A 144,179-nucleotide genomic window follows, 5' to 3' on the forward strand; every position below is an offset into this window, starting at 1 on the left:
TGGCCATCTGTTTCTTAATTTTAAGGTAGAGGGCAAAGAAAGTTTTTCAACTTTAGTGTTGGGATTTACCAAATAATCATTATTATTTTTAAACACAGACATCATTAACAACTCCCATCCTGGGCTGTTTGTCGTCTAAGATCTTGCATCTTGAGTGAGAGTTTGTGCCCAAAATGAATACACAGGGTGACAACATGCATATATCGATAACGTTTGAGAAGAAAAGGGAGCATGCTTGCAAATTAGCACACGCGAGCACCCATTCCTGTTGAGAGCTGAGTTTGCACTCTGAGTGATTTAGTCACACAGGAACGGGGCTGTTTCTGCAATTAGGGGACAGGAAAAGCTGACGGGATTGACTGTCTTTATCCTGAGACTCCCGAATAAGACCAAAGTGATCAAGAATAGAAAGTTAAGGCTGGACACCAACAAGAGATGCACACCTTGTGCTAATTGAGAACTTCTGTGTGGAGGCCCTGCAGAAATTAAGAGGCCCGGATGTTCGCACCTGGCTCCGGAGAAGCAGACCGGGCTGCCGTGGGGATCATGCCTGGAATGTGTTCTAGTAGGAGGAACAGCACAGGAAAGGTGCAGAGCTTGGGGGATGCTGAAGGGCCAAAGCGCCAACCAAAGGGTTAACAGGTGATGTAACTCAGAGCAGAAGAATGCCAGGCAGCCTAACCCCAGGGGTGAGAAAAGCCCCCTTCTGTAGGTCCTGCTCCTGATTTCTTGTGCCAGTTTATCACGGCACACAGAGAAGCTCAGAGATCCTTCAGCCAATCGTGTCCTCCATGGGACACATCAAAGTAGAAAAATCTGGGGGTCACCTGGGTGGCTCAGTCAGTTACACGTCCAACTTCAGCTCAGGTCATGGTCTCCCGGTTCATGGGTTCGAGCCCCGCATCGGGCTCTGTGTTGACAGCTCAGAGCCTGGAGCCTGCTTCAGATTCTGTGTCTCCCTCTCTCTCCGCCCCTCCCTGACTCGTGCTCTGTCTCTCCTTCTCTCTCTCTCAAAAATAAATAAACATTTAAAAAATGTTTTTCTTAAGTAGAAAACGTGGTACCACAAAGCAGAACAAACATAAGTGCTGTGAAAATATCTGTGCCATGACCCTTAGAGACATCAAGCAAAATGCAAAATGATTCCATTTAGCTAGTTTTACATGCTGTCTGGAGTTTTCTAAATGCTAATTATGGAAGTCAGGTGATGAAGTGTTCCCAGAAAATCCACACGAAGACCGAGAGCAGGGATTCCCACAATAGATGCCCAGGCTTCTTTTCTGCAACAGAGAATGGCAAGGCAGACATAGTCCCCCCACCCACCCCCCACTCTTGGGAATCATCAATCTCTTGTTACTGTTTTCACTGGAAGGGAATGGGCTTAGGACACCGGCAATGCTGATACATTAAAATAGATCTGTCTTCTTTCTCTGATGTAGGTCTGTAGATCAGTAACCTAACATTAAGAAACTAAAGTATCCAGATTAGCAGGCTCTTGCCTCCTGAACCAAATTAACAGATGCAAAAAGACAAAACCTCCCGAGTTTCAGAGGTAGGATTCATCCCCAGTTGCTGTAAGATGGACACATCTTAAAATATTGTCCTCTCTTTAGATAACAATATCAGGGCAAAGCGTTTAAGCAAACTGTGTCCTGGAAGATAAAGATTTGAACTTACCACTGACTGACAGGGAAGGCATTATAGGCTTTTGCAGCTAAAAAGTGGTACCAGCAGACCTGCCTGGGAACTACTAGGAGCCTCACTGCTTCTGCCTGCTAACCCATGGCACCGTGGGCCAGCTCTGCTCACCGCAGGTTTCTTCTTACATCGGGCCAGAACACCTGTCCCCCTGCACCTTCAGAAAAGCAAGCCTGACTTGCTAGAAGTATAAGGAAAATTGGAGCTCCATAAACCAATAATTCTCACAGGCCAATCCTTTGTGTCAACGTTTATAACATGATTGTGTCTACACTGAACTTCTTCCGTAAAATAACTACTTACACTGGCCTTTAACCCCACTTTATGCAAAGCAACAATGGGCCTTCAATTCCTAAAAACAAAGAGATCGGTCTTGGGAGTGGAATGTTGTTGATTCTTAGCATCTTGGGTATTCTGGGAAGCAATACTTTGAGTTAGGTGTAGCTATTTTAATTTACATTAATTAAAATGGAATAAAATTAAATATTCAGTCCTTTAGTCACGAATGCCGTATTTCAGATTCCCAGAGCCATGGCTAGTGGTTACCATATTAAACACCGTAACATAGAACATTCCCATTATTTTAAAATTTCTCTTAGGGGCACCTGGGCAGCTCAGCTGGTTAAGTGTCTGATGCTTGGTTTCGGCTCAGGTCATGATCTCACGGTTTTGTGGGTTGTGTAAAGATAAAATTTGAGGAAGGGGAAGCTAAGATCTTCAAGGTCTTCCAAGGGCAGATTACCAAAGTGGTCAAGATCCCAGGCTTCAGTGTTTGACCTTCTACCAGCCAGCTGTGTAACATTAGCATGTCAGCTCCTCTCTAGGACTTCGTTTCCTCACAGCCCATGGCCCACCCACATCCTCCCCCATTTCCTTCTTCTCTAGAGTAACAGAAGCCAATATATTTCAGCAGTTAACCGAGATCCCTCGGTTTCAGAAGGGTGGATCCCACCACACATCTAGAATCTGGAAGACACAGTTCTGTAATAATGGAATGTTAGGGAACTCTGCTGGGGAGCAATTTCTTTTCCAAATAAAAAGGTAACACCTCGTAAGGAGCAGAACTTTGGCTCGCCCATCTCTTTCTTGCCTGCTGTGTGGACATGAAGCCTGGAGCTACAGCGGCCAGCTTGCAGCCATGAGGTGTCAGGCATGAGGATAAAAGCCAGCAGGCTAAGGGTGGAGAACAGAAGCTAGAGAAAATTTGAACTCTGAATGGCATCATTGAACAGCCACATAATTCTTCACTGTTTTAAGTGAGAAAAATAAAACCCTAGGTTTAAGCTTCCAGAAGTTTTATTTACTGGTACCTCCATCCAAAAGCACTCCAAACTGATATTTCATCTTCTCTCAGTTAGTATTAAGTTTGGCTGTTTTGGCCAAAACCCCCAAATAATGAAAGCTTTAAAGATGGAGTTTATCTCTCAGGTAAAAGAGATCTGAAGTAGACACTCAGGAGAAGGTACAGCTCCATGGTCACCAGGTCGTCTTGTGGCTTCTCTCTTTCCACTCCACCATCCCACTATCCTAGCATTTTGCTTCCATCCTCAAACCTAACTCGTGTTCCAAGATAGCTACTGGATTGCCAGCCATCACAAAGGCATTCCAGGCAACAGGAAAGAGGAAAAGGGAAGGACAAATGGGCACTTCTTCCACCTGAGTTAGCTCCCTTTGTGCAGCCAGTCTTAGAGGTTCCACACAGCACTCTCTCTTACAGCTCATCTGTTAAAACAGTCACATGATTCTGGTTGCAAAGCAACCTGGGAATGCAGTCTTTCCACTGGGAGTCATTACCACCCCAGTAAGATCAGAGTTCTGCTGTAATGCTGTGAGGAATAAGAATAAAGTGATTCTCAGATGACAAATGCTATAAGAGAAAATGATCTAATATAGGTAAAATATTTGGTACAGTCCTGATAAATAGCAAACCCCGAATAAAAGGTGAGGGTAGGGAAGGAAGGGAATAAAATCTCTTATCTTCACTTTTGAGTTATTATATAACTGGCTGGTCTTTGTTGCATTAATACAGTGTTCCCCAAACCTTAGTCATTTCTATACCATCTTTGTGATTTTCCCATGTTTTGGTATGTTGTGTTATTATTTAATATTTTCTGTAAATCAACTTGACTTTTACTTAACTTTCAGTATGCTGTTCCCATAAATAGGAAATCAATATTTCTCTAATAAAATAAAAATTATAACTACTGCAATTAAAATATTCATTTCAGATATGACCTAAAACCATCTCAGAGGCCACATTTTAGAAAACATTTCTCTGTTGAATGCTCTGGAATAAATGACTTTTGTGATTGATTACCTCAAGTTGGCTTTGGCCATTAATCAATCTCTGCCGCCACTTACTTGCTTCATCTAACACCGTACAATGAAGATTATTCTTTAAATATCTTTAGTAATTAGCAAAACTGGCATTTTCTTTAGGTTCAACCAACCTGTAATGAGAATTGATGGCAAGAAGGACATGGTTATGGGACTTTAAGAAAGCTGACACATTCCACAGCTTTTTATTTTCTTCTTCAAAATCCAGACAAAATTATACTGAAAACTAACTATTAAACACATTGTCAACTTCAACTATGTCTTCCATTTCTTTTCTTTTCTTTTTGAGCTCTGATTTATCTTTATTTAACTTTTCCCACCAAACTCCTTGACGTGGTATGTAGTGTCCTCCAAGATGCCTCCCTGCAGGCCTCTGCACACCCTAAAGCTCTATTCCCCATGATCAGAGCCGTTCTGGCACTTTCAAGTTGCTGTTGGCATCGTGTACCCCGGCTGGAAACTGGCAACTCTGCCTCCTGTCCGAGTGAGAAGCGCTAGACAACAAAAGATGGTACCGGGTAAGTTGGCTGCCTTTATGCCGGCTCCTGAGAGTGGACTCCACACCCAAAGGACTTGGCTCGCCACCGTTTATAGGCTGTGTGACCTTGGGGAAGTACGGTACCTCTCTGTGTCTCAGTTTCTTCCTCTGTAAAACAAGAATAGCACATAATACTACATAGGGTAACGTGAAGATTCCGTGGGTTAACACAGATAAAGCAGCTAGAACGGTGCCTGGCACATACAAAGCTCTCGAAACATGTTAGTTATTGTTATTACTAATCTCCAAACAGTGAGCTCTGGATTCAGGCAAATGTGGTTTCATATCCCAGCCCCACAACTCACTAGTGATAAGTCAATAGGTCACATTGCTCTCCCACGTGCCACGGAAATGGTGTTTCTTTATCCATTTCCCTAACAGACCTGCTTTTTCACATGCTAAAGAGCACAGGACCAGGGTAGTAGGAAGTAAGCAGACAAACAAAGAACAAACTCTCGATGTCCTCTACTCCAGCAAGCCTACACAGATGCAGTACTTTACAATTCCTTAGGTAAGTTTCATTCACTTTTTTTTTTCAACGTTTATTTATTTTTGAGAGGGAGAGGGAGGGAGGGAGGGGCAGAGAGAGGGAGGGACAAAGGATCCAAAGCAGAGTCTGTGCTGAACGTGCAGAGCCTGATGCGGGGCTCAAACTCATGAACTGTGAGATCATGACCTGAGCTGAAGTCAGATGCTTAACCAACTGAGCCACCCAGGCGCCCCGCATTCACTTTAAATATAGACGTTCTGCCATAGATTTCCACTGCCTCCCAAGACGTTGGCCAGGAATATGGAAGGTGGATTTATGTAAACTTGGAGAAGTGCCTCCTAAATTTGCGTGACCGAGGCACCTTGCCACCATCACTCTAGCCCCGGCCCTGGGGCAAGAGTACCCCTGGTCTCATGCTGACTTTGGACATTAGCCAGCCACTCGGGAACCTCACAGTTGTTACCAGTTCTGTCCTTTGCGTGTTCTGCTACTGCTGACATCAATGCCTGACCCATCCGTGTCTGGTCTCCATTGATGATGACCTAGAGGGATTCTCACCCCATCTCTTGCTAAAGCTGCTGAGTCCCAAGCACGTCTTCCATCCAAATCCCAGAAGTAGGCAATCCACCTCCATCCTCTGTCATGCAGGCTGATGGCCCCCAGACCACGGACCACTGGGCACACTCTTGGGTGCATGCAGAAATGCTGGGGGTCCCGCCGCACTGCAAGGACACTGAAGGTAACTTAGAAAGCTAAACATTGGCCTTCTCTCTGCTTAACCATGCTGGGCTGCCAAGCTTCCCTTGGTATGGTTGTCCCCCAGCGTAGAGCAGGGCAACCTGGAAGCAGTCTCTTCCCTGAGCCCCAAATGTGCCTCACGTCCAAAGCCTCTGACCTAGTCGCCTCCTCAACTAACCCCACCACCCCTACTCTGTCCAGCCCAAAGTCCAAGAGGGGAGACTCGGGCCCACGTTCCCAGCCCTGACTCTCTTGCCACTTCTCCCCACAAAAGCCCTGGCCAGAGGAGCAGATCCTTCTGTTCTCCCGATCACACTTTGCCCTAACCTCATCCTAACCTGGGACCGGATCTCAAACAACCTAGAACAGGTGGAAGAGTTTTCTTCTCCACTCCATGAAAGCAACCGTGATCTAAATCTTCCAAGTTGTCCTCTTGATACGCCTATAATTAATTAATTACTTAATTATCTGCAAAGCTCAGGCTAAATGTCAGCAGCTGATGAACTCATTCTTTTGTCTTTGCATTTCTGCTATAGCGCTCCTAACGCCCCCATCTCCCACCTGACGTGGGTGAGTGACTCAGGACTTGTTGGGCATCAGCAAACCATAGGGCACTGCCAAGGAAAAAAGCGCAGTAAATATTTTGTTTCAAAATATTCCCCCTGTTGCATTTACTGCCTTGGGCAGGTTTCATAATTTCTTGACCTTCAGTTTCGTTATCTGGAGAAAAAACTTCTAACGGTTCTAAAGCATAGGGTAACCGGGATGATTAAAGTTTTATGTATGTACAGAGACATGTGAGCCAAGGGTCACAGTGGCATTATTCATAATAATCCAAAGCTGGAGAAATTTCAAATGCCCAGCAATTCACGATGACACAAACAAAAAGTTGTGTAACTACGTCATAAAACACTGTTTGGCAATAACAATGAATGGACTGCTCGTACACGGTACTCCGTGAGTGGCTCTCAAAAACTTAGGCTAAGTGAAAGAAGCCAGACTCAAAAGACTACATACTGTACAATTCTATGTATGTGCCACATCCAGAAAAGGCACATCCATAGAGACAGAAAATAAGGCAGTCCGGGGCTGGGGGTGGAGGTGAGATGGACCGTAACCGGGCACAAGAGAAGACCTTGGGGCAACAAAAATGTTCTAAAATTGGATTGTGATGATGGCTCTACAGGTCTGTATTTTACTAAAATCACTGATTTGTACATTTGCAAGCAGCAAAGGTTATGATACAATGCTATCTCAATGAAGTTACTCTTGTTTTTGTAAGTTTGAACTTATTTTATTTTTTATGTTAAATATAATTTATTGTCCAGTTGGTTTCCATACAACACCCACTGCTCATCTCAACAGGTGCCCTCCTCGATGCCCATCACGCACTTTCCCCTTTCCCCCACCTCCCATCAACCCTCAGTTTATTCTCAATATTTAAGAGTCTCTTCTGGTTTGCCTCCTTCCCTCTCTGTAACTTTTTTCTCCCTTCCCCTCCCCCATGGTCTTCTGTTAAGTTTCTCAGGATCCACATATGAGTGAAAACATGTGGTATCTGTCTTTCTCTGCCTGACTTATTTCATTTAGCATAATACCCTCCAGTTCCATTCACGTAGTTGCAAATGGCAAGATTTCATTCTTTTTGATTTCCGAGTGATACTCCATTGTAGATATATACCACATCTTCTTTATCCATTCATCAGTTGATGGACATTTAGGCTCTTTCCATAATTTGGCTATTGTTGAAAGTGCTGCTATAAACACTGGGGTACAAGTGCCCCTATGCATCAGCACTCCTGTACCCTTTGGTGAATTCCTAGTAGTGCTATTACTGGGTCAGAGGGTAGCTCTATCTTTAATTTTTTGAGGAACCTCTACACTGTTGTCCAGAGTGGTTTGCATTCCCACCAACAGTGCAAGAGGGTTCCCATTTCTCCACATCCTCGCCAGCATCTATAGTCTCCTGATTTGTTCATTTTAGCCACTCAATGAAGTTATTCTTAAAAGTGTGTTTATATGTGCATGTCCCCACACACGGTGCCTGGCACCGGGTAATCACTTGCAAGATATTGATCACATATGTTACCATATTATTGAAATGTTTATTATTGCTATTAAACTCTCATCTCCCATCACTTCCATGGCTATTGTCCTGAAATAACTTGAGAGCTATTTATGTTTAGGGGATCATCTGCTTGCTTAAAATGCCTATTATCAAATTTTTAGTATGTTCAAAAATTCCAGGAGCTGCAACAGAAGGTTAACAAATGCCCTCATTATTTTACTATACTTGAAAAGAAAAGGCGAGCATATATTTTTAGAGTGTTATTAGAATTTTCAACCGTTCTTTTGCCTGTTGTGAAAGTCAATTTTCCAAATCACAATACTTGAGACTATAAATTAACAGATAAATAAAAACCAAAGTATTCGGCACACCTGCTTCAATCAGGTGCTGCAGGCTTTTTATAGAATGTTAATATTTGTACCCTTCCCTTTAGTTTTGATAATAGATGCTTTTCCCGTGATGTTTAAAAGCATAACTACATCACCTACTTAGAGCTTGTAGCCATTTTCTTGCTATTCATAAGGTAATGTCTCTTTTAGCAGAAAAAAGAAAACTGAGGCACATGTGCAGCTCTCATTCACCAAGTACTCAGACACATCTTTATGCTCTTTCCCCTCAAGGAAACTTTTTGGTTTTACATTAGGTATGACTCACTGATCTACATTCTCCAGGGTCCAAGCCCTCTTTGGCTTCCTCCTCATTTGGCCTGTTTCCAAAGTCCATTCCCTTGGTCTCCCCAAACTGGTCCCTTCCCTTTAGTCAGCCAGGTTCCCAACTTCTCAGCCCTTCCATCCACACACATCCCTCTTACCACCTGCCAGTGAGATTTTACTCCTGCTGTTGACCCAGCCACACATGCCTTCACTCCTCCAAGTCCAACCAAGTGCATGGTGACCTGGCTTCAGACTCCCCTCTCTGTCTTTCCAGCTCTATCCTGTAACTCAACACTCAGGATAACTTACCTTCTATTATCTGACATGCATTTATTTCAGAAGTGGCAGTATTTTTCTCTGGCATTAATTGGGTTACAAATTCCTCAAAGATAAAGACCAGTGCTTCTACTCTGAGAGTTCTCTGTTCCTCTCTCTCTCTTTTTCCATCTCTCTCATCTTCCTGTCTCTCTATCTCTGTCTCTCTCTGAGAGGTGAATGCCTCTAGCTCAGTGGTTCTCAAAGCCTGGTCCCTAGCATTAGGGTCACCTGGGAACTTGTTAATAATGCAAAATCTCAGGCTCCATCCCAGAGCGACTGAATCTGAAATTCTGAGGATAGAGGCCAGAAATTCATGGTTTCACCAGCCCTCCAGGTGACCCTGATGCACACTTACATTGGAGAACCACTGCCCTAAACCAAGTGCCTGTGTGATGCAACACCACGGTAACTGGGATCAATGTGCTACACACTTTGAAATCCTCACCATGTTATCCATATTTCTAAACAGTCAGTGTCCCCATTAAAAGACCTCTTTTGGGGTGCCTGGATGGCTCAGTCAGTTAAGCACCCGGCTTCGGCTCAGGTCATGATCTCACGGTTCATGGGTTCGAGCCCCACACTGAGCTCTGCATTGACAGTGCAGATCCTCTGTCTCCCTCTCTTTCTGCACCTCCCCCACTCTCTGTATCTCAAAAATAAATAAATATTTTTAAAAATATTTGTATATACAAAAAAATACCTCTGTCACCTGCCAGACATTTGGCCTTTACTATAGCCAAACACAAAATGAGGATTAAAGCAAATCAACTGGTTAACTTCCCAGTTTCCAGAGCTGAGCTGCCATCATTACTGTCATCATCAGAGATGCTGATGGAAATAAAAAGTACCTTTGGTGAGAACCATCTTGGCATGTGCTTCATTGAAAACAAAGACTGGAGAGGGTCCCCTCTGACAGGTGGAGAAAGATCAGTATAATAGGGAAGATCATTTGCAGCAAAGCTTTCACCAGGACTTAGAAAGTATAGAGCAATGGTTTAAAATTTGTCTTTATTTAGGGGTGCCTGGGCGGCTCAGTCAGTTGAGCGTCCGACTTTGGTTCGGGTCATGATCTCGCGGTCTATGAGTTCGAGCCCTGCGTCAGGCTCTGTGAGAGCCTGGAGCCTGCTTCGGATTCTGTGTCTCCCTCTCTCTCTGCCCCTCCCCCACTCATGCTCTTAGGTATGAGCATGAGCTCATACCTCTCTCTCTCTCTCTCTCTCTCTCTCTGTCAAAAATAAATAAACATTAAAAAATTTTTAATTTTTCTTTATTAAAAAAAACTGGAGAAGAGAGAATAGAGGGTCTCTTTCAAACAGTAGACATGATGAGTATATTAGCAAACTATAAAGGTATATTCATCTCAATTTTTAAAAAAAACTCCTTTTAAGGTAGTGCTCTTATATTACCATTTGGAATCTCTAAGAAGACATCTCCTTTTCTGTGGTCTGAAAACAATACACTTAAAAATTCTCTGAAAAAGAAAATAAGAGTGGAAGTAAAAGCATTTGCTTTGACAGGGTAAGCTTTTACAGATATTAGGAAGGAAGAAGATGGGGATCTAGGGGAGTGAAAGCTATAAACATTTGTTGGTTGAGCACTGCTGGTACATAAGGCTCTCTGCTGAGAGGTGACCACCACCTCCACCAAGAAGCCAGCATGAATCCTCAACAGAACTACAACAAGAACCTCCTAACAGCCTTCCCTGCTTGCGCGATCGCCGGGCGTAGAGTAGCGGATGGACTTCTAAAACAAGGACCAGCTCACCTCACTCCCTGTCCAGCACCCAACGCCCAAGGTTGCTGTCACACTCAGAATAAGTCCACAGTCCCAACCTTGACCTCCTCCACCCTAGGTGACCCGTGCTCTTCCCACACTACCTCTAAACTCTTGTCCTACCTCCTCTTCTACCCTTCCTCCCTCCACTCCACCCTTCCAACCTCGCCGCTGTCATTTAAACACACCAAACACATTCCTACTTCAGGAATCTGCTCTTTGCATCTTCTGTTCCTTCTGCCTGGAACTCTGTTCCCTCCACAACCACAGAGCCACTTTCCACCCTTCCTTCAGTGTCTATTCAAATGTCACCATAGCAGAGAAGACACATATGCAGAACAGCACATGCACCCCTCCCTTCACTCTGTGTCCTTCATTGTTCTCATACCTGATGTATTACATTCTTATTTTTTTATCCTCATCTTTCTTGAGAATACGAGCCCCATACAAGCAGAGATTCTGTTTTGTTCACTTCTATGTCCTTAGCACCTAGAACAGTGCTGGGCACATAGTAGGTGCTCAGTAAATATTTGTCTCATGAAACAGTTGTTAAATGGATGAGGGAGTATTAGGTGCTAAGGATACAAAAAGGTAAGCAAGAGATACCTGCCCTCGATGAGCTCACATTCGGGTTCATATTTATGTCCTTTTTCCACTTAAGAAATTAAAATTGGTGGCATTTGTCAATTCTGCAACATATCTGCTTTCATATTTGGAAAATGTGCAAACATGTAAGTACCTGAATTGTTTCTATAAACCAGCTGGTAAATCAAATTCATAAGGACAATCAGTTTAAAATTCTGTCTCCCTAAAAACCAATTTGTCACCGCTCACAGGAAGTAGCCACATTACTTCACTCTGTCTGTTGGGGGAGCAGGTATCTAGAAGTTACTTAATAACTGGTAGGTGATTTCCTCAAATGTTAGTCCCAAGAAGACAGGAGTGATGCACCTTTAAATGCTTCTAATTGCCAGAAGGTCAACAAGATTGACGGTTTACCTAATGTGTAAAGTACTTCATTTTATAAGTGATTCCCTGGAGAGCTGGAGAATACTCAATAACCTTTCTTCCACGAAGGCAAGCCAAAGAATTGTTACCATTAGAAATTCAGTTTGCTCATTAAGTCAGAGGAGCATGTTACCAGACTGACGTCAGCAATATTTTTTCCTCTCTCTTGGTTTCTTTTAATGAAGGTAACATTGTGAAGACATTCTCTCCCACTTTAACCAGTTGTGGGATAAAATGATTTTTTTTCCTCCAAGTTTTTATTTAACTTCTAAGTGATGAATCACTAGATCCCACACCTGAAACTAGTATTACCCTGTACTTTAACTAACTGGGATGAAATGATTTTAAAAACACTCACCCTTCAGATAAACCTCACCTCTGTTCCCTTGGTTACTGTGTTTTTATAGATTGGAATCATGAGATAACAGCTTTTAGCACAAACCAGGACCTGTTGGTGAAATATTAACCAACCATTGCACAGCAAGGCCCCTGCAGAACCTAACTCAGGACATTCTTTTCAAAGGTCTCCTGTGAAAATAGGTCCAAAGATTTCAAATTAGGTAAGTGAATGTCTAATAGAAGAAATTCTTAGACAAACTTAAAGATATAAAATACCACAAAGGCTGAGGGGCGCCTGAGTGGCTCAGTCAGTTAAGTGTCCTACTCTTGATTTCAGCACAGGTCGTGAGCCCATGGTCATGAGTTTGAGCCCCGCATCCGGCTCCCTGCCGGGCAAGGAGCCTGCTTGAGATTCTCTTTTCCCTTTTCCTTTGCCCACCCCCATTTGCACTCTGTAAAAAATAATAAAATAAAATAAAATAAAATAAAATAAAATAAAATAAAATAAAATAAAACAAAATAATAAAATAAAATATCACAAAGGTTGAAATCTGAGCCTTTGTGAATTGACTCCTGGTGAGTGGGCAACCCCTCTCTGCACATTCCCAGAGCGAGGGGCTGACCTCACTGCATGGATTCCCATCTCCCTGGGAGGATGCCACCCACAGGAAAATCTCTCCCATGCCAAGCCAGGCAAGGGGGGTTTTCTGATGGGAATTGGTGCTCCAGTCCTCCAAAAAATGTGTGCTGTAGTGAATGATTTGCTTTCAAAGTTTCCTCTGGACCAATAACAGCAAGTCTCCTGCCACTAGTCTGGCATTAAAGATTGGTCCAATGAGAGTTTTGTTCGGTCACACCCAGTGTTCATCCCTCAGAGTCAGAAGCCAGAAGGCTGCTTGGTGACACAACTCCTTTCCACAGAGGGCTCCACTGTACTTCCAGTCCTGATGGCTTCAACTGGAGAGAAGTTCCAGTGTTCAAAGCCTGGGCATTAAAGCTCCACCCCAGCAAGATGGGAAATCAGAAGCTCTAGCAACTATTGAGGGTCCAGGCATCGGATGACTCAGGGGCATGACTTTCTGCTCTGAGTAGTTCTGTTATGCGGTCCCCTGAGCTCAATGGTACAGAGCAGAACCAAGGACACATGCACATCCTCAGCAAGCACTTCAAAAAAGGGGGGTGTGGAGTTTTATTGCCAGAACTTACCACGATATGGACTACTGACATTGAAATAGAAGAATGGACAGGGAAGAGGGGAGATGTGTGTGGATAAGAGAGAATGAAAATCTTTTGCTGGCATGCCAGTGAAGGATTCAAGCAGCGTAAGAACCTAAGATCTCTCAAATTCCCTGGGGTATAAAGAAAAAATAAACATGATGCAAAGGTACCCTAAATGTGAAGAAAGATAGACGTTCCAGGTTCCCAGGGAGACCAGGTTAGGCACCTGGGGAACCTCTCCTCTCAGTAATAGTCTGATGCTCAAGTTGCTTTTTGTTCTGCATGATTTGTTGGCAATATTTCTAAATATGTAAAATATATGTATTTATAAGATCAAAGACCAACAGACTTTATAAATAACAGCAAATAACATTAAGGAAAAGACTTTTAAAATATTGGAGGCTACCTTGGGGGAAGATTGTAGAGTACCCAAAGTTTCTATGGACATAAACAACCCAGAGGGAGTTGGTGGCCCCAACATATAATGATTACAGGAATACCAGCCTACCCCCAACAGTTCCCCAGTGAAATATCGCAGCAGCATGAAATCAATTCACATGAGACTGGTCTTTGTCTTAATGATTCAACCTATTATGAAATGTTTTATATATTCATTCAGAGGCCTCTGCCTTATCAGCTTAGGTCCCTCAGCGAAGTGAAGGAGGTGCTCAACCAGTTAGCATGTGGGTTCTGGATTCAGCCAAACCTCAGGGTGGACTTCAGCTCTACTACTCATGAGCTAAGGGCTCAGATAAGCTCCTAACCCTCCAAGTACTGGTTTCCTCACATACTCCAATTATGCCCACCTTACAGATATCTTTTAGAGTCATTATAAGAGTTAAAGGAAACAATATGGGTAAAGCATGTGGCACAGCGCCTGAAGGAGTGTCAACCCAAGATATTACTGACAGAGAAGGAGCTATAGGAAGGGCTTGATGGCTCTGAACAATAGACGAGTGAGAAATACCGTCCCCCAGTGGAAAGAGGAATTTGGAATCATTTACGGACAAGATTGACTGAAATTGTTTTTAAGGCTAACCCTGGCAGGTAGACTCTGAATCTATGTCTTACCTTTTGCCTATACATTTCCAAAAGTCAGCTAGGGGAAGAGCTCAGCATATCTTCAATTCAAGCTGAATTGAATTTGAGAACTAGGCAAGACTTTGGACTTAAATCTATCAGTATTTTATCCGACTCGAATACCTACATCTGTTGTTTTTCATTTTCAACACTAAGTGGCATATTTAAGGGCTGATTTATTCCCTTATTTATTTCACATGACTAAGAATGGCGTGTGAAACTGGCTAAATTTTTTAAATGACTGTTAAATAGTTCCCATGTGTCTACAAAACATCTGTATCCCATGCTGAAGGGGAAAAGAAAAGGAGACCCCCAATTTAGAGAGGGGGGAAATCAAAATGGGTACACAAGGCATCCAAAAAATCTAGGAGGCGTGACATGGCCTTTTACAAAGAAAAGCAACAATAATGTACTCTTTTAAAACAGACAAAATATCTCTTTAAAAAGCTAGCTTTTAAAAAAAGGTCAGAGAAGTTTAAGGTTTACTCAAGTGTAAATGTCAATTGGAGTAAGTGATACCTGTGAGAAAATGGGGAGACCACTGACCTTTTATCCAAAAGAAGGCTAGAAATGATGTCTAAGAAGGGTGAAGGGAGGGAAAAAATTGTAAAGATTTTGAGCAAGGGAAAGAAGCAAGAATGAAGGAAAATCTCATTAAAATCAAAATCGCACACACACGATGCTTTTAGTTGCCAAGCCATATAGAATCTGGTGAAACTTTTTAAAAGATGATATTTTAAGTTATTAACTGATCCACTGATCAGGAGAGATTTTACTCAGGTCTCAACGTGGTCCCAGATCACCTCTTTTAACCTCAGAACTGGGCTTCCTTCTCAAATATTCTTGTCCCTGGTAGTCCCAGAAACGTCTATGTTCACACTTAAAAATCCAATCACTGTGACCTGGGGGATAGAGCGTGCTGATTGACTTATGCCCTTCAGAGCCTGTCCCTGGAGCTGAGAGTTAGGTCCCTCCCACCCAAACTACATGGCTTGGCATACTGTGATCCATAGCAAGAAGATGGAATTAGAGGAAAGGACATAGGTAAGCAACAAAAAGATATCCCCTACCCATAATGAATAGGTTTCTGTTTGAAAACAAGCATCATGCCTGTGACTACGCTACCCTTTCTCCAAAAGTTTGAAATGAAATGACTTGCCTTCTTAAGAGAATAGCATTCAAGCATTCTTGCAAACTTCACAACCTTATCACAAGCATTATTTATAAGTTAAATAAAACTGTATAGAGAATTAAGATAGCAGAGAAGTAGGGGAAACCTAACCTTGTCCCTCAAACACAGCTAGATAAATCTCAAATCATTCTGAACACCCAAGGAATTGATCTGTGGACTAAAAGAACACACTGCACATCTAGAGGGAGAGAAACAGCCACATTATGGAAGGTAGAAGCTGCAGAGAGTGAATTTGGGGGAGAAAAGAACTGCAGGTGCTGTGGAGGGGAGGGAGCCCTGATGACAGAGAAATAAGTGAGAGAGAGAGAGAGCACGCAGAAGTAGATTATTGCACAAGAAAAACTCTTCCCCAAAACCACTGACTTGTAAAAGGATAGGGGCTGACTACCACAAGTTTGTGCAAGCCGTGGAGCTCAAAGTTGGAAGTTTTAGAAGTCCATACCATCACTGGGATCATGCCTGGTAGGCTTAGTGGTGCTCTGGTGCAGAAGGAGGACAGAGGCCCAGAAGCAGGCACTGTGCTCTGAGGATCACTGGGTCACGCAGGGAGAGATAGTTTCCCTTCTTGGCAAGCATTTGGGAATGGTGGCATGGCCTCTCCAGGGACAAAAGAACTGGTGGGAGCCAATGTGCTACAAAGGAACAGACACCTGCCAAGGGCAACAAACCTTTCACTGTACTTTACCATAAGCAGTGAATCACTGCACAGTGGTACAACTGCTTTTCTGAGACAAACTGGCACCAGCTACAGCACAGTGAGACCCTCCCCAGAGGATCAGTGTGGGTCCGTGCTATGCAGGTCCCTAAAATTTGGAGTTTTAAAACCCAGCCACATGCCTGAGATAAAACACAGGAGTACTGTGCTGCCTTGCAGGCAGACAGCTCAGACACAGACAGGATGAAGGCAGGGATCTGAGGGAAACTGGGGACACAAGAGGGGAAATTTTTTGCTCTTCTATGAGGGCTTCCTGAAGAATGGTGAGCACGAACTCCCCACTCCAGGGATGAGAGAGTGAAGTGGTGCCATTTTCTCCCACATCTATCAGTACTGACCTACTTCAGTGACCAACACAGCGCCCCCCAGTGGAGGCCGAAGCCGCTTACACCAACCCCCACTCCCTGCACCCTGGCAGGTGCATCTCCACTAGGGCAAGTCCGCCTGAGAATCAGCGCAGCAGGACCCTCCCCAAGAAGACTAGTACAAACCCCTCGCATGCACCAAGTTTACTAATCATAAAATGCTGTAAAGCTTCAGCTCTAGGGGAAATAGGATCTAGCTTCTTTTAGCAAGCAGACCACAACACACCTAGTTAAAACTTGCCACACAGTGGACAAAGTCCAAACACTCCTTGCCCCCACTACAAGCAAGGAGAAACTCTGCAGAGGACTGACCTGAAGGAAGGAGCAGCCAAAATACAACAGCAGAGTGCACACTCTGAAACACATCCTGAAGTACCAGACCCCAGACAGTATAGGACTTCTTCTTAATATAGCCATTACTCTCAGGAGCACGCATAAAAAAGGCTTTCCTAAAAATCACACAAAAATACGGTGGCCTAAACAAAATGACAAGATGGAGGAATTCACTCCAAAAGAAAGAACAGGAAGAAGTAATGGCCAGGGATGTAATCAAAGCAGATATAAGATGCCTGGACCAGAATTTAAAACAACAATCATAAGAATACTAGCTGCGCTTGAGAAAGGCATAGAAGACACTAGAGAATCCCTTATTTAGAGATAAAATAACTAAACATTAGGCGGAAATAAAAAATTTATAACTGAGATGCAAAACTGCATGCAATGACAATGAGGGTGGAAGAAGCAGAGGAACAAATCAGTGCTATAGGGGATAAAATTATGGAAAATAATGAAGCTAGAAAGAAGAGAGAAAGAAAATTATCGGATCATGAATATAGACTTAGAGAATGTAGACTTAAAGACTCAGCACCTCTTAAAGCGTAATAACATTCATATCATAGGAGTCCCAGAAAAAGAGAGGGAACAGGGGGCAGAAGGTTTATTTGAGAAAATTATAGCTGAAAAATTCCCTAATCTGGGGAAGGAAACAGACATCAAAATTCAAGAGGCACAGAGAACTCCCAACAAATTCAAGAAAAGCAGGCCCACACCAAGACATATTGTAGTCAAATTCACAAAATACACAGGCAAGGAAAGAATTCTGAAAGGAGCAAGGAAAAAAAAGTGCCTAACCTATAAGGAGAGACAGATCAGGTTCAAAGGAGGTCTTTCCACAGAAACTTTACAGGCCAGAAGGGAATGGCAAGATATATTCAATGTTCTGAATGGGAAAAATATGCAGCCAAAAATATTTTATCCATCAAGGCTGTAATTCAGAATAGAAGGAGAGATAAGAGTTTCCCAGACAAAAAAAATTAAAGAAGTTCATGACCACTAAACCAGCCCTGCAAGAAATATTAAAGGGGAATCTTTGCATGGGAAAGAAGGACCAAAAAAAAAAAGAAAAAAGACTAGAAAGGAATAGAGAACATCACCAGAAATACCAATTTTACAGGTAATGCAATGGCACTAAATTCATATATATCAATAATCACTCTGAATATAAAAGGACTAAATGCTCCAATCAAAAAACATAGGGTATTAGAATGGACAAAAAAAAAAAAATACTCATCTATATTCTGACTACAAGAGACTCATTTTAGACCTATAAAGACACCTGCAGATTGAAAGTGAGGGGATGGTACTTGTTGGGATGAGCACTGAGTGTTATATTTAAGTGATGAATCACTGAGTTCTACTGCCAAAACCAATACTAAACTGTATGTGAACTAACTTGATTTAAATAAATGAATTTAAAAAAAAAAGAAGGTGAGGGGATGGATAATCATCTATCATGCTAATGGATGTCAAAAGAAAGCCAGAGTGGGGGCGCCTGCATGGCTCAGTTGGTTAAATGCCCAACTTTGGCTCAGGTCATGATCTCACAGTTTGTGAGTTCAAGCCCTGCATCAGGCTCTGTGATGACAGCTCCGAGCCTGGAGCCCGCTTCAGATTCTGTGTCTCCCTCTCTCTCTTCCCCTCCCCATCTCGCACTCTGTCTCTATCTCTCTCTCTCTCTCAAAAATAAATAAAAGCATAAAAAAAAATTTAAAAAGAAAGAGTGGCCAAATTTATATCAAACTAGATGTTAAACCAAAGACTGTAACAAGAGATGAAAAAGGGCACTATATCATAATTAAGGGGTGTATCCACCAAGATGTAACAATTACAAATATTTATGCCCCCACCTTGAAAACACCCAAATATATAAATCACTTAATAACAAACATAAAGAAACTCATTGATAATAATAATAATAATAATAATAATAATAATAGGGGACTTTAACACTCCACTTACAACAATGGACAGATCATCTAAGAAGAAACTCAATAAGGAAACAATGGCTTTTAATGACACACTGGACCAGATGGTCTTGACAGATATATTCAAAACATTTCATCCTAAAGCAACCAAAAACACATTCTTTTCAGGTACACATGAAACATTCTCCAGAAAAGATCACATACTGGGTCATAAATCATTCCTCAACAAGTACAAAAAGATTGGGATCATACCATACATATTTTCAGACCACAATGCTTGAGGTCAACCACGAGAAAAAATTTGAAAAGAAAACAAATACATGGAGGTTAAAGAACATCCTACTGAAGAATGGATGGGTTAAACAGGAAATTAAAGAAGATATTAAAAATACATGGAAGCAAATAAAAATAAAAACACAACAGCTGAAACCTTTGGGACGGAGCAAAGCTGGTCCTAAGAGGGAAGTATATTGCAATACAGATCTACCTCAAAAATCAAGAAAAGTTTCAAATACACAACCTTACCTTACACCTAAAGCTAGAAAGGAACATCAGATAAAGCTTAAGGTAGGCAGAAGAAGGGAAATAATAAAGATTAAAGCAGAAATAAATTATATAGAAACAAACAAACAAAAAAGTAGAACAAATCAGTGAAACTAAGAGCTGATTCTTTGAAAGAATTAATACAATTTATAAACCCCTAACCATACTTATCAAAAAGAAATCAGAAAGAATCAACATAAATAAAATCACAAATGAAAGAGGATATATCAGAACCAACACCACAGAAATACAAATAATCATAAAAGAATATTATGGAAAATAATATGCCAACAATCTGGGCAATCTGGAAGAAATGGACAAATTCCTAGAAACATACAAACCACCAAAACTAAAACAGGAATAAACTAAAAATTTGAAAAGCCCCATAACCAGCAGAGAAATTGAATCAGTTATCCAAAATCTCCCCAACAAAAAAAAAAAAAAAAAAAGCCCAGGGCCAAATAGCTTCCCAGGGGAATTCTACCAGACATTTAAAGCAGAATTAATATCACTTCTTCTCAAACTCTTCTCAAAAATAGAAATGGAAGGAAAACTTCCAAACTCATTCTATAAGCCCAACATTACCTTGATTCCAAAACCAGGCAAAGCTTCCACTAAAAAGGAAAATTACAGGCCAATATCTCTGATGAGCATGAGTGCAAAAATTCCCAGCAAGATACTAGCAAATTGAATCCAACAGTATATTAAAAGAATTATTCACCATGATCAAGTGAGATTTATTCCTGGCTGCAGGGGTGGTTCAATATTTGCAAATCAATCAACATGATACACCACATTTATTAAACAAAGGATAAGAACTATATGATCCTTTCAATAGATCCAGAAAAAGCATTTGACAAAATACAGCATCTATTCTTTATTAAAAGCCTCAACAAAGTAGTTGTAGATGGAACATACCTCAACATCATAAAAACCATATACAAAAGACATACAGCTAATATCCTCAATGGGGAAAACCTGAGAGCTTTTCCTCTCTGGTCAGGAACAAGACAGGGATGTCCACACTCACCATTACTATTTAACATAGTACTGGAAGTCTTAGCCTCAGCAATCAGAAAACAAAAGGAAATAAAAGGCATCCAAATTGGCAGGGAAAAAGTCAAACTTTCACTATTTGCAGATGACATGATACTCTCTGTAGAAAACCTGAAAGACTCTACCAAAAAATTGCTAGAACTAATACATGAATTCAGGAAAGTCACAGGATATAAAATCAATGTACAGAAATCTGTTGCACTTCAATACACCAATAATGAAGCAGCAGAAAAAGAAATCAAGGAATCAATCCCATTTACAACTGCACCAAAAACAATAAGATACCGAGGGATAAACTTAACCAAAGAGGTTAAATATCTGTACTCTGAAAACCATAGAGCACTTATGAAAGAAATTGAAGAAGACATGAAGAAATGGAAAAATATTCCATGCTCATGGATTGAAAGAACAAATGGTGTTAAAATGTGTACCCAAAGCAAAATATATATTTATGGAGCCTGTTTCCGATTCTGTGTCTCCCTCTCTCTCTGCCCCTCCCCCGTTCATGCTCTGTCTCTCTCTGTCCCCAAAAAAAAAAAAAAAAAAAAAAAAAAAAAAAAATATATATATATATATATATATATATATATATATTTAATGCAATCCCTATCAAAATGCCACCAGCATTTTTTTTACAGAACTAGGACAAACAATCCTAAAATTTGTACAGATCCACAAAAGACCCTAAACAGCCAAAGCAATCCTGGAAAAGAAAAAAAAAGCTGGAGGCATCACAATATGGACTTCAAGCTATATTACAAAGCTGTATTAATCAAGACAGTATGATACTGGCACAAAAACAGACACATTAGATCAATGGAACAGAACAGAAATCCAAGAAATGGGTCCATAACTATATGGTCAACTATTCTTCGACAAAGAAGAAAAGAACATCCAATGGAAAAAAGACAGTCTCTTCAACAAATAATGTCAGGAAAACTTGACAGCAACATGCAGAAGAATAAAACCGGACCACTTTCTTACACCATACACAAAAATAAATTCAAATGGATGAAAAACCTAAATGTCAGACAGGAAACCGTCAAAATCCTAGAGGAGAACACAGGCAGCAATCGTTTTTACCTCAGTCATAACAACTTCTTACTAGATACATCACCAGAGGCAAGGGAAACAAGAGCAAAAATGAACTATTGGGACTTCATCAAGATAAAAAGCTTCAGCACAGCAAAGGAAAAAAATCAACAAAGCTAAAAGCCTACAGAATGGGAGAAGATATTTGCAAATGACATGTCTAATAAAGTGTTAGTATATAAAATCTATAAAGAGCTTATCAAACTCAACACCCAAACACAAATAATCCAGTTAAGAAATAGACAGAAGACATGAATAGACACCTTTCCAAAGAAGACATCCATATGGCCAACAGACACATCAAAAGATGCTCATCATGCATCATCAGGGAAATGCAAATCAAAACCATAGTGACATACCATCTCACATCTGTCAGAATGGATAAAATTAACAATACAGGAAACAACAGATGTCTGTGAGGATGTAGAGAAAGGAGAACCCAGTTACACTGTTGGTGGAAATACAAACCGGTGCAGCCACTCTGGATAACAGTATGTAGGTTCCTCAAAAAGTTAAAAACAGAGCTACCCTATGACCCAGCAATTTTACTACTAGGTATTTACTCAAAGGATACAAAAATACAGATTCGAAGATGTACATGTACCCCAATGTTTATAAGAGCATTATCAACAATAGCCAAACTATGGAGAAAGCCCAAATGTCCATTGACTGATGAAAGAATAAAGAAGATATGTTGTATATATACAATGGAATATTACTCAGCAATCAAAAAGAATGAAATCTTGCCATTTGCAATGATGTGAATGGAGCTGGAGAGTATCATGCTAACCAAAATAAGACAGTCAGAGAAAGACAAATGATTTCACTCATATGTGGAATTTAAGAAACAAAATGAATGAAAATATGGGAAGGGGGAAAAAGAGACAGGGAAGCAAACCACAAGAGACTCTTAAATACAGAGAACTGAGGATTGATGGAGGGAGGCGAGTGGGGAATGGGCTAAGTGGGTGATAGGTATTGAGGATGGCACTTTTTATGATGAGCACTGGATGTTGTATGTAAGTGAAGAATCACTAAATTCTACTCCTAAAATTAATATTACACTATATATTAACTAACTAGAATTTAAATAAAAATTTGACGAAAAAAAACAATGAAGTAAAAAAAAGAAAGAAAGAAATTGTATCTACAAAGGAGAACAATGAAATCAACTTAGACGAAAAATCTTATTTTATTAAAGTTAATAAGAAAATGTGATTTTTTAAAAATATTCAATATCACTAATCTAGACCAGTTTATAAAGTATTTCATGATCAACCTCTTATATCCTTTGTCAACTTTATCTTTTTTTTTATTTTTTTAAGTTTATTTATTTATTTTGAGAGAGAGAGCATGCACACAGGCAGAGGAGGGGCAGAGAGGGAGAGAGGGAGAATCTCAAGCAGGCTCTGCACTGCCAGTGCAGAACCCGATGTGGGGCTTGAACTCAGAAACCACTGTGAGATTATGACCTGAGCCAAAACCAAGAGTCAAATGCTTAACTGACTGAGCCACCCCAGTGCCCCTCCAAATTTATCTTAACACTCTGTGCTCACCCCACATTTTCTATACTGTCAATATTTTACCTGGCTTCTTACAATTTCCCCCACTATATCATAACATTTACATCTCTACAAGGCACCTGAGTGGCTCAGTTGGTTAGGCATCTGACTTCAGCTCAGGTCATGATCTCACAGTTTGTGAGTTTGAGCTCTGTGCTGACAGCTCAGAGCCTGGAGCCTGCTTCAGATTCTGTGTCTCCCTCTCTCTCTCTGCCCCTTCCCTCCTCGTGCTCTGTCTCTCTCTGTCTCTCAAAAATAAATACATGTTTAAAAAATAATTAAAGAAATAATATTTATATATCTATGCTTTTAAGTTATTTTCTTACATTCAATGTTACCTCTACTATTGGCTTATTAAATATACTGCCTTCTAATATTTTTAGTTGCTTCCCTAGGATTTATAAGTCTACTTTCAAATATTATGTTACTTCATGTAAAGTAAATGAACTTTACAACAGTATACTTCCATTTCCCTCCTCCCCGTAATGTTGTTGTTGTACATTTTATCATTATAGACATTACACCCCAAAATGCATTATTACCATTTTTGCTTTAAGCAGTCAGTTATCTTTCAGAATGATTTCAAAAAATGAATAAAATTCATTTATAATTATCTTTATTTTTACCATCTTTGGAGCTCTTCATTTCTTTGCATACATCCTGGTTTCTCTCTGGTGTCATGTTACTTGTACCTGAAGAATTTTCTTTACCATTTCTTCTAGCCAAGTCCATTGGCAATAAATTCTCTCAGCTTTTGTTCATCCGAAAAATCTCTCTACTTTACCTTCAATCTTGAATGATCTTTCACTGGGTATAAAATTCTAGGTGGCCAGGGTTTCTTTTTTCCTTTCAGTAATTTAAAGATATCACTTTATTGCCTACTTGTATATCTTCTGAAAGAAGTCAGCTGTAATTCTTATCTTTATTCCCATCAGTGTCTTTTTTATGGACATTTTCAATATTTTCTTGTTATTATTAGTTTTCAGCAGTTTGTATGTGCTTAGTTGTGGGTTTTCTTATTGTTATTTTCATTTTTTTTAATCCTTCTGAGTGTTCTGAGTTATCTAGATCTGTACTTCGGTAGTTTTACTTATTTTTGGAACATTCTCAAATATTTCTTCTGCCCCATTCTGTCTCCATTATTTTCTTCTAGTGTTTCAACTATACAAATGCCAAGCCATTTGATATTGTGTCACAACTCTTGGATATTCTGTTACGTATTTTTCTCATTGCGTTGCAGTTTGGGTAATTCTTACTGACCTATCTTGAGTTCACGGATCCTCTCCTCCTGTGTCAAGGAAGCTCCTGATGAGCCTAACAAAAGAATTCTTTATCTCTCATTTGTGTGTTGCATGTGTGTGTGTGTGTGTGTGTGTGTGTGTGTGTGTTTCTGGCATTTCTAGGTAACTTACAGATTTTGTCTCCACTGAAATTCCCCCATCTGCTCATATATGTTATTTTGTTCACCTTTTCCACTAGATCCTTTAACATATTAATCATTATTACTTAAAGTCCTGACAGTCCCTGATAGTTCTAACATCTTGGTCATCTCTGAATCTGGCTCTGTTGATCGCCTTGTCTCTTGATGATGGGTTTTCCTTATTGCTATTTTGTGTCTCATGATTACTTATTAAATGACAGATATTGTGTGTAGAGCAGTGAGATCAATAGCATTTCTACCTGGAAATAGACATGCCTCTACTTTAGTCAGGCCATCAGTGTCAGGGACTGAGTCAGTCTAGCAAATGTAATGCAGTTGAGGCTAGAAATGTGCTCATGCAGTACACCTGATCTTTTGAGACTCTGCTTTTTCCTCTAGCAATAATGAATCCTTAGGTATTTCAGAGGGTTACAAAGTGCTGCCCTTTCCCAGCAGTTTAAGTCTTTCGCTCTGTCAAGAGAGTTCTGGGCAAGAGGGTAGGATTTTATACCTTTCTCACAATCCCCTCCCCCATACCTGCATTAACAAGGATGACTGTCTCTGGTCTCTTGTCCTGCCTTCAAACTTTCTCGTGAATACCTGGTGAGGATGTAGAGAGGACCCAATTTCTCTTACTTTATGCCACCCCATACTCACCCTAAAACAATTTCATTTACATGTTAATTTCTTCTTACTTATGTTTACAGCAGCCTCCCCTCTTCTGGTTTTCTGTCACAGACGAGACAGTCTACATGTCATGTCTCATGTTGGAGAGGCTGCTTCCAATCTCTGAATTTAGGCTGTTTGCTCTGTGACCTCAGTTCTTTAATAAGTTGGAAAACAAGTTATGATTTTGTGATCAGCTGAATTTTTCTCATTGTTCTAGTAGGAGTGATGCTCTTTCCAACTTTCTATATGCTAGGTGGAAACGTAGTCCTCTATGCTTTTGTACACAAGTAATAATAGAAGTTACTATTTATTGCGTATTTATTATGTGCCCAGCATGGTGCTATGGGATTTACATGAATTAGCTCATTTAATCCTCACTATTATTACATTCACTTCCTAGGTTAGGAAACCAAGACACAGAGCAGTTAACTTGCTCAAGGTCTCACAGTCACTGAGTGGTAGACACTGAATATAAACCCATATGGTCTGACTCAGGAGCAGTGCTATGATTCTATACTATTGTCTCTGCCTTAAGAGCCCCTTGGGGACAGAGATAAGTCCTATTCTTGTGTTTATTTTTCCAGAGTCTTTCACATTGTCTCATTCAAAAGAAGCATTCAGTCAATGTTTGTTGAAGAAAGTAATTAAAGCCCTTTCTCCTGGCCCTGAAAGTCAAAGTGGGGTTTGGAGGCAATAACCTGTGAGAGGCTCACCTCATCTCGTTGCTTCTTCTCACCTTCCAGTCCCCCACACAGGAACTGCATGTCATAATACATGATGATAAAAAGTCCCCAGTACCTTGAACAATCTCCTCCCCATGCTGAACAAGTCAATCCATGACAAGAAAGAAATGATTAATGGCTGCTCTGCCAGGTGATGCTTGCTTGATTAACAGGAAATATGGTCCATATTTCATATAAGTTTCCCTAAACTTCAAACACAAAGACTGAAAGTTCATACTCTGCTCTATCGAGCTATAACTTCACATTGTGTGTCTTTGCCCTCCTTTCATCCCAATTAAGCAATAAAAACTTAAAGGGCAAAATCTACCAATTGCACTTCTCTGTATCCCACATAGGACCTAGTGCAAAGCTCTACAAATACCTGTTGAATTAAGGAATGAAAAAGATTAATATCAACTGCTCCAATGTTGCAGTCCAAACAAACCATGTCAGAGTAACATTCTTCTACTGAATGCTGGAAATTTTTAGGATATATATTATTCAAAGGCTTGGCACCGAACTGTTTCAGAGATAAGTCAGGTTTATCCAACATGGGTGAATGTCAGCTCTAAATTTTTGTATTTGTTATTCTCCTTCTGAGTCTTCAATCTGAAATGATGCTGGACTTCGAAAATATAAAGTCTATGTTCTTGCCCAAGTTTTGCCATTTATTAACATTAAAAATAGGGGTCATTTTATCTCAGATGCTGACTTTTTGTGGAAATGGAATAAGCTGACAAATGCAAAAGCACCTCAGAAATTATAAAGTATTATATAAATGTATTCTTATTATAATCATTGCCTCTTGGGTCAATGCATTTAAATCTCATGCTTAATAATTGGAATAATAATAACCAATTTTTATTTAAGGCTTACAGGCTTCTAGCCTATAATATAATTTAACCCTCCAACAAAATTACTATGTATTAAATACTATCATTAGCCCCATTATATAAGGAAACACTGAGACTCAGTAAGGTTAAAGGGCTGGGTTAAGGTCACACAGTAAGTTAGAGAGTCTGGATTCAAACCCAAGCAGTCTGGTTCCAGAAACCCCATTCTCTTCTTTTAAGTTTATTTATTTATTATTTGAGAGAGGGAGAGACAGAGAGAGGAAGAGAAAGAGAGAGAGAAAGAGCAGAGGAAGGGCAGAGAGAGAGGGAGGGGTGAAAGAGAATCCTCAGCAGTCTCCACACTGTCAGTACAAGGAGCCTGATGTGGGGGACTCCATCCCATGAACCGTGAAATCATGACTTGAGCAGAAACCAAGAGTCAGACACTCAACCGACTGAGCCACCCAGGCGTCCGCAGAAACCCTACTCTTAAGCACAGTACTCTGCTATCTCCTAAATGGAAAGCATAGATTTTATTAAATCTAGTTATGAAAAATCTGGTTAAAGAGTGAGATCATGGGGCATTTCATGGGTTCTGTTCTTAACCATCATCTCTATAATATCCCCAGATGATCTCTTCTACCTTATTGTTTTAACCATCACCTATGTGCTAATAGTATCCAAATTTCTGTCATCCTGGCCTCTATATTCATCTATCTACCCAACCATCCAGTCATTCATTTATTCAACAAATATCCATCAAGCATTTACATGTCAGACCTGAGCTAGATGTTGAATGGAGAATAAAATACATAAATAAGAGACCTGATCTCATGGAGTTTACTTTATACAGGATGGGGAAAGGCAATGAATAAATATGTTTATTAATTTAAAATTAATACAAGAATTTCATATAGTGTTACACTGCCTGAATGTTTCAAAAGTGAGCATCCCAAAAGAGAGAGTCTGATGGAAGCTGTATTGCTTTTTCTAACATAGACTCAGACGTCAACAAAATCACTTCACTCTACTCATTAAAAGTGAGTCACTACGACTAACCCATACTCATGGGGAAGGGAAATAGAGCTCATCTTTTGATGGAAAGCATGCCAAAGGATTTGCTAATATGCTTTAAAACTATTATCTCTGCCATTTTGTCTAACCTTCAGAGGAATATGAGCATCTCAGCTCCCACAGTCAAATCTGGAAGCCTTAAGTAAAGCTGCTTGGACACCCCCAGTATAAGCTCAACTATATTCTTCAAGGAACAACTCTGGAACTCCAGGAAGATGGCTCTGTCCATTCTGTCTAATTTAACCCTTCATCTTCCCTCTTCTGAGCTCGCAGCACCCACTCTCTCATTATGACAATGCTTTGATGGTTATTCCATATTTCAACCCATACCAATATAGAACTTTTTCTGGTCTCCTCATCTGGGTCATTGGCTCCCAGAAAGTATTAACTATTTATCATACACATGATTTCTGAGTATCTTTCACAGTATTTTAAATGGAGCCATAGTCATGGATCATGAAATGGAGACAAGAAGGAAGGAATTTTTTTCTATTTTCTGAGAACACCTGTTGCTCTAAGACCTACTCTAACTTTTACATTATATGAACCATAAGATATATATATACACACACATTGTGTGGATCACTCTGCAAATTATGTAAAATATTGGAATCTCTGATACTTAGGAAGTCTTTAAAGATCACCTAAAGTTCAACCGCCCTATTTTTTTCCTCAAGTTTTACAAACATTGTTTTATTTAATTCACATAATAAACCCATGAGGAAGTTACTATTATTATCTACATTTCTCCCATGAGAAAAATGAAGCTAAGAAAAAGATACCCTCAAATTTACACCAGCCAGCAAATGGAAGCTCAGATATGGGTCTTCCTGAATCCAAATTAGTGGGGCCCATCAATGAGGAATTTCAAGTCCAAGAAAGGCAAAGACTTGCCCAAATTTAGGATTAACTTCCCGATTCCCAATGCAATGTTCCACTCAGATAAATAAGAGAAAACTCTATCCTTACTAAATTCAAAATTAGAATCAGTTCATCACCAACCTAAAATTGCAGATCATAAATTTTATCTTCATTTTTTTCCCTCTTGGGCCTGAATTCAAATAAGCAGGAAAAGGTGAAAGGGCGAAAAAAATCATAGAAAGAGGGAGCTCTGATAATACAACATCTTGCCACATGAAAAGGTCAAATGATGCTCTGTGTCAGTCCATAATAGGCTGCAATTTGAACAGCCCCAGCCATGAAATACCTGGCAATTTCCTGACCTTTTTAGCTGTGGCTGTAAGTGCTTTGATTCTTGGGACATTCTATATATATATTTGAAACTAACTAAAAAAGCTGTTTCTAGAAACTCTGCTCTCATGATATAAAATATAACCTACAGGCATGTGTGATGGACAATGTTTGCTCGTGGTTTCTTAGTTTGCTATGCTTCATTTTGGCTGCCAATTATCGAATGTCCTTCCTGTCACTGCAAATATCTCATCTTAAGAATCTTGTTTGGAGGCAGTATCCACGTCCCATCACAGAGGCTGAAAAGGCAAGACACTCCTCTCCCAGCCTCCCTTGCAACTAGGGGATAAAACCTGGGCTTGATCAATCAGATGCCTCTATCCCAGACTTTGAGTAAGGACATAGTGACACAAATAAGCAAGAACAGAAGAGAATCTGTGCTGGTAATGGGAGCCACAATAGCAGCAGAAGCTTCTGATTTCCAAAGACATCCGACTCAGGAATCCTCTGCCTATTGCTGTGGCAGAGCGAGCCATGGCATCCAACATTCCACAGAGGGGACAGCGTTGTCTTCACAAACTGATTGTAAGCATGACTTTGGTGGTGGTTATAGCTTCTGCACATTATCCCTTGCCTCTGTCCATGTTCTGAGCCTGAATCTCCAAACTTCCCAGGGATTCTTTGACCAAACCAATATCACTTTAATAAACTTCTTTCCTGTGTAAGCCATCCAGGGGCACTTTCTTTTGCTTGCAACTAAGAACCCTGAAACATCAATGAATAAAATTAAAATGTAAGAAAAATAAGAGGGATGAGATGAGTTAGAATTTCTTTAAAAATTATATTGAAATGTACTTGATGGAAAATCTCACTCAAACTGACTCATGTAGAAAGGAGTCAATACCTCTGGCTATTATCACATTTTCACAATTTATAAAACAGGATCAAGATCTAGACTGATTTCCCACTCCTATCCAGGTCTCCCTCTAGATAATCTCCACTTCTGTCAAGGATACTGTCAATTTTCTCATCACAAAGCTTGAAAATCCTACAATTATGTTCACTTTTCCTCTACCTTCTAGCCATTAATGAAATACTTTCTATTTTCCCTAATAATGACTTCTCTGATCTCTTCCTGACTTCATAATCCCACTGGCCAAACTCAATACAAAAGAGTATCACCTCCTACATGAGTCACTGCTTTAATTTTTTAAACTAGCCTACTTGTCTCCAATGTGTCCTATGCCAAATTAATTTTCCCAAGACATTGTGCCTCATCACTCTCCAGATCAAAATCCTCAATAGCTGACCACTGTCTGCAAGATAAAATCTAAACTGTTCAGCATGATATATGAGGCACGTCACGATCTGATGCTTTCTTACCTTTCCCGTTTGACCACCACATGCATTACAATAGTATTTGATCGAGGGAAATATTTTTATACTGATTTTTAAATAAAATCAATAGATATAATGCATGCTTGAATTGAGAATATGTTTAGCAATTAAAAATTACCAAAAATGTTGCAAGAAGATTTTTATGGCCATAATGTTAAAACAACCAATGCTAAAAATAACTGTCATGTACAAAATGCTTATTATATGCCAGACAATGTTCTAAATGTTCTGCTAGTATTGTCTATATAAATATTACAGTAATGTCATAAGGTAGGTGTTATTTACATGTGGGAAAACTGCAGTGTTGAGGGGCTGAGGAGTCTATTCAAAATCATTCAGCCAATAAATACAGTGCAAAAATTCAAATGCCATGAAGTCTATTTTTAAATAAGGACCATATTTTCTTTTTTTTTTCAGTGTATGAGACTTATTGCCTAATTGGTTTCCACACAACACCCAGAGCTCATCCCAACAGGTGCCCTCCTCAATACCCATCACCCACCCTCCCTCCCACCCCCCATCAACCCTCAGTTTGTTCTCAGATTTTAAGAGTCTCTTATGGTTTGGCTCTCTCCCACTCTAACCTCTTTTTTTTTTCCTTCCCCTCCCCCATTGGTTTCTGTTAAGTTTCTCAGGATCCACCTAAGAGTGAAAACATATGGTATCTGTCTTTCTCTGTATGACTTATTCCACTTAGCATAACACTCCCCAGTTCCATCCACGTTGTTACAAAGGGCCATATTTCATTCTTTCTCATTGCCACGTAGTACTCCATTGTGTATATAAACCACAATTTCTTTATCCATTCATCAGTTGATGGACATTTAGGCTCTTTCCATAATTTGGCTATTGTTGAGACTGCTGCTATAAACATTGGGCTACAAGGGCCCCTATGCATCAGTACTCCTGTATCCCTTGGGTAAATTCCTAGCAGTTCTATTGCTGGGTCAGAGGGTAGGTCTATTTTTAATTTTTTGAGGAATCTCCACACTGTTTTCCCAAGTGGCTGCACCAATTTGCATTCCCACCAACAGTGCAAGAGGGTTCCCATTTCTCCACATCCTCGCCAGCATCTATAGTCTCCTGATTTGTTCATTTTGGCCACTCGGACTGGTGTGAGGTGATATCTGAGTGTGGTTTTGATTTGTATTTCCCTGATGAGGAGCGACGTTGAGCATCTTTTCATGTGCCTGTTGGCCATTCGGATGTCTTCTTTAGAGAAGTGTCTATTCATGTTTTCTGCCCATTTCTTCAGTGGATTATTTGTTTTTCGGGTGTGGAGTTTGGTGAGTTCTTCATAGATTTTGGATACTAGCCCTTTGTCTGATATGTCATTTGCAAATATCTTTTCCCATTCCGTTGGTTGCCTTTTTGTTTTGTTGATTGTTTCCTTTGCAGTGCAGAAGCTTTTTATCTTGATGAGGTCCCAATAGTTCATTTTTGCTTTTAATTCCCTTGCCTTTGGAGATGTGTCAAGTAAGAAACTGCCGCGGCTGAGGTCAGAGAGGTTTTTCCTGCTTTCTCCTCTAGGGTTTTGACGGTTTCCTGTCTCACATTCAGGGCCTTTATCCATTTTGAGTTTATTTTTGTGAATGGTGTAAGAAAGTGGTCTAGCTTCATTCTTCTTGCATGTTGCTGTCCAGTTCTCCCAGCACCATTTGTTAAAGAGACTGTCTTTTTTCCACTGGATATTCTTTCCTGCTTTGTCAAAGACTAGTTGACCATACTTTTGTGGGTCCAATTCTGGAGTCTCTGTTCTATCCTATTGGTCTATGCATCTGTTTTTGTGCCAATACCATGCTGTCTTGATGATTACAGCTATATCTACCCTATGACCCAACAATAGCCATGCTAGGAATTTATCCAAGGGATACAGGAGTGCTGATGCATAGGGGCACTTGTACCCAATGATTATAGCAACACTTTCAACAATAGCCAAATTATGGAAAGAGCCTAAATGTCCATTAACTGATGAATTTATAAAGAAATTGTGGTTTATATACACAATGGAATACTACGTGGCAATGAGAAAGAATGAAATGTGGCCTTTTGTAGCAACATGGATGGAACTGGAGAGTGTTATGCTAAGTGAAATAAGTCATACAGAGAAAGACAGATACCATATGTTTTCACTCTTATGTGGATCCTGAGAAACTTACCAGAAGACCATGGAGGAGGGGAAGGGAAAAAAAAGTTAGAGATGGAGGGAGCCAAACCATAAGAGACTCTTAAAAACTGAGAATAAACTGAGGGTTGATGGGGGGTGGGAGGGAGGGGAAAGTGGGTGATGGACATTGAGGAGGGCACCTGTTGGGATGAGCACTGGGTGTTATATGGAAACCAATTTGACAATAAATTTCATATTTAAAAAAATAATAATAAAATAAATTATTTTTTTATATATCCTTTAAGTCAATGGTAAAAGGAAGAATATTGCTAGCATCAAATTCCCAGTGGAATCTTATTAACATCTAATAGACTATCAGTGTTCTATGATAATAAGTTATATAGCTTGTAAAAAATCCAGATTCTCTAGCTCTGCCCTTCAGGAATTCTATTCCATTGGGTCTTGCATGGTGTTCAGTACCATAAATGTTTATTAAGCACCTGGGTGTTGCTGATGCAGCTCATGTAACTGGTCCATGACTCTAGTTTTGAGAAAACCTGAGATAGGTAACCACTATGTGGTAATGGTCATGATATTTGGGTTCTGTTTCTTCTGGCTCTGCCATTCACTTGTTGGATGACCTTGAATAACTATTTTCCTGACTCTCAATTGTATCACCGTCCAGTGAAGGAGGAAGGTGTAGATGATCTAACTTTTTACTGCATATTCCACTCACAAATGTGCCACTCCAGAAGGATGAAAAAAGCCTACCTCACATGTTCAAACTAGTCAATTGGTAGTGCCTGCCTGAAGCTCTGTGTTGGGAAGGATTCTGAGATCTTTCAGATCAGTAAGTGTAAAAATAAGATAACTGTTCAAAGATGTGTATTGTGCATGTAGGAAGGAGATTGGAAATGTATGTTCTATCTTTGATTGTCTCAACATAGCCATACAGATTTACTTTTCCTTAATCCATCCGACCATTCCTTCACTCATACTACTCCCTTAACCTTACTGAAATCAGCCCTATATTTACAATGCAAAGACTCCATAAATACTTCCTCGTTACCCCTTTCTATATCCCAATTTTCATACTTCCAACAAGTAATTGCTTCATTTGCCTTGTAACATGGGTAGCAGCTTATCTGCTTCTGTCTTCCTCAAAAGAAAGCAAGGTTACTGAATCTATGTAGGGCTATAGTAAAATAACAAATCTAAGCTGCCTAGAATCCAGTAGAATCAATGACTATTTATTGCAATCTATCAAGCTCTAAAATTCTAGACCTCTAGGGTAAAAGTCATTAAATATTGGTGATGGGTGCAACAGACAAAAGATACTTGAGATGAAATTGGAACTCAGAACCTTGGACAGCTCAGGTTTTAGCAACATTCCTGCTGCAGCTCTGACACAGCCCAAGATATTTTCCACCCTCACTTCTCTGTAAGGATAAGGCTCTCTGCCTTACAGGTATGGAATCTAGGGACATCTGGCTGGCTCAGCTGGTTAAACGTTCAACCCTTAGGAGCCAATTTAGGCTCAGGTCATGATCTCAGGGTTCGTGAGACCCAGCCCTGCATCAGGCTTTGCACTGACAGCCCAGAGCCTGCTTGGGATTCTCTCTCTCCCTCTCTCTATGTCTCTGTCTCTGTTTCTGTCTCTCTCTCAATATAAATAAATAAACAAACAAATTACAGAATTTTCCAGTCTCTAGAAAGAGGAACATTCTTGTCTATTAGGGATCTTGAATGTGTGTGATTTTCTAATCAGTTCTCTCACTGAAGAGTAACAATGAACTTAAGAGTCCAGTCTCTGGGTCAGATTATTCTGGGTCCAGAGTCCTGGCTCCTCCACTTACCAGCTGTGTGACATTAGACAAGTTGTGTGGTATCTTATTGTCCCAGTTACCTCCTCTGTTACATGAGAATAATCAGTACCTACTTTATAAAACTTTGGTGAAGACAAAAAACTATAATCTGCATGTAGTGCTCAGAAGAGCCTAGCACATAAATGTCCTTAGTAATGTCAGCTGTTAGCTGCCACCATGAAGCAAGAGAACTGGTTCTATCCTAGTCCTGCCATAAACTCATGTGACCTCAAGAAAGGCCTTTTACTTCCTCACCTGGAAACAAGAGAGCTGGACTGGAATAGATATTTCTAAAGTGGGATCCACAAAACCTGAAATCTTCCTTCCTGTGTCCCAATCAATTTTTTCCTATTTAACTTCTGTTCCTTTGTTGAGTCATCCTTGGATGTGGTCAAGAGTCAGAGGTGGAAGAGTCTGGGGATCCTGGACACCCAGAAATCAGTTCAGGACCCCTGACTCTAGTGTCATGAATTTTGGATGACCCCCTCTCTGTACACACACACACCAAAAAACAAACCTGAAATTCTCAGCATCCTAATGGTCCAAGTTTTCTGAGCCTTTCTCAGGTCCAACTACAACCTCAACAATAAATGGTGAAGGAGAGACCCTCAAAAGAGGGAAGGAGGCATGAGGCATCAGTATTTCCATGTCATTGCCCTGCTCTCTGCAATCCATCAAGATCTTCCTTGGTCCCTATATTCATCCATTTCAATAATACTAGGTTGTCGTTTCAAGTGTTTGGATGGCCTGCATATTTCAGTTTTCTACTGAGTCTTTCTTACTAAGAGTTCCTGAAACAAAGCCATGAAGCTCCAAGTCCCTGTGTACAGACCTGCTTATGAGTTTTCTCTCTAATCCCCAGAATTTTTGCCCAAGTGCTTTTAGAAGTGGTATGAACCCAAACAACTTCCTGGCCCACTGCAGCTTCTAACATGAGATCATGACTTTAAATCTCAAAATCACAGTATACCTAGTTATTAATAGCAGGGGATTTCAGCTCAACACAATGCTCTGGTAGACTGCCAGCAATCCAAGTTTAACATCCTCCAGGGTGTGAAATTAAAAGGAAAAAAAGAATTCTAAAAGCCTGAGAGTTTCTGTTCATTTGAACTAGAGTTTAACTCCTTCTTTGCCCTTCCTTTAGCTGTAAGATCACTATACTTATGGTTCAGGATCAATTTTTTTTTTAGTGTTCCTAAGATGTCTTACTCATCTTTGCAGCCTTAGTGACTAGCGTATAATAAGAGCTTATGGGAGATTGGATTATTGTTCAGTAATATTTACTTCCTCTTTTTTGCTCTCTTAGGAGTAACATGTTTCTGATTTGGGCTGGGCCATGTGACTTGGTTTAGGCAATAAGCTGCTACCACATGTAATACAGCCAAGGCTGAAAATGTGCTCCTGCTCTCCTGGACCTCTGGCATAACCATGAGAAGAGAATTTCTAGGCTAGCATTCCAGTCTCAGAACGAGTATAGGAAATATGAGGAGTAGAATTCAATGGCCCCTACTGAGCTTCTATCAGCCAACCCCTGATAAATAAATAAGCACCAGGACTTCAGTACTGTCATTCACCAATTAGTTATCTCCTAGAGAGTAAAGAGAAAGAAACCAGGTCATTCAACACTAGAGAATTATTTCAATACCTGTTTCTCCTTCAACTGGGTATGAAAGCATATGAGTACCATGGCCACATGTGAAAAGTTAGTAGACATGACCTATAATTTGTTACTATTTAACATCAGGTTAAACAAAGGGACAGAATTTTCCAATTTTGTTATATACTCTCTTTTTCTCACTGACCTCGTCTCCATCCTATAAATACAAAAAGTCCTCTTTTGAGAAGGGCAGGATTGTCCTGAAGGCATACTGTGTTAGGGGAAAAATATAATCTCTGCTATTATAAAACTCTATAGAATTTATAAGAATCAGGAATTCCCAATAAGCATGTAATTTAACCTGTTTTTACTACCACGATAAAACTGGACCGAAAATTAAAAATTCATTACTTTGTGTAGTTTACAGAAGCTATGTTTCAGCTCCTTGGAAAAGGTTCCCAATCCACTCAATATAGCAAACATAAGAACACAAAAATTATCAAACCAGGTCAGATCCCTAGTACCTTTCAGCAGAGTTCTTTGGCAGTTGAAAAAACAAAGTTACCCTGATGAAAAGTTAGGTTGCAGGCAAAAGACCCTGGTGGCCCTTAATAAATCATGCTGGATCTGTCATTCAAGTAAGCTTGTGATAAAAAATATCTGGTACCAGGCTTTCCCTATGCTGAAAACAACCATAAAAACTGATACATCAAGAAGCCACTGTGTTCAGGCACTGGACAATAGACAGTGCAAGAACTGCACCTCTGAGACACAGGGAACTCATGAGCTGAGCTGCAAAATCCCCCAGCGATATGCCTGGGGACAATGAGCTGAAGTCCAAACAGGGCAGGGTGGTCTTGCTGAGCCAAAGTGGCAAAGATCAAAGTGTGGGGCAGCTGACACAGGGCAATGGAGAGGAGATAACTGTAACAGAGAAGTACCCTAGAAGTTCATGTTAGGGTTCCCAAACCCATGAGGTTCCCCCATGTTAGGGATCCCCTGACTATATCCACAAAGGAAAATGCTTAGAACTTGAGTCCCACCAAATTAGAGGGGCTTGTGAATTACCTTGGGCCTTTCAAAGATATGGCATAACAAAAAATAAAAACAAGTCTACACAATTATTAGGTGATCATTCAGTAACTAAACTGTCTACTAAACAAAAATAAATCATCTTCAGAGGAAGATTACAGAATCCAGAATCTACAAAATATCGCCAAATGAGCAGTACACAATAAAATATTGCAAGAGATACACACACACACACACACACACACACACACACACAACCGTAGTGAAGAAAAAAATTAGTCAGGAGAAACTGACCAAGGTATTTACCCAACAGAAATTAAAACTTACATTCACACAAAAACCCTCTATATAAATGCTTAAGACAGCTCTATTTATAATCACAAGAAACTGAAAACAATTCAAATGTCCTTCAACAGATGAATGGATAAACGAATTTTTGCACATCCATCCAAAGGAATGCCACTTAGCAAGAGAAAGAAACGAACTATTAGATACTTACAGCAATAAGGATGACTTTCAAAGGCATTATGCTGAGAGAAAGAAACCAGTCTCCCAAAGTCTCATACTACATGATTCCATTTATATTACACTTGGGAAAAGGCACAACTACAGCAATAGAGAACAGAGCAATAGTTACCAAAGTTTGGGGATGGGGGATTGGACTACAAACGGGCAGTACGAGGGAATTTTCTGGATGATGGAACCTCTCCATGTCCTGATTGTGGGGGGTGGTTACAAGAATCTATATATGTATTAAAGTCATAGAACTGTACACCAAAGAAAATACATTTGACTAAATGTTAATTTTTAAATAAAGCTTAAAGTCTGCATGGAACAGTATTATAAAGCAATGTTACAAACATATTTAATACATTCGATAACTGAAAACTATTACATATCTTAACCAATCACAAATGGGTAAAGGATATAAAGACAATTCACAGAATAGAAAACATAAATTACTCTTAAATATATGAAGATATGCTCAACCCCACTTTTATACTCATTGGATTGGCAAAGGCAAAAGAGTCTGAGAATGTATCATGTTGGTGAGGATTTGAAGTCAACAGACACTAATACATTGCTGACAAAATGTAAATTGATATAACCTTAATGGAGGGAAAACTATCAAGAGCTATCAAAATGTTTTTAAAATGCATGCACCATTTCACCCAACAATTCCACTTCCAGAAATTTATCCTACAGATATGTTTGCACATGTGTCAAATGATCTATGAACCAAATTATTTATGGAAGCCTTATATTTTTTTTAGCAAAAGCTGGGGAAAACCTAAATATTCCTCAATACCAAATTGGTTAAGTGGAGTTTGATATACATACAATGGAATAAAATGTAGCCATTCAAATGAAATTAACCTGTGGAGTGTGGATCATTCTTTCTGTTGGAGGTAATAAGATAGCCACTTTCAGGGTCTGTCTGAGCTCTTAGACTCTGCCCCCAAATCTACCTTTGGCATGTGCTAATAATACCTAAAATTCTTGAAATCATAATAGGAGTGATAATAATAATAAGCATAGCTAAAATGTATTGACCACTTATCATGTGTTTAGGACATGTACTAGGTGCTTTGCTATGCCCTTTACATCAATCATTTCAATTTCAGTCTCAGTTACAATTCTTTGAGGTTCTGCAGCATGTGTGGGTTACAAATTAGAAGGAAGGAAGATACACACACACACACACACACACACACACAAACTGAAATTTAAAGATGTCATCCTGCATAAGATAATCTCATTAGTGACCTCCAGATTCAAACATGGGCAGCCTGACTCCAAAGCTCATGCTCTCCCCATTACCCAACACCACCTGTAACTGCAGAATCTTTGAACAGGAGAAAATCTTCAGGCCTTCTAGTTTAATCTTTCAATCACTACAGGACCCACTCGACAACATACTTGACAAGAAGCTACCCAGCTTCTGCTGAGTGACAAGGAGCTCACAATCTCCTGAGACATACTATTCCATCACAAGAAAACTCTGATTCTTTTTTTAAAAAGCTCTTCTTTCCAGGGAGCTCAAACCATCTGCTTCCCTGACATTCCCTTTTTCTCTCCTCTGGAGTGACATACAATGGGCATTCCCTCCATCACAAGACAGTCCTTCCAGTCGCTGGAGTCAACTCTCCTGCCCTTTGCCCCCTCTTTCCTCTTCTGGCTCGGTCCTTAAGTCTTCCTGTGCAAATATTCCAAGATTCCTCAACATCCAAAAGGGCTTCATTTCAACACCTCCTTGGTTTTTTATGTTATAAATCAACTCTATTATGTATAACTTACATACAATGAAGAACACAGACTTTAAATGTTACAATTTAATGGGTTTTGAAAAAGCGCCTATGACATCCATGCCTTTATTAAAATATAGACTATCTCCATCACCTCAGAAAGTTCTCTGGTGTCTTTTGCCAGGGACTCACCTGCCCATTCCCACCCAAGAGAACTTCTGATCTGATTCCTATCACCATAGAGTGATATTGCCTACAATCACACAATAAGTATTTTTTTTTGCATTTGGCTTCTTTAATTCAGCATAATATTTTTGGAATTCATTGTGTGGTAAATTACAGTAATACATTCCATTTTTATTGCTGAGTAGTATTTCATAGCAGGAATATACCATAATAATTTTTTTTATCCATTCCCCCCTTGATGGACATTTGATTATTTCCAGTTTGGGGCTCTTTCAATAAAGTTCCTATGAATATTTTTAAACAAGTTTTTGTTTGGATATATGTTTCTATTTCTCTTGGGTAAATACCCAGGAGTGAAATAACTGGGTTCACGGGGTAGGTGTATATTTAATTTTTCAGGGAAATGCAATTACAACCACAGAGAGATACCACTTCACATGCAGTGAAATAGGTATAATTAAAAAGACTGATGAATCTGAGTGTTGGCAAGAATGCCAAACAACACTCCTTTCAAAGGGAGACTCTTCAGTTGCATATACAACCCATTGTGTTGGTTGATTGGCTCCAGGTACAGTTATCTCCTTTGTTCTGGGCCTTCAGCATCCATTCATTAATCCATCTGGACTTTATCCTGACTCCTACCAACTTGGTCATCAGGTCATCAGCTGACATTCTGGAGACATTTTTGCATTTACTACGGTGAAGCTTATTCCCTCGAACCTCTTCTGTGCAAATAGTTTTTGTAGCCCAGATGCTGAACATAATTTTCCAACTTTAATGAACTTTATAAAAAATTACACTTGCCCTCATTATAGAGGAAATCACTATTAGCAGTCAAAGAAGCACATAAGAAAAAGTGACATTAAAATGTTTATAATGTATCTATAAAACAATGTCTATAAAACAAAACAAACAAACTGCAAAATAAGGAAAAGAGGAATGTAAGTGACTGAAAATGAAGATATATTAACTGTGTTTTAGTCTAGAGAACTCTCCTAAACCTGGTTCCATGTAGTATCACAACCATGCTGTCAGGTGTTTGGATTGCTTCTATTTTGTTAAATGAGGAGGCAAGTTCAAGAAGGATAAGTGCTCAAGATCACATGAGTAATAAGATCAAATCATGACCTAAAACCAAGTTCATGTTCTTTGTCTAATCACAAATTGTGTGATTTTTCTGCTACATTGGCACATCTCACCCTGATTACTCTAAATATCCCCTGAGTAACCCTAATCCATTTGACCAATTTGCAACAGACTTACCAAGGATGGCCTTTGGCCCCCATTTTATGACCCCTGGTTAGAGTTAAAATATGCCTTTTGAAACACTTTGATTAGCATTTTCTTTATCCTTTTGTCTGAGTTCTGGGAGCAGCTTGCCACAGAGCCAAGAACGCTGACAGAAGAGTCAAGAGACTTGTATTCTGATCCCGCCTCCGGCAATGACAAGCTTTCGGACTTTGTGGAGAGATAAAACCAAGGCAGAAGAGAATGTGGGCTTTGAAGCCAAAAAGACCTGAGTTCAAGCCAGCTACTAACTGTGGCCCTGATGACATTATTTCACCTCTCTGAACCCCAGTTTCCCCACCTGGAAAATAGGATAACAATATATGCCTCTTGAAAAGTTATTTTGAAGATTAAACAAGGTATGAAGGGTCTAAAATAGTTGACGCTCAAAGAATGCCATCTACTTCATAATTATCGTCATCATCATCATGACTTATTATGGTCTCAAAGTGCAATTAAATGAGCTTTAAGCTCATGACCAGCTTTTTCTGATACTCTGAGCCCATATATGACCACATATAACAGAAAACTGGTTGTTAGAATTTCCTTTGAAATAATTGGTTGGTTCCAAATAATTAGATGGTTACTATCTCACCCTCTGGAATGTTCATGTAGAAGTGTTTTCTTAAACTTTTTTTTAATGTTTATTCATTTTTGAGAGACACAGAGAGAGTGTGAATGGGAGAGGGGCAGAGAGAGAGGGAGACACAGAATCCAAAGCAGGCTCCAGGCTCTGAGCTGTCAGCACAGAGCCCGACATGGGGCTCGAACTCATGGACCACAAGCCTCTGAGCTGAAGTCAGAAGCTTAACCAACTGAGCCACTCAGGCGTCCCTTTGTAGAAGTGTCTTCTTGACTCAGCCATGCATTCATCCATTATTGCCAACCTTGCATGAGCCAGACACCTTGTTAGGCAGGACATGAGCATCCAAGGAACCTGACAATTATCCTGTATATAGAAGTGTGCATATTTTTCCCTGAAAGAGGCACTAAGGAACAAGGGCAGATCCTTTCGAAAAGTAGTGTTGCTCTTTTAATGTCTGTGAATGTTTATCTACTTCTGACAATCACCATTCGGCTAGAAGGACTTATCAGAGAAGCTCCATATTGTCCCCCAGATTGCATGTTTTGTAAGGGAAAAAAATTTAAGTCAGGCATTAATTTGACAACGCTGCATATTTGTTCAGATTAGAAGCTTCTCATAATAAGACCCATAAATGCAGAATTAATGAAATGGAGTTAGAAGCCAAGGACAATACCAGTTCTAAACAGAAAACAACACAGAATTCAGAAGCACCTTACTTCTTTTCCAGGGGACAGCAGGTGGGCCTCCCTCTCCACAGAGACGGCATCCTGAACAATTGTGTGCAAATTGATTACTCCTTAAATGGAAGTCCACTTCAAATATACCTATTCTGGAGTCTGTATTCTATTCTATTGGTCTATGTGTCTATTTTTGTGCCAATACCATGCTGTCTTGATGATTACAGCTTTGTAGTAGAGGCTAAAGTCTGGGATTGTGATGCCTCCTACTTTGGTCTTCTTCTTCAATATTACTTTGGCTATTTTGGGTCTTTTGTCATTCCATACAAATTTTAGGATTGCTTGTTCTAGCTTCGAGAAGAATGCTGGTGCAATTTTGATTGGGATTGCATTGACTGTGTAGATTGCTTTGGGTAGTATTGACATTTCAACAATATTTATTCTTCCACTCCATGAGCACAGAATGTTTTTCCATTTCTTGGTATCTTCTTCAATTTCCTTCAAATTGCACCCACAAAAGTATGGCCAACTAATCTTTGACAAAGCAGGAAAGAATATCCAATGGAAAAAAGACAGTCTCTTTAACAAATGGTGCTGGGAGAACTGGACAGCAACATGCAAGAAGAATGAAGCTAGACCACTTTCTTACACCATTCACAAAAATAAACTCAAAATGGATAAAGGCCCTGAATGTGAGACAGGAAACCGTCAAAACCCTAGAGGAGAAAGCAGGAAAAAACCTCTCTGACCTCAGCCGCATCAGTTTCTTACTTGACACATCTCCAAAGGCAAGGGAATTAAAAGCAAAAATGAACTATTGGGACCTCATCAAGATAAAAAGCTTCTGCACGGCAAAGGAAACAACCAACAAAACAAAAAGGCAACCAACGGAATGGGAAAAGATGTTTGCAATGACATATCAGACAAAGGGCTAGTATCCAAAATCTATGAAGAACTCACCAAACTCCACACCCGAAAAACAAATAATCCACTGAAGAAATGGGCAGAAAACATGAATAGACACTTCTCTAAAGAAGACATCCGAATGGCCAACAGGCACATGAAAAGATGCTCAATGTCGCTCCTCATCAAGGGAAATACAAATCAAAACCACACTCAGATATCACCTCATGCCAGTCCGAGTGGCCAAAATGAACAAATCAGGAGACTATAGATGCTGGCGAGGATGTGGAGAAATGGGAACCCTCTTGCACTGTTGGTGGGAATGCAAATTGGTGCAGCCACTTGGGAAAACAGTGTGGAGGTTCCTCAAAAAATTAAAAATAGATCTACCCTATGACCCAGCAATAGCACTGCTAGGAATTTACCCAAGGGATACAGGAGTACTGATGCATAGGGGCCCTCGTAGCCCAATGTTTATAGCAGCAGTCTCAACAATAGCCAAATTATGGAAAGAGCCTAAATGTCCATCAACTGACGAATGGATAAAGAAGTTGTGGTTTATATACACAATAGAATACTACATGACAATGAGAAAGAATGAAATATGGCCTTTTGTAGCAACGTGGATGGAACTGGGGAGTGTTATGGTAAGTGAAATAAGTTCACTCTTATGTGGATCCTGAGAAACTTAACAGAAAACCATGGGGGAGGGGAAGGGGGGGAAAAAAGTTAGAGAGGGAAGGAGCCAAAGCATAAGAGACTGTTAAAAACTGAGAATAAACTGAGGGTTGATGGGGGGATGGGTGGGAGAGGAAAGTGGGTTACGGGCATTGAGGAGGGCACCTGTTGGGTTGAGCACTGGGTGTTGTATGGAAACCAATTTGACAGTAAATTTCATATTAAAAAAAAACAAAAACAAAAACAAATATACCTAAAGTAGTTATTCTTTAAGTGAAAACTACAGCAAATGCTTTTGCAATGCTAGAAATCATCTTGAAAAGTAAATAATGAGTACTGAAATATATTTTATAAATTTAGACTGTCATGTATCAAGGTTGCCTAATAAAACAAGTTAAATGCACGTTTTCAAGAAAATTCCGTTTAAACCTTCCACGCGCATGATTATTTGTCATTGTGGTCTGTAGCCACCAACGAAGTCCGAAAATAATTCATTTCTACTTCATTTCATTAAAACAGGCACATTATGAATATGAGGCAATAAACGGCAATTTTAGTAACATTTAGCTCTTTCACACAATGAATTAGCAGGCACTGAGACTACAGGAAGGTTTAAGTCAATGAACAACTCTTGTCCTAATTATGAAGGATTTACAAGAAGGGAGCAGCATGAGTAGGGCATGGTAACAGGGCTGGGAAGAAAGGCCAGCTTCCAGAACAGGAAATCTATTTGACTATCAACCTGCAGACTGTAATTTATTAAAAATGTAATTACCCACAAGACTCTTATTTGCAGAACCCATTGAAGGAATATTGACATTTGGAGGTGTGTTAAGGTCTCTGAAGTCATCACAGGGCAATGGAAACTTCCTTATCTGGTTTAGTGTTTGGGGAGGTTTCTCTTCTCCCCAGAAGGCATGAAAACCAGGAATAAATTGCTTTATAACAACAGCTCCTCTGGCCACATGTTAGAAAAAGAAAAAGGAGGTGCAGGGTCTTGGGATCCCTCTTTTGGCCCTTCTCAGCCCCTCTCCATAGACCTCATGTCCAAGGGCCAGCTTCATCGGTCGGCTTGTGCACAGAGCACTGGGCTGGGAAGGGCCCCATGAGGGATTTAATGTTCTGCTGTCGCTGTCTTTAAATTCTGAGTAATTTTTTAACAAAGGGCCCCATGTTTTCATTTTTCACTGGGGCACACAAATTATGAAGCCAATCCTGCCAAGACTCCCCACTACACACACACACACACACACACACACTCCTCAGACATCTTCCCCAGGACCTCATCATACCCACTTGTCCTAACCTCCACTAGATCAAAATGGAGGAACACTTTTCAGAGCTGAAGTTCAGAGTGGGCTGCTGGGTTCAAACACTCCTTCTCCTTATGAGTTTTTGTGACCTGGATCTCCTCATCTGCCTAACATTCACCGACCTCACAGGGCTGTTACAAGGATTAAATGAGATCAGGCACATAAAGGAGAGTGAGTACACTCTCCTTACAGGTGAAGACTCTTTCTGCGGTAATTATTATATTAGGAACAGGAAGAGAAGAGGAAGAAAGACTACTGCCTCATCCGTGAAACACTGCCTGCCTTCTCCTGAGTTCACTGGCCTCTCCTCTAATGAATCACACTATGGCATTTACTGTCCCACCAAAATACTGCATTTCCCAAACTTCAGACACCCATGTACCACTTTCAAATTTCACACTGTCGCTTCTATTTACTGAATAGGTTTGTTTGGATCAACTTACATAAGTAAAATAGTTTTCTCTTGCAAATAAAGGTGGTAACACTACAATAAGGGAAAGCCAGTATCCCACATCAAAGCAGGAAGGTAATATGTAACAGTTAACATTTTTACATGGTTAGTCACATGGGACCTAAAATCCTCTTGGACACCACCAGGAGCACCCATATTGACTTTTTTTCCTCTTCCACTGGGCTGTGAGCTCTCTAAGTGTAACAACGGTGGTCTCGTTTCTACTTCACCCGCTAGAGAACAATGCACTGTGAACAGCAGGTTCTCCAGAACCGTTTGCTGAATGAATACTTGTTAAACTGATAAGAGTGATAGCCCCTTACAAAGATGCTTACACTTTGGCTGGGGGCTTCCTAAGTCCCTAAAACCTTCACATCCTAAAAGCAATGTATTCCTCCAATACAGCATTTCTCAAAACATAATCTGAGAATGACCTGTATGAGCATCACTCTGCAAGCTCACTAAAAAAGGCAGATTCCAGCCCTAGTCATAACCTACTGGATCAGAACCTCTGTACATAAAATTTTGCCTAGTGGTAAAATTTCAGGCATTGAAACATAGTAGCAGTAATAACAGCTCTAAAAACAACTATGTACTGGGGCGCCCGGGTGGCTCGGTCGGTTGAGCATCTGACTTCGGCTCAGGTCATGATCTCACAGTTCGTGGGTTCGAGCCCCACATCGGGCTCTGTGCTGACAGCTTAGAGCCTGGAGCCTGCTTCAAATTCTATGTCTCCCTCTCTCTCTGCTCCTCCCCCGCTCATGCTCTGTCTCTCTCTCCTTCAAAAGTAAATAAAAACATAGAAAAAATTTTTTAAAAAAAACCAACTATGTACTGTGTTCTTCCTATGTGCCAGGAATTATGCTAAGCATCTTACCTACATTATCTCACCTAATCCTCTTAACAATTCTACAAGGTAGGTACTTGCCAAAGCCACAGAAGTATTCAGGGGCAGGGACAGTGTTTAAGCCAGGAATTCTGACTCCAGAACCAAACTCTTCATCACTATACTCTACTCATAAGTAGAGGAGCAGAATCAGAGAGAGGTCTTACCTATGGGTCCATCCATGGGTCCTTTGGATCTCACCATGTATTTTTCCATTTATAGGCTAAGATCTGCCTGCAGTGTGGTCATTATCTAAGTGCAGCGTAGCAAAAAAATTCTATTTCAGTGCATCATGTGCATTCTAAGTGCAACCTATCCAAGTTGCCCGCATACAGTTGGAATAAAAAAGTGTTCCTCATCATCAAGGACATGGGGACCTCCATTACTTGGACAGACAAAGCTGCTCCTTTCAGAGTCAGAAGACCACACTGAGAAAGCCAGTATCACTCACCTTCAAGAACTGGTAGAGTGTTCTCCTGAGTGAGCTGTCCCAAGCTGAAATAGTGAGTTCCCTGGCACTGCAGATGAACATGAAGGAGCTAAATCATCACTGTCCAGACATTCTAGAGATTTCTGCCCCAGGTGGAGAATTAAAGTCGATCAACTCCTTAGAAAGCTTCCAAATCTAACTTCAGGATACTATCATCTTGCAACTGGCAGCAAGAAAATCAATTTAAGATACTGTTTGAAATAGATACATTTGTGTTCTGCTTTTAAAGAAAAAAGAAAAAAAGAGAAGAAAATAAAGAGAAAAAAAAGGAAAACCACTGGCTGCTGTTAGGAATCATTAAAGTCTCATAAACACTAGGGAAGTAAAGACCAGATGCAAGCAGCCTGCTGAACAGGCACATTATTAATTGTGAATCAAAAGGAAAACAAAAAAAATGCACTGAGTCGGGTGACATCCATTGTGGAAATATTTAGCGCAGACTGGTACCTGCTCAAGTCCTGATGTGGCAATTTACGGTTCAATACCCAATGGAAACATTTACCTTAGCAAAAGCTGAGCACAATGCCCATATCTTGTTTCATACAATTATCAATCTTTATGGTGCTGGGAAAGATTTTTAAATAAATACGCACCCCGCCTGTTCTTGAGTCATCTGATTTAATTTAACCAAAGGGATGGGAGCCATCTTCGTCTAAACTAGATTAGTAGGTCAGCGATGAGCAGTTATTACCGAAGAGTCATTTCTGAAATAGTCACCAAGAGGAGAAAGCCCTAGCATGAGTCCTTTCAGTGTTTTTTGTGGCTGTGAACTTGGTTGGGATACTTTGTTTGGAATCTTATATGAAATACCACAGAGAGGCCATGTTCCAGGGGCTGCTGCTAGGCTGGACATTTCAATAGTATTAAAAGTTGCTTTATAAGCAAACTGTTGTGAATACACAAACCTGCCCTCAGAGGTATGAGGCTTTTAGGTGGCTCAAATAGCTTCCTGTCTGCAGGTGGCAATCATGGGCTTGATCACTTTTTTCTCCTTGTTAGTATTTTTGTTCACTCAGTACTTTAGCTAGCTGTTCTGCCGCTGCCCTGTTTTCGTCCTGCAATTTTCTCATTTGTTAGTTGCTTCTGATTTTACTATTTTCGGTAAGAAACGTTTACAGTTACTTTACATAAATGGGCTTATTTGAGAGGTATATTTTCTGAGATTTTTGCATTTTCTTTGGATCCCTTGGTCAGAGAATACCGTCTTCTCTGGATCTAAAATCTTGGGATGACAGCCAAGATCTCTTGCATACTCGGTGGGACTTATCTGTGTCCTTCTAATGTTAGTTATTTAAAGTAAAAATCTGAAACTAATTTGATGTATCTCCTTTTAAAATGGCCTCTCTTCTTTTGTTTTCTCTAATTTTTTTGTGTGGAAGCTTGTCCCTGAAGCTTGAAATCCTTACCGGGATTTGTCTTGGTATAGATTCTATTTAAGATTTGCTCGGTAAACTAGGAAAACGTTCACTTTCTATCCAAGTGGTTTTTTGTTTTTTTGTTTTTTGTTTGTTGTTTTTTTACCTTGGAAAGCTTTCTTCAGTTATTCCCTCGATCATTGCAGATAATCTGCTCTATATTTTTCTTTCAATATTCCTATCATTTGCAAGTTACACTTGTCCCCTCTGGCTGCTGTATCTTTCCCTGCCTTTCATCTTTATCACCTTTCTCTGCATTCGGAAGAACTTTCTAAAATGTGTCCCCTGTTCCTGATGAATTTTTTTACAGTGTAGACTCCATTTTCCCTGTTTCCAATCAATAATCCTGGTTGTGACTTTCATTTTGTTGTACTTTCTTTCATCCTAAATATTTTTAAGAAATTCCATCCTCTATCTTATCCAGGATCAGTTGCCTCCTAAATTTTGCTTCAGTTCATTGGAAAGTTTTTTTCCTTTTTTTTTTTAAGTGATAACTGAGTTTCCTTTGTTTAACCTTTTTAAAATTTTTTTCTTTTTAATGTGTATTTTTGAAAGACAGAGCTCAACCAAGGGAGGGACAGAGAGGGAGGGAAGCACAGAATCTGAAGCAGGCTTCAGGCTCTGAACTGTCAGCACAGAGCCCCACATGGGGCTTGAACCCACGAACCGTGAGATCATGACCTGAGCTGAAGTCAGACACTCAACCGACTGAGCCACCCAGGTGCCCCAGGAAGTTTATTTCAAGAGAACTTTCTTCTGCATCTCTGACACTTGACTCTTCTACCCTCATGCTGTGTATTTGGGGAAAGTTCCATGGGTATTTGCACGGTCTTCATCTTTCTCAGGTTCTGCTTGGAACAAGTAGAGTTTTTTTCATTCGGGTTTTTCTTTTTAATATATACATATTCTTACTTTTCTTAAACCCTGTGCTCACAGACAACATGGAAATCTTAGTGAGATAAAGTAGTTCAGCTTGAGAAGTGGCAGGAAATGCCTCCCCAAAATATGCCACTTTGGCATAAGGATTATTTGGGGCTAAAGTCTCTTTAAAAAGCAAGAAGGAAATTCTAATCTCTCCTTTTCTTCCTGAAAACAGGAGATAAAAACTCCCAGGTGAAAGACGCCCTCACTGTACTAGGAAAAAAGAAACATTTTTTCAATGGGGAATCATAGCAGAGAAAATCCTATACCAACGGACCTTGTTAAAATGGTTCTTACCCTCTTTTAGCCTCTCTACACAGTTTCCTTGTCCCCAATTGCCTCTCTTTATTCAACCTACTATAAAAACATTTAGGTTTTGCCACTTTATCGGGTCATTTCCTTGTGAGGATTCCCTTGTCACATAAAACTTGTATTAAGTACATTTGCATGCTTTTCTCCTGTTAATCTGTCTTATGTCAATATAATTCTCAGGTCCAGCCAAAAAACCCTAAAGAAAGTGGAGGTAAAATTTTCCTTCCCCTACAAAGCTAAATAAAAGTTTCCAAACTTGAAATGTCCACAAGGTCAGGCAGGGAGTTGAAAAGAAGGAAGCAGACAGACATATGTCCTGACCAAAGGGGCTACTACTCAGCTCTAGTCAGAAATCTGGATGTTTCACAGCATATCAGATAAAGGGTTAGTAACCAAAATCTATAAAGAACTTATCAAACTCAACACCCAAAAAACAAATAATCCAGTGAAGAAATGGGCAAAAGACATGAATAGACACTTCTCCAAAGAAGACATCCAGATGGCCAACCGACCCATGAAAAAATGCTCAACATCTCTCATCATCAGGGAAATACAAAATCAAAACCACAATGAGATACCACCTTACACCTGTCAGAATGGCTCACATTAACAATTCAGGCAACAACAGATGTTGGCGAGGATGTGGAGAAAGAGGATCTCTGTTGCGTTGTTGGTGGGAATGCAAGCTGGTGCAGCCACTCTGGAAAACTGTATGGAGGCTCCTCAAAAAACTAAAAGTAGAACTACCCTACGGCCCAGCCATTGCACTACTAGGTATTTATCCAAGGGATACAGGGGTGCTGTTTCGAAGGGACACATGCACCCCCATGTTTATAGCAGCACGATCAACAATAGCCAAAGTATGGAAAGAGCCCAAATGTCCATCGATGGATGAAGGGATAAAGAAGATGTGATATATATATACATATGTATATGTATATATATATATATACACATGTATATGTAGATATATATATATACATATGTATATGTATATATATATATATACACATATATATGTGTATATATATATATATACACACAATGGAATATCACTTGGCAATCAAAAAGAATGAAATCTTACCATTCGCAACTACGTGGATAGAACTGGAGGGTATTATGCTACGTGAAATTAGTCAGAGAAAGAAAATTTCATATGACTTCACTCATATGAGGACTTTAAGAGACAAAACAGATGAACATAAGGGAAGGGAAACAAAAATAATATAAAAACAGGGAGGGAGACAAAACATAAGAGACTCACAAATATGGAGAACAAACTGAGGGGTACTGGAGGGGCTGTGGGAGGGGGGATGGGTTAAATGGGTTAAGGGGCACTAAGGTCCACTCCTGAAATCATTGTTGTACTACATGCTAACTAATTTGGATGTAAATTAAAAAAAAAAAAAAAAACAAAATAAAATAATAAAATAAAATTTAAAAATTTTTAAAGAAATAAATAGAACTCTGGATATTTCGGCAATAATCCAGATGCTTATACATTAGCAACTAATTTGGAAATTTTTGAAACCATGGAGCAAGTCATGCAGCACACACACGTGGACTAGATTCAGCCCAGGAGTTGCTAGCTAATATCTTCTGCGCCAACAAACCCTGCAAAACTAGATTTTTCTTAAGCAGACCCGTACAGGCTCTCCCCTCACACCTCAGGGACACACTCACTCTGTAGGAATTCTGAGGAGTGGCTTTGAGCATCAAATGTAGGAGGTGAGGGTCAGACCATAACACCTTTGCAGCCCCTCCCGGGTGAGATCTCAGCTTCCTTGACCCTGTCACTCCACTTGAGAATCTCCCACCTGCATTCCTGACCACTGACTAAAGTCCTCCTCAACCCCAGCCCCCAGGTTGTCTCAGGGCCAATGTTACTAGGCCTATTTTGTATCTTTCCTTCTACAAACCGCTTCACTGCCATCTTTCTTTCAACTCTCTTATTATCTTCCACTCTGGGTATTGTATTAAGATATGCTCAATATACAATTTACTAACACAATGTTTTATATTTTTCACATCAAGCCTTCAAAATTCCTCCTTGAGGATTTTCTGTTTTTTTTTTCCTGGTCAGGTCCAGAATTGGCTTTTGATCAATATTTATTAAAGCAAGAAGTATTCTGCTATTTTAAATTTTTTTTCATGTTTATTTACTTTTTGAGAGAGAGAGAGAGAGAGCTTGAGCAGGGGAGGGGCAGAGAGAGAAAGAAAGGGAGACACAGAATCCGAAGCAGGCTCCAGACTCTGAGTGGTCAGCACAGAGCCCGACATGCGGCTCAAACCCACGAACTGTGAGATCATGAACTGAGCCGAAGTCGGACACTTCACTGACTGAGTCACCCAGGCACCCCGTATTGTTCTGCTATTTTAAAGAATAAGTAACTTTCCAATTACCCTCGTTTCATATTTCAAGGATGGAGCAGATTTCCACACCTAGTCTCCCATCAGATCAGCATCTGAGCCCCAGCTGGCTGATCTGCAGCCACCGGAGGCCCACTGTGGAAACCTGGGACAAGAACACTTCCTGCGGTTACCAACTGTCTCTGGCACCACCTGCTGGCCACTCAGTGCATCCATGGGACACAACTAATAACAAAGATCAGGTCCCAAAAGGTGAACCAGAATCCGTCTTCCTTGAGGAGCAGAAACATCCTTTTGAGGCTAACAGTCAAAGGTTCCGACGGACACAACGGGCAGTTCTTCCCAAGAATGTCTCTGCTTACACTTCCTCTGCTTTCCAGGGTCAAAACTTGTGTTTTGTTGTTCTTTTAATAAATACCGCTGCTGTTGTGTGTGTGTGAACAACCACAACCATGTCACTCCCTTCCCCATCCAGTGAGAGTGTGGTCCACACTGCATGACCTCACAACAGCCCCAAAATGGAAGGTGTTCTACTGGAAGGGCAGAGATGGGGCATCTGGGTGGCCAGTCCCTTAAGCATCCGACTTCAGGCTCAGGTCATTATCTCGAAGTTCGTGAGTTCAAGCGCCGGGTGGGGCTCTGTGCTCACAGCACAGACAGCCTGCTTCGGATTCTGTGTCTCCTTTTCTCTCTGCACCTCCCCCACTCACGCTCTCTCTCTCTCTCTCTCTCTCTCTCAAAAATAAGTAAACATTAAAAATTTTTTTTTTTTTTAAGGCAGACACCTGAGTCCACGTCCTCACAGACTGCCCCTCAGCCACGTGCCCTTGATAAAGGCGCTTCTTCCTTCAGTGCCTTTAGCGAGGGCTGGCTTGCCAACGCCAAATTCCTCTCCAGCCCTACAATAATCCTATGAAACTGTGACTACACGCACACTTCATTTTATTGCACTTCACAGACACCCCCTTGTTTACAAATTGAAAGTTTGTATCAACCCTGCAAGGAGCAAGCCTATCGGTGCCATTTTTTTCCCAAAGCATTGGCACCCTTCATGTTTCTGGGTCATATTTTGGTAATTCTCACAACATTTTCAACTTTGTTGTTATGACTATATTTGTGATGGTGCTCTAAGATCAGTGACTACAATTCGCTGAAAGCTCAGATGATGGTTAGCACTTTCTAGCAAAAAAAAATTCTTTAGTTAAGATATATACATGTTTTTAAACCTATGCTATTACACACCGAATAGACTACAGGAGAGGGTAAACACATGCACTAGGAAACCAAAAAATTCATTTGCGTTGCTTTGTAACGACATTCACTGTTTTGTAGCATTCTAGAACTGTCCCTGTGGTCTCTCCAAGGGGTGCCTGTATTAGGGTCAGGCTTCCCAGTCACCATCCAAACTCATACTGTCTGCTATAGGAAGCCACAGCCACGTGTGGCCATTGAGACCTTGAAATGTAGCAAAACAATCTGAGATGTGCTGTAAATATAGAATGTATACTGAATTTCAAAGACCTAGTATGAAAATTTTTTTTATTTTCATATTTTTATATTGACTACACGTTGTTATGATAATATGTTGATTATATTGGGTTACAATAAAAATGTTATTAAAATTCATTCCTCCAGTTTCTCCTTAATTTATAATTGTGACCCTAGATCATTTTAAACTGTACATATGGTTCATGTCATATTTTCACCAAATAGCTCCACTCTACACAGTTGAACGTTTAAAGCACACAGTTATCTTATGTATCAGCAGCATCACAGGATGGTCACTTTTGTCTGTCGGCACTTGGGAGTCTTGAGGACGGCCTCCCCAGAGCTAGAGCCAGTCTGCCTGGGAAACTTCATGAAACCTTCTCTAGAAGGCATCTGAGAGAGGTGCTCTGGTTCAGAGATATAATTAGAGGGGGTCAGCAGCAACTCGAGAAGAACTACAAATAACCAATGCGCTTGTGAAAATGTTATCTGATGCTGGTAATCAAAGAAATCGAAATTACAACCTGAGATCTCATTTGCAGTCTATCAGGACACGGGCTTTTTTTTTTTTTTTTTTAAATTATAGTCAGAGTTAGCGAGGGTATATGGAAATCAGTGTATTTATTCCCTGCCTGGGAGAGTTGACGTTTACACAGCCTCTCTAGAGGGTAACTTTCAAAAATTGTGCAACAGAATACTTAATGATAAGATCTCCCTCCCCCTCCTCCATCCATACTCTACAATTCAGCATGTGTGATCTTTTTATCTTGAAGCCGACTATGTCACTCTTCTGTTTAAAACCCTCACTGCCTTCACTTGGTATTAGCATGAAGCCCCTAATCCACATATGGCCCCTGGGGTCTGGACCTGCCTTTCTCTCCAGCTTCACCTCCCGCCAGGCTCCTTTCCCTTGCTACTCTCCCACCAGCCACAGGCACCCTCTTTCAGGCCCACAGCCCTGGAAAGATCTTCCTGGCTCTTCATTCATATCACTCTTTTAGGATGATGCCGGTACCCGGCTCTTTTTCTGGCAAAGGCCTCCTCATTCCAGAAGGCTCATGTTAAGTGCACCTTCCCTGGAAAGCCATTTCCTAACCCCTCAGTCTAAATCAGGTTTCCTTGTGTCCCGGTATCTCCTCTTTTCCTCCCCGTGACTTCTCAGTCTCTGACTCTGCATTTATTACTGGGATCATTTTGAAGTGCCAGTCTCCCCACCTCCCTGCAGGACTTATCTCACACCAGGCATGAGGGAGATGCCCCATAAATGCAGGCTGAATAAATGAACGACATTGTAATTCATAAAAGCCAGGTTCTACTGAAAGAAGTCAGAGAAAGACAAATACCATATGATCTCACTTATAGGTAGAATCTAAAAAAAGAAAGAAAAAAGACGAACTCACAGTTACAGAAAACAGATTGACAGAGGTTGGGGTGGGGGTGGGGGCAAAATGAATGAAGTTGGTCAAAAAACAATAAGTCCTGAGGATGTAAGATACAGCATGGTGACTATAGCTAATACCCTTGCATTGTATATTTGAAAGTTGCTAAGAGAAGCAGATTTTAAAAGATCTCATCATAAGGAAAAAAAAATTGTAACTATGTGAGGTGACAGGTGTTTACTAGATGTGTTGTGGTGATCATTTCACAATAAGTACAAATATCAAGTCATTATGTGGCACACCTGAAACTAACATAATATTGTATGTCAATTATACTCAATCTTTAAAAGGCAGGTTATAAAATGGTATGTGTAATAGGATTTCAATATCAATGTGTATGCACATATAATTCTAACATCTGGGCAAAGAAATTAAAAAGGCCAGAGGAAAATCCAAGCTGTTAATAGCAACTGCCTCTGTGTCATAATCTTACTTTCCTTCTTTTTTTCCGATTTTCTACAGGGAAGATATCCACCTTTCAAAATCAGGAGGAAATTTATTTCAAAAATAATAATAATAACAAAAGCCCTGGGTTTGAGTCTCTACTCTTTTTTAAAATTTTTGTTTAATTTATTTTTTTAATTTACATCTAAGTCAGCATATAGTGCAACAATGATTTCAGGAGCGGATTCCTTAGTGCCCCTTACCCATTTAGCCCATCCCCCCTCCCACAGCCCCTCCAGCAACCCTCAGTTTGTTCTCCATATTTATGAGTCTCTTATGCTTTGTCCCCCTCCCTGTTTTTATATTATTTTTGTTTCCCTTCCCTTATGTTCATCTGTTTTGTCTCTTACAGTCCTCATATGAGTGAAGTCATATGATTTTTGTCTTTCTCTGACTAATTTCACGTAGCATCATACCCTCCAGTTCCATCCATGTAGTTGCAAATGGCAAGATTTCATTCTTTTTGATTGCCAAGTAATACTCCATTGTATAGATATACCACATCTTCTTTATCCCTTCATCCATCGATGGGCATTTGGGCTCTGTCCATACTTTGGCTATTGTTGATAGTGCTGCTATAAACATGGGAGTGCATGTGCCCCTTCGAAACAGCACCCCTGTATCCCTTGAATAAATACCTAGTAGTGCAATTGCTGGGCCGTAGGGTAGTTCTACTTTTAGTTTTTTGAGGAACAGCCATACTGTTTTCCAGAGTGGCTGCACCAATTGGCATTCCCATTAGCGATGCAAAAGAGATCCTCTTTCTCCACATCCTCACCAACATCTGTTGTTGCCTGAGTTGTTAATGAGAGCCATTCTGACAGGTGTGAGGTGGTATGTCATTGTGGCTTTGATTTGTATTTCCCTGATGATGAGTGATGGTGAGCATTTTTCTTGTGTCTGTTCACCATCTATATGTCTTCTTTGGAGAAGCGTCTATTCATGTCTTTTGCCCATTTCTTCCCTGGATTATTTGCTTTTCGGGTTTTGAGTTTGATAAGTTCTTTATAGATTTTGGTTACTAACCCTTTATCTGATATGCCATTTGCAAATATCTTCTCCCATTCCGTCGGTTGCCTTTTAGTTTTGCTGATTGTTTCTTTCGCTGTGCAGAAGATTTTATTTTGATGAGGTCCCATTAGTTCATTTTTGTTTTTGTTTCCCTTGCCTCCAGAGACATGTTGAGTAAGCGGTTGCTGTAGCCAAGGTTTAAGTCTCTACTCTTAAAAACGTTTGATGTTGGGAAACTTCAGTCAGCTCTTCAGAGCCTCTTCACTATAAATGGCAGTGAGGACACCTGTCCAGACTATCTGTAGAAGAATTAATGGAATAATAAGAGTTGTGCATATTTCAAAAATTATGCTTTGGGTGTTTTGGCATGTGAGATGGACCAGTGTAGGGTAATGGGCATTTGCCCAGTGGTTGTGTAATTTGCAAATACCACAGGAGCTGACAGCTTGAGCAACTGGAACCTGTGCATTTTGACAGGAACATTGACAGTGGTCACCACCCAGTGATGTGAGGCTTGGGCCTCTGGAGTGGAGGAGGAGAGTCACCATGGCGGGAGAAGTGGGGGGAATGCCATAAGAATGGGACATTGCTTCTTCTTTCCCCAAGACCAAATGTGGGGAAACAGGTGGCCTCCCAACACCAGCTCCCAGCAGGAGTGAGAAAGATGCAAACGGAAACATGAAGTTATTGGCAGACATGACATTTTTTGTAGTGAATAACACAACGTGGTGGACTCTTTCTGCCATCTCTTGGTAAAAATCCAGTGGTCATGGGTCACCTTTCAGGGTTTTTTTTCTCTTCAGTCTTCTGCTTATTGAATGCAATTTCAAAGAAGAGCTGCTCTGGCTCTGATGGAGGATGGCAGCTTAGTCAACTAATCCCATAAATATTCATGGAGCATTTGTAATTGTCCAGGCACCATGCCAGGAACAGATGCTAAAGTGGATGAACAAGGCACCATCCCTGCTTTCAGATAGCACACAATCTAATCATTATGATCTGGTGGTGAGTTCCCTTAACCTCCCCCAGCACTGCCCACTTCCTGACTCCTTGTTCTGTGCCCTGTCACCCCCATTTTAGCATTTATCCCTCTGAACTGTATTCACCCACCTTGGGAGACTGTCTCAGTTAGCCTGTAATCTCCTTGAGGACACAGATGCTACTCTGAATGTGCATCTGCAGCACAAATCTGTTATATACGGTGCTCAACAAGCAAGCAGGTGAGCAAATGATTTAATGGCCTGAGTAGTTTCATCAGCAAATGCCAATAAAACAAGGAAGATCGTCTAGAAAGTAAATGTTCAGCGAGGCTTCATGCTTTGCAAAACTGAACAGAGATGTGCGCTACCTTTGCCCATGTGGCCTTTCTACAGCAAATGCACTAGAGGTGAAAGGGGACAGGTACAGGAAGTAGGGAGCTGTTTCTTCAAAGCTCTCTCTGATGAAGCTATATCTCTAACACAGATGCCTCAGATCTCCCCCCCCCCAAGAATCTCACAGCTCATAGGTTTCCAACAGACTAAGAGTTCTTCCTAAGACAAGTAATTGCATTTACTGAAGGCTACCAAAGACACAAGTCTTCCCTTCCCCCCATTTATCTTATCACAAGGTACCAAAGGGCAAAACTGGTGAAGTAGCTTGTGTTAACAAGGAATACCCAAATGGTGAGGGCCATATTCTGAGAAACACGGGAAGGAACCGGAGATGACTAACTAGCTCAAAAGAGACAATGTTCAGGAAGGATGGAATAGCTGACTTCAGATATGACAATGGCCAACGTATGGAAGATAAAAGACTTAAAGCCTTTCGAGGTCAAAGCTAGACCCCACAGGTGGGCCTTAGAGAAAAGTAGGTTCCTGGATCAATGGAAGAGACACAAGTCAGGAAATTATTATAAATGATGCAAGTTTGTAACTCAAGGTCAAAAGTAGTAACACCAAACAGAAGTGCCTTTGCAATGCTGCTTTACAAGTTCACAGAGACAATGCTGGATATTCATGCTAAGGATACTTAACTGAATCACTTAGTTCAGTGAAGGCTAAAGCTAACATCCTCTGAGTGCTCTTCTCAAATTGACAGACTTGTGGACCTTTGAATGGGCCTTGGCTTGTCGGCAACTTGCCCCGCTCCTAACAGCTCTTCTTACTTTGAGTGCACTTTTGAACTATTCAAGTCCACAAGGCCCAGCTAACCTCTCTATAATCAAATGTCCATAGGCCCCTGTGGGCCATAATTATCTCTGCATTCTTCAAAACTCATCGCCAGGGTCCCTCTGCTTTGACCTCTTTGGACTTGTCATTTCAGCTGTTCAAGTATTTATGTTCTGCCCTCCAGTTAGATTCTAGTCTCCTTAAAGGAAGACGCTATATGCTTTTAATCCACAGGGACTAGCACAGTCTCTCGCATTTAACAGGCCCTCAGTAAATGTCCACAGATCTGGTGCTGCTGGATGCAAGCCAGAGAATGGAGGGAACCCATTCTGTCAAGGTCTTGGAAAACATCTGTGTTTTTTCAGCTCAGCATTTGCCATCCATCATAGAGGAGATTGAAACAGAAAGAAGTCAAGCAAAGTACAAGGTCATTTGCAGGAGCCCCAGCAACTCCATTCTCCAAGGTTGGAATGTTCTCTCCCTCTCTCCAAACAGCAGACCAGATGGTCTCCTAAATCTTGGCTTTCGTGGTTTAACTCTAATTACAATGTTAGTTAGCAACGAGCTCAGTGATTCAAAATCACTAGTAGATTCTTTCCAGGCAGTCGAGTTTTTTTTCTGCTCTCACTACCAACAGGGAGGCTTTGTCATCAGCCTTGCTTTTGCTTCCTGTATTATAATTGCCTAGCTGTTTAGAAAATGAAATGAGCTCAAGACTACCAAACCTAGCTGAAAACAGCAAGCGCTCCAGGAGACAGGAGGTAGCAACAGCCAGATGGCTAAGTAGCCTCTGATGATACTGCAGTCAAATTGGGAGACACAAATCAGGGAATGCTCCCCAGTTGTACAAATGCCACGTACAAGGTGTGGAACTCAGAGGTGCACATGTGTTTGTCTAGTCATTTTTGTGAATGTGGGTGAGAAGAAACCCTTACAAGTAAGTCCTTGGAATTGTAAATGTTGGAAAGAACTTTTCAAGGTCATCTAATCTAGACCTTTCTAAATACACAGATGCCTCTGGGCCCCTGGGTAGCTCAGTCAGTTAAGCATCTATCTCTTGATTTCAGCTCAGGTCATGATCTTATGGTTTGTGAGTTCGAGCCCCACATCGGGCTCCATGCTGGCAGTGCAGAACCTGCTTGGGATTCTCTTTCTCTCTCTCTGTCTCTGTCTCTGTCTCTGTCTCTCTCTCTCAAAATAAATAAATTTTTTAAAAACCCTCATCAAAAGGGTTCACCCAAATTCTGTTTCAAACTTTCCATAAAGGAAATTCATGACCTCAAGAGGAGTCCATTTTGGGACAGTTATTATTAGAGTTTGTTTTTCCTAATATGCTCAGCTCCTTACTCCAACTCCCACTTACTGATTCCCACTTACTGGTTATATTCTCTGGTTTTATACACACACACACACACACACACACACACATTTATAAACATATGTATACATAGTATATTTTATTTTTTTAATTTTTTAATTTTTTTTCAATTTATTTTTAATACAGAGGGAGATAGAGCATGAGCAAGGGAGGGGCAGAGAGAGAGAGACACAGAATCCGAAGCAGGCTCCAGACTCGGAGCTGTCAGCACAGAGCCCGACGCAGGGCTCGAACTGACAGACTGTGAGATGGTGACCTGAGCTGAAGTCGGACGCTCAACTGACTGAGCCACCCAGGTGCCCCTACATAGTATATTTTATAAAACATTTTTATATATCTATATATGTATGTTTATATTTATGTACATATTTATATATATGTATACATATATCACTTGTAAGTGGTTATATGTAACTTAATTGGTTACACCCTTTAGAGTTAAGCAGAAACAAAGGGGCCTCTTTGTCTGTAGGATAATCCTTTTGAAATAACTAAAGATACTCTCAAGTCCCCCCAAATCTTTATTTCTTTAAATATCTCTCAAGTACTTAACTACTCACTACTTGATTTAATCTCAAGTTTCTGCCCTTAGCATGTGCACATCTTTTCCTCAGGGAACCTGTTCCCCCACCAGAGCCCTGCTGAGGCAGCTTGATCAGGTTCCATACCATGTGACCCCACCTCCTGGTCCTGTGTGATGGGTCCAGGGGTGGGCATCTGGTATATGCACAGCCATCCTTCACTATCCTGCATCATCAGTCTGGCAAGAAACGATGAGCTGGGCCAATCAGGTTAAGTACCTGAAAACTGGGACCTTGGTAGCTGAGAAACTGTTGTCATTCAAATGTGGGCCATCAAGCTGCAGGGTTAGGCAGAGTCAGGGCAGGAGTGGCCATTTGAGGCCAGGAGCAGGATGACTAAGCAAAAGAAGGAAGCATTTTAGGAAAGACAGAATATTAAAACAGATACAGAGAGAAGCAGAGGCCCCAGGAGCAGGTAATATGGAGATGAGAAAAGGGCCATTCATTCCTATCCCAAGACTTGAGTTGTAGTTTTTCTGGGACCCCAGGGATCTTCAGCCTTTCAATAAAGGATGAGGAAAATTGAGAAAACCTCTATCCCTTTTAATCCTAAGACGTTGGTCTAGAAACGCTCTTTTTAGTGGCTTTCCTCTTGGAGAGCAGTCATATATTTCCACGCTACTCCAAATGTAGACTTTTTCAACTGGGTTTGCCATCTGTGAGTGTGTGTGTGTGTGTGTGTGCGTGCACAGATGTATATGATAGATACTATATACATTATAAAGTCTAAATAAAAAACTTAGAAAGGGTAGCATGTGGCAACAACAATGCAAACATTTATTGTGTGCTCCCTGTGTACAACGTACAGTTGTATGCATAGCTGTGGTGGCAACTATGTGGATGGATCCACAACTATGGATCCACAGCTATGTGGATGCATAGCTGTGGTGGCAACACTGAAGGGATGTAGAAAGTCCAGTAGTAGAGCAAGTAAACACAGTCACATAAAACACAGCAGATTGTCATATGCTACAGTTAAAGATACTTGGGGGTGGGAGCTTTTACTTTTTTCTTTCCTTCCTTTCTGTACTATTCAGACTTTTCCAGCAAAATACATGCATAATATGTAATATCAATAAGTATTATCTGGGTGTCGCCCGGGTGGCTCAGTCGGTTAAGCACCTGACTCTTGATTTCAGCTCAGGTCAAGATCTCACAGTTTGTGACTTCAAGCCCCGTGTTAGGCTCTGCACTGATGGTGTGGAGCCTGCTTGGGATCTTCAATCTCTCTCTCTCTCTCTCTCTCTCTCTCTCTCTCTCTCAAAAAATAAATAAACTCCTTAAAAAAAGAAATATTACCTGGTAAATAAATGATGAGCCTTTTTAAAATTTCTTCCACATACTTTTGAATATGAATAAAAGAGCTTTTAATTTTTTAATAAATAAAGAAGAGCTTACTGAGAAATTTAAGATAAAATATGGAAATCAACACATCTGGAAATACAGGGAAGAAAAAATCCCTGACTGCAGATGTCTAGGAAAATGTGGCAATGAAGCCATTTCAGTAGGGCTGTGAAAGATTGAAAAACAAAATAGGAGGCTATATGAAGAGAAGATCCCCCTGGGAGATGCAAAAGAAATAGCTGAAGCAGAACGGCATGAAACAAGGTGGCATCTTCAGGGTGAGCAATCCAACATGGCTGAACGGTGACTACAGGGCAGAGAACACCAGAAAGGTTGTTTGGCCCAATTTGTAGAAGGTCTTGATGCTGAGCAAAGGAAAGCCAGCCAGAGTTTTGCTTAAGATGGCAGCAAGAGAATGAAAATGAAGAGAAAGAGCTGAGAGGCAGGGTCAGTGGTTGAGAAGTCATTGAAATATCGGGTGTTTCAAAAGTCTCTTCCCAAAAAGTAAACATTTGGTTCATGCTAAGTTGTCAACATGAAAGTTATATTGTATGATGAGCATGCTTGGTATCACCTTGAAATGTGTGTCAAGGCACCCATGACAGCATATCTCTTTATCCATTTCATTGGTTTTAAGCTAACTGGCATCCAGAATGCTTGATGGCAAAATTAATTTCAAGTACTTATGCTTTCTTCTTGGGGGGTATGACATGTAGGGGGCACTTGTGTGAGAAGCCAGTAACCCAAAAAGTCTGTGAAGTTGAAGGTGGAAGTAGGGTCAAAATGCAGGACAGCATGAAAAACTTCACCTGTAGTTTCACCAGGAAGAAGGTGATGGAGGCCATGCGTTGGAACTTCAAAGAGGTACTCCAGCTTACATTTGTTCCATGTGGTTGGGTTGTGAATATTACATGTTTCTCTGAATGAGGAGTTTTGAAAGATTGCTATTTGGCTTTGATAAACTGGAAAGATGTATTCCTCCAGTGTGACAGTGCCCACATGAACTTACAGAAAATTCAGGAGTCAAAGTTCAGCCTCATCCAGCCTAGAACACAGACATAGCACCAACAGACCACAGTTTATTCTAATTCACAGTCAACTTTCCATTTTCCTGAATGGCTATTTGAGGCATTCAGTGAGATTGTAACACCCCATCAGAGAATCTTTGCTTCCAGATTCAAAGATTGCTTACAGAAAGATGAACCATAGTCACTGAAAGTGATCAACCTTATTTCACAGAACAATCTTGCTGTTTCAGCACTCAATAAACTGTTTCTTTGCAGGAACAAACACTTGAGAACTTTACTACCCACACAAGAGATCATCAAACAGAGTTAAGTAAGATAAAGGCAAGGAAATGGGGGGTGTGCACTGAGATGGGAAGAGAGGGCACTTGGGAGGCAGGCATTATAATATATGATGACTCAGCACAGAGATTAAGAAAGAGAAGAAAAAAAGAAGATGGTGCCTTCTCCTCAGTCAACAATTAGACACATGTGCCCACTAAATTTTCCACATTGTGCCGGGCATGGAGGTTACAACTGTGAGGGAGACTTCATGTTGCTTGCACTCTGGTAATCATGACAGACAAGTAAATAGGAAATCACAACAAAGTGGGAGAAGCAAGATGATGCTGTGGATACAGCTACAGGACAATTCTACCACAGTCAAGAGGATTTCCGAGTGGAGTCAATAAGGTTGAAACCTAAGAGGTCCGGTATAAAAATAAGCCATGTGAATGGGAGATTACAAGAGGAAGTGATTCAAGGCATATACCCTGAGTCAAATTTCTGAGTTGCAGATTCACATCCTGGCTCTGATGTTTGCCAGTTCCTGTGACAAGTTACTAATTCACTTTCTGTCTTGTTGTCCATATACATTAAGTGGGCATAATAATTCCTTCCTTGTAGAGAGCTATGGTAAGAACCAAATTAAATAAACTAACAAAGCTCTTGGCACCATGACTGGCAATGGTACATGCTAAGTGGATGGTAACGCTTTATTTCTGAGAAGAAACAGCATATGCCAAGGCTACATGGTATGAAAGAACATGGCAAGTTCAAGAGAAGTAGTTCAGTGTTGCCGAATGAACGATGTGTCTCAGAGGAACAGTAAATGCTGAGCCTGGAGGGGGAAGCAGAGGTAAGTTGGGGAGGCTCTTCTAATATTACCTCTGGTCAACAGGTTGCAGAGTAGTGTTACTCGACAAGACACAAAGTCCAGAGCAGGGCACTATGGTCACAGGAATGACTTGCCAACCACCTCATACCTACCTTCTTGAGAAGCATGTGCTTTCCACAAGGGAAAACAATGAAGATGAAATTGAACTCAGAGCTACAAGGAAGTAGCCAGGGGGGGTCAGGAGTGCTAGGAAATAAGAAGATAGCCACTCCCTGGACCAAAGCTCTTAGAGAAGTGATTGGACCCATTTGAATAATGTAGCAGAAGGAAAAAGTACCTTATCAAGACTGTTTCTGACCCTACCACTTACTCATGTGTCACAGACCACTCCCTTTCTCCATGTCTTGGTAAATAGGGGAGTGCCTAGCTTGGGTTGTTTTCAACCTAGGAACCACAGACATCTAAGAATCCTTGAAGATACTAAGAGAGGTTCAAACTCGATTGTCAACATACTATTTTTAAGACCCCAAGGCAATGCTAATTCTTTAAGCTGATCCTAATCTCCAGCTGGCATTGTACATCTTTAATTGATTCATAATCACTGGGAGACGACGTTAATTTGTTTGTTTGTTCTTCCAAAAAATTGAAAAATATGTAGTAAAAGGGGGCCTGGTAGTGAAGAAGTCTGACAACACTGGACCAACTGGTTTCAAAAGGCCATTCCAGCTAACATTCCAGAATCCTATTTTCACGTAAGAAGGGCTATGTCCTTGAGGTTAAAAACATGGGATTCAAGACTCAGATGGACCTGGGTTCAAATCCCAGCTCTGGTACTTGCCAGATGAATGCCCATGGTCAAATTACTTAACCTCTATAAATCGTAATTTTGTAACCAATTGGGATTAAAATAACATTTTCCTGACAGAGCTGTTGGAAGGAGTGAAATAATACAAACTTTAGTCATTGGCATATTCCTTCTTGATCTTTGCCATATCTGCATAAAACCTGCAATATTAGTTAAATAATATTTTTCTTTAAATCAGTCTATGTTTTTACTTAAATTAATATACTGTAACAGGAAACCTTAAATTGCTACCATAAATAGAAAATTGCTATCACCATAAATTGATAAGAACCATAAGAATAATGCCAATAAAAATCATATTGAAAATTATGTCTCAGTAATAACAATTACATTTTTTGTTACATTCAAGCGAAGTACTATTTCCTGCTGAAGGCTGTGGGCCTGAGGCTGTGTTAAAATGGAGATGACTATGCATAAGAATAGTTAAAAACACAGCAACTTCAGAAATCTCAAAAGAGAATTAAAAAGGAAACTTTGTATGGGATTCAGTGTTATTCAGGGCTTCAACTGGGTATCACCTAAAACACTCATAACATGTATGCCACATTCAGGGTACACTGAGATAATGAATTCAAAGCACTTGTCACTAGGTCTGTCATGAAGTGACTGGATAAGTGTTCATTTGATTGATCTTGTTAACAGAATCAAGCCACTTTTGTTCTGACTCAGAACCCTGCCCACCTCACCCCACAGTGGATACAGACAGCTTGGGTCTATCACTGCAGAAGCCTCCAGAAAAGGCATTGTCATTCACTCCTCCCGTCTTTCAAGATCACTTAGTTTCTTCTCCAGGGTACCCCTTTAATTTATCCCTTTCCATCCATTTCTTGTCCACCATCATATAAACCTGGTTCTTACAACAGCCTACCCTTCTTCCTTGCCCTTCAAGATTCAGCTGGAAACACTGCTCTGAGACTTTCCTGGCCCTCAACCCATGCCAGACTGAGGCAACAACAGCCCTCTTCACTATGGTGTAAAACTTCTGTTGTAGTAAGAGCTTTGCTATATTGCAGTGTCCTGCTTGCCTGTCTTCCCCATTCAATCATAAATTTCTGGAAGCCAGGGACTGTGTTTAGTTTACCTTTGTATTACTTAGCTTATAATAGATGCCGAATTCAGTTTTCATATATGGATAGAAGAAACAATGGATGGATGGATGGATGGATGGAAAAAAGGCAGATGGAGAAGAAAAAATGGATGGGGGAGTAGGGAGGGAGGGAAGGGGGAAGAGTCAGTCTGACAATGACAGATCACATTGCTTCTGACTTTCTGATTTCCTGAAACAGAAGAAAAACAAGGTAATTCAGGCAGAGTTGGCTTAATTCCCTCTTGTCCAATTTCTGTACATCCTCTTCACACACCATCCGTGGCATTTTCCTCATCTTACAAATACCTAAGGACTGTAGCCTTCACAGACACTACCTTGGCTTCCTGCCAGAAAACAAACAAGCTTAAGAATAAAGAAAAATAAATAAATAACAACAGTGACATCTCGTACTTTGAGGTCTGGGAAATGAATTCCAAATGGGAGCTGAACTCAAAACCAAATGTTTGGCTTTCAGTGACAACCAGCTACTTGGCCGAAAGCCTCAGCCCCCTCCTGAGACCACTTAGAAAATGTTGGCCCAGAGCTCTTCCTGAGAACTGCTGTCTCCCCTACACCCTTCTTAGGCAAGGAAGAAATTACTGCCAAGAGAAAACAATCAAACTTTTCTACCAACTTCCTCAAGGCTGTTGTTTGTGGTTGATCTTTTTCTACCTTGGGAACTTTCCAAATAGTTCCTCAGCAATTAGATTGTGTTTGGAAATAGTTTACTCAAACCAGCAGATAAACACCTCTCTCTCTCTCTCTCTCTTTCTCTCTCTCTCACACACACACACACACACACACACACACACACACGAAATCAAACTGTTAATCTGGTGCCATTCAGTTTGCCCAGGAATTTATGTCTGACAGCATGTAGCTACTTACACACCCTAAGCCTGGGGACAAGATGAGCTTCCAGAGAGTGAATGAAATTGAGAAGAGAAACTGAGGAGGCTCTGAGGCATGTCAGGAAGGGACACAGGAGAAATCACACAAAGTAAAAGAAAACATTTCCCATGCGCCTGACTCAGCTAGACTAAACCACTGGAAAACTGTTAATAATGCTATTCCTGAGCAAAAACATAATTTATTTGTTCCCATCTTCTCTTTAAGAACTTCCCCTCAGATCACACATGAAAAGCCAAGTTCAGGGCCTTAGTTCCCATTTCCAAGGCTACAACGTTTGGCCTTAGCTCTTTTCTTTCCACTGATGTCTCCAGTGGCAAGGTATTCATGACAACACAGGCAAACCCACCTTCCTGACTACCATATTCCAGTCTTACCTCAATCTGAGGAATGCACTGAACTTTCACTATGCACAACTAGGCCAGTGCAGACCTAGAGTGTCACAGAGCCTAGATGGGGGCCAGCATCACTGACCAGATATACACACATTTGGGAACAATACAGATCCAAGCTCAACTGTGCAAAGTACTCCACATCTCTGAGCTTGAATTCCTCATCTGCAGGCATGTCACCTGTCTTTAAGGACTAGATACAATGATTAAAGTAAACAATGCTACATATATCACATACAGGGTCTATTATCAGGTAGGTGCTCAACAAATATTGTGGAACGTTAGATAACGAATTCCCTCATTCAGACTCCTAGTTAAAAAAATCCAGGCAAATCGTGGATTCTCCAAGGGCAGCTTGCTCAGTCCCTGGATCCCATAACCATCACCTCCTTGCCCCCAATCCCCAGGCCCCAGACTCCAGATCCTAGACCTGTGTTTAGAGGCATATTAGGGCAGGCAGTAGGAGCCATCAGCCCTGTGCAGGAATTAAAGGGGAACATTTTCTTTAGAGAATTTAAAACCAATGAAAGTCAGTCTGATCTTATTATCATCACGCATCAGTGCTTCTAAACAGTGTCAGTGATAAAATAATCCTCCCCACCCCCATCACCCACTGTGTCACTCAAGGATTATGTACCACGTCTTGGCTGAGTCCTTGCCTGGCCTCACCCTCCATCTGGATGGGTCAGAAGCCAAACTCCTGGATTCATCCAGGGACCAGAGATACTCCTAGATCTTTGTCTGAATGTATCTACCCTTAAGCCTTTTCGTTTCAAACCATCTTGAGGAAAGCGCAGTGTGAGAATAAGAGATAAAGTGATTCTAGGCCAGTAAGTGTGTAAACAGGCCCAGTCCAGAATAATAGGCCCAATTATCAGACAGAACTCTGTTCTCCTCTTTCACTGCCCCTTTTTTAATGTTACTCAGTGGGCCTATTTCCTTAACCTTGAAGCTTGACCTCTAAGGCCTCTATTTGGTTTTTATATGTAGTTAAAAAAGGAAGGATGGGTGGGTGGGGAAAATCACACGACCAAGCTGGAGGAGCTACCTAATTTGACTTTTAAGTGAGGAAACTGATGCTCAGAGAGGTAAAGAAAGGACCAGTCCAAAGTCACACAGCAACAGAGTGGCAAAGGGAGCAAAGAACACCTAGCTGTGCCTCTTTGAAGAGTAAGGAAGCACACATAAAATGGCGCCCTCCCTGTTGGCACAAAGTAAGCAACTGGTAAGAATTAACTCCTACTTTTGTGTTGCTGCTGTTTTCACGGAAACAAGACTAGAACCCACATCTGCTCCTCCAAGCATCTAGCTCGGTGATCATCCAACCTCTGCGTGAACATTTCCAGTGTAAAACACACCCCCTCACCTCCAGGCCCCTCTGTGAAGTAGCTCTACTTTATAATGAGTCTGTTTAAATAATCTCTCTCCTCATCCCTTGGGTGCATTGGTTAGTTCTAGATTTAATCTCAGTACCATTGAGCCTTTTGCAAAAAGATTTTGATATTAAATCAGAACATGTTGGTCTCTGGATAGAAACCATACAATGAATCCGAATGGGTAGCAAAAAATAATAATTAAATTAAATTAAATTAAATTAAATTAAATTAATATATATATCTTTCATCAGTCATTCACCTCGAAAAAGAAAAGGTCGGTCTTTATCTTAATAACAAAGAGGACACCTTAATCATGGCAAGCCTGCTGAATAAATCAAAACAATAAGTGTGCAGGAGGCAAATGCCCTCTATTAGATAAATTAAGATGAGCGCCTCAGTAGGCGCCCATTACCCTGACAGGAGCAGAGAGGAGAGTTTGTCTCTGTCAATCTTCCCTCTGAAAAGACAGCATTTAGACACTGACCCGTATTTATGTCTGAAGAGCAGGAATGAACAGCAAACAAAAGGGGTGCCTCACACGTCATCTTCCCACTCAGAATAACATTTAACACAACCTTACAGCTTTACATAGGCTTTTGTACTCTTAAAAAAAAAAAAAGTGTTCCTCACTTTATTTGGCTCTCAAGGAAACTCTGTGACCCAAGGAAAGAAGGTGCTTGATTTCACAGATGAGGAAATGAAACAGAAGATGGCTCGTCATGGAACGGGCTGGCCATCGATTCATCCACTGGGCAAATGAATGAATGGCAAGTACTATGCCAAGTCCTGCAGAGGCAATGGTGAGCAAGACAGAACTTCTCTGTTTCTGCAACCCTGAGGGAGGAGAAAACAAAAATTAAACAGACACGTGTGGCAAGTGCTAAGATTGGGAAAACAATGGGAGAAGCACCAAACCTGGTTGAGGATCCCAAGGGGTGAATGGGAGGCAGCCAAGCAAAGATTTTGACCCTAGGAGGGTATGCTTCACAGGATGATCCAAGGACACAAGGCAGACAACGTGGAGAGAACGACCAGCAAAGGGCATGCAAAGCCAACACAGCAGGATACAGGAGACCTCTAAACAAGATGGGAAATGGTTTGGTAAATCCAAACACTTTCATATTCCACAGGCTCCTGGGGTTTCAGAATGTTCTGGAGTTTCACAGTGTTGGGGGGAGATATGATGAGATTTGACCACATTTGAAAGGTAAGGAGAAGCCAGAACAGCTGCTCCATTTTTTCCTCCTGTCATATGCCTCCCTCTGACCTTCTGGTTTGCCTCGCCTGGCAACCCAGACAAGGCTGAACACACAAGTCCCAAGACCTCCCCACCAGCCTCCCTGCCTGTATGACAGCCAGGACAGGCCAGGGTGGAGGGGGCCATGCAGCTCGCCCAGCTGACACAAAGAGGAAAAAGGTGTTTATTTCTTGTCTTCCCTCTCAACTGAAGGCCTGGACCTACAGAGATATGCCCAGGCCTGGAAGAAAGGGATGGTGGGCACTGGGCACAGGACAGATGCTTCACAACTCTGTAACACTGTTTCTGTGGATGTCACGAGTCAATTTTTCAAGGAGCACAAATGAGAAATGCCTCATTTCGAAGGCCTCTCTTTTTGGGGTCAGATTGATGGTTCTTTTTGTGCACTCTGCATTTTTGAAACACATTTCACATGGGGTATTTTATTCCCCTTTTCATTCCCATATAGGGGTGGGTAATCACGGTCCAGATGAAACCAGCTTTGCATCCTGTTTGGCTGCTCCGGCTCCTTTGTTTGTTTGGCTGCTTCTCCCCCTTCTCTTCTCAACTTTGTGTTCTCTCCTATAACCACCTTCTCCCAGCTCTGAGTCCTACCCATTCTGATTTGTTTTCTAGATCTGGAAAATGCTTTGCTTTTCCTCAGTCAACAAAATTTATTAAAGTTATTTTGTTATAAGTTGGCTATACCAGTGCCCCTTCTCCAGTGGCTATAAATTCCTGAGGCAACTCCTCTGTGCTCCGTTATCGTGAAGACAGAGTAGCTTTTACGACATTGCTATAGGTGTGGAAACATTGCCAAAGAGCTCAGAAACATAAGGAAATAAAAAGCTCTAGCCACAATCCTCTGAGCCAAACTCCCATTCAATCAGGCAAATGAAGTTTCTCTTGTGCCCTCTGGGAACTCTAAGATTACAATTGATATGGTTCTACTCCTCACATTCTTAAGAGCACCTACTGTCATCCTGTGGTCTGGGGCCACTAGTGACCAATAAAAAGCCTTTATTGATTCATTTAACAAGTATGGAGCACTTGCTATCTATAAGCTGTACGCTCAGTTTCTTTGTATGAAAGCGCTATTCTTATTACACATATCACCATCTGAAATTGTTTTAATCTGTGTTTATTCGGCCTCTCCCAACAAAATACATGTTCCGTGAAAACAAGGAACTCATTGGTTTTGCCCAGAGTTATATCCTCAGTAAAGAATGCCTGATACACATTAGATGCCCAATAAATATTTGTCGGATGGATGAAGGGCAAAAGACAAAGGTGCACTACAAACAACTCAATCCACTCAAGGCTTTTCAAATGGAATAGCTGATTTTTATGCCCTCGTGTTTATCAAACAATTATGAGTGGGTTTCCTCTCACACGTAAGTCTTTTTTTTTTTTTTTTTTTTGCCCCCATACCAGGCACTCTGTCATTCATATCTCACACAAATACATCCTCTTCTCCTCCTCAAGGAGGGGAATTTGGTCACACATATACTGGAGGTCAAGGTCCAAGACACCATTGGTAAGGCTAGGAACATTTTAATTACCACTTTCTAAAGATATGTGGGGCACCTAATTGAATTCAAACATATTTAATAGTGCTTACTCTACACTAAGAATCTGGGAAGCCTAGCAAGGAAAAAGGAGCTTCCAACAGGATAGCACCACTTACTGGTTTATTGTATTGGGTGCCATAGGGGTTTTTAGAAAAGGGAGTTCCACATATTTTTCAAAAATGTGAAATTGTTTTTCTAGATAATACCTAAGGCCCTTCCATTTCTAACCTTCTATAGCTTTCCCATTGCCTCTAAAGGATTCCAAACTCTCCTTATTCCTTCCACACTAGTAAGAGAAATAGATAAATATGTTTACAGTAGATCCAAATCTTATTTATCTAGATCTATATGTCCTTCAGAATGGGAAGGTAACAATGCATTATAGAGATTTCTATACTTTTATATCTGTTTTGATCTTTATGACAGACTTGTGAATTTTGTATGATAGACTATTTATCTCCCTTCCCCAAAGTGGCATTTAAGAAAACTGTAATGCTGAGATTTGTCCAAAGTCTTATAGTACATTATGGCTAAGGCAAGTCCAGACCCAATTGCTCATCTTGCAATCCTCACCTTGGTTGAGGTTGGCAAAGTGATGACTCTCTGCCCTCTCTAATCCACAGCAGGCATTACTAATCAACCACTGCCCTCCATCTCACCTTATTTAGAAGCCACTATCAATGGATGTCAGGTTAAACCTAAGAGTTGAAACCTATTTGCCTTCAGTATACTAACCAAGCTCCCTCTGTAAATTAGGGGGCCCCTGGTGAAAAGCAATGCAGAGTGAAAACTGCTGCTTGAGACAGGAGGATGAGCATTAGAGGAACACAGGAATGTGAGCTAGTGGGACAGTAGATGGGATACATTTTGAATTGCATATTCTATAGTTGCCTGAGAGTCATAAGATCTGGGTTTAATTTTCCTCTAGTTGCTGTAGGAAGCAGGGATGAATCATTGTCACCACCATGAAATATTCAACTGTTACATGCAAATGGTTGTTAATTATATCCCCTGCTTCCATTAAAAAGGTAAATGACTATATCAACCTCTCCCTGGGTGACCAGTATGTACATATTCCGCCTTTAATCCCTCCATGGAAACATCTAAATGGTGCTTTTTACAATCAACCCAGCTTTAAGTGCAGCACCTTTAGAGGTGATGTGCTAACAATGAAATAACATCTTACATAAATTCAAATGATCCTCAGTTATGGGGAAACAAATGTAGGTGCATCTCTTAGAATCTTACTTTTTTGGATGATTCATTCTCATTCCTAATTTAGCAAAAAATGCTAAATAATAATAAAACTGATAACATACCTGAAGAGGTGAGTCATCCAACATCAACAGATCATTTCCCATTAGAAAATGTGCATCCATTAGATGCACTGACTGTATCTTTCATATTTTTACCCCAAAAAAATAGCTTTTAAAAGAGATGCTTCTTAAATTAGCACTTAGCAGAAATAAAACTCTTTATTATTTGCTGGGTAACTGGAACAAAAATAGAAGTATGCATAGATCCAAAGATTGATGACTTCCCCAGAATTCCAACCTAAATAAAGGTTGTTGAGATCATCTGTATCTGAGAACATTCGCCTTTTTAATTCTGCAAAGAAGTTTCCCCACAAAAAGTCTATAAACTGGGATTAAACCCTTTCCCCTACACTGCCTCATCTCTAATCTGTTTCTAAACTGAGCAGAGGGGCCTCAAGATGGGTCTACAACTTGAGATCACTGGGTCTTTTCCCATTTAATTTACTCTGAAAGCAGATTGTATTCTCAGGCACCTGTGGCCAGGTACATATGATAATTTGCCCCTCTTGTTGGATGGAGGTCACTCACTTCAACTTTCACTATGACCTCCTTTCCCCAGATTAGCCTTGAAGGCATACATCTAGTACATTCTGGACATCAGCAGGCCTTGCACTTTTACTCTTCTGGCCAGTCCTCAAACTCGACTTCTCTAAGTTGGTCATAAGGACTAGAATATACTTAGCATAGTCCCAAGAGATGTACAGATGTCATCTCTTAAGAACCCGAAGTATGAGGTATATGATAAGGTAATCCCCAGTTTACAAATGAGGAAACTGAGGCGTGAGAGAAATTAAATAATGTCTTTGAAGTCTAGTAAATGGCAAAGCCTGGATTAAAGCCTTCTGTCCTAAATTCTATGTAACCTTGCCTCGTAGCCATAGACATTTCATTCAGATACTCAAGGAAATGACAGAGATGGTGGAATCCATCATGGTCTTCCATCCACCCATGTCATTGTGCTGAACCAACCAAACATTTTTTTTTAATCTTACTTGATTTGAGAGAGAGAGAGAGAGAGAGAGAGAGAGAGCACAAGTGGGAGAGAGGGGCATATGGATTGAGAGAGAGAGAGAGAGAGAGAGAGAGAGAGAGAATCTTAAATAGGCTCCACACTCAGCACAGAGCCAGACATGGGGCTCAATCCCATGACCCTAATCACTGAAATCAAGAAATGGATGCTCAACTGACTGAGCCACCCAGGCCCCCCCATTGTGTATAACAGAGGGAAGGTAATTTGAGGCGCCCGCCTCCTTATACAAAAGCTAAAGTCACCAGAATCTAAATATCAGAATCTAATATCCGAACCTAAAACATCAAGGAAGTGATATTTTTATTACCAAAAATGGCTTAAAATGAAAACATCTTGAGCATTTTTATTTTGGTGGCCCAGCAATGAAATTCTTTCCTGTGTTTGGGCAATTTCCTCCACTATAAGCATCCTGTTACAAGGCACAGCCTGAAAATGTGAAGCTTGCCTTCCCAACCTTCTTTGAAGGCAGGATATGGGACATGGTCTAGTCCCATCTGCTCCAACAGTCCCACCTAGGACTTTGAAACAGCAGCTACGGGTGTAGAAAAGCCGCGATTGTGAAAAATCCCTCCTGCAGGCAAGTGGTAGCAAAAACTACCACGTTCTCAGGGGAAGCAGGGTCAGTGGTGTTGGTGCATTAGCCACAACCATACGGGTCTGTGGTGTCCAGGGGCAGGGACAGCAGCCTTGGGGACTCACCAGGTTAGTTCTGTGGCTGCAATTCTAACCTTAGCTCTGGCTCCCCAGTTCTGCAGGCTTTCAGGCCACTGCGGGGATTTCCCTATGCTCTTTCAACACATTTCTTCTACACTTGTAACAGTCAGTTTTCATTGCCTGCTCTGACTAGACCAAGAAGGCAGAAGTCTAGGATCACAGATGTCTCAATTCTGCACAACCCTTCGCCAATCATCTCACTAGAGGGGAGGGGAAGGGATAGGAGGATCTAATGTTATGATAAAATCCAGAATCTGAAATTCCTCTACCTATAAATGAGATTATCTACGAGTGAAAGTCGACTCTGAAATAATTTATTTGTACTTGGCCACTGCAGCTAAATTTACCACGCCTGCAAATGCCCCCAAACAATTCAAGTCTTTTCTTAGAAGTATGGAGCTGGACCCCAGCAAAGACCACAGGATTTGCAAAAATACAAAATATCCTGGAAAGCAGGATAATATTAAATAGATTAAAGAGAAAATATTCAACTGATACTAAACAAGACAAGGAAACTAATCTAAACAAGGCAAAGAACTTTCCTATGTGAAGACGGTTTTTGTGAAAGAGAACATTCTTCAATCATCAAGTGAATAAAAGCTGAAATATGCAGGATATATAAGTCCCAGTGCTTTACTCTCTATGACTCCGCACTTTCAAAGCAGCATACTTATGTGGAGTGAGTTTTAAATTTTTTTCTAATGTTTATTTATTTTTTTGAGAAAGTGAGAGAGACAGAGACAGTGTGAGTGGGGGAGGGACAGAGAGAGAGGGAGACGCAGAGTTAGAAGCAGGCTCCAGGGTCTAAGCTGTCAGGACAGAGCCTGATGCGGGAGCTCGAACTTAAGAACCATAAGACCATGACCTGAGCCGAAGTCAGACACTTAACCAACTAAGCCACCCAGGCACCCCAAGTGGAGTCAGTTTTAAACAGGTACATGCTACAAAATGATGGTTAAAAGTTTTCCACACAAAAAAATGTATCCCTTAAAATTCCTAGCTTCTTATGATTTTATGCCCAGTAAGAAACCCACAGGTATCTGTTTCCACAAGCTATAATTCATCAAATATTTTCTATGTATTAAGCTCTTGGCCAAGCCTACAAATGCAGACACATATCAGGTCAGTCCCAGTCCCTTGTCCCTTGTCCCATGCTGTTTCGGAAGTGGGATCATGAACAAATACCCACAATACAGTGTGAAAGAGCTAACAATGGGAAATAAAGCATGACAGAAACATGGATAATGGAGGAGCTGCCTGGGAGATCCCAGAAAGGCAAGGTATATTTCCACAAACCCCAAAGGAAAAAATAGTGTCAAGGTGACTCTTCACTAATAAGTAATCAACCTTGTCATTCTACATGCTACAGGTGCCTACACCCATTTCCTCCATCTTCATCACAGTGCAATTTCCTTTATCACCACACCCTTGTGTATAATGGAGAGAAGGTAATTCCAGGCCCCCACCTTCCAATACAAAAGCTGAAGTCACCAGAACCTTCTCCCCACCCCCACCCCACCCCCACCCCCACCATGCCCCTGGTCTCAAAACAGCCAGGGAGCAGACCCACAGCCTGTGCTCAACCAGGTAGACCTTCTTCTGGGACTTTGAGTTTAGAACAACATCTAGACTGTGGAGTCCTTCCCTCCCTGCAGAGAAGGAAGAGTTGATGGTACATCAGCCTCTTACTGCCACAAAGCATTGATGTTGTTCCTACTGCCCAGGCTTCTTGAGTCCTGCTTGGTTCCTGCCCTTTCCCAAAGCTGTTCCAACAGCCTATCTTGTAACCTGAGAACTTCCCATAGTTTCTCATATAGAATCCAGTTCCCATAACCTTCCAGTAAATTCCCATTTCCTTAAGTAGCTGGAGTCTACAACCAAAGATCCTTTGCAGCTGGACCTGTTGTGGAAGGCTCGAGAGCCCACCAAAGCTTTCCCTGGTTCAGGTCACATCCGCCATGCCAAAGACTACCAGCCATTCTTCCTTCCATTGCCACCTTTACACTCCTTTTATCTTTTGTCCTCCGTCTCAAGGGTTCAGCAGTTCAATTCCTCACTTGAAAATCTACAGCCTCAAAACCCAAGAAGTTCTTTCACATGGGTATTTTGGGCCATATCTAGCCACTGGTTAAGGATGAGCCATGCATACACCCTCCCAAGCCTTTGAAAACAGTTAAATGTAATGTTGCAGGGTCAGCCACATATAGATTACTGAGCTGGAAAATGATGTTAGACCTCAAGTATCCTTGCTCCAGTGTTGTGGGTGATTAAGCTGAAAGTGCTGCCACGGCTTGAAGGATCAATTAAACTGAAGGTATGGAATAGAGTATTTATCTCCACAACTTGTTCTAGAAGGTGCTGAGGGCTTACTGTCCGTACAAGTCGCCGCTGGAGCTTCATGCTCAGTCTCCAAGCACAAAACAAATGTACTAACGGCAGAGTTATTGCTGAGAATAATAAGCAGTTACTACTACCATCTATCAAGTGTTTCAAGAGGGCAGGGACCGAATCCACTTTGTTCATGGCTGAATCCCCAAAGCCTAACGCACTGGAGCAAGCGCTCACTATGGATTTTTTGATAATCAGTGAATGTCCGGTGTAGAGCTAAGCACTTTATCCACATTATCTCATTTAATCCTCTCAACAATGTGGCAGGCATCATTCTCCATCTGCAGCCAACGTGACATCGGAGTCTCTGAGAGGTTAAGCAACAAGGGAGTAATGGAGTCAGGACTTGAATCCAGACTCAGGCTACCCCAAGGACCAAGTTGTGAAGCACGATGCTGTGCTGGCATGCCCTACACTGCCCATACCCCACCACAAAGGAGCTACTGCCCAATGGAAAAGGCAGAAATGGACGGCACTGTTACTGCAGGCCCTTGAGCAGGACAGGGTTAAGGAATGAGTCACAGGCAGTGCCCACCACTGCTTCACTGATTTCCATTTTCTAGGTTTGTTCACTTGATATCCATTCATCATGCTGCTAGAAACGGGATATTCCTACCACACAATTAGGTCATTTCATTCTCCCACCTAAAACTCTTCCACGATCTTGCCACTGCCCGTAGGAGATCGTCAGCAACCTTGCTACTCAAAGTGTGATCCGTAGAGCGGGGGTGCCAGTATCACCTAGAAAGAAGCTTGTTAGAAATGCAGAATCTGGGGCGCCCGGATGGCTAAATCGGTTACCCACCTGACTCTTGGTTTTGGCTCAGGTCATGGTCTCACAATTCATGGAATTGAGCCCCGCATTGGGCTCTGCACAGACAGTGCAAAGCCTGCTTGGGATTCTCTCTCCCCTTCTCTCTCTACCCTCCTTCCCTGGCTCACACGCAGGTGTTCTCTTGCTCGCTCTCTCTCTCTCTCAAAAATAAACTTAAAAAAAAAAAAAGAAATGCAGACTCTCAGGTTTCACTCCAGACCTTCTGAATCCAAATCTGCATTTTCACAAGATCTCCAGGTGATTCATAAGCACATTAAAGTTTGAGAAACATGGATCTCAAGTCTTTAAGGAAATTTTCAAGGTCATATGACCTGGCTACCTCTACAGCCACATTTCCTATCTATCACACCTCACACTCAAGCCTCTCTGAACATGTCCATGTTTCTTGCATATGCCAATTCTTTCCATGCTCCAGTGTTTCCCACATGCTGTCTCTGCCCTTCCTATGCTCCTTTTGTATTAGCAACGCCTTCCTCATTCCTTCAGCCTTAGCTTAAATGGTACTCTTTTCTACAAGCCATCCTTGCCCATCACCCACCCCACCCCCAGCCTTAGCTACTTTACATGCCCCTGCTGTGCATGCTCATAGCCCAGTGCCATATCCATTTGCAGTTGTGTGTTAAGTTATATCTCTCTCCAACAAGACAAGACGAGGGATCAGGTTTGTCATGGTTCTCCTCGTATCCCTAGTGCCTAGAGCAGTGCCCAGATAAAGTACTGAATGAAATCAATCACTTGACTAGAAAACGATGTTCAATTTCCTAATTATACTGTCATCCAGCCTACATTTCTGCCTCTAGATCCCCAAAATTGAAAAAAAAAAAAAGAAAGACGCATGAAATCTATTTGAATAGCATTTCTCTCCTTATTGACTTTTGTAAGGAATCAATAATAGAGGTGACTGATCGCTGAGGCCAACACACACACACATGCTCACCTACACAAAATAACAACAATTATTCATTCAGAAAAAGGGAGAAGAAATTTATACACTCAAGTCAACAGGTCTAGGTGAAGGAGCATCAGAAAAGAAAATTAAGTCCCTGCAGCATGTGCTGAGTCATGAAGGTATCGTGGGAAGACCTATGGAGTTCAAGAAGTAAGGAATGGGGAGGCAAGGAAATATTTAACACACAGGGAACAAACACAGAAGTGTTAGGGGTTTCTCCAGTGCCATTTGTCTCTAACTTTCTTAAGAGCTCAGTTGGACTCTGGGGAGCAAGTGAAAAATCAGAGAATTTTTTTTTAACTTGTGACAAAACCCAGCCACAGAGAGGTGACATTCAAGTGGCAGAGTACGGAAGATGTCTCTCACTCATGGTGACAACCTAAATCATCGCTTTTTCCCCAATCCCAGTAAGGTCCCGAATTTATACCATTTTGCATAAATCTATCCATGAATTAACATAAAGTAACTTACACTTTCACATAACAGAAATAAATTAAATTTTCATCAAATACAGCTAGGAAGGGACACCAAGGTGGCGTGAGAGAAAGGAAGCTTACTGACTTCAAAACTTGCAAAACTTTCAGCAAATGCAAGACACCAGCCTGTGTCAGGCTCCAAGTCTGCTACGGACTCCTTCCAGCGCTGGGAGGGGTGATAAGCCCGTGGCCAGCAAGCCGCATGTCCCTCTTCCTCAGGTACCATTAATGCTCTCATCACTCTTACCAGGATGTGACTTTTTTTTTTAATTTACTTTAATATGAAATTTATTGTCAAATTGGTTTCCATACAACACCCAGTGCTCATCCCAACAGGTGCCCTCTTCAGTGCCCATCACCCACTTTCCCCTCCCTCCCACCCCCCATCAACCCTCAGTTTATTCTCAGTTTTTAAGAGTCTCTTATGGTTTGCCTCCTTCCCTCTCTAACTTTTTTCCCCCTTCCCCTCCTCCATGGTCTTCTGTTAAGTTTCTCAGGATCCACATAAGAGTGTAAACATATGGTATCTGTCTTTCTCTGTATGACTTATTTCACTTAGCATCACACTCTCCAGTTCCATCCACGTTGCTACAAAAGGCCATATTTCATTCTTTCACATTGACACGTAGTATTCCATTGTATATACAAACCAGATCTTCTTCATCCATTTGTCAGTTGATGGACATTTAGACTCTTTCCATAATTTGGCTATTGTTGAAAGTGCTGCTATAAACATTGGGGTACAAGGGCCCCTATGCATCAGCATTCCTGTATCCCTTGGGTAAATTCCTAGCAGTGCTATTGATGGGTCATAGGGTACATCTATTTTTAATTTTTTGAGGAACCTCCACACTGTTTTCCAGAGTGGCTGCACCAGTTTGCATTCTCACCAACAGTGCAAGAGTGTTCCCATTTCTCCACTACCAGGATGTGACTTCTGAAAGCTCGTCCACATCACGTTCTGGGCAGCCACCTTTACTTGATCAGGATCAGCATTCAAAATGACCCTTCTTTGCCTATACTCACTTACAACACAGTGCCCTTCTTAAATTAAGCAGATTTTTCTCCCTTCTTCCCATGTAGCTGCACATTTGGCTCAAGTCCTGTGATCTATCAACCAAAGATTTAGATTTGAATCAAAGTGCCCTTTCCATGCATATCTTGAACATAGAGGCCTTCTCTGAATCAAGTCAAATGTTAATCCATTTAATGCCTTTCTTTTTATTGTGCTTTTAACTTTTTTGAAAGCATTCTAAATTGCATTACTATTTCATTTTCAGAAAATCCCTGTGAGCTAAGTTAAGCAAGTAGTATTAGCTCCAAGAGAACGAAGGCCCAGAGAGTTGAAATGAATCACAGAAAATCACCCAGCGGGTGAAAGGAAAAACTGGGTTGCACATCCAGGTTGCCTCGCTGTCACTCCACACCCTTCTGTGGCCAACACCACACTGCATCCTATTCATCTACATTTCCCAGGGTGACAGAGTCTTAGCTTCAAGATATAATGCTTCCTCCCTTAGCCCCACTGGAGCTCACACACACACGTGCATGCACATGCATACACACTTGCACACGTGCATGCGTACATATACATACCCACTCATGCAGACCAGGATACATACACGCACACAGAAAGAGATACACAAAGATGCATCTGCACTTATACATATACTCATGCGGAACAGGATGTACTACACACAGAAACCTACACACAGAGGGGCACCTGGGTGGCTCTGTTGGTTAAGCATCTGACTCTTGATTTCAGCTCAGGTCATGATCTCCCAGTTTGTGGGATCAATCACTGCATAAGGTTCCATGCAGACAGCATGGAGCCTGTGTGGGATTCTCCCTCTCCCTCTGTCTCTGCCATTCCCCCACTTACACTCCCTCTCAAAATAAATAAACAAGCTCAAAAAAAAAAAAAAAGAAACCTACACATAGAAAGATATCCACAAAGAAAGAGATACATACACACATACACACACACTTTAACAGAGAGTGAGAGAAAGACATACAACAAGAGATACAGAGGCACAGACTCAGAAGGACACACAGAGAGACACAAAGAGATGCACATACATAGATGCATACACACAGACACACAAAGAGACACACACAGGGACACATACACACATAGCAACCCACACACAGGCACTTATAAACACAGACACAGAGGCAGACACATACAGACACACACACACACACACACACACACTAAAAACTTTCATTTCATAAGCCCAGGTTAGAAAATCCCATTTTTCTGTGGGACTTTACCAATGTGAGTCATGGAGAAATCACAGTCCCTGACCTTGTTCCATAAAAATCAGGCCTCCCTCTGTGAGCTCAGTGATAAGAGCATGTTAGATGGGATATTATGGCTCCTAGCAGAACTTAGCAGTGGCCTGTGGAGATCTGTACAGCACTCGTTCACTTATTAATCAATCATTTATAACCTAGTCCTTGTTGAGATATTCTCAGAGGCTGTTATACTTATGGGGAATCAGAGATGCATTGTCGCTGTCACATTGGGTTCTCATGACCCCATCTGGGGGCCGGATCCCTATTGGAACTGTCACATTTGCTTTAGGAACACGCTATTTGTGCCATCATCTGATTTCCCAAGAACAGAGTCATTTGCTCTTGGTACTAAAAATTGTAATGGATCTCTGTGGAGTGGTAAGGGGAGAGAAGGACCAAATACAAGAGTGAGAAAATTGGAGAGCAGGCAAGAGTAATAAAGACTTCAAAGTGTGGTCTTTTTGGGGGGTCTTAGTCTATGGAAATAATAAAAGCCATCTTTATGTTCTTTCTTCTATGCTTCCTAATTGGGCCAGACTATCCTTACTGGAAGTTTAGACAAACACTGTCAGTCACTCACCCAAATCCATTCTCTCCTGAGGCCCTTCTGTGGTGGCAGAACCCCAGGTTGAGGAATATTTGCCTACATCCATGAGACCTGATACACAAGAAAAATCATCTTATCTTTAGCCCAGGAGGGGTATATCTTGACTTGGCTGAGCTGATTACAGTTAATTATGTTCTTTTTGGTAATGGCTGACCTGGGAAGGGACATTTGACACAATTCTGGTCACGAGACATGAGAAGAAGCCTGTTGATGGAGCCATTGGAAAATGTTCTATTTTTCTGCCTCTGGAGGTTGACGCATAAGATCAGGATGTGTAGAAATGTCACTGCTCTCTTAACAGCCATCAGGGGAACCAGCTCACATGTTGAGTGTGGAGTGGAATTTTTTTTTTAATGACTGAAAATTCTTTGACATTCCTCTCAGAAGAGATGATATCTATGCAATCTTTTCTGGAACCCAGGAGGGCTTTTGAATACTTCAGCCAATAGAATTTGACAGGAGTGACACCGGGTCATAAAAGGCCATGCAACTTCTGCCTATTTCTCTTGAAATGACCTCTTGGCATGCTCCTTCTGAGGAAAGGCATTCACCACGCAAGATGTCTGACTACTCTGAGGCCATCATGCTAAAGAAGCCAAGTGTACATTTTCCAACTGACAATTTCAGCAAAGGTATCCTCCAGCATCCCAAGTTTCCAGCCATCTAGGACGTGGGGTTTCCAGCCCCTGCTGTCCCAGCTCCAAGCTGTGAGAGTCACCTTCCATTGTTTAAGTCACCTCCAGCCTTTCATGGGACCCAGCTGAAGGCCCAGAATCATGAAGCAGAAAAAAACCATCCCTGCTATGCCTTGTCAAAAGTCCCAACCCACAGAATCCATGAGCATAATAAAATGGATTTACACACCACTACATTTTGAAGGAGATTGTTCAGGGAGCAAAAGTAACTGAGACAAAGGGCAAAGTAAAAAGATGGAAAAACCTGTCTCCTTGATGGCAACACCAAGTGGCTAAATTAACCAACCCTGGAGCTGCCTTGTCTCTGGGCTGCTGGTTATGCAAGCTAATTACTTTCTCTAGAGTTTAAGCCCTTTTAAATGGTGTATTAGCCTGCTGAGGCTGCCATAAGAAAATACCACAGATGGGGTATCTTAAACAACAGAAATTTATTTTCTCACAGTTCTGAATGCTGGAAGTCAAAGATCAAGATGTTGGCAGGGTTAACTAATGACACCCCTCTCATTTGCTTACAAATGGCCACCTTCTTGGTATGTCCTCACATGGCCTTTCATCTATGCACATGTATCCCTGGTGTCTCTCTCTCTGTGTCCAATTTTCCTTTCTTACAAGGACACCAATTAGATTGGATCAGGGTGCACCATAATGACCTCAATTCAACTTAGCATTTCAAAGACTCCATCTCCAAATCCAGTCACATTCCAAGATACTGAGGGTTAGACCTTCAAAACATACATTTGGAGGTGGGGGGAACACAATTCAGACCATAATAGATAGGCCCCTTGCTGCTAAAGTCATCTTTAGAAATAAAATGAGATAAAAGTAAATTACACCTACTTAAGCAAACGATGAAAAGCTTGAGAATTAAAGAAAGAGCAGCATGACAATCCAACTTCGGGAATGTCAGTGACTAGGACTGGGGTTCAACGACATGCAAACACACATTGCTTCTCTCTTTCACACATCTCTGATTCTCTCTGGGGTTTGCCTTCATTCTCTCCAGAGCTACCATGTTGAGCATTACCTTACCTCTCTCACAGTGAAATACATCAGTCTCCCAGTGATTTATGGTCATGTTGAGGGGAATGAAGCTAGAACTGGCCGAGTTCCACACACCTGCTTAGGGAGAACAGTAAGACTCTCAGTGCTACATGAAAGGAGTAATCAAGGCTTCCCAGCTTCCAGAGCTGTCTACCATATGCCTGCCCACCTTTTGTTCCAGCGTAAGACACGCTCCACTTTATGATACCAAGAGAAAGATGAAGCATGAAATAATATGAGAGTAGACATATGGTAGCCTCCCTGAAACTCATCAGAGAAAAGAAGGTAAAAACTACTAAAACTGAGGATTCTGCTATTAATGAGCCTAAAAACTCACTCACATATGGACTTTAATTGTCTCTCTTCAAAACAAATAAAAACAAGACAAAACAAACAAAAACCCTAAAACCTGAATTTAAATAAATGATGATGTATCTACAAAAGAAACATTATATAGTCATTTCAAAAGAATGCAGCCTATCTATATGGAAACATCTTTAAGTACCCTATAAAGAGGAAAGCACAGTGCACAGTAGTGTACATGGTATGCTACTATGGGAGGAGGGGGAGGAGTATTTATCTCTATGTTTTTAAATGTATACATTATCACTGAAAAAGTACCCAATAAACTGGTAACAGTAGTTGCCTTAGCACAGGGGAACCAGAAGACAGGCATGCTGAGTTAGAAGAGGGATTACTATACACCATTTTGCCAGTAAATTAGACACCGCAGAAGAAAATATTCATGAACTTAAAGACAGCAATAGAAATTATTCCAAATGCAGCACAGACATCATACTGGGAGCAACAAATGAACAGAGCATCAGTAACCCTGAAATAACTTTAAGCAGTCTAATCTATGTGTAATTGGAGTTCTAGAAGGAAGGAGAAAAGAAAAAGGTACTTAAAGAAAAAACAACCAAAAATTCCCCAAATTTGATGAAAACAATAAACCCACAGTTCCAACAAGTTCAATGAACCCCAAACAAGAACACCAAGGCACATCATAATCAAACTGCCTAAAACCAATGATAAGGAGAAAAACCTTAACAGCACTCAGAGAACAAAAAGTACATGAAGTACAAAGGAAGAAAGATAAAAATGATGGTTGACAGATGTTGGAGAAGTCATCAAAAAGACACGACCACTGGTTGACCCTTGAGCTGGATCCTGGCAATTGGAGGCTCCTCACCTCTTCCCCTATCCTAGGAATGTGGGTTCCACTTCCCTTCCCTGCTCCCAGAATTTGTCCCAAGGACATAGCCTTGAGATAGTGATGTGGTGCTGATAACATCTAGATGGTATATGTGATTGAACCCAGTTAAGGCTGCTGTATAAACTTTTAAGATTTGGCAGGTGGGCATGGGGATCTATCTACTTTACTTGCTGCTGCCCAAGATAAGCCTTATATATAAGTTCCCTTTGTGTATTAAAACTTACACCTACCAACCTGAAAGGCCTGCGTCTTTCTTTCATCTCTAGACCTCCATGTACAGGGACCAGTTTCAGGTTATAGCTAGGAAGTGCCTAAGAGGGTTGTGAACCAACAGCAGAAAACCAGAACAAAGGTAAAGCAACATCTTTCAAGCACTGAAAGAGGAAAAGTCGATCTTGAATTCTATACCCAGTGAAGATATCTTTTGAAAACAAAGGCAACATAAAAACTTTATTGGAAAAAAAAAAACCTGTAAGAATTCATTACCAGCAGTCACATGCTATAAGAAATGTAAAATGGGGGTACCTGGGTGGCTTAGTTGATTAAGCCTCTGAATCTTGATTTTTCACTCAGGTCATTATTTCACAGTCATGAAATCAAGCCCCACGTTGGGCTCCATGCTGGGTATGGAGCCTTCTTAAGATTCTCTCTCTCCCTCTCTCTCTGCTCCTCCCCCCTCTCTTTTTCTCTCAAAAGAAAGGAAGAAAGAAAGAAAGAAAGAAAGAAAGAAAGAAAGAAAGAAAGAAATACAGGGGTGCCTGGGTGGCTCAGTTGGTTAAGGGTCCGACTTCAGCTCAGGTCATGATCTCCCAGTTCGTGGGCTCGAGCCTACATCAGGCTCTGTGCTGACAGCTTGGAGCCTGGAGCCTGCTTCAGATTCTGTGTCTCCCTCTCTCTCTGCTCCTCTCCCATTTGTGCTCTCTCTCTCTCTCAAAAATAAATAAACTTATTTTTAATTTAAAAACAAAAAAAGAATAAAAAGACATAAAATGAAGTCCATCAGGCAGAAGGAAAATGGTACCAAACAGATATCACAAACTACACGAAGGAATTAAAAGCATTGGAAATGTTAAATATGTAGGTAAGTATATAATAATTTGTTCTTATTTATAAATCACTTTAAAAATATTTAAATAAAAAAGTATGAGGATTGATTTCACTATAAAAGTATTATGCAAATATGTGATGGCAATATATAAATAATTACCAATTAATTGAAAAGAATGTTCAATTGCTAAAAAGCAATTAAATTCGGTAACAGTTTTCAATGGATATTTTTTAATTTTATAATATTATCCACATATGTTTAATAATAGCCATCTATTTATGTGTAAACACCTACATGTAAATACATTTATGTTTATTACTTATTCTTGGTGAACATGTGGATTTGTGGACTTCTTGCAATAACTCACTATCCAGGGTGTCAGGCAAGCCATGGATAGGGAATCACAGGACTGAGATTCTTATGTAAAGAAAACAAGAATCCTATGACAGTGTAAACAATGACCCTTTCCTTCTCATTAGCACCTGGATAATAGTTCATTTTATACATTTGGGTTTCTAAAATCTACTCTAGTCACATTTGCTGTACCATAAAATGGATCCTTGCACATAGCAGGCACTCAATTAATAGCTGACCAACAAATGCGTGGCATCTCCAACGTCACCACCAAATGGCTCCTATTTTCTGAAGGCTAGCAAAAAAGAGAATCACACATCCCGGGCCACAAGTATTCGTATCTAAATTTGATATCTAAACTTGAATATCTCTTCTCAATTTACTCTGTCTTTCCCACTGCAAATCTCCAAGCTCCTCATGCAGTGTTTCCAATGACCCCAGCCACATTCCCTCAAGCTACACAGCACTGGCAGGACCCAACACGGTAAATCAGTCTTCAGAGGGGGACTCAAAAGGATGCATTTAAATCATAAAAGAACCAGGTGGGAGTTGCAATTATGATCAGCAAAGCAGACCTCAGTGTGTTGTGCATAATTTAAGTGACTGTGGGACTGTTCTGTATGTATCAGCTGGAAAAACATCTCTTTCTATCTGGGCATAAAAATGAGACACGAACAGCTTATTGTACATTGGTGAAAACTCAACCTCGAAATAACTTTACCACTACCATACCCTCCTAGTGAAGACTGTATCTGCCTACCTGTTGCCTTTAGCCCTGACAAGTTCAAAGTGTTAGAATTACTATGGTCATAAACCACTCAAAGAGTCAGAGATTATGGCCTGCTCAGAACTCACATTGTCAGGCTTTCTTAAAAACCAAAGGGAGCTCAAAACGATCTTGCTTTTCCTCTGGGACGTTCCAAATGCTTACAATTTAAAACATGCCTGCAATAAACCATGGATTCCCATCCAAGCTTTATCTTGTTCACACCTATTTTAGTTACTGCCTATTAATTTTCCTCAGTGGTGCCCCATTTATCCCCACAGCTCAGACAGAACTGAAGAAATTCTCATACTGTTGGCTCAGTCAGCTTCATGGGAACGAGAGAATATTAGCCACACTCTGCCTAAGACATCAGCTCAGGCAGAGTGGGAGCAGTCAGTGAGCCTCGTTTTCCTAATTTCATATTTGATTGAACATTATTAAAAGAACTGTTAAAGTTATGAAATCCTATGCTCATATTAGGTTTAGGATGGGGTGGCTAAGGACACATATAAAAAGAGTTATTCTCCTTCTTCTTCTCTTAGTAATAACACTTAGCGCTCAGATATTGCTTTTCATCTCCATCACTCTTTAGGAACATTAACTATACAATTTCACTACGTTAACTGCAAAGAGAGAGAGTCAGAAATGGCCCTATAATTTTGTAGTCACTTTGGTAGCATTCATTGTCTCTCAAAATGATACACTACACTCCAGAGCCTAGTTTGAACCTGGTTTAAGGTAGGAAGGTAAGAAGGGAGGAAGGAGGGGGAAATGTCATATTCTAAAATAACAGAGATCTCAGAAGCCTACCTACGACTCCAAGGAGACAGCCTGTGGATTTGTACGTGGAATAGTGAGCTGAAGGACATAACCACATTTTGAATAGTATTATGCTGAGTTTATTGTTTTTAAGGCAAAAGTTTCCAAATCCCTCCTAGCAGAGAAAAGTTCCTCCAAATTGTAAGAAAAATTTGGGGGGCACAGTGAGTACATGGATTTAACACAAACAAAAGGCATACTACCATTGTTATCATTGTTGATCATACATTTTTTTAAATTTACATCCAGGTAGTGAGCATGTAGTGCAACAATGATTTCAAGAGTAGAGTCCAGTGATTCAACCCCTACATATATCACCCAGGGCTCCTCCCAGCGAGTGTCTTCCTTAATGCCCCTTGCCCATTTAGCCCATCCCTCCACCCACCACCCCTCCAACAGCTGTCCGTTTGTTCTCTATATTTAAGAGACTCTCATGGTGTGTCCCCCTCCATTTTTATATTATTTTTGCTTCCCTTATGTTTATCTGTTTTGTATCTTAAATTCCACATTTGAGTGAAGTCATAGGATATTTGTCTTTCTCTAATTTTGCTTAGCATAATGCACTTGAGTTCCATCCACATTGTTGCAAATGGCAAGATTTCATTTTTTTTGATTGCTGAGTAATATGCCATTGTATATATACACCACATTCTCTTTATCCATTCATCTGTCGATGGACATTTGGGCTCTTTCCATAGTTTGGCTACTATCAATATCACTGCTATAAACATTGGGGAGCATGTGCCCCTTCAAAACAGCACACCTGTATCCTTTGGATAAATACCTAGTAGTGCAATTGCTGGGTCATAGGGTAGTTGTATTTTTAATTTTTTAGGAACCTCCATACTGTTTTCCAGAGCGGCTGCACCAGTTTGCATTCCCATCAGCAGTGCAGAAGGGTTCCTCTCTCTTCATATCCCTGCCAACATCTGTCGTTGCCCGAGTTGTTAATTTTAGCCATTCTGACCAGTGTGAGGTGGTATCTCGTGGTTTTGATTTGTACTTCCCTGATGATGGGTGATGCTGAGCATTTTTTCATGTCTGTATTAGCCATCCGGATGTCTTCTTTGGATTAGTGATACTTTTATAGCTACCATTTGTTCAATATATACTGTGGGAGAGACGCCATGCTAACTACTTCAAATATACTCATTTGAGTCCGTTTTCTCATGTGCAAAATGAAGAAATGTATGTAGAGCAGAGACTGGCAAACTACAGCCCATGGGCTAAATCAAAATACCAGTTTTGTAGATGAGGTTTTATTGGAACATAGCCATGCCCACTCGTTTATAAATTGCGTATGACTGCTTTCCCACTACCAGAGCAGGGCTCAGAGTTGCACCTAAAACCATACGGCCTGAAAACTTTAAAATATTTGCTATCTGTTCTTTTACAGAAAAAGGCTTGCTGTCCTCTGGTCTAGAAGATGGCCTCATAGGACCTTTGAACGCTAACATCATATGCCTCTGACTTCGGGTACTGAGAACTCTTTCTCCACTTTGTCCACCAGGTCACAAGTAGTACGAAGCAGCAAAAACGGTATATTGACCTGGATTTGTCTATGTGTTGTTATGTGGGCTTCTATATCAGTGTCCGTTCTTTAGAAAACTATTCTTTCTGTTTCCAGTTCTACAATAATTCACTTATCAGCCCATTGTTGTGAGCTAACAACTTCAGTTAATCCAATTTTAAACTGTATGCTGTTGCCCACATCAACTATTTAAAAAGTAAAATGATAGGATGTGAGGGCGATCTGGCTGCGACATCTGTCACCTCATTGATCGCCAGGGTTGATTCGGCTGATCTGGCTGGCTAGGCGGGTGTCCCCTTCCTCCCTCACCGCTCCATGTGCGTCCCTCCCGAAGCTGCGTGCTTGGTCGAAGAGGACGACCTTCCCCAACAGAGGAGGATCGTTCTTCCGTCAAGGGTATACGAGTAGCTGCGCTCCCCTGCTAGAACCTCCAAACAAGCTCTCAAGGTCCATTTGTAGGAGAACGTAGGGTAGTCAAGCTTCAGACTCCAGACACATCCAAATGAGGCGCTGCACGTGGCAGTCTGCCTTTCTAAAAAAATAATTTAAAAAAAATTAAAAAATAAAAAATAAAATGATAGAACTCTAATAAATTACACCTCTAAAAAAAAGAACATCAAATTCTGTCACTTCCCTCACTCTCCCTCTCAATTCATGCTTCTTCTCCCTATTTGCTGCCATCAATGAACCCTACTGACTGTTGCCACTTCACCTCCTACTTGAATTATTGCTTGAGCAGCATTCAGCCCAATCCTAGGCGCAAAGTCGAAGTCTACACATCTGAAATCCAAGACTCACCTTTTGAAAGAATCAGAGCTAGGGACACAAGCATTTTTCTTAAACATTTTCATTTACTTCCACAATCAGAAGCAACGAAGGGCTACCCTATTTTTTCACATCCTTTCATATTTACAATTCTGACATGGGGTCTAAGAAGTGACAATCTGATAGAATATGATTGGGATGAAGATTTGTAAGACTTCAAGCATCTTTTATTACCATAGTTGTTGTTTCACAAAGGCGTGGGAATGCCACAGGTTCCCAAATAATTTGGTGTCCTATACTATAGCTTAGGTTCCACAAAGATGATTCTAAAATAGCCAAAGTGATGGTGTAGAGAGGACATGAGCACATCGTGTTACAGAGGGCTGCCAAGTTAGTGTCAGTGTATACAGGGAACAGTTTCAAAGACATATTTTTAGTCTCAGTAAAGATCAGGTGCTGGATTTTAGTATTTTTATGAGCACTTTTTTCCTGTTCACCCAAAAAATATTAATCATTCCTTCAATTGATTGAATCACTAACTTTTCCATCCAATTTCTTAATAGCCATCATTGAGTTCACTCTAAAATACTTGAGTACTGACCCGGTAATCATCTTCATTCAGTTATTAATTGTAGCTTAAGTATTATGAGAAAAAGAGGTAAAAGTATCATTTTTATCTCGTTATCAACTTCTGATTGTATCACTAATATAAAGTATCTGTTAAATACCATCTCTATCCCTTGAAATAAAAGATTGGACATTAAAGAGAAAGACTGTAAAAAAAAATCCAAATTTGATCCATCTTGAAATCTTCTCATGGAATTAAAGTTATTTTATTCTATACTAATTCTTCTCATGAGTCTTCAGAAGTAGCAACTGAACTGAAATAGCTTCTTTACTGAACTAGTTACAACCTCTGTCATATTGCTTGCGCTTTTTCCCCCCATCTGGTCCTGGGCTCTTCTTTGTTGGGAGGTTTTTGATTACTAATTCAATCTCCTTACTCATTATTGGTCTGTTTAGATTTTCTGTGTCTTCATGATTCAAACTTGGTAAGTTGTAAGTTTCTAGAAATTTATCCATTTCTCCTAAGTTATCCAATTCATTGGTGCTTTAATCATTCATGGGAGTCTCATGATCTCTTGTATTTCTGTGGTATCAGTTGCAATGTCTTTTCTTTCATTCATAATTTTATTTGTTCAAGTCCTCTCTCTGTTTTTCTTGGTAAGTTTGGCTAAAAATTTGTCAATTGTGGTTATCTTTTCAAAAACCAACTCTTAGTTTCATTGATCTTTTCTATTGCTTTTCTACTCTATTTCATTATTTCTGCTCTAATCTTTCTAATTTCCTTCCTCCTGTTAACTTTGGGCTTAGCTTATTCTTCTTTTTTTAGTTCCTTGAAGTATAAATTTAGGTTCTTTATTTGAGATCTTTATTATTTCTTAATATAGGCATACATCACTATAAACTTTCCTTATAGAACTTCTTCTGCTATACCCCATAAGTTTAGGTATGCTGGGTTTCCATTTTCATTTGTCTCCAGATACGTTTCTATTTCCTTTTTGATCCATTCGTTGTTCAGGAGTGTGTTATTTAATTTTCATCTATTTGTGAGTTTTGTAATTTTCTTCCTGCTATTGATTTCTAGTTTCAGACCACTGAGGTCAGAAAAGATACTTGATACCATTTCAGTCTTCTGGAATTTAAGACTTTTTTGTGGCTTAAAATATGATCTATCCTAAAGAATATTCCATGTGCACTTGAGAAGACTGTGCATTTTACTACCATTGGATGGAATGTTCTGTATATGTCTGTTAGGTCCATTCAGTCTACAGTGTTGTTCAAGAGCACTGGTTCCCTGTTGGTTTTCAGTCTGAACGATCTATCTACTATAGACAGTAGATAATTAAAGCCCCCTACACTTATTGTGTTGTTGTGTATTTCTTCTTTCAGTTCCATTAATATTTGCTTTATATATAAAGGTACTCTGATGTTGGGTATATAAATATTTACAATTACTATATCCCCTTGAAGAATTGGCCCCATTATCATTACATAATGGCCTTCTTTGTCTCTTGTGACAGTTTTTGACCTACCGTCTATTTTTTCTGATAGACATATAGCCACCATATTCTCTTTTGATTACTATTTGCATGGAATATCTCTTTGCTTTCAACCTATGTATGTCCTTAAAACTAATGTGAGTCTCCTAGTGGCAGCATAGTTAGATCTTATTATTTTTTGAATCCATTCGGTTGCTGTATGCCTTTTGATTGGAGAATTTAATTCATTTACATTTAAAATGATTACTGACAGATAAAGACTTACTATTGCCATTTTGTTGATTGTTTCCTGACTTTTATACTTTCTTTGTTCCTTTGTTTCTCTCTTGCTGTAGTTCTCTGTGATTTGATAACCTTTTGTGGTGGTATGTTTTGATTCCTTTCTCTTTATATTTTCTATATTTACTACAGTATTTCCTTTGTGATTACCATGAGGCTTACATTAAACATCTTGTAGTTAAACAGTCTATTTAAAGCTGATAACAACTTAATGTTGACTGCATACAAAAACTCCACTCTTTTATCCTCCCATGTACTATATTTTTGATGTCATAATTTACCTCTTTTTATACTGTGTATCGATTAACAAGTTATTGTAGTTGTAATTATTTTTAATGTTTCTCTTTGAACTTAATGCCAGAGTAAAAGTGATTATGCATCACCATTACAATACTGGAGAATTCTGAATTTGACTATATATTTACCTTTACTACTGAGTTTTATACATTCATATGTTTTAATGTTATTAGCATTCTTTTATTTCAGTTTAAAGAACTCCCTTTAACATTTCTTGTATGGCAGGTTTAGTGTTGCTAAGTCCCCTCATCTTTTATTTGGGAAAATCTTTTTTCTCTCTTCCATTCATGAAGGACAACTTTGCTAAGTACAGTATTTTGTATTGGCAGTGTTTTTTTTGTTTTGTTTTGTTTGTTTTTTATACTTTGAATATATGATCCCACTCTCTCCTGTCCTACAAATTTTCTCCTGAGAAATACACTGATAGCCTTATAGGGTTTCCCTTGTGACAAGTCTGTTTTCTCTTACTGCTTTTAAAAATCTGTCTTTGGTATTTTACAGTTGATTGGTGTATCTTAATGAGGTCCTTTTTGGATTCATATGTTTGGGGTTCTTTGTGTTTCATGAGCATGCATGTTCATATCTCTCTCCAAATTTAGGGAGTTTCAGCCATAATTTTTTTTAAAATAGACCTTCCTTCCCCTTTCTCTCTCTCTTCTCCTTCTGGGACTCCCATAATACATGAATTGTTTCAATGAATTATTTACCATAAGTCCTATAGGCTTTCTTTACTTTTTTTTTTCATTTTTTAAGGCTTATTTATATTTGAGAGAGAGAGAGAGAGAGAAAGGGAGGGGCAGAGAGAGACAGAGACAGAATTCAAAGCAGGCTCCAGCCTCTGATCTGTCAGCACAGAGCCAGATGCAGGGCTTGAACCCACAAGCCATGAGATCATGATCTGAGCCAAAGTTGGACGCTTAACTGAGCCACCCAGGTGCCCCTCTTTACTCTTTTTCATTCTTTTCCCTTTTTGTTTCTCTGACCAGGTAATTTCAAATGACTTGCCTTTGATTTCATTGATTCTTTCTTCTGCTTGATCAAGTCTGTTGTTGAATTTTTCAATTCAGTGGCATTCTTCAGCTGTAGTATTACTGTTTGGACTATTTGATAGTTTCTATTTCTTTGTTGAATTCTTATTTGTTCGTGTGTTGTTTTTCTAATTTTGTTTAGTTCTTTCTAATTTTGTTCAGTTTATTTTGTAGCTCACTGAACGTCTTTAAGAGGATTTTTTTTCTGAATTCTTTAGTCAGTTCATACATGTTCATTTCTTTAGGGTCAGTTACTAGAACTTCATTAATTTCCTTTAGTGGTTTCTTATTTCTCTGATTATTCATGATCCTTGTATCCTCGTTTTGGTGTCTGTGCATTTGAGGAAGTGGTCAGCTCTTCCAGTTTTTATAGGTTCGCTTAGGCAAGAAAATGACTTTCCCAGTCATTCAGCCTGGAGTTCTGAACAGGCCATTGGTAGCACCCACAGGCAGGCAGGGCCTTTTGTCGGGGTCTTGTTTGGGTGGGGACACTTAAAGCCAGGTGAGGCCCCTGGCTGGATTCTACAGCTGGGCAGGTCTGCTGACTGGGTTTCACAGCTGGGAAGAGGGGGTGGCTGGGCTCCCTGGCTGGGTGGGGCTGTAGGCTGAGCTCCTTGACTGAGCAGTGCAACTGGCTGGACTCTTCAGTCAGACAGGGTGCCGGTTAGGCTCTGCAATCAGGTGAAGCTGCTGTCCGAGCTCTGCAATTGTCTTTGCCACGGGCTGTAGGCTGTGCTCCCTACGGACAATGGCACTGACTGGACTCTGTGATTGGATGGCGCCACAGGCTAGGTTCCATAATCATCCCTGGTTGGGTAGGGCCGCAGGCTGAGTGTGACAGTTCATCAGGGCTGCTGGCTTGCCTCTTGTCTCAGCTGGCCACATGCTGGCTGAAAACCCCAGACAGACAGAACTACCGGCCATTCTTCCTAGGCAGATGGAGCCACTGACTTGGTACCAGAGGTGGGCAAAGATGCTGGCTGGGCTCTCTGGTCAGAGAGTCACAGGTAAGGAGGTGATACTACCACCAAGATCTCAGTGCTGGTTTCTGTGAGCCTCACCCCCTTTTTCATTCCTAGGGGACTCCAGGTGGGTAAGCCCTACTGACTCCCCCAGTGTTTCCTATAAGTGCTCCAGAACACTGGGGAAGCTGATGTCTGTCTCAGGCTTTCTTTTACCCACTGGAGAAACTGTAGGCCCAGGAAAACCCTCTCAGTGTGGTTCTGTGCTAGCCTGGCATGGGTGGGGAAGCTGGTCAAAATGAAACTGCTCTTCTTAACCCTTTAATGCAGCTTTTCTCAGTGTCTTGGCCTCATTCCTGGGGTTCTGGGGCTTTCTACAAATACATTCTTGTTTGTGAAGAGATACTAATACATATTTTTGTGAGGGAACTAGAGCTAGGGACCTTCTATTCTGCCATCTTCCTGATGTCACCCTTATGCTTATCTATTTCTAAATGTTATTGGAGAGACCTGCATACTTCTTGACTTAGATTGTTTCTCTTCTTTCCCTTGTCACATATGAAGAATATATACAACTTTTGTGTCTTATCATCTAATAGTACACTCCTTTCAGAAGAGGTAGGCTCAAAGCAATACCACTTGTATCAATGTCAACCTGAAGGCCAAGAGCTCCCAGAAAAAAAGACCCTGGACAAGATGAATACCTCTGCATTAGAGGCAAGGGTCCTAGTGGCACTCCAGCTCCTCCCAATTTAAACCCCTTGTTCTGGCAATGGGAGGGGGTTGACACCAGGAGGGCTCCAAGAAAGGGCACAGTGGGAAGAGGCAATCTCATTCCTTTTTACGTAAGCCTTGTTTAGAATGCAATCATGAGAACAAATCCGTTGAAATATCAATTGCTCTGCTATGTGCTACATATATTATCTCACTTAATCCTCTTAAGACCCTTGGGAGGAAGGAAATATCACCTTCATATTCACATATGGAGGGATCTTGGTGCACAGTAAGAAGTGGAGAACCAGAACCTAAGCAGTGGTCTGACTGATTCTCTCAAGCCTCTCAGTTTTGACTCCCATGACATGTCCCAGATATCAAAGGTCAATAAAGCTTCAGATGCAGAAAGTCAGATCTATGTATGCCCTTCTTATGTTACTCTAGAACCCTAAAGTTTTCTATTTAAAATGGGGTCCTAGAGCTGGTAAAAACATGTATTTTGCAAAAAGTGAGTAATCTACTGATATTTGGTTTTTAAAAGTTACCAGAGACTAGAGACAAGTATATTTCACATTTCCTTCACTCCTTCTCCATGCGTGTTAGATTTCCTAGGACCCAGCCACATAAACAATCCTCAAGTGCACATACATATAGGCCAAACTCACACAGATTATACCAACCCATCTTCCTGACACAGGCCTTGAGGTGTGTGACTAATGGGAGAAAGAGAAGAGCTCTTGGGTCTTGGGTTAGGCAAAGAGCACTCAGAACCAAGTTTGGAAGCAGGAGCTAGAGAGGACCTAACTGCTGTGCATAATAAAGTGAAAGGAATTCTTCTTGTTGTTAGAGGAATAGTAGGGAGGTAGAGGTAGGAGGGAGCTGGAGCCTCTGTGGGCATATATGGCTCAGGGAATACTCGTAACAGAAATATGTCCATGCTTACATATGAATCACATGAGGTACTTACTGCACTTTTAAGTGTTGCCTCCTCCCCAACTCTTTAGGAAAGTTAGCTTGACCTCCCTAACCCACTAATCACCTTTCCTTCCCTAGAGAAAAGTAACTGAAAAGATTAGAAGCAAGGTCAGAAACAGCTTTCCTAATTCTTTCAAAATGGTGAAACTTACTGTCTTCTATGCGAAAAGAAATACAGGACAAAGATGGTGTCACCTCAGAAACAAGGAAAGAAAAACACCCTGAGAGGACCCCAGTCAGCAGTTAAGAAACCTTGTAAACCTATGCCATTGGTTTTCATTCCTCTATAGGAAGTTATGGCCTATAGAAAAAGTGAAGAAGTGTGTTCCTGGAACTTTCTGGAACCTGAACAGCCAACCCTCAGCTCTAATTCTGTTCTACCATCTGTCTCCCTTAGAGGGCCCAGAGAGCAAAGCGCTCAGCTAGTAGACACCAGAGTTAAACTCTAGTGAACTTTTCAGCCCACATTTTCCACACACCTACCCCCCTAATCTGATTCAGCATCAGGATTCGTGCAGTTGACTCTTTTGAACTTATTTACAAGTTTTATCATTATGCTTGCCCACATTATGCAAGCAGTTTGCAATCTCCCCTAATTCTCTGACTTTAATTATATAATTGAACAAGGCAAAAACTCATTTTTCCCAGGAAACATTAAACATTACCATCTTAATGAAATTCTTAATGAAATGGTCCACTATGCATGCAAATGACCCATAGTGGCTGTGCCCCTTGCTTATCACTGGGCGAGGCAATAGGACAAATACTCCTTTCTTTTGTCAGTCACTGGGAATGGCAGTTCTCACCCACCCTTTTGGCTGGAATAATTCCACAAGATCAGAAGATGGGCCTCTGTAAGACACATGGATATAATTAAGATTGGATGAAAACAGTTTAAATGAAGTAGGAACTGATCTTAACCTACGCAAATCAAACTTATTTTCAAATCTGAAAGACCTCACTTAAACTTGTCGTGCCAATTAAAACAATAAAAGTTATCAACCTCACTTCCTTCCTCCTGAGACCAGAGGTCTGAGAGATTAACAGTTCTCAACTTATTTTCCAGGACTGAAAGCAGGAGATGGCGAGAATATAAGAAACTTGAGGGAACTTCTAAAATTTTCAATATAATTAATGGATGACTCTTCAAGGATCTGTTCCTTCCCAGCTGCATTTTTCAAATGCCCTTGTTGCATAAAACTCAAATCTTACATACACCACACGCTGTCCTCATGCCAAAGTCACTGGCTGCCAAAAGCTAAAACGGAAGGAAGGCAGACCTGTTCACACTTTTGTTCAAATAGCATGGACAACAATGTCCCGTGCCAAGTAGACACCAAATTAGAGTATTTAATAATAGCTACTATTTATGTAACAAATTCCCAGTTCTCCCTTGTCAAGTCTTTCCATTGCCAGCAAATGTCAAGATGCCCAAAATGTCCAACAGAGAACCTTACCCTAAACATTCAGGGTGCTTTAGAGAAGAGAACACAATTGCTATGGCTGTTGCCGTGCCTACCTGAGGACACGCTATTTCCCTTCTTCTTAAATTCTTCCATTTTTCCAAAGAAGGACTTAAAGGGGAAGGAAAATTATATTTGTAAATATTTAACATCTTTACTGAAATGTAATTCACACATCATATAATTTACTCATTTAAAGTGCAAAAATCAGTGGTGTATATTATTAATTGTTTAATTGTGGGAAAATATATGTATTACAAAATTTGCCATTTTTAGGTGGAATTGTAAAATATTTGTTCTTTTGTGTCTGGTTCCCTCCACTTAGCATCTTTTTTTTCAAGCTTCATCTATGTTGTAGCATGTATGAAATTTCATGCCTTTTTACGGCTGACAAATATTCCATTCTACGTATAGACCACATTTTGTTTATTCATTCATCTATTGATTATAGGTTTGTTCAGTTTTGTCTTAAATTCTTTGAGGGCAGAGAACTGCCAGATCTCAAACCTCAGTTCACAGCACACTCTTGTCATCAGTCAAGATGTGCCTCTTTCGGGCTTTCTTCAAATTTTTACTAAGTTCTGTGTTTTTCACCTCCGCACATATTAATATATCTAGCTATTAACTGTTTAATGTTTAGCCTTTCAAATGTGGCATAAGGAGATTAAATGGTCTCATTTTATTATATTTTTTCCACTGAGGAAGATGGCTCCCAGGGTAATTGTTGTCCTTCTCTGTGAGCCACTGAACAAATCTCTTCATCTCTCCAAGTCTCGGTTTCTTCAACTGTATAACGAGAGGGTTACACCAAATCAGAGATCCTTGATGAGCCATGAGCATTGAATGACACGGGAAACTTTTCCAAAATAATGTGCCCAACCCAACAGCAAAATCAAAGGCAGTAAAACCCTGGCATAAATAAGTGTTGGGGAAAAACACTTGCCAGATGATTCTGATACGTACTCCGGCGAAAACCCTTACACAAGATAGATCTCTGAAGTTTCTTCAAGTTAATAGACTAGGATTCTGTGACTGTAGGGAAAATCTCCTGGCAAAGGTCCTACAGCAAACCAAAGGCCAGAACCTGGCAATAAAAATGATGTCTGTGCCCCAGCTCTCTGTTTTCTAAATATAAAATCTATTTTAAAAGCATTTATGCTATTTTATTGCTACCCTCTATAAGTATATTCCAAGGATTAACTGCTCCCTGGTTAGCACACTCATCCACAGCTCCTTGGGGCTCAATCCTTACTTAGCTTGGATCATGCCCTCTGGTTTTTGTATTTGATAAAAGCTGAAAGAGGCTGAGAACATCTTTCGTTTCAATTCCCAACAGAAAGTTGTGTAGCTCAATAGGGTCACCTCTGAGTCTCTGTTTTTGCAAGGAATACAGATATGGTTTTTACAGTCTGGTGTAAGAGAAAATAATCTGTCTCATTCTATGCATGCAGAGCTACTCCTGCCTTATCCTCATGTCTTGTTCTGAATGCAATCATCAGAACTGACACTCACAGTCTTCTCTTTCTTGCCCCCAAATAGCATTGTTTCAAAACTTGGAAACAGGGGCGCCTGGGTGGCGCAGTCGGTTAAGCGTCCGACTTCAGCCAGGTCACGATCTCACAGTCCGTGAGTTCGAGCCCCGCGTCGGGCTCTGGGCTGATGGCTCAGAGCCTGGAGCCTGTTTCCGATTCTGTGTCTCCCTCTCTCTCTGCCCCTCCCCCGTTCATGCTCTGTCTCTCTCTGTCCCAAAAATAAATAAAAAACGTTGAAAAAAAAAATTAAAAAAAAAAAAAAAAACTTGGAAACAGAAGAGCACCTGGGTGGCTCAGTCAGTTAAGCCTCCCACTTTGGCTCAGGTCACGATCTCATGGTCCATGAGTCTGAGCCCCGTGTTGGGCTCTGTGCTGACAGTTCAGAGCCTGGAGCCTGCTTCGGATTCTGTGTCTCCTTCTCTCTCTGCCCCTCCCCAGCTGGCACTCTGTCTCTGTCTCTGTCTCTCTCTCTCAAAAATAAACAAACATTAATTTTTTTAACAAATAAAAAATAAATAAAACTTGGAAATAGAATAGGAAGAAGAAAATAAAAATTACTATCATCCCCCTACTGAAATCATTTTTCTTCACAAATATGCCCCTTCCCCAATGGTCTTTGTTCGGGCTGCTATAACAACGTGTCATATCCTGGGTGGCTTATAAATAGACATTTATTTTCTCACATTCTGGAGGCTGGAAGTCCAAGATCAGGGTAGCAGCGTGGTTGGGGTCTGGTGAGCGCCCTCTTCTGGGTGAAAGGCTGACAACTTCCTGTTGTAAGCTTACTTGACAGAGAACAGAGAGAAGAAGCAAGCTCTCCATGACTCTTTTAAGGGCATTAATCTCCCCACGAGGGCCCCACCCTCATGCTCGCATCTAATCTTAATCACCTCCCAAAGGCCTCTGCTCCTAATAAGATCACAGTGGGGGGATAAAGTTTCAGCATATGAAGCTGGAGGGGATACAAATATTCAGTCTATCATATTCCGACCTATTTCAATTAATGATACTGTATTGGCCCCGTTGCTTAGGCCCCAAACCCAGGAATTATGCTTGGCTCCTCTCTTCTCTTTATACCTCCACCCATCAGCTCAATTTCCAAATATATCCTGATTCCAGCCTTGTCTTTCTGTTGCCATTCTTGCCACCTTAGGCCAAACTGCCACCATCTCTTACGTGGGCTGTTCGCTTAGCTTCCCCGGTAAATTTGCTGAAGGAATAAAAAAATTAAAAAAAATTTAAAAAAAAACACTGACTGACAGAACCAGGAGACAAAAATACGTAGACTGGCTTGAAGAATAGGCCAAAAATAACAGGACTAAATTTAATACAAATAAATGTAAGCTTCTGCATTCACTTTCCAAAATTCCATGGCACAAGTTACAAGATATATAAAGGACTTGGGTGATTTATTTGACTTCAAGCTTAATTAAGAAAACAATGTGGTGCACCCAACCAAAAAAAAAAAAAAAAGTTCTTACTCCACTGGCTGAATGAATAAAAATGTTGAGTGCAGTGCAAAGGGCATAATAGAGTCTCTTTACGCTGGTCATATACAATGTTTCATTCTGGGCACCAGATTCAAGATATCTATATATATCTTAATCAATCATCAATTATGATTGAGAAGGATGGGAGCAAAGCCAAAATGGGTCACATGACAACAGCTGAAAGAACTGGGGACACTCGTCCGGGGAAGAGAAGACTGAGAGTCCAAAGGACACATCCACCGTGCAGGGTGTGATATGTGAAGGTCTTGCTCCTGCCAGGAGGCGGCGTTTCCAACAACATAGCTCCAGAAGAAAAGGCAGGCTTTGATTCAAAAGAAATCCTCATATCCTTCACTGGTCAGCTGACATCTTCCTCCAGGCAGAAGCTAGACCCACCTACGAGGTCTGAAGAGCTCAGTCACCCTCCGCCATGTCACCCTGTTGCATTCTTTTCCTTGCACCTGATGCTAGTCAGAGTTACCCTGGTTTTTGCCGAAGCCTATGCTGCTTTCCAGACCACTGTACCATCTGTAAGAGGAGGGATTCTGGGTATCCTATGTCCTACAGGTATTCACAATAACATCCTGGGATGGCGCCAGGGGTCTGGCACACAGTAAGAGCTCAATAAATACTCTTTGACAAATGGAGTGAATGGATAAATGAATGCCTTCCTCCCCACAGTAGCTTCCAGCCTTAAAAGGTCACAAAGAAAGGCACCTGGGTGGTTCAGTCAGTTAAGTGTCCAACTCTTAGTGTCCAACCCAATTTCGGTTCGGGTCATGATCTCACATTTTGTGAGCTCGAGCCCTACATCAGGCTCTGTGCTGACAGTGTAGAACCTGTTTGGGATTCTCCGTCTCCCTCTCTCTCTGTTCCTCCACTGCTTGCTCTCTCTCTCTTTCAAAAACAAAGAAACATTAAAAAAAAAAAAAAGGTGATGGAAAACCATTCTTAAGGAGACCTGGAAAAGCATTATGTGATACTCCTGGGAAAAGAGGTTGCAGAGTTGACTACATTATCTCCCGCCTCCTGGGCCTTCTCCCTGGAACAATATTTTTCGTTCCATGACTCAATCTGCAGATCCATGACTGCAGATTCCTTGGATGTTTTCTGGTCTCAGACTGTCCTTGGATCAAAACCTTATTTTGGCATCTCCCCAGAGGGAGCTCCTCCAGATTCAGCTAGCTGGGACCTCCTCCAGCCCAAGACATTGCTGACCTTTGGCATCCCTCCTTCTAGATCGCACAGAGGTGTTTGGAGATGTAGACACCTGCAGAAACCAAGAGGGAGTCTCCAGAATGCTGCTTTTCTCAGCCTGGCACATCCATTCTTTCATGAAAGGTGCACTGAATCCAGCAGGTGATTTTGTCTCCAGTCATATCTTTAGAAGGCTGCTTTAAATGTGCAGCCATTAAAATAATAATAGTGATCTCTACCAATGATATACAGGTTTCCTCAATATCTGAAAGTAGAGTGTTCCTATGAATCCTTTCTTAAATCGAAACAGCATCTGACAAAGAAGCAATTACCATTTTGTAGAAGGGAATATCCCCTTTGGATTTCTTTCAGTTAGCAAAAACAGGTAAGACTGTAGTTCTTTTGTAAAAGTGAATTGGCATAAAGTGAACTTTTGGAGGGTGGAGGAAACCTATATTTTTAAATTAAAAAGCAGGTTACAAAACAATATATTGAATACAATCCCACTTTCATTGCAAAACATAATACATATAGAAAGTCTGGTCAGAAATATACCAAAAACTGTGTAATCACTGGGTAGGGGGAACATGGGTATCTCTATTTTCTTTTCTATAATTTTTAATTTTTTGTTGCAATGGTACAAATGTACTTTTTAATTTTCATAATTTAGGAATGATGTTTTGGGGTTAAAAGATGGTTTGTTGGCTAAAGGTTTTTTGACCTGATGCTTGAGGCCCATGAGGAAGTGGGGTGAGGGCAGCTTACATTCATGGGGTTCTCACCTCATACCACAAAGCACCTTTCTTGTTTTCTCTCCTTTAATCGGCACAACCCTCCCAGGAGGTGATAGCCCCATTTTATACCTTAGAAAACTGAGACTCGTGGAAGGTTAGCAATTTGCTGAAGCCACACTTTGGGGAGAGGTGAGATTTGAATCCAGCTCTGCATAATCCTGCGATGGTACTTCTATCGTTAAAACACCCTTTTCCCCTCTAAACTGGCAAGACTTTGGCTAACTCAAGAGAAGCACCTGTCCTCAAAAGCTTCGGTGGATTTAACGTTTGATAAGTCTTCTCAAAGTGTTAGATTCTTCTGTCTACTATCAACTTGGACACTAGAGCGGCAGGGGCACCCGTCAGAAATGAAGGATCTCGGGCACCACGCCAGGCTTCCTGAATCAAAATCTGCACTTTAACAGGATGCCCAGGTAACTCACCTGCACATCACAATTTGAGAAGGGCTGCTTTACAAATGACTCCCCAGCCCCACTCCCAACCCGTGCTGCTATGGACATCGCCGTCCCCAACCTCTGTCCCCACTTCCGGTCTCTTCCCCCAAAGCAAAGCGCTCTGTCATATTCACAGGAGCCTTGGGGCCCAAGAGGAGAAAACCTATTTCCAAGGACACTTTTATTAGTCAAAATAATGCCTGGCACTTAGTGGTTTATGTGTGTCAGCCTCAAGGGTAGCTGGACCCGGTCCCTCTACAACAGCCAGAGAGCAATGGGGTGTTGGTAAAGGTTTAATAAGCACCTTGGGGTGGAGCCCTGATTTGTAGCAATTGCCAGTTTCTGTGGAGTAAATGCTCTAACCAGGGCCAATCCCACGCCACCGAGGCGACGTCCCTGAACGTGGTGTGGGAAGGGATGCGTGCAGTTGGCTCACATGAGCAGGCACGAGCAGGTACCAGCTCGAGCAGGCCAGTCGGCCAGAGCTTCATTTTTCTGAGTCAAGAGCCTTCATAAGAGAGGGGAAGCCACAGCATTATTTCAGCTAATGAGGACATAATGTTTTGTTGTTGGCTTCCACAACCATTTAAATTTATCCATCTCTAATTAGTTTTGGAAAACAGAAAATGACTCGCCAAATATACTCCACAGCAGCCTGTCAGACCGGAAAATTGTCTGTGCTGTCTGTTCTCTCCGAAAACGGAGGGAGTCTTGGGTTTGCAACAGAGAAGGGTTGGAAAGCCTGGGATCAGCCTCATGAGTAAAACATTTCCAGCAGCTCCTAGAGAGGAGGATAAAGGGGTCCCGGCAAAGCCTGTGCCACGTGTTTCCCCCTAATTCTTGAGTGTCTACTCTTGCTCATCTCTCAACAGGGGCGAGCTAGGGCGGCTGTGCAGTTTTGAGTTAAAAAGATCAAAAATCCAGTTGGGAATCCGAGGAGGAGTTGGGTTCACAGAAGATGGAAGACGGCGTGGGTAATGGGAACCCAGGAACAAATATATACGACAAGGAAACAAGAACTATTTGAAAAGCAGTGAGTCGGGCCGTTCGGCTGGAGGACAAAGTTGTTCCCTAGTATCATCATTATTAGCCACTACTTACTGGGCACTTACCACACGCCAGGCTCTATGCTAAACACTTTAAGTCAATTATCTCAGTGACTCTTCAGAGAAATCCTATACCGTCATCATCACCACCTTTTTACATGGGAGGAGACTGTGGCTTAGAAAGTTGAAAACACTGTCTCAGGGTCACACAGCTGGTAAGAAAAGGGGCCGGAACTCCAACCCAGGGCTATCAGATCCTGAAGCCCATGCCGTAAGTACTGCAGTACATCACCTCTAAATTTGTGTAACAGGCAGGGGCCTGGCTGGAAAAGAAGATGTCTCTTTCCTGAGGCAGGTTCCAAGAACTTCTGAGCAGGCCGAGAGGCAGAGGAATGGAGAGGGGTAGATCTCTAACACTCTGTTAGGGTCCTAAGGGATGACAGTGGAGTGTCTAAGTTCTGACGGCCTTACCTACCAGTTCCACCCAGCTCAGACCGCTCCTGGGTGCCACGTTCAGTTCTGGAAATGACATTTTCCAAGAAGTGCTGACAAATCCATGCATAAACACAAGGGAATGAGTAGACAGGGAAGAGATCCAAAGGCTACCCTTGTACGGCCAGGCTTGGTCCCTAGAAATCTCCCATGTGCAATCCTTCATGCCATTTCTCCTTCCAAAGGGCCCACAGATGCCATTTGTTGAGATAGCAGAGCCACAAGGCAGAAGGAGCTAGGTCTCTATATTACTGCTTGGGGACAAGTCCCCCACTAATCAAAATCACTGAATAAGCTTCATACGAGCAAGAAGTAAACTTGTATTTAGAAAAGTTTCATCTTCCTTTTAAGATATTCTTGCCAAAGCAACTGGAACCATTAGCCTGAAGGAAACTCAGAAGTGTACAGGAATCATGATATCCTACCTCAAACACCTGACGGGCCACCGTAAGTTAAAAAATTTCCTGATGTGACTCCAAAGGAAGGAACTAAGACCAGGGCTAGTATTTGTAGGGAGACTGGTCATAACCCAGTATAAGGAAAAAAGTTCCTAAGAATCAGTGATGTCCAAAGATCTGGTTCCCGCCCAACCTCTGATCTTACCTCCCACCCCGCTCCCCTTGGCTACCCACCCTTCCTTCGGATCCGTGAGCATCATGGGCTCTTTATTGCCTCTGAGCATTAGATTTCTTCGCCTCAAACACTCTCCCTGGATCTTCACAGGCCTTATTCATATATTCATTCAACATCTGTGTATTGTTCCATGCCCACTCCATGCCAGGCACTAGTCCGGGTACTTGGGATACAAACCAACAAACAAAACAGACAAAAATCACTGCTCTCGTGGCACTTCAATTTTAGCCAGAGATAAACAGTGTAAAGAATGACCATAATAAATGAGTAAGTGCTATGGAATAAAAAGAAAGTTCCAACAAAGAAGGGAAGAGTAGGAGTTCCGGTGCAAGAGGTAGGGGTGATAATGGACAAGCTGCCATTTTAAGTACAGTAGGCATAGTGATAGTAGGCCTCATTGAGAAGTTGATATCCAGCCAATACTTGAAGGAGGTGAGAAAATTTGTCAAAGACTACATGGGGGGGTGGGTAGAACATTCTAGGCAAAGCAAGGGCCTGGAAACAGAAGCATCTCCAGTATGTTCTGAGAACAGCAAGGTAGCCGGTATGGAGTGCAGTGAGCCAGAGGGGGTGTAGTCAGAGAGGGGATGAGAGAGGCATCAGGGGCAACTGAGGCTTCAGATTAACAGGCATCTCCTCAGGGAGGTCTTCGTGAATCCCCAAATCTGAACTCCCTTTCCCTCCCTCAATCTCATTATTTTCTCTCACAGCACATTTGTCTTGTGTGACATTATATTCATCTGCCAGGGCTGCCTCAACAAAGTACCACCAACTGGGGAGCCTTATCAACACAAGCACATCACCTCACAAGGACAGCCACCTCTGGAGGCTACAAGTCTGAGACCAAGGTGCCAGTTCCTTCTGGTGGCTGTGAGGGAAAGACGGGTTCCAGCCTCTCTCTCCTTGGCTTACTGACGACCGTCTTCTCCTCTATGTCTCTTCACATCCTCTTCCTTCTCTGCCTGTCACTGTGTCTAAATTTCCTCCTTTTTCTCAGGACACCGGTCATATTGGATGAGGGCCTGCCCTAATGAGCTCACTTTAACTTGCTTACCTCTGTAAAGACCCTGTGTCCAATAAGGTCACATTCTGTGGAACCAGGGGGTTAGAACTTCAAGGCATGAACTTTGGGAAAGACAATTCAACCCACAGAAGGCACTGTAAATTATACTTATTTCACCCCTGCATTGAATTGGTTAGCACCTATAAGCCCCACTAGGTTGTTGGTGTCACCAGAGCAGGGACTGAGTCAATGTCAGTCAGCTAACTGCACCCAGCATCTAGTCCGGTGCCTGGCAGGTGTTCAGTTGCGATTCGGTGCTTCGTTAATATTTGTTGATGGCGTGAATGGCTGTTGAAATAAGCTGCCTCCAGACGCAGTGGCTGCCTGACCCTGGAGCCACTGGGGCAGAAGTTTGGTAGTCATTTGGTGGTGATTCTGCAAAACCGACAGAGCAACCTCCTCTTGTCCTTCAGTTCTGCCTAGTTCTTTCTTTCCATTTAAAATCCTGTTCCCAGGGGCGCCTGGGTGGCGCAGTCGGTTAAGCGTCCGACTTCAGCCAGGTCACGATCTCGCGGTCCGTGAGTTCGAGCCCCGCGTCAGGCTCTGGGCTGATGGCTCGGAGCCTGGAGCCTGTTTCCGATTCTGTGTCTCCCTCTCTCTCTGCTCCTTCCCCGTTCATGCTCTGTCTCTCTCTGTCCCAAAAATAAAAAACGTTGAAAAAAAAAAAAAAAAATAAATAAATAAATAAATAAAATCCTGTTCCCTCACAGCTACCCCTCAAGGCTGTGCTGTGTTCTATTGACCAGTTAGAAACCCTACTGGGTTTCCAGCTTGATAGTGCCCGTTGACTCTTTGAGACAACAACCAGGTGATCGTTTCTGCAGTTTTAATGAAGCTGGGTTTACGTGCTCTCCTGTCTCCCCCACCCCCTTACAATCTCCTTAACACACCAGTTGGCTACTGAAGGACACTGTGTAGTATAGAAGGATAAACCTCTGGACAGAGACCAATAGAGTATCAAAAGATTCATTTGGAGAAACACACAGCGAATTGGCAAAGAAAGCAAAGGCGCAGTGTAGACCTTGGTCTTCGTTCCTTGCCCTCGTGCTGATCTGTGACGGAACTTCAGAGATGGCGTTTAACTTCTCTGGGCCCCAGTTTCCCCATCTATAAAGTAGAGATAGTAACTAATGGGGTGCGTATTATAATGACATAGGGATATCAACACACAGTGAAAGTGTATAAACATCATTCAAATGTGAAATATTTTATTATAATATGATGACAATTGTGAATGGCTCTAGAGCACTTTATTATTTGTATTGTGAGATCAGAGAAAGTATCTCTATTGGTCACTGTTCCCAGTTTCTGATGCAGAGCTCCCCAAAACCTTACTCCCTGAGTGACAAGAATACTAGGAGCATCTTTTGTTCTAATGAGGCTACTCTGGGTGAGCTCTCGCAGGGGGGCTGGTCACCACAAAGACCGAGCCATGATTAGAAGCTTGGGATTTTGGGGGCACCTGGGTGGCTCAGTTGGTTAAGCATCCAGCTTCGGCTCAGGTCACGATCTCACGGTTTGTGAGTTCAAGCCCCACGTTGGGCTCTGTGCTGACAGCTCAGAGCCTGGAGCCTGCTTCAGACTCTGTCTCCCTCTCTCTCTGCCCCTCCCCCACTCACACTCAGTCTCTCTCTCTCTCTCTCTCTCAAAAATAAAATGAACATTAAAAAATTTTTTCAAAAAAAGCTTGGAATTTTCAGCACCCCCTCTCCCCCCATTCTCCAGAAGAGAGGAACCAGAAATGGAGTTAGTAATCAATTGTGCCTACATGAGGAAACCTCCATGAAATCCCAATAGTACAAGGTTCAGAGAGCTCCACACTGGGAGGGTGATATACTCCAAATCCACAGGGACAGATGTTCTTGCACTCAGGACCCTCCCACATGTCACCCTATGTATATCTTCATCTGGACCCTTTATCATGTTCCTTAATAAGCTGGTAAACATAAGTGTGTTCCCTGAGTACTGTTCTCTTTCTAGCCATGTGACCCTAAGCAAGCTTATTTATCTCTCTGAGCCTCAGTTTTTATAAATTGGGAGTAATAATTCCATCTTATAGGGTCCCCATATAGATAAATAAGATAATTCATATAAAACTCTTTGCAATAGGCTTGGCATATAGCATGCATTCGGTTAAGTGTCAACCAATTATAGCAGCCATAATGCTGCTAAAGGTTACTTGAAAAATCTTTCCAAAACCGTAACACCTTAGGATCAACTCTGGCTGAATGACCTTGTTCCCAGAGTTTTGCCCACGGAGTTGACTCTTGGACAGTTGATATGATGAAGTTCAGGATGAAACGGGACCATTCCAGCAAAACTCCTGCCTCCAAGAAGACCCCATGGAGGGTGAAGAAGGAGAAAAGGTCAAAGAACCCATAAAGAAATATATTGATAAATCAGGGGAGAGAACTTGGCAAGCCCGGCAAACATTTGCAAGCAAAATATACATACAGATCTCTTTGGAGAGCTTCCAAAAGAAGGATGGGGGGAGCCTGGACGTACAGGTAAGATTTGCATGTGAGAGGCAGGGCAGAGCCCGGTGTCCAGCACAATGAGGGACCTATAGTTAAAGCAGAGTGCGTGTGCCAGAGAGCTGTGACGAGAAGTTTCCTTGCCTTCTCCATCATCCTCTTACCTTCCCAAAATAACTCAGCCCTTTGGCTAAGCTATCAGGATGTTCCACGTTGGTTCTGCTCGCAGTGTTTCCCCAGCTAGCTAATTAAACACAGCACATTTAATTGAATCATAGTGAAGCCCATAGCTGATGTCTCTACACCCAGAGGGGAAAAGGTGGATTGTGATGAAAACCAACTGTGCCTTACGGGTGCCAGCCAGAATTCTGTAGATATTTTCAAACCTCAGCATAAAATGCATGATATTTGAGGCAATATCATGTATAGATTAATCTCCCAAACAAGGGAAGAGAAGATATCCCTTTTATACAACAACAGTTCAGTAAATTTTGTTTAGCTTGCGTAGGATACAGTTAATTACAGTAATTTATCAAAGTGGCATAAGGTGGTATTCACACACACAAAGAGTATTTTCCCATAGTTGAAAATCCTTAGTTTTATATAAGCTGGAGCTAGTACTAATTGAATTTTCACTTGGGTAGATAAAATCTTTAACAACTCCGGAATAACTAAATGCTCTTTGCTCAATGATGTGGATCAGGATGATTTACAACACCTTTCACACAATCATGCTAATTTTGCTTTCATATGATTAATTAAAACAATATGTTCATTCTTCCTAAAGTGGAATTAGGGCACCCAAGGAGTTGGCTTTTATTACCAACTTCCCTATCCGGCAATAAAAGCAATTTTCACACAGCGTCGTCAAGAAAGTGGTAAGCACACGAGGCCTGATGGAGAGTCTTTGTCAAGTTCAACATTGTTCTTTGGAAGGCAACAGAGGTGAGTCTGATGGGCAGATGGAGGTTTCTAGGACTTGAGACTTGGAAAGGACCTTAGAGGCGATCTCATGAAAACCCCTATTTCACAGAAGAGAAAACAGAGGCTTGGGGAAGCCAACATGTTGTTCCCCAGCTTACAAGGCTCCATTTTGGGCAGAACTGGTATCAGTATCCAGCTACCCTGACACTTAACCCAGTCTTCTGGAGAAAGATCCCTGGGCTGGGAGTTGGCAGATCTGGATTTAAGACCCAATTCTGCTGCTGACTCACTGCCAGACCTTACAAGCACTGAGAGTCTCTCTCACTTTCCTCTTGGGTCGAATTGGGATGACAGCACTTGCACCAACAGTATGCTAAGGTAAGAGAGCTACGAGACAGATGAAGCTTGTGTGAGGCGTGGGGCACTCCTCCATCCCTAACCGCCATCATCTCCTGAATTTGCTAGACCACTCTGCCTCCGTGCCTCATCACCCTCCACTCCTCAGACTCCTCAAAAGAGGCCCTCTTGTTTTTTCCATGGGGGGAAGCTGAAGGCTGGGAGACAGAAGACCACACGACTAATTAGTGGCAATGTGGCACTCCCTGTGACCTCCCTGTGCCCATTCCTCAGAAGCCTGCCCTCTAGCTTGGGTGACAGTGGACGGCAACTCTCTTGGGTGGCGATCCTGAATCCTGAAGGAACACTACTCTACCTTGATGTTTTGGTTCATCTAGCCAGGTCCCAAAAAAGGGACCCTTTTTATTTTATTTTATTTTATTTTATTTTATTTTATTTTATTTTGTTTTACTTTATTTTATTTTATATGAAATTTATTGTCAAATTGGTTTCCATACAACACCCAGTGCTCATCCCAAAAGATGCCCTCTTCAATGCGCTTCACCTACCCTCCCTTCCCTCCCACCCCCCATCAACCCTCAGTTTGTTCTCAGTTTTTAAGAGTCTCTTATGCTTTGGCTCTCTCCCACTCTAACCTCTTTTTTTTTTTTCCTTCCCCTCCCCCATGGGTTTCTGTTAAGTTTCTCAGGATCCACATAAGAGTGAAACCATATGGTATCTGTCTTTCTCTGTATGACTTATTTCACTTAGCATAACACTCTCTAGTTCCATCCACGTTGCTACAAAAGGCCATATTTCATTCTTTCTCATTGCCACATAGTACTCCATTGTGTATATAAACCGCAATTTCTTTATCCATTCATCAGTTGATGGACATTTAGGCTCTTTCCATAATTTGGCTATTGTTTAAAGTGCTGCTATAAACATTGGGCTACAAGAGCCCCTATGCATCAGCATTCCTGTATCCCTTGGGGAAATTCCTAGCAGTGCTATTGTTGGGTCATAGGGTACATCTATTTTTAATTTTTTGAGGAACCTCCACACTGTTTTCCAGAGCGGCTGCACCAGTTTGCGTTCCCACCAACAGTGCAAGAGGGTTCCCGTTTCTCCACATCCTCTCCAGTATCTATAGCCTCTTGATTTGTTCATTTCAGCCACTCTGACTGGCGTGAGACGGTATCTCTGTGTGGTTTTGATTTGTATTTAAGGGGACCCTTTTTAATCAGGACCTCTAATAGCAGATTGAAATTCTTAAACAGTTAAAGATATAAAAGACTCCAACTGCCTTCGCTTTACAGATAGGGAAACTGAGGCCCAGAAGGAAAGAAAAGCACTGTATACTAAGCACATCTGATATGCCAGACAGCTCTTAAGATGCTTTCTCAGGTGACCACGTTGCCTTTGAGGGCAGAAAGAGCATATGACTTGTCCAAGGTCACCTGGCTGCTAAAAGCTTACTCAAGTCTCACTCAGGACTGTTCTATTTTCTATGTAAACACCAGTCCCCTCTGAAGCTTGCTCCCTACCATTTAGGGAGCCAAAGTATACAGTGTGAATTAAGTGTTTTACATGTACTAATTCATTTTATACTTTGAAGAACCCTCTTGGGGCGGGGGGAGGGCGGATTACTATCACCTTACTTTGGAGATGGGGGAAGGAAAGCAAAGAGGTCAAGTCTCCTGCCTGAACTCACACAACCAATGAGGCCAAAGGCTGAGATCCAAATACAGGCAGGGTGTCTCAGAGTCCACAGTCCGAACCCCTGCACTTGACTGCCACCTCCAATGCACAGGCTCTCCTTAAACTTCTGTTAGGTCTGCAAGGTCTTTGCACCTTAATGGAGCAATGCTCACTATACGAGCATAAAATAAAATCTGTCAGGAGGTGCCAGCTACAGGTGTCACAAGCCTTCAAACTGATAGCACAAAGACTTCGAATGGACCTTCAAGAGTTCTTGCTTCCCTCAAAGGGTCACTGGCTCTGGGTCCACAGATGTCATTAGCATAATGACAGCCATGCTTGCAGCCTCAGCCCCCATGCCGCCAGTGCCTGTGAGAGTGGCTGCCTCCCACAGCCTCCTCTCGGCTTCATGCTTGACTGGAAAGCGCAGACAGCCTCCTTCATCTACTGCAAGAAAGTCTTAAAAACCACTCAGCAACTGTCGCCCTCACCCTGTGGCCAGTTCACCAGAAAGACCCAGGGGTTTCTCCAAACTGGCCTGACATTCAAAAGGAGTGAAAGCAATAAAATAAAAATCATGGTTGATGAGAGATAATACAGCAGAAAAAAATGGGGGTTTTATCCCGTTGAAAACATTAATTCATTCATCGAAGATTGTTATCACAATCTTTCACCTTCCCAAACTCAAATACTTCTAAACAAAGATTCTAGAACTACACCAAATAATAAAATGTTTCTTCTAGATTCTTTAAAAATGAAAAAATATGTATATATGGATTTGTATTTCTCTTCCACAAAACAGAAGAAATTATACATAATTCTACAAACCAGCCACAAATTACGTTGTCATCCTTTGCAGATAATGTCAGATAGAGAAGGAAAAGATAGAAAACACTTTCTATAAACCTTGATATTAAGACTCACGCTCATGGAGTAGTGCTAAGTTTATGAGCTTGGGAGTTGGGCTGCCTGGGTTTTATTCTTGTGCTAACACTTAGAAACTGTATGACCTTGGGCAAGTGACCTGCCTTGGCCAGCTTTATTCTCTTCCTCTGTAAAGTGGGAATGACATTAATAAGCATATCAATGTCATGGGATTGTTATCGGAATTAAATGAGATTATCTATGTAAAGCTTTTTAATAAATGCTGGTAGTTATCAGCATGTGGTTAGTTTTTGTCCACAAATATGATGTTTGTTAAATTGATGAGAATTCTACTGGAAGAGACAGAAACCAGCTGAAATTAGTTTAAACGAAAAAAGAAAGGGAAGGTATTCACTGACACATCTGGAGGTACACAAGTGGTACTGGCCCCCGGCTAGTCAGGATCCAGAGCTCAAACAACATTAGAGTCGCTCTCTTTGGGGCGCCTAGGTGGCTCAGTCGGTTGGGCATCCGACTTCAGCTCGGGTCATGATCTCACAGTTCGTGGGTTCGAGCCCCACATCGGGCTCTGTGCTGACAGCTCCAAGCCTGGAGCCTGCTTCAGATTCTATGTCTCCCTCTCTCTCTCTGCCCCTCCCCCATTCGTTCCCTCTCTCTCTCTCTCTCTCTCAAAAATAAATAAACATTAAAAGAATCACTCTCTGTTCAACATTCTGGATTTCATCTCAGCCTTGGTCTATGAGTTGGCCTCACTGCCTCAGGCTCCTCAGGGATCAATTCCTACAGCTTATGACACAGGGGACAGGATAGAGCTACCACTTCCACCATCAACTCAAAAAACTCCAGGGAGGTCCTATGCCTCTCCAGAGGCTAGGGAAGTGGAGGCTACAATTGTCTACCCCATTAGAAACATCTGGGGCAGGACAGAAGTGTTCCAAAGGAAGAAGGCTGCACTGCACTGGACAGAGCTAGAACAATATCTGCTCATTCTACCTATTATTGTAAACCAGCTTGTTATGAACAAAGTCCCTTTATTTACTTTTCTTTTTATAAATTTTTTTTATGTTTATTTTTGAGAGAGAAAGACAGAGTGTGAGCAGGGGAGGGGCAGAGAGAGAGGGAAACACAGAATCTGAAGCAGGCTCTAGGCTCCGAGCTGTCAGCACAGAGCCCGACGTGGGGCTCGAACCCACGAACTGTGAGATCACGACCCGAGCCGAAGTCAGACACTTAACCAACTGAGTCACCCAGGCGCCCCTGAACAAAGTCCCTTTAAAGAGTATACACTACCTCTGCAGATCTATAATATTCAACAGGTACACATTATTCAACAAACAATAGAGATGAACCATAAATTGTATAGATTTTGCAAACAGAGATTAAGATTATCTTTCTTCTATCCTCCACAGAGCCCAGCATAGAACAGGCCCTCTAAGGAGTGTTTATGAAGTGACTAATAACTTAGCTCTGGAATCAAATTATGTACTGTATTAGCTGCAATGAACGAGATTATGCTTCAGTTAAAAAATAACCTCCCAGGGAGCCGGGGCGGAGGGGCAGCCTGCCGGCCAAGCAGAGCCCCCCGGGTCTGGCTGGCAAAAGCGGAGGGGCCGGACGGAGTGTGTTCTGACAGCAAGCGCGACTTACCGTCTGGGAGGTCATAAGTTAACAGCTCTGCTCGGAAAGCGAGAAGGCTGGAGGACAAAGGGAGGGAGAGGTGCTGAGCCCCCGGACGACAGAGCTCAGTTTGGTGGGGAACAAAGGCGCTCGCCAGCGCCATCTCCCTCGCCCATCCCCCAGCCAAAATCCCAAAGGGAACCAGTTGCTGCCAGGGAAATTGCTCACTCCTCCGCGCAAACACCCAACTCTGTGCTTCTGCAGAGCCAAACCTCCGGCAGCAGATCTGACTCCCTCCCACTGCCACAGGGCCCCTCCTGAAGTGGATCACCTAAGGAGAAGCGAGCTAAGCCTGCCCCTCCTGCCCCGTGCACCTTGCCTACCCACCCCAGCTAATACGCCAGATCCCCAGCACCACAAGCCCGGCAGTGTGCAAGTAGCCCAGATGGGCCACGCCACCCCACAGTGAATCCCACCCCTAGGAGAGGGGAAGAGAAAGCACACACCAGTCTGTGGCCCCAGCGGTGGGCTGGGGGCAGACATCAGGTCGTACTGCGGCCCCGCCCACCTATTCCAGTTATACACCACAGCACAGGGGAAGTGCCCTGCAGGTCCTCACCACTCCAGGGACTATCCAAAATGACCAAACGGAAGAATTCCCCTCAGAAGAATCTCCAGGAAATAACAACAGCTAATGAACTGATCAAAAAGGATTTAAATAATATAACAGAAAGTGAATTTAGAATAATAGTCATAAAATTAATCGCTGGGCTTGAAAACAGTATAGAGGACAGCAGAGAATCTCTTGCTACAGAGATCAAGGGACTAAGGAACAGTCACGAGGAGCTGAAAAACGCTTTAAACGAAATGCAAAACAAAATGGAAACCATGATGGCTCGGACTGAAGAGGCAGAGGAGAGAATAGGTGAACTAGAAGATAAAGTTATGGAAAAAGAGGAAGCTGAGAAAAAGAGAGATAAAAAAAATCCAGGAGTATGAGGGGAAAATTAGAGAACTAAGTGGTACACTAAAAAGAAATAATATACGCATAATTGGTATCCCAGAGGAGGAAGAGAGAGGGAAAGGTGCTGAAGGGGTACTTGAAGAAATAATAGCTGAGAACTTCCCTGAACTGGGGAAGGAAAAAGGCATTGAAATCCAAGAAGCACAGAGAATTCCCTTCAGACGTAACTTGAATCAATCTTCTGCACGACATATCATAGTGAAACTGGCAAAATACAAGGATAAAGAGAAAATTCTGAAAGCAGCAAGGGATAAACGTGCCCTCACATATAAAGGGAGACCTATAAGACTCATGACTGATCTCTCTTTTGAAACTTGGCAGGCCAGAAAGGATTGGCACGAGATCTTCAGTGTGCTAAACAGAAAAAATATGCAGCCGAGAATCCTTTATCTAGCAAGTCTGTCATTTAGAATAGAAGGAGAGATAAAGGTCTTCCCAAACAAACAAAAACTGAAGGAACTTGTCACCACTAAACCAGCCCTACAAGAGATCCTAAGGGGGATCCTGTGAGACAAAGTAACAGAGACATCACCTCAAGCATAAAACATACAGACATCACAATGACTCTAAACCCGTATCTTTCTATAATAACACTGAATGTAAATGGATTAAATGCGCCAACCAAAAGACATAGGGTGGGGCGCCTGGGTGGCTCAGTCGGTTGGGCGGCCGACTTCGGCTAAGGTCATGATCTCGAGGTCTGTGAGTTTGAGCCCCACGTCAGGCTCTGTGCTGACCGCTCAGAGCCTGAAGCCTGTTTTGGATTCTGTGTCTCCCTCTCTCTCTGACCCTCCCCCCTTCATGCTCGCTCTCTCTCTGTCTCAAAAATAAATAAATGTTAAAAAAAAAATTAAAAAAACAAAAAAGACATAGGGTATCAGAATGGATAAAAAAACAAGACCCATCTATTTGCTGTCTACAAGAGACTCATTTTAGATCTGAGGACACCTTTAGATTGAGAGTGAGGGGATGGAGAACTATTTATCATGCTACTGGAAGCCAAAAGAAAGCTGGAGTAGCCATACTTATATCAGACAAACTAGACTTTAAATTAAAGGCTGTAACAAGAGATGAAGAAGGGCATTATATAATAATTACAGGGTCTATCCATCAGGAAGAGCTAACAATTATAAATGTCTATGTGCCGAATACCGGAGCCCCCAAATATATAAAACAATTACTCATAAATATAAGCAACCTTATTGATAAGAATGTGGTAATTGCAGGGGACTTTAACACTCCCCTTACAGAAATGGATAGATCATATAGACACACGGTCAATAAAGAAACAAGGGCCCTGAATGATACATTGGATCAGATGGACTTGACAGATATATTTAGAACTCTGCATCCCAAAGCAACAGAATATACTTTCTTCTCGAGTGCACATGGAACATTCTCCAAGATAGATCATATACTGGGTCACAAAACAGCCCTTCATAAGTTTACAAGAATTGAAATTATACCATGCATACTTTCAGACCACAATGCTATGAAGCTTGAAATCAACCACAGGAAAAAGTCTGGAAAACCTCCAAAAGCATGGAGGTTAAAGAACACCCTACTAACGAATGAGTGGGTCAACCAGGCAATTAGAGAAGAAATTAAAAAATACATGGAAACAAACGAAAATGAAAATACAACAATCCAGACGCTTTGGGACGCAGCGAAGGCAGTCCTGAGAGGAAAATACATCGCAATCCAGGCCTATCTCAAGAAACAAGAAAAATCCCAAATACAAAATCTAACAGCACACCTAAAGGAAATAGAAGCAGAACAGCAAAGGCAGCCTAAACCGAGCAGAAGAAGAGAAATAATAAAGATCAGAGCAGAAATAAACAATATAGAATCTAAAAAAAATGGTAGAGCAGATCAACAAAACCAAGAGTTGGTTTTTTGAAAAAATAAACAAAATTGACAAACCTCTAGCCAGGCTTCTCAAAAAGAAAAGGGAGATGACCCAAATAGATAAAATCATGAATGAAAATGGAATGATTACAACCAATCCCTCAGAGATACAAACAATTATCAGGGAATACTACGAAAAATTATATGCCAACAAATTGGACAACCTGGAAGCAATGGACAAATTCCTAAACACCCACACTCTTCCAAAACTCAATCAGGAGGAAATAGAAAGCTTGAACAGACCCATAACCAGCGAAGAAATTGAATCGGTTATCAAAAATCTCCCAACAAATAAGAGTCCAGGACCAGATGGCTTCCCAGGGGAGTTCTACCAGACATTTAAAGCAGAGATAATACCTATCCTTCTCAAGCTATTCCAAGAAATAGAAAGGGAAGGAAAACTTCCAGACTCATTCTATGAAGCCAGTATTACTTTGATTCCTAAACCAGACAGAGACCCAGTAAAAAAAGAGAACTACAGGCCAATCTCCCTGATGAATATGGATGCAAAAATTCTCAATAAGATACTAGCAAATCGAATTCAACAGCATATAAAAAGAATTATTCACCATGATCTAGTGGGATTCATTCCTGGGATGCAGGGCTGGTTCAACATTTGCAAATCAATCAACGTGATACATCACATTAATAAAAAAAAAAGAGAAGAACCATATGATCCTGTCAATCGATGCAGAAAAGGCCTTTGACAAAATCCAGCACCCTTTCTTAATAAAAACCCTTGAGAAAGTCGGGATAGAAGGAACATACTTAAAGATCATAAAAGCCATTTATGAAAAGCCCACAGCTAACATCATCCTCAACGGGGAAAAACTGAGAGCTTTTTCCCTGAGATCAGGAACACGACAGGGATGCCCACTCTCACCGCTGTTGTTGAACATAGTGTTGGAAGTTCTAGCATCAGCAGACAACAAAAGGAAATCAAAGGCATCAAAATTGGCAAAGATGAAGTCAAGCTTTCGCTTTTTGCAGATGACATGATATTATGCATGGAAAATCCGATAGACTCCACCACAAGTCTGCTAGAACTGACACATGAATTCAGCAAAGTTGCAGGATACAAAATCAATGTACAGAAATCAGTTGCATTCTTATACACTAACAATGAAGCAACAGAAAGACCAATAAAGAAACTGATCCCATTCACAATTGCACCAAGAAGCATAAAATACCTAGGAATAAATCTAACCAAAGACGTAAAAGATCTGTATGCTGAAAACTATAGAAAGCTTATGAAGGCAATTGAAGAAGATATAAAGAAATGGAAAGACATTCCCTGCTCATGGATTGGAAGAATAAATATTGTCAAAATGTCAATACTACCCAAAGCTATCTACACATTCAATGCAATCCCAATCAAAATTGCACCAGCATTCTTCTTGAAACTAGAACAAGCAATCCTAAAATTCATATGGAACCACAAAAGGCCCCGAATAGCCAAAGTAATTTTGAAGAAGAAGAGCAAAGCAGGAGGCATCACAATCCCAGACTTTAGCCTCTACTACAAAGCTGTCATCATCAAGACAGCATGGTATTGGCACAAAAACAGACACAGAGACCAATGGAATAGAATAGAAACCCCAGAACTAGACCCAAAAACGTATGGCCAACTCATCTTTGACAAAGCAGGAAAGAACATCCAATGGAAAAAAGACAGTCTCTTTAACAGATGGTGCTGGGAGAACTGGACAGCAACATGCAGAAGGTTGAAACTAGACCACTTTCTCACACCATTCACAAAAATAAACTCAAAATGGATAAAGGACCTGAATCTGAGACAGGAAACCATCAAAACCCTAGAGGAGAAAGCAGGAAAAGACCTCTCTGACCTCAGCCGTAGCAATCTCTTACTCAACACACCCCCAAAGTCAAGGGAATTAAAAGCAAAAATGAATTACTGGGACCTTATGAAGATAAAAAGCTTCTGCACAGCAAAGGAAACAACCAACAAAACTAAAAGGCAACCAACGGAATGGGAAAAGATATTTGCAAATGACATATCGGACAAAGGGCTAGTATCCAAAATCTATAAAGAGCTCACCAAACTCCACACCTGAAAAACAAATAACCCAGTGAAGAAATGGGCAGAAAACATGAATAGACACTTCTCTAAAGAAGACATCCGGATGGCCAACAGGCACATGAAAAGATGTTCAACGTTGCTCCTTATCAGGGAAATACAAATCAAAACCACACTCAGATATCACCTCACGCCAGTCAGAGTGGCCAAAATGAACAAGTCAGGAGACTATAGATGCCGGAGAGGATGTGGAGAAACGGGAACCCTCTTGCACTGTTGGTGGGAATGCAAACTGGTGCAACCGCTCTGGAAAGCAGTGTGGAGATTCCTCAGAAAATTAAAAATAGACCTACCCTATGACCCAACAATAGCACTGCTAGGAATTTATCCAAGGGATACAGGAGTACTGATGCATAGGGGCACTTGTACCCCAATGTTTATAGCAGCACTCTCAACAATAGCCAAATTATGGAAAGAGACTAAATGTCCATCAACTGATGAATGGATAAAGAAATTGTGGTTTATATACACAATGGAATACTAGTGATTCAGCATAAGGTTGTTTCTCACTCATACAAAGCCCACTGCAACTGTCCTAAGAAGATGCTCTGAGACCCAGGTCGATAGAGGCCCTACCATCCTGTGGTGTCACACAGGGTCTCCTCAATCAACATGGAAAAGAGAGAGCTCTGGGGGGGGTGAGCTCTGAGGGGAGGAGGGGGTCTCCTACTGGCAATTAAGTCCTTTGCTCCAGTAGTGACCCATATCATTCTGCTCATAGCCCCCTGGCTAGACCACATCACCAATGCCACCTACTACAAAAATTGGAGAATGTCATCTTCCACAGGTTTGGAAGGAGAACAGAATCATATATGTGTGACCCTTAGCCATCTCTACCAAATTCAATTAAAATAAAACTATATTCTATGAAAATTATACCCCCATTTTTAAAAATTAAGATCTAGGGGCACCTGAGCGGCTCAGTCAGTTAAGCCTCCGACTCTTGGTTTCGGCTCAGGTCATGATCTCACAGTTTCGTGACTTCAAGCCCCATGTTGGGCTCTGTGCTGACAGCGTGGAGCCTGCTTGAGATTCTTTCTCTCCCCCTCTCTCTCTCTGCCTCTCCCCCACTCATGCTGTCTCTGTCTCTCTCAAAATAAATAAACAGGAGAAGGGGAGGGGGGAGAGGGAGGAGAAGGAAGAGAAGAAGAACATCACCACCATCATCATCATCTTCTTCTTCATCATCTAGGGGCGCCTGGGTGGCTCAGTCAGTTAAGCATCCAACTCTTGATTTTGGCTCTGGTCATGATTTCACAGTGTGTGAGTTTGAGTCCTGCATCGGTCTCTGTGCTGACAGCACTCAACTTGCTTGGGATTGTCTCTCTCCTTCTCTCTCTCCCCCTCCCCTGCTTTCTCTCTCTCTCTCTCAAAATAAATAAATAAACATTTTTTTAAAAGATCTATAGAAAAGAAAGTAGCCTATCACCTATTAACAGGGCTTTCCTACTACCCCCATCACTAAACACCACCCTCACATTTCCGACTAAACCCATATTGCAACCCAGCAGAGACTAATTCCATTTCAAAGTTCAAAGTTTATTTATTTTGCATGCTCCACTATTAGACAGAAATGACCTTCAAAATCCAATTGAGCATACAATCTTACTAGAGGCAATGGACAGTTCTTTGCAAAATCCTTTTTTAAAAAAAAAATATGCCTACTCTTTGACCCTGTAATTCTACTTCTGTGATTTAACCTGAGGAAATAAGCATGGATATGCACACAGATTTAGCTACAAAGATGTTCCTTGCAGCCCATTTTTAACAGGAAAAAGTGAAAATTAGCCTAAATGCCAGCAATAGCATGTTAGTTAAATAAATTAAAGTGTGGCCTCACATCAGAATAATATGCATCCATTAATAATCACACCATGAAGGTGTATTTATTAATATGGAAAGAGGTTTGTGGTACATTAAGTGAGGGAAAAAAGCGGGTTATAAAATGGCACATACACCACATATGCCTGGGAAAGACTCTAGAAGAAAATATATCAAGGAATTAATTAACGGTGGCTCCTCTGTGGGTGGGATTATGGATGTTTTTATTTTCTCTTTTCTGCCAGACTATCATTTTCTGCTATTAGGAGTACTGCTGTTGAAATAAGAAAAACAAGGTAGTTTAAATTATAAATAAATAATATGCTTGGGCCTATCATCCACCCACTGCACATAATGGGGCTTTTATCTTAGAAACTAACTGCAGGCGATAAGGTTCTTTTTAGTCTTTACTGCTATAGTCACTACCAATGACAATAACAGCAAGAGAATTTGGGAGAGACATCACTTCCCAGTTTATAAGCCCTTTCGTATACACAAGCCTCCCCACAAGCGTGAAGGAAGGTAGTATAGGCCTTGCTACCCCCACTTGACAATCAAGACTCAAAGCCAATAAGGGATTTGTCTAAGAGATTATACAAGAACCCAGGATTCTTCCAGCCACTGCCCTGCGCGACTCCAGGGAACATTGCTGGATTCTAGGGGTGCTGTTCAATAGGATATAATGTAAAAAGTGGCCTCTGGAGGTGTGCAGTGCCCAGTCCTGCTCAAAACCTTGCTGGATAGCCATGGCTCCTCCTACACGAATTAGCCAGCCTATGTCAGGAGTGGATCACAGGTAAAATAAGCAGATTTGTATTCAACAGATATTTATTTAGAGGTTAACGTTGTTGAGGCACCTGAAGCTGATAAGTTTGGCCTTTCTCCTTTAGGCAATAAAGAGATATTTGAAGGTCCTAAGTAGTAGAATGATGTGATCAGAGTTATATTTTAGAAAGAAAATTCTGGTAGAAATAAGAATCAGTGGAGGTGAGCAAGACCAGAGGAAGCAGGGAGATCAATGAATTACAGTCAGCTGGATGGGAAAAATAAAAGCTTAAACTAAGGCAGAGCCATATGCTATCTTAGTGATTTACATAATGGCCCCATTCAATTTCAAAGTAAGCCTGTGAGGTCAGTACTGTTTTCATCCCCATTTCTGAGGTTAGGGTTCAGAAGAGTTAGGTCACCTGCCCAAGGTCACACAGCAACCGTGTGGCAACGATTTCAACTTCAACCCATGAAACTTCAAATCTCATCACTGAGCCATCATGCTAAAAATGAATGAAAGAAGGTAGCTGGCTAATCAGCTTAATATAGACTGCTTTATAAATAGGATATTATATGTAAGTCTAATAGTAACCACAAATCAGAAACCTGTAATAGATATGCACAAAAATAAAGATAAAGGAATTCAAGCATATCGCTAATGAAAGCCGTCAAACTGTAAGAGAACAGAACAAGAAAGGAACAGAAAAGAATTACAAAAACAACCATAAAACAAGTAACAAAATGGCAATAAGTACATATCTATCCATAATTACTTTGAATGCTAATAGACTAAACACTCCAATCCAAAGGCATAAGGTGACAGAATGGATAAAAAAGCAAGACCCATCTATCTGTTGCCTACAAGAAACCCATTTCAGACCTAAAGACACAGGCAGATTGAAAGTGAAGGGATGGAAAAACATTTATCTTACAAATGGAAGTGAAAAGAAAGCCAAGGTAGTAATACTTATAATGAACAAAATAGGTTTTAAAGTACAGACTGAGACAAAGAAAGACACTACATAATCACAAAGAGAACAATCCAACAAAAAGATATAACAATTGTAAATATGTATGCACCCAACTATGAAAGCACCCAAATATATAAAGCAACTATTCACAAACATAAAGGAAGAAATCAACAGTAATACAATAATAGTAGGGGACTTTAACACCCCACTTCTATCAGTGGATAGAGCATCCAGACAGAAAATCAACAAGGAAATAGCAGCTTTGAATGACATATTGGACTAGATAGATCTAACCGATGTACTCAGAGCATTCCATCCAAAACCAGCAGAAAACATATTCTTTTCAAGTGCATGTGGAACATTCTCCGAACTAGATCACGTTAGGCCACAAAACAAGTCTCAAAAATTTCAAAAAACACTGAAATTATATCATGCTTCTTTTCCAACCACAACACTATAAAACTAGAAATCAACCATAAGAAAAAGTCTGGAAAGAGCACAAATACATGGAGGTTAAATAACATGCTACTAAACAATGAATGGGTCAACCAAGAAATCAAAGAGGAAATCCAAAAATACACGGAGACAAATGAAAATGAAAACACAACAGTCCAAAATCTTTGGGATACAGCAACAGCTGTTCTATGAGGGAAGTTTATAGCAATACAGGTCTATCTCAAGAAGCAAGAAAAATCTCAAACAACCTAAACTTACCCCTAACGGAGCTAGAAAAAGAAAAACAAACAAAACTCAAAACAGAAGGAAGGAAATAAGAAAGATTAGAGCAGAAATCAATAAAATAGAGATTAAAATACATACATACATACATACATACATACATACATACATACATAAATAGATCAATGAAACCAGGAGCTGGCTCTTTTAAAAGATGAGCAAAATTGAGAAATCTTTAGCTAGACTCATAAAAAAGAAGGGGGGGGGGAACTTAAGTAAATAAAATTCAGAAATGAAAGAGGAGAAATAACAGTATCTCTGACAACCCAGAGATACAAATGATTATAAGAAAATATTACAAAAAATTATATGCCAACAAATTGGACAACCTAGAAGAAATGGGTAAATTCCTAGAAACATACAACCTCCTAAAACTGAATCAGGAAGAAATAGAAAATTTGAACAGAACAATTACCAGCAATGAAATTGAATCAGTAATCAAAAAACTCCCAACCAACAAAAGTCCAGGACCAGATGGCTTAACAGGTGAATTCTACCAAACATTTAAAGAAGAGTCAAACCTGTTCTCAAACTATTCCAAAATTTAGAAGAGGAAGGAAAGTTTCTCAATTCATTCTATGAAGCCTGCATTACCCTGGTACCAAAACCAGATAAAGAAACTACAAAAAAGAAAACTACCAGCCAATAATTCTGATAAAGACAGATGCAAAAATCCTCAACAAAATATTAGCAAACCAAATCCAACAATACATTAAAAAATCATTCACCAAGATCAAATGGGATTTATTCCTGGGACACAAGGGTGGTTCAATATTCACAAAGCAATCAACATGATACATCAAAAGGATAAAAATCATATAATCATTTCAATAAATCCAGAAAAAGCATCTGACAAAATATAACATCCGTTCATGATAAAAATTCTCAACAAAGTAGGTTTAGAAGAAACCTACCTCAACATAATAAAGGCCATATATGAAAAACCCACAGTTAACACTACTCAATGGTGAAAAACTGAGAGCTTTTCCTCTAAGATTGGGAACAAGACAAGGATGTCTACTCTCATCACTTTTATTCAACATTGTACTGGAAGTCCTAGCCACAGCAATCAGACAACAAAAAGAAATAAAAGGCATCCAAAGCAGTCAGGAAGAAGTAAAACATTAACTGTTTGCAGATGACATGATACTATATACAGAAAACCCTAAAGACTCCATCAAAAAATTACTCGAACTGATGAATGAATTCAATAAAGTCACAGGGTACAAAATCATTATACAGAAATTTGTTGCATTTCTATACACTAATAGTGAAGTAACAGAAAGAAAAGTTAAGAAAACAGTGTCATTTACAATTGCACCATAAAGACTAAAATACCTAGGAATAAACTTAACCAAGGAGGTGAAAGACCTGTACTCTGAAAACTATAAAACACTGATGAAAGAAATTAAAGATGACACAAACAAATCGAATGATATTCCATACTTATGGGTTAGAAGAACAAATATTACTAAAATTCCTATACAACCCAAAGCAGTCTACAGATTTAATGCAATGCCTATCAAAATACCAACAGCATGTTTTCACAGAATTAGAACACTTAATAAAGTTTGTATGAAACCACAAAAAACCTTGAATAGCCAAAGCAATCTTGAAAAAGAAAAGAAAAGCTAAAAGTATCACAATCACAGATCTCAAGATACACTACAAAGCTATAGTAATCAAAACGGTATGGTACTGGCACAAAAATAGACAAACGGATTAATAGAACAAAAATAGAGCCCAACAATAAATCCACAATGTATTTACAAATCCACAACATAGGAGGCAAGAATATGCAATGGGAAAAAGACAATCTCTTCAACAAATGGTGCTCAGAAAACTGGACAGCTACATGCAAACGAATGTAAAACTGAACCACTTTCCACACCATGCACAAAAATTAACTCAAAATGGATTAAAGACCTAAATGTGAGGCCTGAAACCATAAAATTCCTAGAAGAGAGCTCAGGCAGTAATTTTGATGTCAGTTGTAGAAATATTTTTCTAGCTATGTCTCCTTTGGCAAGAGAAACAAAAGGAAAATTAAACTACTGGGCCTACATCACTAAAAATAAAAAAGAATAAAAAGCTTCTAGACAGTAGAAGAAACCATCAACAAAATGACAACCCACCGAATAGGAGAAAGTATTTGCAAATGATATATCCAATAAGGGTTAATATCCAAAATATATGAAGAACTTAAACAACTCAACACATACACACACACACACACACCCACACACACACACACACACACACCCCAAAAAAACAAATAATCCAATTAAAAATGGGCAGAAAAAAAAAATGGGCAGAAGACATAAACAAACATTTTTCCAAAGAAGACATAGAGATAAGGGCACCTGGGTGGCTCAGTCGGTTAAGCATCCACCTTTGGCTCAGGTCATGATCTCACAGCTCATGAGTTCAAGCCCTGCATCGGTCTCTGTGCTGACAGCTGCGAGCCTGGAGCCTGCTTCAGATTCTGTGTCTCCCTCTCTCTCTGCCCCTCCCCTGCTCATGCTCTGTCTCTCAAAAATAAATAAATGTTAAGACAAAAAATTTTAAATAAAAGGTGATGGCTAAATGGATGATGAGGACGACAACAGAGGGAGAGCATGAGTTCACTTCCGGAAATGTGGAATGCCATGGGATATCCAGATGGACGAATCCAGTAAACATGGAGAAGGGCTGGGGTAAAGATGAGTCTATGGAAGCCATCCATGAGCCGGTGAAAGCTGATGCCATGAGAACAAACAAACTTAAGGAGAGAATGCTTGGAGCAGCAGCCCTGAAATCCATGAACCCTGGGGAGCCTCAACATTTAAAGGCTAGAAGGCTCTTTAAAAAAATAAATAAATACATATGCACACATACACACACACATAAATTTAGTGGTGCCAAGTGTTACATATCCAATAATAGAGGCTAATATTTACAAGCACTTATTAAGTGCTACGTACTATTCTAAAAGCTTTGGGGATACTAGTTCACAGAATCCTTAGAAAGTTCCCATGAGGTAGACACTATCCCCACTTGACAAATAAGAAAACTAGCCCGTCCCCATCCCATGGCTCGTAAGAGGCAGTGTAGGGATACAAAGCCAGGCAGTCTAACTTCACAGCTGGCACTTACGACCACCAGACTGTACTGTCTTCCTCAGTAATGTCTGACATTTTTTGAGCACTCAATATATGTCAGGCACTGCTCTGCATTCTGACTTCATCCTCACAAGAACCTTCTTAGAGAGAGTACCTTTATTACCCCTGTTGCAGAGATGGGACAACTGGATCACAGCACAGTTGCCCAGGATCACAGGCTGATAGAACCGTAAAGGCAAAGTAGCCCCAGGGGATGCATGGGTGCCTCAGTTGGTTAACCAGCCAACTTTGGCTCAGGTCATGATCTCCCGATGCATGAGTTCGAGCCCCGCATCGGGCTCTGTGCTGACAGCTCAGAGCCTGGAGCCTCCTTCGAATTCTGTAATCTCCCTCTCTCTCTGACCCTCCCCTGCTCACGCTGTCTCTCTCTGTCTCTTAAAAATGAACAAACATTAAAAAAAATTGTTTTTAAAGAAAGTAGACCCATTCCTGAGGAAATTAATTTTTTTAACATTTATTCATTTTTGAGAGACAGACACGGAGTGTGAGCAGGGGTGAGGCAGAGAGACAGACAGACAGACAAACAGAATCCAAAACAGGCTCCAGGCTCTGCACTGTCAGCACAGAGCCCAACATGGGGCTCAAACCCACAAACCATGAGATCATGACCTGAGCTGAAGTGGGACGCTCAACCGACTGAGCCACCCAGGCACCCCACCATTCCTGAGGAAATTAAAGCACGATCAGTCAGCACTTGGTGGATCAAAGTGAGTGAACAAGAATCCTAATCAAAGTGAAATGTAGAAATAAAAACTCAGAGCTTGATGAAAATTAGAGAATTCTGAAATGTCCGTGTTGGAAGAGGCCTGGGACATCAGTGCCGCTCAGCGAATGCCAGGTCCACAGTGCAACTCACTGTACTCCCTGGCCCCCTGTGCTTGCATGGGCCTGGAAGGAATCATGAGGGGAACCGTGAGAGGACATGGCACCTGTCACTCCCAGGCCACGTGACTGCCAGTGAGAGACCCCCCACCCAGAGTGCTCTCCTTTGCCACTTTCCATCCCAGCACTCTGCAGCAACAGAAACTGGCTACGCCGTCTCCCCGAGCCCCAGAGCAAGGAGACACAGAAAGGAGCCCGTGCTGACCCACAGTGGACATGCGGCATGAATGAGACACAAACCTGGCTGACACAAAACCTTAAATGTGATCTGGATAGGGAAACCGAGGGCCAAAAGGAAAGAGATCTGCCCAGCATCACAGAGCTGGCTACCTACAAGAACCCAGGGGCAAGATTCCCAGCCACACACAACCCCCCCCCCCCCACCGCTTCCCCTCCAGTCGTCTTTCCTTTAGACCTGACCGAGCACGTCACACATCTCGCAGGTCACTGCCCCTCTAACCGGAAGCACATTCTGCTTCTGTGAATTAATGCCAAGTCTGAATTAAACACATCATCGCCTCATTTTTACAAACTGTCTCCTCGTGCAACGCACGCAGAACTGCGTCTTCTCAGGAGATAGCGGGAGACGTCGAGGGGGGTCCGGAGGGGGAGCGGAGGGAAACCTGTTCCGTTATTTATAGAATCGAGGCTAATTTAATTAAGTTTTGACAGAAAGGGCTCAATTTCGCAGACAGTTGCCACCCGTTTCTCCTGCAGTCTGGATTTCCTTGCAGTAACTGACTCCACTCCATCTTCCTCTTTGATGTATGAGGCTATAAAACAGGGAGTGAGCAAATCACCTTCGAAGAGGCCTTTTGTCATTGCAATAACTAGAAGTAATTTACGGGCACCTGGAATTTGGGTTCTCTGTCTCCCACTCGGCAACAGACCGAAATCACAATCTGGAGGCAGCCAATCAGAAGGTCAAAGTGACTCTGAAATGTATCAGTCTTCTAGAATCTAGGGTAAGAAACAGCAATGCCCACACTCAGCACTGAAACCATCAGCAAAGATTTTAGACTCAGGCTGCCTTTTGGGTATTTGGGACTTACCTCCCCTATGGGGTGTCCTGGGATACCCTCCCCTATCCTCATCACCATCCATGTCCCTGCCATCCTTCACGACCCAGTTTAATTGCTGCCTCTTCCAGGAAGCCCTCCCTGACTACCCTAGCCCAGACATGTGTACTGTATGCTCTGACTACAATTATACTGGCACCTTTCACATTCTCACCTGGCGCATGCTCTTTATGTATGCAGGTCTGGACTCTATAGATCATGTTTCTGTAGACACAGGTTTCACGTCACCTGCCACTGATCAGTTAGTAGTGGCTGCCCTAGAGGGCCACAGCAACACCTCTCATCCTGCATCTGGGCTCAGTGGTTAAGAGTGTAAATTAGGGGCACCTGTGTGGCTCAGCCGGTTAAGAGTTCAACTCTTGGTTTCAGCTCAGGACATGATTTCACGGTTTGTGAGTTAGAGCCCTGCACTGGGCTCTGTCCTGATGGTGTTGAGCCTGCTTGGGATTCTCCCTCTCTTTCTCTGCCCCTCAAGCATTCTCTCTCTCTCTCTCTCTCTCTCTCTACCTCTCTCTCTCTCCCTCCCTGCTTGCACTCTCTCTCAAAATAAATAAATAAACTTAAAAAAAAAAAAAAAAGAGTGTAAACTGGGGCACCAGATAGCTCAGTTGGTTAAGTGTCCACCTCTTGATTTCAGCTCAGGTCATGATCCCATGGTCCTGGGACTGAGCCCCGCATCGGGCTCAGCGCTGGGTGTGGAGCCTGATTAGGATTCTCTCTCTCTCTTTCCCTCTGCCTCTCTCCCCCATTCATACACCCTCTCTCTAAAAAGAGGAAAAAAGAAAAAAAAGTGTAATTATTGATTAGCAAAGTCTTGCCACAGGCATGGCCAGGTAGAGAAGGAAAATATATGGCATATGTCTGCCCTCTTTGCTATATACAGTAATGTACAAGTCCATAATGAAAACTTGCTCATGTTCCCAGGAACATTTGCATAGGCACACAAAGCATGCCGAAAATTATTTGAAGAATAAGTATTTCCCATTTTAACAATGACCTAACTTTAATGCATTCATCATATGTATTCTAATTATAATTCTTTCAAACAGTTCTTAATACACATATGTGTAGGGGCGCCTGGGTGGCTCAGTCGGTAAAGCATCCGACTTCCACTCAGGTCATGATCTTGCGGTTTGTGAGTTCGAGTCCCGCGTCGGGCTCTGTGCTGACAGCTCAGAGCCTGGAGCCTGTTTCAGATTCTGGGTCTCCCTCTCTCTGACCCTCCCCCGTTCATGCTCTGTCTCTCTCTGTCTCAAAAATAAATAAACGTTAAAAAAAAAATACACATATGTGTAGACCAGACTCCCCTCAGAAGTTTTTCCAAAGCTAGAATTTGTATGAGGGATGGCTTTCGATAAACCAACCACCTAACGTTTCTGAATCTGAAAATATTAACATCTTTAAAACGCCTGGCATCTGTACAGTAACTAACGATTTTCAAAGGTTTTGTATCTCGTTCCTCATCTGATGACAATGTGGGTTTCATGAGGTAACGAGTTACTTCTACTTTACAGCTTTGAAACAATTCGTTTAGTAGCATAATGATTAGACAGGACCAGAAAAGGTAACCCAGCAAACATTAACCAATCCACCATAAAGCAAAACAAGCAATTCAGGTTGAGGCCAGTGTTTCCTATTTTTTACCCCCCACAGAACACTGTGGTTTTTTGTGATCAAGTAAATTTGGAAAACATCACCAGGTGTCCCTACGGTAGGACTTCTCGGAAGCTTCTACGACACTAACGCACTTGGTGAACTGCACAGAGCGCCCTCAACATGAAATATTTCCTCCCTATTTGACTCTAGAACCCCTTTAACAAAAAGCATTTGAGTCCTCCATAACCTTTTAGGAAATGTTTGCCTTTTAGGAAATGACTCCTCTCCCCCACATTCATAAAGTTACCAGCAGGGGCGCTAGAAGGACAGCAGGCTAGTTAAGAGCAGGGGCTCTAGGATCCAACTGGGTTCAAGTTCTGGCTCCAGCACTTACTGACTTACTAGCTGTGACCTTGGGTGAGTCACTGAGCCCCCAGCCTCACTTCCCTGCCTGTAACACGCAGATTCTAGCAGGGCCTGTCCCCTCGGGCTCTCAGGAAGACTGGGTAAAAGGAGGCAGCGGGACGGTTTACCTCATATGGGCACTCGATAAATGGCGACTGACATTATTGTCAGTGAGGAGGAAGGTCAGAGTAGAATCTATTTAAAAACAGAACAAAGCGTCACAGGTTGGGCTCCACAGGAAGCAGACTTCAAAATGGAGTTTCGAGCGCAGGAGGTTTATCGAGGAGTGCTCCTGAGGTCGACCTCTGTAGAAGGGAAGGGAGGGGTGGGAAGGGAGAGACAGTGGAGCTGTGATGTGGCCCAACAACAGCCAGCCCCACGGGGAGAGATGCAGAGCTAAACTGACCCTTCAGAACCGTCCCCGGTTGGGCTGGGAAGACTGGGCCTTTATAACCCCATGTGGATCAATCGCTGGATATGGGTCACCCCAAGGAAGGCCTCACCTTGGGCAAGAGGACTCCTCACAACTCAGGCAGTCAGTCCCTCAAGGGGCCGCCAGCACTGCCAACAGCTGGGACAAGTCCTCTACCTCCTCAGAGGGGCGTCTGAGCAGGGCACCCACGCACTGACATGCAGTGTCCACCATGCAAAAAAAAAAAAAAAAGAATCAAAAAAAAAAGAAAACAAAACAAAACAGAAAACAAAGCAAAAGCTTCCTCTGACCCTCTGGGAAGGAAAAAGGGCATTCTGCAGACATCAACCAAATCTAGTCATTTATTTGTTCATCATTTATTAATGCCTACCATATGCCAGGCCCCAGGGCTTAGGGCTTATGAATCAGGTCCTGATTCTATAGCAATAATAATAATAATGTTTTCTCCTGACTTTTTTAAGGCGTGAAAATAAAGACGGGGTAACAGAGAAGGAAGAGCTATCGAATCACTTGAAGCCAGGATGTATTCTCAGGTGATCAGTCACCTGTCAGCCCGGTATGAAAAGGTGTTAATTTGAATGAAGAAAGGGACACAGCCATTTTTTTCCCCACAGCAATACATCAAGCTGTTCTCCCGGTGACTTAGCGTGCTTGGCAAACTGTGTGCACTGCACAAAATTGAATTCCCAGGTTTGGGGAAGCCTGGGCAGGCTCGAGGTACATGAGGATTTATGGCTTTGAGGTACTTAAAATGCCTCCCACTGAATTTGTTGTGACCTTCTCCTCCTGCCCGTGGCCCCAAGTTAAACACAGCCTGGGGCTGAGCAAAGGTTAACAGCACAGCAAATCAAGCCAAAGCAGCCCCAAGGAGACAGGTCCCTGTGAGATGCAGGGAAGGTCCTTTGTGTCCCTGAAAGGCTGGGCTGCATTCCTCTCTCCCCAGGAGGCTTCAGTCCTCAGTGACCACCCTGCTCTCAGTCTCCTCTCAATCTCTCCTTCTGGTCACCCAACGTTCTCTCTAGTGGCCCATGGCGCACTGTTCTCCTTCAGAATCAGATGACTCTCGCTCTTCCCACCGAACTTCTTACCTGCTTATGTCTAGTCTTCCCAAGAGGCCAGCAAGCGAGTCTGCACCTAACATTTCACATTTGCATAGCACTGTAATTTACGACCTGCTTCTGGGGCCCACAACCAGCCGACAGGCAGGCACTGCCTCTCGAAGCAAGGGCACTGAGGCCCACGGCGGCACAGTGACTTGCCCAAGGTCACAGAGCAAACCGGGCAGGACATAAGCCAGGCCCTCTCTGCCACAAAATGGCCCCACTCGCTGCCTCTCAGCCATGCCTTGGCAGTGTGCCTTATACTTAGTAGGACAAGCAATCCAGGTCCTGCACTGGGGGGATTGCCTGGGCATCACAGCAGGAATGGCCAGTCTCCCAGAGGAAGCTCATGTCTGCACCTCTTGCAAATTTATTATCCACATCGAACACACCTGGGGAAGCCAAAGTTGGGGTTTTTTTTTTTTCCCTCCTCTTTGTATTGCTATCAAGCCAAAGCAACAGATGAAAATTTTGAAATAAAACAACAGATTTTTTTTTTAATTTCACCATCTCAAGTGAACTTAGGGAATTATCATCCTGCAAAATGGAATATTTTTCTTGTCAGTTAAATTTCTTGTTTTAAAATCTTCCCAAGCATATTTTTTTAAGTTTTATTCTTTTTGTTTTGAGACAGAGAGAGAGAGAGAGAGATAGTGAGGCTGAGGGAGGGGAAGAGAGAGAGGGAGAGAGAGAATCCCAAGCAGGCTCCGAGCTGTCAGCTCAGAGCCTGACGTGGGGCTCAAACCCACAAACCGTGAGATCATGACCTGAGCCAAAATCAGACCCTTGACTGACTGAGCCCCCCAGGCAACCCTCCCAAGCATAATTTCAAGACTGAGCTCTTGGCAGGTGTCTACTCTACACCTCTTTCACTTATGCAGATGCCCACGGAGCACCTGCAGTGGGGAGGTGCTGTGCTAAGTGCTGAGAACCAGGCTGGCAAGATCCCTGTCCTCAGGGCGTCTTACATGTTTCATAGGCTTATTAAACAGGTAAGTACAGGGCAGGATTTAGAAACATTGCTCTTTGTAACCCTGTTGGTGGGAGTTTAAAATAGTACAACCTTTATGAAGAGCAATTCTGGCAGTGGCTATGGAAATTTTAAATGTGAATAGCTGAGGACCCCAGCAGATGCAAAACAAAGCAAACTACACTAAAACAGCAGATACTAATGCAAGGGCAGAAAGTTATCAGTATAAAAATATTCGTTTCAACATTGTCAGTAATAGCAAAAAAAAAAAAAAGAAGAAGAAGAAGAAGGAAGGGCAGGGAGAGAGGAAGAAAACAAAAGAGGAGGAGAATGGTTTAAAATATTATGGTACGTTTATACCATTGATTGCTAGGGAGTCAATAAATATGAGGCATGTATCTGTATTGACTTGAGAAAATGTTTATAAAATAGGCTAAGTGAGGGCGCCTGGGTGAGTCAGTCAGTTAAGCATCCGACTTTGGCTCAGGTCATGATCTCACAGTCTGTGTGTTCGAGCCCGGTGTCGGGTGAACACAGCCCCATTCGGGGCTCCACACTCTCCCTCTGTCCCTCCCTCTACCCTCTGCACTTCACTCACTCCTGCTCTCTCTCTCTCTCACTCTCTCAAAAATAAATAAATAAAATTAAATAAATAAATATATATATATATATACACACACACATATATATATATGCGCTAAGTGAAAACAAGCAATTTGGAAAACAATGTATACACTGGACATATCTGTATACGAAGATATGTGGATATACCTACACAGGCATGTATGTACAATGAATGTGTACATAGTAAACTCAAAGGGGAAAAAAAACAAACAAGGATACAGACCAAACTGTTGTCAGTGGATCTCTCTGAAGAGTAGAACAAGGATGGTTTAAATTGACAAACTTCTGAACTGTTTGTAAACTAACATTCATTATTTTTGTAATTTTGAAAACCCAGTTTAGTAAAATAAAGAGCACTAAATGCTCTGACCGGGGAAGAAGAGAGGGCTATTTCCGACCACCAAGTAGGAGTGAGTCACCCTCACTTCTTGTCATTTTCATAGGCTTATCCCACAGTCTCCAACACGCCCCAGCAAGTCCCCAAGCATCCTGCGATTTATAACCCCACCTAGTGGCAGACGGGTGAATGTTAGGCGCCCAAACCATTAGAGAAATACCGTTTTGCAAAAGGAGGACGCATGTGACGGACTTCATAGCTAAATGCCACACAATGACTAGTGACAAAGGGGGCCCTAGAGAGCCCTGATTACCTCACGGGTCATTGAGAGAAGAAACTGAGCCGAGTATGTGTAGAGGCTATGATTCCCAGTTCATGCACTCACGTGTGCAAGAAACACAATTTCTTTTATTATTTTTTTTAACGTTTATTTATTTCTGAGAGCGAGACAGAGCAGGAGTGGGGGAGGGACAGAGAGAGAGGGAGACACAGAATCAGAAGCAGGTTCCAGGCTCTGAGCTGTCAGCACAGAGCCCAACTCGAGGCTCCAACTCACAAACTGAGATCATGACAAAAGTCAGAGGCTTAACTTACTGAGCCACCCAGGTGCCCCTCTTTTATTTTTATAACTCAGCTAAACTTGCATTTTGAGTTCTTACTCTGCCAAGATAACAGAAACTTACTTTCTGTCAACACAGTACCCCTGGCTCTATCTCCACCATCACTCCCAATACGCACGGTTTACCCACAAATAACACCAGGATCATGCCAAAGTTCACGGGTGGGGTCTCCGTGGGCCAAGGTGCTGGGAGTGGGATCAGGTCTACACAGGATTCCTCAAGATGCCTGGGGCTTCGCACTCAGCTTCTTCAGGCCCTGCAACCTCCCCCTTGCTTCCCAGTGGGGCCCTCTCTGCATGGCCTGCCCTGCCTCTCCAACAAGCCTAGCTGCCCCAATGGCTCCCCTGCTCCTCCCTTCCTGGCACTGAGCCCAGGGGGCAGGGGGCAGGACGTCTCTTTCCCAGACCCACAGAGCACACTGCTCTTATCGCTTCTCCATGCCACAGGACATCTTTCCAGTCTGGATAGGGCTGCTGGGGGCAGATGTAAATCCCTCTGTCTTCCCACACGCCCCGAAGTCAGTGGAGGGGAGCACAAAAACCTAGAAGCTCCGCCTCACCCTCCTCCCCTGAGGTGAGGAAGCTCAGTGCTGGGCAGGGACAGGCAGGCTTCGGGGATGGGGAGGAGGGAAAAGAGAAGGGGAAAAAAGAAGCGGCTAAGTGCCACGTGCAAATGTGGTAGCATTGGAGTTAAAGGTTTGGTGATTGACATATGATTGTCTAGGTCTGAATGCCCGTTTTAGCACTTGCTAGCAGTGGTCAAATAATTCCACTTTTCTTCAAGGATGAGCTATCATCCTATCTCCCTTCGTGGTCCATTGTGGGAAGTCAGTGAGATAAAGGGATACAGGTACTGAATCAGTCTTTTCCTTCCCCCTCCACTTACAAATAAAGGCTGAAACTTGACAGTGACCCATTGTAATTCAATTCAGAGTGCTTTACACACCACCTCTGCCTAAAGGTGGAAAATGTCCACTGTCTCAGCATGAACATCATGCTGACATCACTTATTCTTCTGAAAGATCCGACAGAGAGCAATGTCAACTTCTTTAGCTGAGACTCTAAAAGGAGTTTGCAGGCCAATGTCTCTTCAGGAATTGTAACTTTTCCCAAGGCTGAGAGAAGCAATCGTTGGAACTAATGGCAATATCTACTCAAAGCCTCCTCAGGGCTTAATCTCAAAAGCCTGGCTCAGAAAAGGCTTCAGAGAGATATATCCTATGAAGCTTTGAACCAAGGGACACGCCTCTCCCTAAACAGATAAAGGCAATGGTTTTCCCAACTTCAACATGCATGGGACTCCTGGGAAAGCTTCTGTAGGTCTGGGGTAGGGACCATGAATCTGCATTTCTAACAAGTTCCCAGGTAATTCTGATGTGGTCAGTGGGAGACCATTCTCTGAGAACCAGTGGATTAATGAAAAACACAGTTCAATACAAGGGCCAAGAGGAACAGTAAAGTAAGAGGGATTTGCGTCTGTAACTCATTCTCCCTAGGGTACACTTACAGATATCTTACAGGACAGAATGCAAGGATCTTTGGCACACTTGCTCAAGAACAGGTCTTACATTTATTAATACTCATCATTGCCATTAGAATGGCAAATGTTTTAAGGCTGGTGCCCAGGGAATTTCAGGCCTCAATGGGAAGAGTTTCTCCTCTATCCCCCCAAATACCACTCCATACAAACCACCCGGCCAGGACCAGGAAAGCCATTTGTCCTCTAAATTCTACATACACATTTCCTCCTACCCATGCTCTGGAGTTTAAGATTGTGCCCCCAGCTCACTCTCATCCCTTCTGTGGATTGGTCCCTTCTTCCAGACTCAGCAGGGCAAGGCAGCCACTGAACCAGTCATCTGCCAGCTCTCAAGAGTTATCTCATCTAGAAAAGAACCCCAGTCCATGGGACAGGGTGGGAGCCATCTGGCACTAGTCACCACCATTTCTTATTAGACCAGGAATGACCAGACCTGGCCCAGGCCAATCAGATTCACTCCTGGGAATGTGAAATCAAGATTCAGAGGCATCTAGTCAATATCTGAAATTAGCTAGACTGATAATTATGAGGTAGCCCAAATTCACCAGATAGCCTGAGGAGAAGAAACTAACCCACAGCAAAAAAAAGAACAAAGTAACTATGCCCAGGTGGAAAGCGAACTGACAAGCCTGACCGGGTGGCATTCAAGACCCCGATTTTATCTCTTCCTGAGACCTTCCTCACGCCCACCCGTGGGTTCCATGTGACATTTGGCGTCTTTACGTTAATTGCTCTTTTCTACTTAAGTTAGCTCCGGTCAGAATTACTCAACCAACTGTTGGCTGAGCGCCTAAGCTGAGCCAGGGGCTGCCCTTGGTGCTGGAAAGATGGCGGTATACACAACAGACCCATTCCTGATCCCACGGAGCTGACCTACAAACACTTTGTTATCTGCAACACAGGACCTGTAGTGTAGCCCCTACACTTGCCCCATTATAGGGAAATGCTCACACAGAAAGAAAAGTTATCAGAAAACATACACAGTTTATTGAATATCTACTATGTGCCAGGGACCTGCTAAGAGCTTTACATGCACCTGCTGTCAATGAGGCAGATACAATTATCATCTCCAGTTGCTCAAGGACACGCAGGATTCACACCTAGGTAGTCTGAATCTTCAGAGCCACTAAGAGATAAGAGAGAGAGAAAGATCCAGAACAAACACAGACACTGAGGGAAGGTGTGTGCACATGTGTGCATGCACACACACACACACACACACACACACACACACACACACACACAGAATTCAGGCCAGCTACATGAGCACAGACTCAGGCATCCTGTTGTTCTTTGTCAGGTGCTGGCCTCTTCTTCATTTCTGCCCTACAAAGAGACAAAAATCAACCCCTCCCTCTTCTGAAATAACCTTGAGGAATAGCTGGGCTCTGTAATACTTTAATTGGACAAGAGCCTGCCAAATGTGCCCTCCCAAGAGCAGCAGGGATGCATTTCCACCTGCCCTGGATTGCATATGAATGCTCTTAAGAAATTCCAGAGAATCATTTGGAATGCTTTCCACCAGCAGGTCAGCACTTACCCACTGGATGCCTCCCTGGGAGCCCCATTCAGATTCCCTTTCAGTTCTGACCCAGTCTGCTCCTTGCAGATCCAGGAGAGCTGGAAGCAGCTCTGGTGGGCAGGAGTCTGGATCTCTCTGCCAACAGCCCCTCCCGGCTCAGGGTGGTGAGCAAAGCACGCAAGTATGGCCAAGGCTTTAAGCCCTGCTGAGCCTGGAGAGGACATGGGATTCTAAGAGGCAAATGTGGGAAGGTAGAGAGCAGAGAACCACTGTGTGCAACTCAGCATGCTTGTCTGTAAAGCTGGGATCCTCATACTGTCCTGCCTAGAAACCAATGTCATTTATCAAGCATGGGCAATGTGCTAAACACGTTTGCATATTATTTTAAAGATTTATTTTTATTTTTATTTATTTTTGAGAGAGAGACAGAGAATGAGCAGGGGAGGAGCAGAGAGAGAGGGGGACACAGAATCCGAAACAGGCTCCAGGCTCTGAGCCGTCAGCACAGAGCCGGATGTGGGGCTCGAACTCACGGACTGTGAGATCAGGACCTGAGCTGATGCTGGATGCTTAACTGACTGAGCCACCCAGGTGCCCCTGTTTCCATATTGTTTTAAAGAACCCTAGTAGGTAGAGATGACGGTCCCATTTTAATAAGTGACAAAACTGAGGTTCCAAAAGATACAACTGTTTAAAAAAAAGAAAAGAAAGAAAGATAGAGCTGGTTCACACAGCCAGACCTGGTTCACATAACCAGCAAAGGCAGAACGGTCATGTTCCAAATTCCACCCTCTTAGCTGCAGGCTGGCTTCCCTTGACTTGTGTTTAAGAGAATAAAAGTGGCAGTGAAAGAGGAAAGGGCAAAGCCACCGACAGGTCTTCGTCTTCATAATGTGCCTGGCAGCGGCCCAGCCTGATCTGGCTGGAACTTGGCTTCCTCACCTCCCCTCCCCCACCTACCCTGCCACCCCTGAATTATCTCCTAACCCAGCTGCAGACTTCTTGGAAGCATTTTCAGAAACCTAAGACAAGAGGCTTAACCCCGGAACACCTCAGATGCCACCCAGTCCAGCAAGTTCACAGAGCTCTGGAACAAAGGCGCTGACAAATCCATATCCCATCATCGTGGCTAGAGATTTTTAAAAACAGAAATCTAAGATGTGCAGAGAGAATTGGGAAGAGGTATCAAAGTTTAGGCTTCAAATGCTTCTTGAAGGAACAATAGGAAATGTCTGCCTTAAAGCCCCTAAAGGTGGAGATTTATGATAAATTTGGGGAAACCTCTTTGAAATTCTTTGTCTGCCATGTCCCTGCTGCCAAGAATCACCTCACACTTTCCATTTCCTGTTTCCTGCTTGGCTCTCACACAGCTTCAGGGTGAGCAGTCTCTCCATTTGTCTGTCCTGAATTCTCAAGGTTCTCCGCACAAGAAAACAAAAACAGCCAAATACTATCTAGTCCTCTATGGAGAAATAAACCCTCGTAGACAGGTCAGAGAAACAGAAAGATACGCTCTATGTTTTTCCTGATTGTCTTTTTTATTTTCTGTCCAGTTTTTATTGAGATATAATTGACATGTAGCACAGGATATGTTTAAGGTGTGCAGCATACTGATTTGATTTACATATATTGTGAAATGATCACGTTGATAAGTTTAGTTAACATCCATCACCCCCTATAGACACAAAAAGGGCGAGAGCAAGAGCGAGAGAGAGAGAGAGAGAGAGAGAGAGTGAAATGCTTTTTCCCTTGTGTTAAGAACTCCTAGGATTTACTCTAACAACTTTCAAGTACACCCACAGAGTGTTGACCATAGCCATCATGTTGTGCTACTTATTTATCTTATAGCCAAGAATGTGTACCTTTCAACAACCTCCATCCAATTCCCCCTCTGACCGCCTGCCTAGAAAGACGTGCTTCGATCTTACATCACATCCGGCATGTTTCCAGTTACAGAAGAGTACAATCAACATCTCAGAGCTAACAGTGGCTCACATGTCAGCTGGGATCTCTCCGTACTTGTCATCCCGAGAAGTCAGAATGTAAGCTTGGTTAGGGCAGGCATTTTGCCCTTTTTTTTTCTCACTGCTGTATCCTCAGTGCCTGGAGTAATGCATTATCATTCTGCATCAAATATTTTTGAATAAATAAGATTGCCTCAATGCACACACACACACACACACACACACACACACACACACACACCAGCAGCAGCAGCAGCAGCAGCAGCAGCATCTGAGGTAGGCAGACTTATCACCTGGCCCCAAACATTCCCACTTCCTAGTATTCCAGCTCTTGAACGATTATGCAAATATGTGAGATGATAGATGTGTTCATGAACTAGATACAGGGAACCTTTCACAATGTACATGTATATCAAATCATCACAACATACACCTACAATATCTTACAACTTTATGTGTTAATTATACCTCAAGAAAGCTGAAATTCAAAAAAAATTTTAATGTAAAGTTTTAACTTAGAAAAACACAGTTTATTTTTGCCCTCCCTTTATTGTCTCACTTCCCCACTCCCCTACTGGTACTTCCTAGAATCACCTCCTAAATAAACTACATGCCTTCAAACTATTGCCTCAAGGCCTCTTTCTAGGGGAGTACAAATTAAGACAACGTCTTTGTTCTTAAAAGCCCTTGTGTACTCCACTTCAAGAAAATTACAACTCACTCACTCCAGCTTTATGCCATCTCTTGGCTTCCTTTCCTCCTCCCCCTTTGTGGAAGAGATGACTAGCTGTTCTCAATACTTGTTCTCTCTCTCTCCTCACTTCCAGAACCCCTGGTTTTTACCTGGGCACATGATCTAAGTAAGGACATATTTTCCAGCCTCCCTGGCAATGGGGTGCAGCCATCTTCGCTCTGGCCAATGAGATATAAGAGGAAATAGTCTGTTCATGATCCCTGAGGAATATCCATATTGGGAGAGATGTGTTCTCCTCTGCCCTTTCTACTTCCTGCTGGCTAGAGTGTGGGTATCATGACTGGAACTCCAAGAGTCACTGGGAACAAGAGGCGATCCTGAAACAAGATGGAAGGAGCATAGATATCTGACCATACCACCTAACTGCAACCATTTACACATGAGAGAAATACCTTTCTACCTTGTTTAAATGGCTATTATTTTTATTTTCTATTACTTGCTGCTAACCCTAATCCAAACTGTGATGGCCTCTGAAATCTCACCCCCACCCATCCCTATTAAATCTAAATGTAAAACAGCTTATGCATCTTCTTCGGTGACCGATAACCTTAGAATCTCATGTCTCCTGTCAAATGGTTTTCCAGCATATTTCCCTAAAGTAAGATGAGGAACAATGGCACCAACTAAAAAGATATTTCACCTCCCAACATAATCATAATAATTTTACCTCCCTACATGACATTTATTCTAGATACTGTGCCCAGTGCTTACATGATTAACTCATCTTCATGAATCCGTATTTTCAGTGTGTAAAAATAACAACTTAACATGTCTTTCCTTTATAAGCTGTATGTCAGTATATTGAATAGTTGGTGAAGGAACATTTTCATTAAACAAGAATTTCAGTTACTAAACTGTGGAGAAATTTGGAATTGGAATATCACCATTTTGCTCTCCCTAATGAATTATGGATCTATGCAATGATTTTCAATGGCTACTGAAATCATAGAGAAACAAAGAAAGAAAGAGGGGTGCCTGGGTGGCTCAGTCGGTTGAGCTTCCGACTTTGGCTCAGGTCATGATCTCACACCCTGTGAGTTCAAGCCCCACGTCGAGCTCTGTGCTGACAGCTCAGAGCCTGGAGCCTGCTTCAGATTCTGTGTCTCCCTCTCTCTCTGACCCTCCCCCGTTCATGCTCTGTCTCTCTCTGTCTCAAAAATAAATAAACATGAAAGAAAGAAAGAAAGAAAGAAAGAAAGAAAGAAAGAAAGAAAGAGAAAGAAAGAAAAACAAAGAAAGAAACCACACTTACTTTCCTCCCAACAGAAGAACACAGCACCTATGAAAGAGGTTTACATTCAAATATGAATGTAATCGTGCCTCCTACTCTTGATTCACAGGAAATACAGGGACAGAAGAACATGTTAAATGACGCCACAGGGATACAATCAGCAAAATCCAGAGTGGATACCAGAAAATAACCTGGTTTCATCAACAAAACATTGCAAAGAAAAAAATGTGATAATGGAGGAGTGTACAGATGAAAATAAACTTAAGGAACTGATGTCAGTGAGTAGCAGAATGAGAACCTCCACAAATTTTCTCCATAAAAGCAGTGAGAAAGAACAGTGGCAAAATTGTCAAAATCACCTGCAAATTAGCCAAAGGCTTACAGCAATCTAGGGAAGATTTATTCGGGATAAATGATTGAATCTCATTAAGAACAGTAAGCTTTGTGGTATTTTAACTTGCCCTTGTCCCATCCCCTCTGCCCAGCTCAGCAATGCCTAAAAAACAGTGGTGAAAGCAGCAACCTAGCAGCCACAGAAGAGGATAGCATGGAGTTGGAGCTCCTTCAAAGTCTCATTTTCAGAGAATTATCACTATTTGACCTATCTTCTGGTTCCTTGGAAGACTCCACTTGAAAGGAGGAGCATGTCTTTCTTTGATCTGACTTGGAGCCTGACTTTTCCCCAGGGGCATCTGTTGAACACAGCTGTTTAACATCACAGCTGTTGAGGTGGGGGAGGTGGGAGAGTATAGATAATGTTTAAGGCAAACAATAAGCTAACCAAAAGCTTAAAAGGGAAAAATAAGAAATGAGATGTCCATAATTGGCTTTGAAGAGCTCTAAAACATTGCTGCAAATTTACAGAGTTGTGTGTGTGCTGAAAAAAGACCTGAAAATGTCTTAGGTTCTCATCTCTGGCTAATACTGAGGCTCTACTCAAGCAGGAAGTTAAGGCTAAGGAAAGCTTTAAACTTCCTGGCTCAGGACTGAACATGTGCCCCGACACAAACACAGAGACCCTCAGCAAAGACTGGGCAACTTATTGGTTCCAGAATTTAAGGAGATCTCTATCCGATTATTAGCTGACCACTAAGCTAATCAAACAGAAACATCAGTGGCCAAACATGACAAAGAATACAAAGTGTACAGAATTAGTTCTCTCCCCAAATATACTAAACAAACAACAAATGGCAGCAATAACAAATCTTCCTATGGGAAGGAAAGAGAATCTGATTTTAAGTGTTCTGTTTTCAACAACAAAAAAATTATGAAACATGTAAATAAGTAAGAAAATATGGCCCCAACATAGGGGAAAAAAATCAATCAATAAAAACTGTCCAAGGAAGCCCAGATATTGGATTTACTAGATAAAAACTTCAAACCAGGTATTCTAAACATATTCAAACAACTAAATTAAATTACATTTAAATAATAAGGAAAGGAAAGTGAGATGACATCTTACCTAATAAAGAATATTGATAAAGAGATAGAGATTATTTTTTAAGAGAATCAAGTATAATTCTGGGGTTAAAAAAAATGCAATAACTTAAATGAAAAATTTACTAGAGGACTCAACAGCAAATGCAAGCTGCCAAAAGACATAATCAGTGAACTTGAAGATAGGTAATTGAGATTATCCAGTCTGAAGAACAGAGAGAAAAAAAAAAGACAAAGAAAAATAAAAACTCAGAGAACCCTGGTACTCCATCAAACATACCAGTACATGCATAATGGGAAAGAAACAGAGGCAGAAAGAGTATTTGAAAAAACAATGGTCAAAAACTTCCCAAATTTTATGAAAAATATTAATCTACAAATCCAAAAGTCTCAGCAAATTCCAAATAGGATGAACTCAGAGAGATCCATATCTAAACAAATCATAATCAAGGTCCAAAGATAAAGAAAGAGTCTTTGAAAGTAATAGGAAGGAAGCGACTTGCATGCACAAGAGGTTCTCAGTCATATTAATAGCTGGCCTCTCGATTGAAACCAGGGAAGCCAGAAGGCAGTGGGATAACATATACAAAGTGCCGAAAGGAAGGCCATTAAACAAGAATTCTATGTTCAGTAAATCTATCCTTCAAAAATAAAGGCATTCCCTGATAAATAGGAACAGAGAATCTGTTGCTAGCAGACCCACTCTACAAGAAATACCAAAGGGAATCCTTCGGGCTGAAATGAAAAGATTCAACAGCAACTCAAATTCACATGAAGAAATAAAGAACGTCACTAAAAGTAACTCCGTAGGTAAATATAAAAGACAGATAAAAGGATTTTTTGTTTGTAATTTCTTCTTTCTTCTCTCTGACTTAAAATAC

The sequence above is a fragment of the Panthera tigris genome, chromosome A1, assembly GCF_018350195.1.
Source record: "Panthera tigris isolate Pti1 chromosome A1, P.tigris_Pti1_mat1.1, whole genome shotgun sequence".
In the NCBI taxonomy this organism is placed as follows: domain Eukaryota; kingdom Metazoa; phylum Chordata; class Mammalia; order Carnivora; family Felidae; genus Panthera; species Panthera tigris.